At 40.2% G+C, this 144179-nt stretch overlaps 1 protein-coding gene across 3 annotated transcripts; it reads left to right on the top strand.

Annotated features, from left to right (window-relative positions):
* Positions 1-75378: 75378 nt before the first annotated feature.
* On the top strand, positions 75379-132099 carry MORC4 (MORC family CW-type zinc finger 4). Of its 3 annotated transcripts, none has more exons than XM_064278658.1 (17): positions 75379-75713; positions 75831-75903; positions 81640-81772; positions 87265-87482; positions 88343-88490; positions 91187-91319; positions 91636-91764; positions 94648-94767; positions 96149-96249; positions 107106-107204; positions 110991-111119; positions 112878-112946; positions 113833-113881; positions 115292-115467; positions 126520-127201; positions 127510-127755; positions 128092-132099. In XM_064278658.1, exons 1-17 carry the CDS (start codon positions 75612-75614, stop codon positions 128170-128172), a joined length of 2688 nt encoding a protein of 895 aa, XP_064134728.1. In that variant the 5' UTR covers positions 75379-75611; the 3' UTR covers positions 128173-132099. The 3 variants fall into 3 exon arrangements, with proteins under 3 accessions (XP_064134728.1, XP_003414863.1, XP_010593002.2); XM_003414815.4 differs by having other exon boundaries at positions 127510-127793; positions 128092-132098; XM_010594700.3 differs by lacking the exons at positions 75379-75713; positions 75831-75903; positions 81640-81772; positions 87265-87482 and having other exon boundaries at positions 87606-88490; positions 107106-107195; positions 127510-127793; positions 128092-132098.
* Positions 132100-144179: the final 12080 nt, after the last annotated feature.

Here is a 144179-nt window from a genome sequence, read left to right as displayed (position 1 = left end):
TTTTGGCAAACCCAAAAAATAGAAGAGGGATCACTTCTTAATTTATCCTATGAAGTGAGCATTACCCAATACCAAAGCCAAAGACACAGCAAGAAAACTTCCGATCAATATCCCTTATGAACATAGATGCAAAATTTCTCAACAAAATACTAGAAAACCAAATCCAACAGCATATTAAAACATTATACAGTATGATCACGTGGGATTTATTTCGGGGATTCAAGGGTGGTTCCGTATTAGAAAATCAATTAATGTAATGCACCACATTAATAGAACAAAGAAAAGAACCACATGGTTATCTCAATTGGTTTAGAAAAAGCATTTGACAAACTCCAGCGTGATTTAAAAAAAACTCACTCAACAAACTAGGAATAGGAGGGAAATTACTCAATATGATAAAGGACATTTATTTTTTAAAAAAACCACAGATAGCATCATAATCAATGGAGAAGACTGATAGTTTCTCCCTTAAGATCAGAAAAAAGACACGGATACCTGCTTTCACCACTGCTATTCAATGTTGAAGTCATAGCCAGAACAATTAAGGAAGAAAAAAAATACTCAAATCAGGAAGGAAAAAGCAAAATTATCCTTTTCTGCACATGATATGATCCTGTTATTTTAAAAACCCCAAAGAATCCACCAAAAAGCTAATAGAGCCAGTGAACTCAGCAAAGTGCCAGCGTACAGGTCAACACACAAAAATCAGTTGGACAGACTGACTTGGCTTGTAAACTTTCACTTAAAGCACAATAAAAATTATTTTAAAAAATCAGTTGGGTTTTTATACATCAACAATGAGCAATCTGAAAAGGAGATTAAGGAAACAATTCCATTTAAAATAGCATCTATAAGAATAAAATACATAGGAATAAATTTAACCATGGCAGAGAAAGACATGTACACTGAAAACTATAAAACATTACTGAAATAAAGAAGACCTAAACACATGGAAGGACATTTGTGTTCATGGATTAGAAGGTTTTTTGTTTTTTGTTTCTTTGTGTGTGTGCTTTAAGTGAAGTTTACAGTTCAAGACAGTTTCTCGTACAAAAATTTATACACACATTGTTATGTGACCCTAGTTGCTCTCCCTATAATGTGACAGCATATTCTTCCTTTCTACCCTGTATTTCCCGTGTCCATTCAATGGGCTTCTGTCGCTCACTGCCTTCTCATCTCTCCTCTGGACAGGAGCTGCCCATTTAGTCTCATGTAGCTACTTGAGTTAAGAAGCACAATCTTCACAAGTATCATTTTATGTTTTATAGTCCAGTCCAATCTTTGTCTGAACAGTTGGCTTCAGGGATGGTTTTAGTTTTAGGCTAGCAGAGAGTCTGGGGGCCATGTCTACTGGGATCCCTCCAATCTCTATCAGACCATTAAGTTGGTCTTTTTACTAGAATTTGATTTATGCACCTCATTTTTCTCCTGCTCCATCAGGGACACTCTGTTGTGTTCCTTTTCAGGGTAGTCATTGGTGGTAGCTGGGCACCATCTAGTTCCTCTGGTCTCAGGCTGATAGAGTCTCTGGTTTATGAGGACTTTCTGTCTCTTTGGCTCATATTTCTTTCTTTTTTTTTTTTTGACTTTTTTAAATTGTATTTTAGATGCTGGTTTACAGAACAAACTAGTTTCTCATTAAACAGCTATTACACATGTTGTTTTATGACATTGGTTAAAAACCCCACGACATGTCAACACTCTCCCTTCTTAACCTTGGGATCCCTATTACCAGCTTTCCTGTCCACTCCTACCTTCTAGCCCTTGCCCCTTGGCTGTTGTGTCTTGAGCTCATATTTTCCTAGTGTCTTTGGTGTTCTTCATTCTCCTTTGCTCAGGTGGATTAGGATCAATTGACACATCTTAGACAGCCACTTGCTAGCTTTTAAGACCCCAGATGCCACTCAACAAAGTGGGATGCAGAACATTTCTTAGTAAACTTTGTTATGCCAGTTGACTTAGATGTTCCCTGAAACCATGGTCCTCAGATCCCCTCCCCTGCTACTCTGTCCCTCGAAGTGTTTGGTTGTATTCAGGAAACTTCTTAGCTTTTGGTTTAGTCCAGTCGTGCTGACTTCCCTTGTATTGTGTGTTGTCCTTCTCTTCACCTAAGCTAAATCTTGTCTACTATCTAGTTAGTGAACACCCTTCTCCCTCCCTCCCCACCCTCGTAACCATCAAAGAATGTTCAAACCTGTGTTTAAACCTTTTTCCTGAGTTCTTATAACAGTGGTCTCATACAATATTTGTACTTTGCAACTAATTTCACTCAGTATAATGCCTTCCAGATTCATCCACGTTATGAGATGTTTTGCAGATTCATCATTGTTCTTTATTGTTGGGTACTATTCCATTGTTTGAATATACCATAATTTGTTTATCCATTCATTTGTTGATGGGCACATAGGTTGTTTCCATCTTTTTGCTATTGTGAACAGTCCTGCAATGAACATGGATGTGCATATATCTATTCCTGTGAGGGCTGTTATTTCTCTAGGAAATATTCCAAGGAGTGGGATTGCTGGATTGTATGGTAGTTTTATTTCTAGCTTTTTAAGGAAGTGCCAAATAGATTCCCAAAGCGGTTGTACCATTTTATATCCCCACCAGCAGTGTATAAGTGTTCCAGTCATAAAGGTCATAAAGCAAGCCTTAGCAGAATCCAAAGCATTGAAATATTACAAAGCATCTTCTCTGACCATAAGGCCTTAAAAGTGGAAATCAATAACAGGAAAAGCAGGGAAAAGAAATCAAACACTTGGAAACTGAACATTAAAAAAACCCTGCTCAAAAAAGACTGGATTATAGAAGACATTAAGGACGGAATAAAGAAATTCAGAGAATCCAGTGAGAATGAAAACACTTCCTATCAGAACCTTTGGGACACAGCAAAAGCGGTGCTCAGAAGCCAATTTATGTCAGTAAATGCCTACATCCAAAAAGAAGAAAGGGCCAAAATCAAAGAACTATCCCTACAACTTGAACAAATAGAAAGAGAGCAACAAAAGAAACCCACAGGCACCAGAAGAAAACAAATAAAAATTAGAGCTGAACTAAATGAAATAGAAAACAGAAAAACAATTGAAAGAATTAACAAGACCAAAAGCTGATTTTTTGAAAAAATCAACAAAATTGATAAACCACTGGCCAAACTGACAAAAGAAAAACAGGAGACGAAGCAAATAACCCAAATAAGAAATGAGATGGGCGATATTACAATAGACCCAACTGAAATTAAAAGAATCATATCAGATTAGTATGAAAAACTGTACTTCAACAAATTTGAAAACCAAGGAGAAATGGATGAATTCCTAGAAACACACTACCTACCTAAACTAACACAGAGGTAGAACAACTAAATAGACCCATAACAAAAGAAGAGATTGAAATGGCAATCAAAAAACTCCCAACAAAAAAAAGGTAGGGTCCGGATGGCTTCACTGCAGAGTTCTACCAAACTTTCAGAGAAGAGTTAACACCACTACTACTAGAGGTATTTCAGAGCATGGAAAAGGATGGAATACTACCAAATTCATTCTATGAAGCCACCATATCCCTGATACCAAAACCAGATAAAGACACCACAAGAAAAGAAAATTATAGACCTATATCCCTCATGAATGTAGATGCAAAAATCCTCAACAAAATTCTAGCCAATAGAATTCAACAACATATCAAAAAAGTAATTCACCATGACCAAGTGGGATTCATACCAGGTATGCAGGGATGGTTCAACATTAGAAAAACAAGTAATGTAATCCATCATACAAATAAAACAAAAGACAAGAACCACGTGGTTTTATCAATTGATGCACAAAAGACATTGGACAAAGTTCAACACCCATTCACGATAAAAATTCTCAGCAAAATAGGAATAGAAGGAAAATCCCTCAACATAATAAAGGGCATTTATACAAAGCCAACAGCCATCATCACCCTAAATGGAGGGAGCCTGAAACCATTCCCACTGAGATCGGGAACCAGACAAGGATGCCCTTCATCACTGAGCTCTTATTCAACATTGTGTTGGAGGTCCTAGCCAGAGTAATTAGGCTAGATAAAGAAATAAAGGGAATCCAGGTTGGCAAGAAAGAAGTAAAAGTACCTCTATTTGCAGATGATGTGATCTTATACACAGAAAACCCTAAGGAATCCTCCAGAAAACTACAGAAACTAAGAGTTCAGAAGAGTATTGGGATACAAGATAAACATACAAAAATCAGTTGGATTCTTCTACACCAACAAAAAGGACATCGAAGAGGAAATCACCAAATCAATGCTGTTTACAGTAGCCCCCAAGAAGATAAAATAATTAGGAATACATCTTACCAGAGATGTAAAAGACTTATACAAAGAAAACTACAGTACACTTCTGCAAGAAACCAAAAGAGACTTACATAAGTGGAAGAATATACCTTGCTCATGGATAGGAAGACTTAACATTATAAAAATGTCTATTCTACCAAAAGCAATCTATACATTTAATGCAATTCTGATCCAAATCCCAAGGACATTCTTTAATGAGATGGAGAAACAAATCACCAATTTCATATGGAAGGGAAAGAGGCCCCGGATAATTAAGGCACTACTGAAAAAGAAGAACAAAGTGGGAGGCCTTACTTTACCTGATTTTAGAACCTATTATACCGCCACAGTAGTCAAAACAGCCTGGTACTGGTACAACAACAGATACATGGACCAATGGAACAGAATTGAGAATCCAGACCTAAATCCATTCACATATGAGCAGCTGATATTTGACAAAGGCCCCAAAACAGTTAAATGGGGAAAAGACAGTCTTTTTAACAAATGGTGCTGGCATAACTGGATATCCATCTGCAAAAAAATGAAACAAGACCCATACCTCACTCCATGCACAAAAACCAACTCAAAATGGATCAAAGACCTAAATATAAAATCTAAAACGATAAAGATCACGGAAAAAAAATAGGGACAATGTTAGGAGCCCTAATATATGGCATAAACAGTATACAAAACATTATTAAGAATGCAGAAGAAAAACTAGATAACTGTGAGCTCCTAAAAATCAAACATCTATGCTCATCGAAAGACTTCACCAAAAGAGGAAAAAGATTACCTACAGACTGGGAAAAAGTTTTGAGCTATGGCATTTCTGATCAGCAGCTGATCTCTAAAATCTACATGATAGTGCAAAAACTCAACTGCAAAAAGACAAATAACCAAATTAAAAAATGGGCAAAAGATATGAATAGACACTTCACTAAAGAAGACATTCAGGTAGCTAACAGATATATGAGGAAGTGTTCAGGATCATTAGCCATTAGAGAAATGCAGATCAAAACTGCAATGAGATTTCATCTCACTCCAACAAGGCTGGCATTAATCCAAAAATCACGAAATAAGAAATGTTGGAGAGGCTGCGGAGAGATTGGAACACTTCTACACTGCTGGTGGGAATGTAAAATGGTACAACTACTTTGGAAATCTATCTGGCGCTTCCTTAAAAAGTTAGAAATAGAACTCCCATACGATTCAGCAATCCCACTCCTTGGAATATATCCTAGAGAAATAAGAGCCTTTACACGAATAGATACATGCACACCCATGTTTACTGCAGCACTGTTTACAATAGCAAAAACATGGAAGCAACCAAGGGGCCCATCAACGGATGAATGGATAAATAAATTATGGTATATTCACACAATGGAATACTACGCATCGATAAAGAACAGTGAGGAATCTGTGAAACATTTCATAACATGGAGGAACCTGGAAGGGATTATGCTGAGTGAAATAAGTCAGTTGCAAAAGGTCAAATACTGTATGAGACCACTATTATAAGAACTTGAGAAATAGTTTAAACTGAGAAGAAAACATTGTTTTGTGGTTAAGAGACGGGGAGGGAGGGAGGGTGGGAGAGGGGCATTCACTAATTAGATAGTAGATAAGAACTACTTTAGGTGAAGGGAAAGACAGCACACAATACAGGGGAGGTCAGCACAACTGGACTAAACCAAAAGCAGTTTCCTTGATAAACTGAATGCTTCCAAGGCCAGCGTAGCAGGGGCAGGGGTCTGGGGACCATGGTTTCAGGGGACATCTAAGTCAATTGGCATAATAAAATCTATTAAGAAAACATTCTGCATCCCACTTTGAAGAGTGGTGTCTGGGGTCTTAAATGCTAGCAAGAGGCCATCTAAGATGCATCAATTGGTCTCCACCCAGCTGGATCAAAGGAGAATGAAGAACACCAAGGACACAAGGTGATGAAGAGCCCAAGAGATAGAAAGGGCCACAGGAACCAGACACTACATCATCCTGAGACCAGAAGAACTAGATGGTGCCTGGCTACAACCAATGACTGGCCTGACAGGGAACACAACAGAGAACCCCTGAGGGAGCAGGAGAGCAGTGCATTGCAGACCCCAAATTGTCTTAAGACCAGACTTATGGGTCTGACTGAGACTAGGAGGACCCCGGTGGTCGTGGCCCCCAGACCTTCTGTTGGCCCAGGACAGGAACCATTCCCAAAGCCAACTCTTCAGACATGGATTGGACTGGACAATGGGTTGGAGAGGGATGCTGGTGAGGAGTGAGCTTCTTGGATCAGGTGGACACTTGAGACTATGTTGGCATCTCCTGCCTGGAGGGGAGATGAGAGGGTGGAGGGGGTTAGAAGCTGGAGAAATGGACACGAAAAGAGAGAGTGGAGGGAGAGAGCAGGCTGTCTCATTAAGGGGAGAGTAACTGGGAGTGTGTAGCAAGGTGTATATGGGTTTTTGTGTGAGAGACTGGCTTGATTTGTAAACTTTCACTCAAAGTGCAATAAAAATTATTTTAAAAAGGGGGGAGGGGCAAAGAACTTGAATAGATATTTCTCTTAAGAATATATACAAATGTCCATTAAACACAGGGAAAGATGACCAATGTCATTAGTCATTGTTGTTGTTAGGTATTGTCAAATCAATTTTCGGTTCATAGTGACCCAATGTGACAAAGAGTAGAACTGCCCCATAGGGTTTTCTAGGCTGTAATCTCTATGGGAGCAGATAGGAACATTTTTTTCTCCTACAGAGACATTATTAGGAAACCGCAAATCAAAACCACATTGGGATACCCCTTCACACCCACTAGGAAGGCTAATATACATATTAATTTAAAAATGGAAAATAAGTGTTGATGAGGATGTGGAAAAATTGTAATCCTCATGCACTGGTGGCAGGAATGTAAAGTGGGGTAGCTGCTGTGGGAAACAGCTTGCCGATTCCTCAAAAAGTTAAACAGGGAATTACCATTAAAAAATTGCTATGAAGTCAATTATGACTCCTGGCAACCCCATGTGCTTCAGAGTAGAACTGTACTCTACAGGGTTTTCTGTGGCTATGATCTTTCAGAAATAGATTGCCAGGTCTTTCTTCTGAGGGACTTCTGTGTGATTCAAACCACCAACCTTTCAGTTAATAACCTAGCACTTAACCATTTGCATCAGCCAGGGATTCCATGGAATTACCATGTTCTTGTTGTTGTTAGGTGCTGTTGAGTCAGTTCCAACTCATAGTGACCCTATGTACTACAGAATGCCCAGCCCTGTGTCATCCTCACAATTGTTGTTATGCCAGTATGTCAATCCATCTTGTTGAGGGTCTTTCTCTTTTTTTTCTCTACTAAGCAAAATGTCGTTCTCCAGGGACTGGTCCCTCTTGATAACATGTCCAAAACACGTGAGACAAAGTCTCACCATGCTTGCTTCTAAAGAGCATTCTGGCTGTACTTCTTCCAAGAGAGATTTGTTCGTTCTTCTGGCAGTCCATGTTGTTGTTGTTAGGTGTTGTTGAGTCGGTTCCAATTCATAGCGACCCTATGCACAACCGAATGAAACAATGCCTGGTCCTGAGCCATTCTCACAATTGTTGCCATGCCTGAGCTCATTGTTGCAGTCACTGTGTCAATCCACCTCATTGAGGGTCTTCCTCTTTTCCGCTGACCCTGTACTCTGCCAAGCATGATGTCCTTCTCCAGGGACTGATCCCTCCTGACAACATGTCCAAAGTGTGTAAGACACAGTCTCGCCATCCTTGCCTCTAAGGAACATTCTGGCTGTACTTCCTCTAAGACAGATTTGTTCGTTCTTCTGGCAGTCCATGGTATACTCAATATTCTTCACCAACACCACAATTCTAGGCATCAATTCTTCTTCTGTCTTCCTTATTCATTGTCCAGCTTTCACATGCATAACATGCAACTGAAAACACCATGGCTTGGGTCAGGTGCACCTTAGTCTTCAAGGTGATATCTTTGCTCTTAAACACTTTGAAGAGGTCCTTTGCAGCAGATTTGCCCAATGCAATGCGTCTTTTGATTTCTTGACTGCTGCTTCCATGGCTGTTGATTGTGGATCCAAGTAAAATGAAATCCTTGACAACTTCAATCTTTTCTCCATTTATCATGATGTTACTCATTGGTCCAGTTGGAGTCTTCCTCCAATCCTGATCCCCAGTTCTTCTTCATGTAGTCCAGCTTCTCGTATTATTTGCTCAGCACACAGATTGAATAGGTGTGGTGAAAGAATACAACCCTGACGCACAACTTTCCTGACTTTAAACCAATCGGCATCTCCTTGTTCTGTCCGAAAAACTGCCTCTTGATCTATGTAAAGATTCCTCATGAGCACAATTAAGTGTTCGGAATTCCCATTCTTCGCAATGTTATCCATAATTTGTTATGATCCACACAGTCGATTGACTTTGCATAGTCAATAAAACACAGGTAAACATCCTTCTGGTATTCTCTGCTTTCAGCCAGGATCCATCTGGCATCAGCAATGATATCCCTGGTTCCAGGCCCCCTTCTGAAACCAGCCCCATTAACAACCTGCGTTATGCAGATGACACAACCTTGCTTGCTGAAAGCGAAGAGGGCTTGAAGCACTTACTGATGAAGATCAAAGACCACAGCCTTCAGTATGGATTGCACCTCAACATAAAGAAAACAAAAATCCTCACAACTGGACCAGTAGGCAACATCATGTATTGAAACCAGAGCTTCCACCAGCCTGAGCCCAGAAGAATTAGATGGTGACCAGCTACCACTGCCAATTGCTCTACAGGGATCACAACAGAGTCCTGGACACAGTGGAAGATAAATGAAGAACAAAATTCAAATTCAGAAATATACCAGACTTACTGGTCTGACACAGACTGGAGGGACCCCCAAGACTATAACACCCATGCACTTTGCCAACTCAGAACTGAAACCACTCCTGAAGCCTACTTTCAGACAAAGATTAAAACAGGCCTATAAAACAAACAATAACACACATGAGATACATGCTTCTTAGTTCAACCAAATATACGAGACGAAATGGGCTACTCCTGCCCAAAAGCTACACGAGAAGGCAAGAAGAGACAGAAATTCGACAAAAGAACACAGGGAACTGGGGTGGAAGGGAGAGAGCACTGTCACATTGTGGGGATTGTAATCAATGCCACAAAATAATACATGTATAAATTTTTGAATGAGCAGCTACCTTTAGCTGTGATCTTAAACCTAAAACACAATAAAAATTTTTTTAAAAGGTGTGCTGAATGAGAATGTGGTGGAAATCACCACCCCTGCATCCTCCATGGAAGGGACTGGACAATGGGTTGGAGAGAGATGCTGACGAAGAGCGAGCTACTTGTATCAGGTGGACACTTGAGACTGTGTTGGCATCTCCTGTCTGGAGGGGAGATAGGAGGGTAGAGAGGGTTAGAAACTGGCAAAATTGTCACGAAAGGAGAGACTGGAAGGAGGGAGCGGGCTGACTCATTAGGGGGAGGGTAAGTGGGAATATGGAGTAAGGTGTATATAAGCTTATATGTGACAGACTGACTTGATTTGTATACTTTCACTTAAAGCACAATAAAAATTATTAAAAAAAAGATGTGTAACTAATGTTTTGATTTTGTCCCTTTCTTTTTTTTTTTTTTTTTTTTTTGATGTGTGCATCTAGTGGAAACCCTCATGGCACAGTGGTTATGTGCTACGGCTGCTAACCAAGAGGTCGGCAGTTTGAATCTGCCAGCTGCTCCTTGGAAACTCTATCGGGCAGTTCTACTGTGTCCTATAGGGTCGCTACAAGTTGGAATCAACTTGACGGTAGAGGGTGGGTTTTGCATCTAAAGCTATAAATTGACCTCTGAGGACTGCCTTTGCTGTGTCCCAAAGGTTTTGGTATGATGCATTTTCTTTCTCTTTTGAGTCTAGGAACTTTTCTATTCCATCTTTGATTTCTCCTGTTATCCAGTGGTTTTTAAGCAGGGTGTTATTCAGTTTCCATGTAATTGATTTTTTCCTTACTCTTCCTATTGTTAATTTCTACTTTGATGGCATTGTTGTCAGAGAAGATAGTTTGTATTATCTCAAAGTTCTGGAATTTGTTGAGGGTTGCTCTGTGGCCTCAGATGTGGTCTATTCTGGAGAATGTTCCATGTGCATTGGAAAAGAATGTGTAATTTGCAGCTGTTGGAGGAGTGTTCTATACATATCTATGAGATCAAGTTGGCTGATTGTGCTCTTTAGCTTTTCTGTATCTTTGTTGAGTTTCTTTCTAGATGTTCTGTCTTTTACTGACCAGTGGTGTGTTGAAGTCTCCTACTATTATTGTGGAACTGTCTATTTCTGTTTTCAGTGATGTTAAGAGTTTGTTTTATGTATTTTGGAACCCTGTCATTGGGTGCATAGATGTTTATTATGCTTAAATCTTCAGGATGGATTGTCCCTTTAATCATTATATAGTGCTCTTCTTTGTCATCTGTGGTGGATTTTGTGATAAAGTTTATCTTAACTGAGATTAGTATTGCCACTCCTGCTCTTTTTTGGTAGTTATTTGCTTGATATATTTTTTCCATCCTTTGATTTTTAATGCTTTTATGTCTTTGCTTCTAAGGTGTGTCTCTTGTAGACAGCATATTGATGGATCATGTTTTTTAATTCATTCTGTCACTCTGTGTCTCTTTTTGGGTGCATTTAGGCCATTTTACTTACATTCAGCATAATTATTGATATGTGTGAGTTTGTTGCTGTCATTTTGTAGTGCTTTTTTTTGTGGTGCTAACATTTTCTTTGTTCCTCTTACTCTCCTGTGCTGAGTTCCTTTTGTTTGTAGATTTCATTTCTTTTGTTTTTGTAGATTTTGTTTTTATTGAGACTTTATGTTTTTCTTCTTTATTTTGATGAGTAAGTTTGTTAACTTTCTTTGGGTTACCTTGAAATTTACCTAGGCTTGAACCAGTCTATTATTACTTGGTATCACCTTGCCTTCCTCTCCATTAGAAAGTTCTATGCCTATACTGTTTATTCCCTCTTTTATTGTTTTGACATTACTATCATTTACAGATTAACCTCTCTGGTACCCTGTTGCAATTCTTTTGGTTTTGGATAGGTCTTGAGACTTTATTCCCTAGGTTGGTATCTGTCTGGTACAATCTTGTGTCCTAGATTCAGGCTGTGGTCTGATGTCATTTATTCTCAGACCAAAGGACTCTCTTTAATAATTCTTGTAAGTTTGGTTTGGTTTTTACGTATTCTCTTAATTTCTATTTATCTGGAATCGTTCTAATTTCACCATCATATTATGGAAACCCTGGTGGCATAGTGGTTAAGTGCTACAGCTGCTAACCAAAGGGTCAGAAGTTTGAATCCACCAGGCTCTCCTTGGGAACTCTATGGGGCAGTTCTACTCTGTCCTATAGGGTCGCTATGAGTCAGAATCGACTTGACGGCACTGGGTTTGGTTTTTTGGTTTTACTTGAATGAATGTTTTGCAGGATATATTATTTTTGGTTGGCATTTTTTTTTTCTGTCAAGGTTTTATATATGTCATCTCATTGCCTTCTTGCCTGCATGGTTTCTACTGAATAATCAAAGCTCAGTCTTACTGTTTCTCCTCTGTATGTGACTTTTTGTTTTTCTCTAGCTGCTCTCAGGATTTTTTCTTTGTCTTTGGTTTTAGCGAGTGTGATTATGACACACATTAGTGTCTTTATTCTGAGGTCTATCCTATATGAGGTCCATTTTGCTTCTTGGGTGGTCAGCTTTTCATCATTCATGATAGTAGGAGAGGTTTCTGTCAGCAATTCTTTGATGATCATCTCTGTTTTCCATTTTGTCTTCCTGTTCTGGAACCCCGATCACTCATAAATTTTTGGTTTTGATTGTATCCCACATAATTCTCAGGGTTTCTTCATTTTTCTTCATTCTTTTTTCTGATTTTCCCTCAAAGAGCTGTATCCAAGTGTTTGTCTTCAATTTCACTGATTCTGTCTTCTATCATTTGAGATCTGCTCCTCAGCCCTTCTATGATACTGTGCATTTCTGCAATTTTGTTGTTTACCTTTTGGATTTCTTATTGTTGTTTTTGTATCATTTCTAGTTGTGAATTTATTTAGGTATTTTGTTCCTGTATTACTTTCCTGAATTGTTCCAATTTTTTGTCTGTATTTTTCATGAATTTGTCTGCCTTTTCCATAAACTTGTCTATTTTTTCTTCATTTTTGTCTGCTTTTTGCTTCAACTCTTGGATTGCTCTAAATATTAGACATTTCATTCCCTGTCAGGTAGTTTGAGTGCCTTTTCTTCTACTGGAAAGTCATCTGGTGTTTTATTTTGGATGACTACTGGAACCATCCTGTCCTTTTTTTTTAATGTTTTGATATTCTCTGCTGTCTTTGGGGCATTCAGTAGTTATTGTCTTCATTTTTTGATTGTAGATTTATTTGTTTCTTCTGCTTTTTTATTTTATTTGGTTATGTCTGAGCAGATAGGCTGTGCATTTTTTGTTGTTTGCTTGTCTGTAATCATGATACTTTTCACCTCTTGTCCAATGGGCAGGGCCAGTTATTCAGCTATGGTGCAGCAGGGCAGGTCCAGCTGAAGGGGAGGGGCTGAGATGGGTTGTTTGTGGCATGTACTATGGCCGACAGGGAGGGCCAGGAATCATTGCTGGGCAGGTTCCAGGAGGCCATGCCTGTGCAGCTCAGTGGCGTGATATTCAGTGCATCGTGCAGGTAGGCAGGAAAGGGGGGGAGGTTGTGATGTGTCAAGCTAATAGGGGCGTGGGAAAGAGGAGGGAGAGGAAAGAGAAACTGGAGCAAAGAAAGAGTGCCAAGGGAGCTTGCTGTTGGAGTGGAGAGATGAGAAATGCAGAAAAGCAAAAAAAAAAAAAGGGGGGGGGGGAATGAAAAAATAACTAGATAAGAATTTGTAAAAGAAAAGCCCCCAGGAGCCCCAGAGTTCCACCGGTGGGGCTGCTAAGACTGGGGAAGTGGCTCCCAGGCTGTGCAGTATAGACTGGCTAGAGGGGATATAGATGTCACACAGCACCAGGTATTCAGGAGACAGGAAAAGAAGATACGTGTAGAGAGATGAGAACTGAGAAATGAAGAAACACAGAAAGGGAAAAAGGAGAGAAAAGAAAGAAGAAAAGAAATGCCCCCAGGGATCCCACCTACGCAGCTGTGCAGGTTTGGGAAAAGCTCCCAAGCTGTGCAGTACAGCCTGGCTAAAAGGGGCTCCCAAAAAGAATAGAAACAAAGCAAAACAAGGGGGAAAAAAGCCCCGGGGATCTCACCAGCATGGTATAGCGGGCTGGGGTAGTGGTTCCCCAGCCAAGCATTGCTTCACAGCCTTTCAAGAAAGAAGCAAAGATGGCATACAAAGCCAGGTGTTCCAGAGAAAGGAGGAGGAGGTGGTAGGAGGTACAGAAAAAAACAAAAGAGATGGAAAAAAAACAAAACCAGCTCAGGGTCCTGGCCAGTGTCAGCAGGGCAAATCCAAGCAGCCTGAGGCCAGAGCAGTTGCCTCCCACCCAACAGACTGCGGCTCACAAGAAGCAGAGGAGGCCGAAGCGCGGGGAGGAGGGTGGGTTAGGAAAGCGTATATCTCTCCTTAACTGGGTGCTCTGTCTCCTGCTGGGAACTTTGTGAAGCTGCTTTCCCGTACTCCCTGACTGCTGATCTGTGATGTGGGTGGGCAAATCCAAGTGGCATGGACGCTGCACTTCCCGGCTGGCCAAGCCACCACAGCCAGCCAGGAAGCTCGGAGGTAGAGCAGGGGGGAGAGAATGGGGGGTGGGAAAGCATGTATCACTGGTTACCGGGTGCTCTGTCTCCTGCTGGGAGTTCTGCGAAGCTGCTTTCCCGTGCTCCCTGTCTGCCGATCCCCGACTGGAGTCCAAGATGGGGGACCAGTGCTGCATTACCAGGTGAGGCTATCCACATGTATCTCTCCTTGCTCTCTGTCCTCTGTCAGTTTCTTATTTCATTCGGTGCTTGACTGAGTTCTTTATCTCTCCATTTGACACTTCAGGTTCCAGAAATGACGTTTGTCTCTGTTTTACTTAGTTTTTCAGGTCTTAGCTGTGTAGGGACTGCCTGATGCTTCTATGGCGCCATGTTGGCTGGAAGTCAAGTCTGGTCTTCTTTTGTGAGATGGAATTTTGTCCTTCATTTTTCTCCAGCTCTTTCTGGGATCCTCTATTGTGATCCCTGTCAGAGCAGTCAGTGGTGGTAGCCGGGCACCACCTAGTTGTACTGGACTCAGTCTGGTGGAGGCCACGGTATTGTGGTCCATTAGTCCTTTGGATTAATCTTTCCCTTGTATCTTTAGTTTTCTTCATTCTCCCTTGCTCACTAAGGGGTGAGACCAGTGGAGAGCCTTAGACAGCTGCTCACAGGCTTTTAAGACCCCAGAAGCTACTCACCAAAGTAGAATGTAGAATATTTTCTTTATAAACTATGTTATGCCAATTTAGCTAGATATTCCCGGATACCATGGTCTCCACAGCCCGCAGCCCAGCAATTCTGTCCCTCAGGGAGTTTGGATGTGTCTATGGAGCTTCCATGGTAAATTTGGTGAAGGGTAAGACAGTACACAATACTGGGGAAGCCAGCACAACTTGTACAAGCAAGATCATTAAAGTGACATCTTTGCTTTTTAACCCCTTAAAGAGGTCTTTTGCAGCAGATTTGCCCAATGCAATGCATCGTCTGCTTTCTTGACTGCTGTTTCCATGGGTGTTGATTGTGAATTCGAGTAGAATGAAGTTCTTGACAACTTGAACCTTTTCTCCATTTATCATGATGTTGCTTCTTCGTTCACTTGTGAGGATTTTTGTTTTCTTTATGTTGAAGTGTAATCCGTACTGAAGGCTGTGGTCTTTGATTTTCATCAGTAAGTGCTTCAAATTTGCTTCACTTTCAGCAAGCAACGTTGTGTCATCTGCATAACACAGGTTGTTAATAAGTCTTCCTCCAATCTTGATGCCATGTTCTTCTTCATGTAGTCCAGCTTCTCAGATTATTTGCTCAGCATACAGATTGAACAAGTATGATGAAAGGATACAGCCCTGATGCACACCTTTCCTGACTTTAAACCACGAAGTATCCACTTGTTCTATTTGAATGACTGCCTCTTAATCTATGTTCAGGTTCCTCATGAGCACAATTATGTGTTCTGGAATTCCCGTTCTTTGCAATGTTATACATAATTTGTTAAGGACCAAACAGTCGAATGCCTTTGCCAGTCAATAAAACACATGTAAACATCTTTTTGGTATTCTCTGCTTTCAGCCAGGATCCATCTGATATCAGCAATGATATCCCTGGTTCCATGTCCTCTTCTGAATCTGGTTTGAATTTCTGGGAGTTCTTTGTCGATGTACTGCTGCAACCTCTCTTGAATGATTTTCAGCAAAATTTTACTTGCATGTGGTATTAACGATATTCTTCAATGATTTCCGTATATGGTTGGATCACTTTTTTTTTAAATAGGCATAAATATGGATCTCTTCCAGTCATTTTGGCAGGTGGCTGTCTTCCAAATTTCTTGACATAAACGAGTAAGCACTTCCAGCGCTGCATCCATCTGTTGAAATATCTCAACTGGTGTAGTCCATCAATTCCTGGAGCCTTGTTTTTTTGCCAATGCCTTCAGTGCAGCTTGGACTTCTTCTTTCAGTACCATCGGTTCTTAGCCATAGGCTACCTTGTGAAATGGTTGAACCTCAACCAATTCTTTTTGGTATACTGACTCTGTGTATTCCTTCTATCTTCTTTTGATGCTTCCTGTATCATTTAATATTTCCCCATAGAATCCTTCAATATCGCAACTCAAGACTTGAATTTTTTCTTCAGTTCTTTTAGCTTGAGAAACGCCAAGTGTGTTCTTCTCTTTTGGTTTTCTAACTCCTGGTTTTTGCCCAATTCATTATAATACTTTACTTTGTCTTCTTAAGCCACCCTTTGAAATCTGTTCATCTCTTTACGTCACCACTTCTTCCATTAGCTTTAGCTACTCTACTTTCAAGAGCAAGTTTCTGAGAACCATTTTGGTCTTTTTTTTTTTCCTGTCTTTTTAATGACCCCTTGCTTGCTTCTTGTATGATATCTTTGATGTCATTCCACAACTCATCTGGTCTTCAGTCATTAGTGTTCAATGGGTCAAATATATTTTTAAGATGGTCTGTAAATTCAGGCGGGATATACTCAAGGCCGTACTTTGGCTTTCTTGGACTTGTTCTAATTTTCTTCAACTTCAACTTCAACTTGCATATGAGCCATTGATGGTCTGTTCCACAGTCAGCCCCTGGCCTTGTTCTGAATGATAATATTGAGCTTTTCCATCATCTCTTCCCACAGATGTAGTCGGTTTGATTCCTATGTATTCCATCTGGAGATGTCCACGTGTATGATCACAGTATAGAAAGAAATATGTCATTGAAAAAACGTATTTGCAACAAAGAAATTGTTGGTCTTGCAAAATTCTATCATGCGATCTCCAGCATCATTTCTATCACCAAGGCCATATTTTCCAACTACCAATCCTTCTTCTTTGTTTCCAGCTTTCACATTTCAATCACCACTAATTATCAATGCATCCCGATTGCATGTCTGATGAATTTCAGACCGCAGAAGTTGGTAAAAACCTTCAATTTCTTCTTCTTTGGCCTTAGTGATTGGTGCTTAAATTTGAATAATAGTCATATTAACTGGTCTTCCTTGTAGGCATATGGATATTATCCTATTACTGTCAGCGTGTACTTCAGGATAGATCTTGAAATGTTCTTTTTGATGATGAATGCAACACCATTCCTCTTCAAGTTGTCATTCTCGACATAGCAGACCATGTGATTGTCTGGTTCAAAATGGCCAATACCTGTCCATTTCAGCTCACTAATGGCTAGGATATCGATGTTTATGCATTCCATTTCATTTTTGACTGTATCAAATTTTCCTAGATTCATACTTCATACAATCCAAGTTCTGATTATTAATGGATGTTTGCAGCTGTTTCTTCTCATTTTCAGTCATGCCACATCAGCAAATGAAGGTCTTGAAAGCTTTACTCCATCCACTTCATTAAGGTCAACTCTACTTTGAGGAGGCAGCTCTTCCCCAGTCATCTTTTGAGTGCCTTCCAACCTGAGGACCTTGTCTTCCGGTAATGTATCAGACAATGTTCCACTGGTATTTGTAAGGTTTTCACTTGCTAAATTTTTTCAGAACTAAAAAACCAGGTCCTTCTTCCTAGTCTGTCTTAGTCTGGAAGCTCAGCTGAAACTTGTCCGTGATTTGTGACTCTGTTGGTATTTGAATACCGGTGGCATAGCTTACAGCTTTACAGCAACACCAAGCCCCTACAGTACAACAAACTGATGGGCACATAGGGGTTGTGTGCTTAGTAAGCCCACATCAGTAATCTCAGACTGACCCAATTTTATGTTCCTTGCACCATTATCTCACACTCTTAATAGTCATTCCCACACATATTCCCCAGGTTTCTGTTTGTATATATTAGAAAACTCAAGCAGTTTTTTTTGGAGTGTCATGTACCTCCTCCTGGGTCACAATTCATACTTTACCTTTTGTGATTCACTGGGACTTAAGTGTAGTTATAGGTCTGGAAGCAAAATGGGTGGTGGGAGTGGGTCCTGGGAACATTTAGCAATATCCTGTAAGGTATCTACCACAGGTGATGCCCCAGGCAATGACCCAAGTGCTGCCTGAGGTGACATCCCAGACAAATACTCTTCAGGCACAGCTGAGTTAATCTTATCAGATGGAACTGGAGGGGATAATGGTTTTACTGGGGAGGGTGGCTTAGCATGCAAAGGTGGAGTGATCTCTTCAGATGGGAATAAGAGGTCTGGTTCTGTTGGCATGAGTGATTCAACAAAATTTAGGGGCTCAGTGTTCCCAGCTTCCTGATTATCTGCCCATACGTCCCCATCCCAAGTTTCAGAACCCCATTTCTTCCCAATCGGTGCCCTCACTAACTTCAGACACATTTGAGTTTGAGACTTCTATTGATGTTGTAATTCAGCCACTCTTTTATTATTATTATTATAAGGCTCTGGGTTTGGGTTTTGGCAATATCAGCTCTGTTCCTACAAGAATAAGGCTTTCATTCAGGGCACAAGTGGCAACTTTGAGATCTTTTATGCAGCATTTGAGCTGTGACCCTGAAGCCCCGAGCTCACCTCTTTCTTTCACCACTTTGTCTTGCAAAAGTAGAACCAACCAACCACCTTCCCTATACTTCTCATTCTGACAAAACTGTAGAAAAATATCAAACATGCAATCACCAAGAGCCTCACTTCTCCATTTGTGGTGATATTTTGCATTTTTAATATTACCACCTCATGCCATGGATTATCAACACCCTCTTACCTACCTGAAGCAGAGTCATCAACATCTTTAAGACTAGTCAGACTTGAAAACCAATTTAGAAAACTCATCCTTATGATTTTGTTTCACTAGAACCACTCTTGGTACCAAATGTCTTAGGCTGGATTCTCTAGAGAAGCAAAACCAGTGAAGTGTATAGAGAGAAAGAGAGAGAGAGAGAGATCTATCTCAAGGAAATTATTCATGCAGTTGTAGAGACTGGCAAGTCCCAAATCTGTGGGTCAGGCATCAGGCTGGAGGCTTCTCCTGACTCAGGTCACTGCAGGGCCTGACGAACCCAATATCAGCAGGTCAGATGGCAGACTACTAGCTCACAGTCTGTGGAGGCTGATGAATCCCAAGATCAGCAGGCAATACTGCAGGCCACTGGCTCAAGTCCCAAGAACTGGAGGTCAGACAATGACAAGCTGGATGCAAGATCCAGAGCAAGCAAGCATGATTTGTCAGAACATTCATATTTATATACTGGATGAAGGCCACACCCTCAAGGAAACTCTCCTCACAACTGATTGTCTAATCACATGAGATCACATCATGAAGGATGACTATATCATTACATAACTGCCAAACCACAGTATTATAGCACTGCCAGACCGCTTAGATTCATGGCCCAGCCAAGTTAACACACAACCTTAACCTTCACAGGTATAGTTGATCTGAACAGCACCATTAATTAATTGGATATAATTGATATTTATAAAATATTGTCTTAGTCATCGAGTGCTGCTGTAACAGAAATACTACAAGTGGATGGCTTTAAAAAGATAAATTTATTTTCTGACAGTAGGTTAGAAGTCCAAATTCAGGGTGTCAGCTTCAGGGAAAGGCTCTCTCTCTGTGTTGGCTCTGGAGGAAGGTACCCCTCATCAACCTTTTCCTGGACCAGAAGCTTCTACACACGGGAACCCTGGGTCCAAAGGACATGTTCTGCTCCTGGTGCTTTTTCTTGGTGGTATGAGGTCCCCATGCTCTGCTTGATTCCCTTTCCTTTTATTTCTTATAAGATAAAAGGTGGTGCAGGCCACACTCTAGGGAAGATCCCTTTACATTGGATCAGGGATGTGACAATAATAGGGGTGTTACAATCCCACCCTAATCTTCTTTAACATAAGACTACAATAAAAAAATGGAGGACGATCACACAATACTGGGAATCCTGGCATACCCAAATTGACACATATTTTCGGGGGACACAATTCAATCCATGACATTCTACCCTTTGGCTCTCAAAAATTCATGTCCTTGCTACATGTAAGACACATTCATCCCACCATATCACAGCAAAAGTCTTAACTCTACTCCAAGTCCAAAATCCACAAATTCCTCTTCATCTGTGAAATATAGAATACAAGTTATCTGCTTCCAAAGTACAGTGGCAGAACAGGCACAAGCTAGACATTTCCATTACAAATGGCAGAAATTGGAGGGAAGAAGGCATAATAGGCACTAAGCAAGTCAGCAGAACACATTACATTAGCCCTCAAGGCTTTGAAAATAATCTCTGAGACTATTCACACAATAGCCCTGCCCTCCAGATGCTAGGTATTGGCTGCATTTTCTGGATTCTGTGTGGAGGCCCCCCTTGGCCCTGGGCTTCAGCTCTGCCTGCCAGGCCCACTGGGATGGCAGCTCTGCTTTCTCAGCTTTAGATGCACCAGTCTCCTAGTCCATCTGAGTGGAGACTTCACCCTTAGAAACACCAGAGACCATGGCTCCATCCTTTGAAACCCAGAAGCTGAGGTTATGCCTTTTGAGACTAAGGCAGCTTGGCTTCTTGTGTTCTTTGGCCTCTTGGCCCTCGGGCCTCATGCCCACATCTGCCTTTCTGGGGCAAGTATTCAAAAGCTCAGTAGCTCCACCAATAAGTGCCTGAAGAACCCCACTCCACCAGGAAGCCTGCACACAGGCACTCAGCTCACTGGCTTCGTGGGTCAGCAAGCCTAGATCCACCGATAAGTGCCCAAAGGCACCCCACTCTGCCAGGAGACCTCCTGCACACAGGCACTCAGCAATCTCACTCTGTTGGTCAGCTACAGTGCTGTTTGGCACTGGTCTCCTGGTTCTGTTGCTGCCAGTTTGCTAATGTTGCCAGTTTTCTGCTGTCGTTTCTCACTATCTGTGCCTTCTCCAGTTTTAGCAGTTCTCCTCACTCTCTTTTGAGTCTTCTATCCTTTCAGTTTCAAAACTGCTTCCACATTTTAGGTATCTGTTAGAGCAGTACCCCACTCCTGGTACCAGATAGTGTCTTAGTCATCTAGTGCTGCTATGACAGAAATACCACAAGTGGATGGCTTTAACAAGGGTAAATTTATTTTCTGACAGTCTAGTAGGCTAGAAGTCCAAATTCAGGGTGTTAGCTCCAGGGAAAGGCTCTCTCTCTCTGTTGGCTCTGGAGGAAGGTACTTCTCATCAACCTTTTTCTGGACTAGGAGCTTCTCTACAGAGGAACCCTGGGTCCAAAGGATGCACTCTGCTCCTGGTGCTTCTTTCTTGGTGGTATGAGGTTACCCCCTCTCTGCTTGCTTCCCTTTCCTTTCATCTCTTGTGAGATAAAAGGTGATGCAGGCCACACTCTAGGGAGACTCCCTTTACATTGGATCAGGGATGTGACCTTAATAAGGGTGTCACAATCCCACCCTAATCCTCTTTAACATAAAATTACAATCACAAAATGTAGGACAATGACACAATACTGGGAATCATGGCCTACCCAAGTTGACACATATTTTGGGGGGACACAATTCAAGCCATGACAAATACTTTATGAAACAACAGCAGAATACACATTCTTCTTATTCTCACATGGAACATGCATCAAGATAGATGACATTCTTGACCATAAAACATACCTGAACAAATTAAAAGAATAGAACTCACAAAAAGTATGTTCTTATACCATAGTGGAATTAAACTAGAAATCAATTATAAAATCTTAGCTGGAAAATCCCAAAATATTGAAGATTAAACAACACATTTCTAAATAACACATGGATCAAAGAAAAAGTCTGAAGATAAATTTAAAAGTCTTTTAAATTAAATAAAAATAAAACTTACTGAAAATTGTGGGATGCAGTGAAAGCATTGCTTAAAGAGAAATAATATTGTATGCATATATTAGCAAAGAAGAAATATCTAAAATCAATGATCTAAGCTTCCACTTTAGGAAACTAGAGAAAGAAGAGCAATTTAAGCTTAAAGCAAGCAGAAGAAAAAACAGTAAAATTAGCACAGAAATCAATGAAATTTAAGACAAAAAATCAATGAAACCAAAAGTCGGTTCTTTGAAAGATCAATAAAATTGATAAACCTCTATACAGGTTAACCAAGAAAAAAAAAGAAAACATAAATTACTAATATCAGAAATGAAAGAGGGATCAGTAGTGATGGACATTAAAAGATTATAAGGGAACATTATGAACAAGTCTATACTCACAAACTTGATAACTTAGGTGAAATAGACCAATTCTTTGAAAGATGCAAAATACCAAAATTCACACAAGGAGATACAGATAGTCTGAACAGATAGAACTACCACTATTAAATAAATTGAATCAATCTGTAATAATCTGCCAAAAAAGAAAGCATGAGGCCAAGTTGGTTTCAGTGGTGAATTCTACCAAACATTTAAGGATGAAATGATACCAATACTCTACAATCTCTTCCAGAAAATGGAATCAAATCGAAAGAGAGGAAACACTTCTTAGCTCCTTCTGTGAGGCCAACATTACCCTAATTACAAAATCAGACAAAGACATTACAAGAAAGGGAAACTATAGACCAATATCTCTCAAAAACATAAATGTAAACATCCTCAATAAATTACCAAATTGAATCTAACAATGAATAAAAATAATTATACATCAAGTTCAAGTAGGATTCATTCCAGGTGTACAAGGCTGGTTCAACTTTTAAAAAGTCAATCAATGTAATCCACCATATCAAAAGACCTAAGAAGAAAAATCATATGACCACATCGATTGTTGCAGAAAAAGCATTTGACAAAATCCAACACCCATTCATGATAACAGCTCTCAGCTAGATATAGAGGGGAACTTCCTCAATTTGATTAGGAATATTTACAAAAAATCTACAGTTAACATCATACTTAATGAGAAACTGGATGCTTTCTTCCTAACATTGGGAACAAGGCAAGGATGCCCCTCTCACTATTCCTATTCAACATTGTATAGGCGTACCTTCTTTTATTGTGCTTCGCAGATACTATGTTTTTTACAAATTGAAGTTTCGTGGCAATCCTGTGACCAGCAAGTCTGTCAGTGCCATTTTTCCAACAGCACGTGTTCACTTCATGTCCCTGTGTCATTTTTGTAATTCTCACAATATTTCAAACTTTTTCGTTATTATTATATGTGTTATGGCAGCTTGTGATCAGTGATCTTTGATGTTACTATTGTAATTGTTTTGCAGCACGACGAAGTGCACCCATATAAGATGGCCAACTTAGTTGATAAATGTTGTGTGTGTTCTCCCCTGTCTCACCCTCTTCTTGGACCCCCCCATTCCCTGAGACATGACAATATTTAAATTAGGCCAATTAATAATGGTTTCTAAGTGTTCAAGTGAAAGGAAGAGTCGCAAGTCTCTCTCTTAAAATCAAAAGCTAGAAATGATTAAGCTTAGTGAGGAAGGCTTGTTGAAAGTCAAGATACACCAAACATCAGGCTTCTTGTGCCAAATGGTTAGCCAAGGTGTGAATGCAAAGGAAAAGTTCTTGAAGGAAACTAAACACACAAATGATAAGAAAGTGAAACAGCTTTATTGATGATACGGAGAAAGTTGTAATGGTCTGGACAGAAGATCAAACCAGCCATAACATTCCCTTAAACCAAAGCCTAATCCAGAGCAAGGCCTAACTCTCTTCAATTGTATGAAGGCTGAGAGAGGTAAGAAAGCTGCAGAAAAGTTTGAAGCTAGCAGTGGTTCGTTCATGAGGTTTAAGGAAAGAATCCAGCTCCATAACATAAAAGTGCAAGGTCAAACAGTAAGTGGTGATTTAGAAGCTGCACCAAGTTAGCCAGAAGATCTGGCTAAGATAATTGATGAAGGAGGCACTTGTGGTATTTCTGTTATAGCAGCACTAGATGACTAAGACAGAATTTGGTACTGGGAGTGGGATGCTGCTGTAACAGACACCTAAAATGTGGAGGTGGTTTTGAAACTGTGAGTAGATACAGGACCAGTAGCAGCAGAGGACTGGCAGCAGCAGAGGACCAGAAAAAGCAGATCCAGAGGACCAGTGCCAGACAGTGCTGGAGCTGCCCCACGGAGTGAGAGAGCTCAGTGCCTGTATGCGAGAGGCTTCCTGGTGGAGTGGGGTGCCTCCAGGCACTTATCGGTGAAGCTAGGCTTGCCAAACCACGGAGCAAGAGAACTGAGTGCTTTCTGGCCAAAGTTTACTGCTGGAGTGGGGTGCCTCCAGGCTTTTATCAGTGGAGCTACCAAGCTTTGGAACACTTGCCCCAGCAGGGCAGATGTGAGTGTGAGGCCTGAGGGCCAAGAGGCCAAGGAACCAATAAACAGAAACTGAGGAGTCAAGGAACACAGGAAGCAGAGCTCCCTCAGTCTCAAAAGGTATGGCCAGGACCCCTGGAGTTTCAAAGGGTGGAGCCATTGCCTCTGGTGTTTCTAAAGGTGGAGACACCACTCAGATGGACTAGGAGAATGATGCACCGAAAGCCGAGGGAGCAGCATTGCTGTCCAAGTAGGCCTGGAAGGTGGAGTTGAAGCCCAAGGCTGAGGGGCCTCCACTCAGAATCCAGAAAGTGTGGCCAATACCTAAAGTCTGGAGGGCAGGGCTATTGTGTGAATAGTCTCAGAGAACATAGGATTATTTTCAAAGCCTTGAAGTCTAGTGTAATGTGTTCTGCTAACTTGCTTGGTGCCTGTTACGCCTTCTTTCCCTCCAATTTCTCCCATATGTAATGGAAACATCTGCCTTGTGGCTCTTGCACCATTGTACTTTGGAAGCAGATAACTTGTATTCTATATTTTACAGATAAAGAGGAATTTTTTGGATTTTGGACTTATTTAAGACTTTTACTATGATATGATGGGATACATGTGTTTTAAATGTGGCAAGAACAAGAATTTTGGGGGGCCAAAGGGTGGAATGACATAGATTGAATTGTGTCTCCCAAAAATATCTGTCCAAGGAATCACAATAGAGGGTCCTGGACAGAGCTGGAGAAAAAATGTAGAACAAAATTATAACTCAAAAAGAAAGGCCAGACTTGCTGGCCTGACAGAGACTGGAGAAACCCTCAGAGTATGACCTCCGGACACCCTTTCAGCTCAGTAATGAAGTCACTCCTGAGGTTCACCCTTCAGCCAAAGATTGGACAGGCCCATAAAACAAAACGAGACTAAAGGGGCACACCAGCCCTGTGGCAAGGACTAGAAGGCAGGAGGGGACAGGAAAGCTGGTAATAAGGAACCCAAGGTTGAGAAGCGAGAGTGTTGACATGTCGTGAGGTTGTTAACCAATGTCATAAAACAATACATGTACTAACTGTTTAATGAGAAACTAGTTTGTTCTGTAAACCTTCATCTAAGATACAATTTTAAAAAAAAGAAAAAAAATCTGTCAATTTTGCTAAGCCATGAATTCCAGTATGTGTGGTTGCCCACCATTTTGTGATTTTTCTGTGTGTTGTAAATCCTATCACTATGATGTAATGAGATGGATTAGTGGTAGTTTTTTTTTTTATATTGATGAGATCTACAATATTAGATAGTGTCTTAAGCCAATTTCTTTTGAGATATAAAAGAGAGGAGCAAGCAGAGACAGGGAGACCTCATACCACCAAGAAAGCAGGGCCAGGAGCAGAACGTGTCCTTTGGACCCCAGGTTCCTGCATGGAGAAGCTCCTCGACCAGGGGAAGATTGATGACAAGGACCTTCCTCCAGAGCCAACAGACGGAGAAAGTCTTTCCCTGGAGCTGATGCCTTGAATTTGGACTTCTAGCCTACCAGACTGTGAGAAAATAAAATGCTCTTTGTTAAAGCAATCCATTTGTGGTAATTCTGTTATAGTTTCAGCACCAGATGACTAAGACAGTGGCTGTACTAACCAACAGATTTTCAATGTAGACAAAACAGCCCTATACTGGAAGAAAATGCCATCTAGAACTTTAATAGCTAGAGAGAAGTCAATGCCTGGCTTCAAAGCTTCAAGCAACAGGCTGATTCTCTTGTTAGGGGCTAATGCAGCTGGTGGTTTTTTTTTTTCAGTGATTTTTATTGTGCTTTAAGTGAAAGTTTACAAATCAAGTCAGTCTCTCACATAAAAACCCACATACACCTTGCTACACACTCCCAATTAATGTCCCCCTAATGAGACAGCCTACTCTCTCCCTCCATTCTCTCTTTTCGTGTCCTTTTCACCAGCTTCTAACCCCCTCCACCCTCTCATCTCCCCTCCAGGCAGGAGATGCCAACATAGTCTCAAGTGTCCACCTGATCCAAGAAGCTCACTCCTCACCCAGCTGGTGGTTTTAAGTTGAAGCCAATGCTCATTTATCATTTCTAAAACCCTAGGGCCCTTAAGGAAACCCTGGTGGCGTAGTGGTTAAGTGCTACAGCTGCTAACCAAAGGGTCGGCAGTTCGAATCCTCCAGGCATTCCTTGGAAACTCTATGGGACAGTTCTACTCTGTCCTAAAGGGTCGCTATGAGTCAGAATTGACTTGACAGCACTGGGTTTGGTTTGGTTTTTTTGTTTAGGGCCCTTAAGAATTACGCTAAATTTACACTGCGTGTGCTTTATAAACGGAGCAACAAAGCCTGGGTGACAGCACATCTATTTACAACATGGTTTACTGAATATTTTAAGCCCACTGTTGAGACCTACTTCTCAGAAAAAAAGATTCCTTCCAAAACATTACTAATCGTTGACAGTGCACCTGGTCACACAAGAGTTCTGATGGAGACGTACAAGGAGGTTAATGTTGTTTTCATGTCTGCTAACACAACATCCATTCTGCAGCCCATGGATCAAGGAACAATTTCAACTTTCAAGTCTTATTATTCAAGAAATACATTTCATAAGGCTATAGCTGTCATAAATAGTGATTCCTCTGATGGATCTGGGCAAAGTAAATTGAAAACTTTCTGGAAAGGATTCACCATTCTAGATGCCATTAAGAACATTGTGATTCATGGAAGGCAGTCAAAATATCAACGTTAACAGGAGTTTGGAATAAGTTGATTCCAACCCTCATGGATGACTTTGAGGGGTTTAAGACTTCAGTGGAGGAAGTAACTACAGATGTGGTGGAAATAGCAAGAGAACTAGAATTAGAAGTGGAGCCTGAATATGTGACTGAATTGCTGCAATCTCATGATAAAACTTTAATGGATGAAGAGTTGCTTCTTATGGATGAGCAAAGAAAGTGCTTTCTTGAGACAGAAACTACCCTGGGTGAAGATACTGTGAACATGGTTGAAATGACAAGTGATTTCGAATATTACATAAATTTAGTTCATAAGGCAGGAACAAGGTTTGAGAGGACTGACTTCAATTTTGAAAGCAGTTCTATTTGGGTAAAATGCTATCAAACAGCATTGCATGCTACAGAGAAATCTTACGTGAAAGGAAGCATCAGTCAATGTGGCAAATGTCATTGTTGCATTAAGAAATTGCCACAGCCACCCCAACTTTCAGAAACCACCACCCTGATCAGTCAGCATCCATTAACATCAAGGCAAGACCCTCCACCAGCAAAAAGATTATGACTTGCTGAAGGCTCAGATGATGGTTAGCATTTTTTTAGCAATAAAATATTGCTCAATTAAAATATGTACTTTTTTAAAAAAAACACTCTTGCACAGTTCGTAGACTTCAGTATAGTGTAAACATAACTTTTACATGCATTGAGAAACCAAAAAATTCATGCGACTCACTTTATTGTGATATTCCCTTTATTGCTTTGGTCTGGAACGAAACCCACAATATCTCTGTGGTATACCTGTACTAGCCTGTACTAGATGTCCTAGTTAGTGCAGTAAGACCAGAAAAATATATAAAAGGCATACCAACTTGGGAGGGAAGAAATAAACCTATCTTTGTTCACAGATAACATTATTTTCAATGTAGAAAATTCCAAAGAATTGTAATAAGTATTTATAACAAAGTTGCAGGATACGAGGTTAATATACAAAAGTCAGTTGCTTTTATATATACCAACAAGGAACAATTTGAAATTAAATACACAATACTCTTTACGTTAGCATTAAAAATGAAATACTTTGATATAAATGTAACAAATATATGCATAAAATTACAAAACTCTGATGAAAGAAATCAAAGAAGATCTAAATAGATGGAGAGATAGTCTGTGTTTATGGGTTGGAAACTCAATACTGCTAACATATTTCTTCCCAACTTGATCTATAGATTCAACACAATCCCAATAAAAAATCCAGTGGGTTACTTTGTGGGTGTCAACAAGCTGATTTTAAAACATATATGGAAAGGCAAAAGACCCAGAATGACCAACACAATACTGAAGAAGTACAAAGTTGGAGGACTGATATTACCTGACTTCAAGACTTATTAAAAAGCTACAGCAATAAAGGGAGCAAAGTACTGGCAAAAGAGTAGACACATAGATTATAATAAGCCCACACAACTGATCTTTGACAAAGAAGCATAGGCAATTAAATGGAGAAAGGATAGTCTTTTCAACAAGTGCTGCTGGGACTATTGGATGTCCACATGCAACAAAATGAACCTAGACACAGACCTTACAACTTTCACAAACATTAACTCAAGATGGATCATATACCTAAATATAAAACATTAACTATAAAACTTCTAGAAGATAGCATAGGAGGAAATCTAGTTGACTCTGGATTTGTCCATGAGTTTTTTCATGCAACACCAAAAGCATGATCTATTAAAGGGAAAAAAAAAAAAGATATGTTGGACTTAATTAAAACCAAAACCTTCTCTGCAAAAGACACTGTTAAAAGAATGAAAAGACAAGCCACAGACTGGAAAAAAATTTTGCAAAATGCATATCTCATAAAGGATTTGTATAAAAAAAAAAGTATACCAAAAAAACTCTTGAAACTCAGCAATAAGAAAACAAACAAACCAATTAAAAATATGCAAAAGACCTGAACAGAGACCGCACTGAAAAAGACATATAGATAGCAAATATACATATAAAAAGTTGCTCAGTATTATTGTCATTCAGGACTTGCAAATGGAAATTGAAACAACAATGGGATACCGCTAATGCTTATTAGGATGGCTACGAAAAAAAACTAATGACAATTCCAAATCTTGATAAGGATGTGGAGCAAGAGAAACTCTCATTCAGTGCTGGTGGGAATGTAAAATGGTACACATAGTTTGGAAGACAGTTTGGCAGTTTCTTGCAAAGCTAAACATAGTCTTACCATATGCTCCAGGAATCACACTCCTAAGAATTTACCCAGATGAGTTGAAAACATGTCCACACAAAAACCTGTGTACATCTGAACCAAAGAAAAAAATACCTAAGAATTAATTTTATGAGAAAATGGTTGATGAATTATTAGCACTTTGATTTATGAAACATTATATACAAAATGTTCAGTATATAAATGGGAGATGAAGATGTGCATCTCATTATAGAAGTATTCTGGCTAATAAATGAAGAAGGAGTGATAAAATTAGAATATCACCATTTTTTAGTCATTAATGAATTTAGGCAAAGATTGTCAACATCTACTGACATCACAAAAATAGAGACAACCACTCAGTATGTGCCTCTGATGGAAGAACCAAACACCACCTATGAAATAGTCTTGTCAATAAAAAAAGAAAATAGTCTTTCCTAGAAGGAAACCAAAGAATCAGAGAAGGAAACAGACTATAGGACTAGTCTCCCAGAACCACTGCCTTCTATACCTTGAGACCAGAAGAATTGAATGTGCCCAGCTACCACTACAAAACTTTCTGATCGGGGACACAATAGATGGATCCTGATAGAAATGAAGAAAAATGTGAAACAGAACTTAAAATTCTTTAAGAATTCAGGCTTACTGGACCTATTGAGGCTGTAGGAGTCCCTGAGACTATGGCCCTGAGTTACTCTTCAAATCTCGAAACTATTCCCTGAAGTCACCCTTAAACTAAGTAACAGTTTAGCTCAAAAAGTAAAGATTGTCACCCTGGATTATTTCATTCTTTTTTAAAAAATTATCTGTACACCCACTCCTCACTTATCGACATATTTATGTTCCAAGGACCAGATCATTATGTAAAAATCGGCCTTATGAATATGAAAGATGACCACATCAGATCACAAAATGGAGAATGCCTATATCGTTACGTAGCTGCCAGATCACAACATTACAGAACTGCCACACTGTTGAGAATCATGGCTCAGCCGACTTGACACATAACCTTAAACATCACAGCCAGCATTACTTTCACTTCTCGAGACCTCAGTGTTCGTTACTGCCGGACATATGTCATTAATATGCAAGATAGTCAGAGAGTAGCTTTTCTACTATTGTTCTTAATGCAAAACTTCAGGTAACAGAATAGTTGATAAGTGAGAAGTAGGTGTATAAGAGCAAATAATCAACAGCTATTTTAAAGCATTGATAAGAAGCTTGGAGGGACAGGGAGTTTAACTTAATGGGAATGAAACAACTAGAACAGAAATAAGGAGAATGTTGACACAGTGTGAAGAGTGTAACCAATGTCACTGATCATTATGTATAGAAACTGGAATGGGAGCAGGTTTTGCTGTGTATATTTTTACCAAAAATAAAATAGATATATAAAAAATAGTCTTTTGAAAGAAAAATAATCAAATATTAACCTGACCAAGCCTCTAGATTCAAATACCAATTTACGGAAAATACAGGCAAAAGACAAAGGTTGCAATCCACAAAATCCAGACTGTGGAAAATTTTACAGGCCAAATGATCCAATTTCTTCAACAAATAAATCGCATCTCATGGGAAGAGAGACAGAGATGGCGGGCATAGATTAGAGACTTAAAAGACGTATCATCAAATCGTGATGTGTGAATCTCATTTGGACATTGATTCAAATAAACTATAAAAACAATGAGACATTTGTGAGGCAATTAGAAATTAAATCACTGCTATGGATTGAATTGCATCCCCCCCCCAAAATGTATGTTGACTTGGTTAGGCCATGATTTCCAGTATTGTGTGATTGCCCACCATTTTGTCATCTGATGTGATTTTCCTATGTGATGTAAATTCTACATCTATGATGTTAACGAGGCAGGATTATAGGCAGATAATTAATGAGGCAGGACTCAATCTACAAGATACGGTTGTATCTTGAGTCAGTCTCTTTTGAGATATAAAAGAGAGAAGCCAGCAGAGAGATGGGGGACCTCATTACCACCAAACAAGAAGAGCCAGGAGTGCATGTCCTTTGGACCAAAGGTCCCTGCACTGAAAAGCTCCTCAAACAGGGGAAAATTGATGACAAAGACCTTCTCCTAGAATCAACAGAAAGCCTTTCCCTGGAGCTGGCACCCTGAATTTGGACTTCCAGCCTCCTAGACTGTAAATGGCGACTATACAAGTGAACCTCTCCATGTGGAATACACAGGAATCAAACCGGCTACATCTGTGGAAAGAGATGATGGAAAAGTTCATCATCATCAGTCTGAACAAGGCCAGGGGCTGACTGTGGAACAGACCATCAAGTGCTCATATGCAAGTTCAAGTTGAAGCTGAAGAAAATTAGAGCAAGTCCACAAGAGCCAGAGCACAACCTTGAATGTATATCCCATCTGAATTTAGAGACCATCTGAAGAATAGATTTGACATGTTGAACACTAATAACTGAAGACCAGATGAGTTGTGGAATAACATCAAGGACCTCATACAAGAAGAAAACAAGAGGTCATTAAAAAGTCAGGAAAAAAAAAAAAGAAAAGACCAAAACAGGTGTCAGAAGAGACTCTGAAACTTGCTCTTGAACATAGAGTAGCTAAAGCTAATGGAAGAAATAGTGACGTAAAAGAACTGAACAGAAGACTTCAAAGGGCAGCATGAGAGGACAAAGTAAAGTATTATAATGAAATGGGCAAAGACCAGGAGTTATGAAACCAAAAGGGAAGGACACACTCAGCATTTCTCAAGCTGAAAGAACTGAAATTAAAAAAAAAAAAAAACCTTGAGTTGCAATACTGAAGGATTCTACAGGGCAAATATTAAATGACACGGGAAGAATCAAAAGAAGATGGAAGGAATACATAGTCACAATATCAAAAAGAATTGGTCATCATTCATCCATTTCAAGAGGTAGCATATGATCAGGATCCGATGGTACTGAAGGAAGAAGTCCAACCTGCACTGAAAGCATTGGTGAAAAACAAGTCTCCAGGAAATGACAGAACACCAATCGAGATGTTTCAACAGACAGATGCAGTGCTGGAAGTGCTCACTAGTCTATGCCGAGAAATTTGGAAGACAGCTACCTGGCCAATGAACTGGAAGAAACCCATATTTATGCCTGTTCCCAAGAAAGGTGTTCCAACCGAATGCAGAAATTATCTAACGATATCATTTATATCACACGAAAGTAAAATTTTACTGAAAATCATTCGAAAACAGCTGCAGCAGTATATCAACAGGGAACTGCCAGAAATTCAAGCCAGATTCAGAAGAGGATGTGGAGCAAGGGATATCGTTGCTTATGTCAGATGGATCCTGGCTGAAAGCAGAGAATACCATAAAGATGTTTACCTGTGTTTTACTGACTACGCAGAGGTATTCAACTGTGTGGATCATAATAAATTATGGATAACATTAAGAAAAATGGGAATTCTAGAACACTTACTTGTGCTAATAAGGAACCTTTACATAGATCCAAGGCAAGCGTTTGAACAGAACGAGGGATTACTGTGTGTTTTAAAGTTAGGAAAGGTGTGCATCATACATTTCACCGTACCTGTTCAATCTGTGCGCTGAGCAAATAATCCGAGAAGCTGGACTATATGAAGAAGAATGGGACATCAGGACTGAAGGAAGACTCATTAACAACCTGCGTTATGCAGCTGACACAACCTAGCTTGCTGAAAGTGAAGAGGACTTGAAGCACTTGCTGATGAAGATCAAAGACCACAGTCTTCAGTATGGATTACACCTCAAAATAAAGACAACAAAAATCCTCACAACTGGACCAATAAGCAACATCATGATAAACAGAAAACAGACTGAAGTTGTCAATGATTTCACTTTACTTGGATTCACAATCAATCCCCATGGAAGCAGCAGTCAAAAAATTAAATGATGCATTGCACTGGGCAAATTTGCTCCAAAAGAGCTCTTTAAAATGTTAAGGAGCAAAGATGGCACCTTGAAGACTAAGGTGGACCTGACCCAAGGCATGTGTTTTCAATCTCCTCATATGTATGCAAAAGCTGGACAATGAATAAGGAAGACCAAAAAAGAATCGATGCCTTTGTATTATGGTGTTGGTGAAGAATATTGAACATACCCATGGACTGCCAAAAGAACAAACAAATCTGTCTTGGAAGAGGTATAGCCAGAATGCTCCTTGGAGGCAAGGATGACTGACAAGACTTCATCTCACACACTTTGGGCATGTTATCAGGAAGGATCAATCCTTGGAGAAGGACATCATGCTTGGTAAAGTAGAGGGTCAGTGTAAAAGAGGAAGACCCTCAACAAGATGGATTGACACAGGGCTGCAACAATGGCCTTGAGCATAACAAGGATTGTGAGGATGGCGCAGGACCCAGCAGTGTTTTGTTCTGTTGTACATAGTGTCACTATGAGTCGGAACCAACTCAATGGTACCTAACAACAACAACAACAGAATATGAGAGAAAAAATTTCTCTTTGTTAAAGCTATCTACTTAGGTATTTCTGTTATAGCAGCACTAGATAACTAAGACAATCTCTGAATAGAAATTTGATATTAAATAGTTGTTGCCAATTTTTAGATATAGTATCATGGGTTTTTTTTAAGAACCTTTGTTTTTTAGAGATATATGCTGAAATATTTATAGATAAAATGATATGATGCCTGAGATTTGCTTCAAAATAATATGGGAGTGAGGAATGGGAGATTTAGAAGAAATAAGAGTGTTTCTGAGTTTAAGCTGAGTGGTGATGGATACATAGGGGCTCCTTATACTCTTCTGTCTATTGTATTTGTTTAGTCTTCCTTAATAAAGAATTAAAAAAATAAATTAGTGAAAGCACACAAATATTTATGGCAGCTTTATTCATAATTTCCCAAAACTGGAAGCAGCCAAGATGTCCTTCAATAGATGAATGCATAAACAAATTGTGGTGATCCATACATGGTGTCTTAGAGTTCTCCAGGGAAACAGAAACAATGAGATATATATATAGAGAGAGAAATTTTCTTTTAAGGAATTAGCTCATGCAATTGTGAGGGCTGGTAAGTCCAAAATCCGTAGGTCTTGCAACAGGCTGGAAACTCCAGCAGTCTCGTGTCCAAAATTTGTTGGCCAGGCAGTGGGCTGGAAATTCCAGCAGGATCTCTACAGTCTTGAGGCAGAATCCTCACTCAGGAAACCTCAGATTTTGCTCTTAAGGCCTCCAACTGATTGGATGAAGTCCACCCTCATTATGAAGGTTAGTCTGCTTTACTTAAAGTCAACTGGTTTAAACATTACTACCTATATAGCAACATCTAGGCTAGTGTTTGACCAAACAACTGCGTCATAACCTAGTCAAATTGACATATCACAGTCTACTCCTTGTCAGTTTGGCACCTATATACATCTACTTGAACCATACTTAATCTCCAGATAATGACAAAAACAAAGGCATACTTCTAACTCACATCATACAACTATCCCTACAACTGCAAATGCGCTAACTCTTTGCCCAGGAAAGGATGCAAAATCCTTGGGTGATGTTCACTCTTCTCCTTGATACCCTGTAGCTTAAATACTATGATGTACAGTTAATACAGCTTACATTATATGATAAGAGAATAAGAGAGGGAAGAAAACAAAGATGTTTTACACATACGCACACAAACGTATGCAGAACAAAATAAAAAGGTAATATCCATAACAATTACAATCTTCATTTTTGCAGCCATCACGTGGTCATAGTTGGTATTTACAACTACCTTCTTCCAATGCTCTTTCCATATTCCCTTTGCCCTCAGCAAGTACCTCAGCTGGTAATGGCTTTGCCTGGTGGGTTGGCCCAAACTTTCATTCCTGAAGGGTCTGAGCCATTAGGAGTCCTGCCAGAATTGGGTTGTTGTAGTTTTCCATTGAATTAAATCACAGAGCATGGTAGTACAGAGGGATGTCCTAAGGGATCTCCTGTATTCTAGCCATACTCTTCCTTACCTCCATTATTACATATGTAATAAAAGTCCAGTTTCCCCTTGGTAATCAGGATTACTCAAACCAGCCAGTCCAGTAACTCCCTTCTTTGCTGATGTTTGTTGACCCAGAGGCATGAGGAGCCCAAAGTGGCCAGGTGGAAGTTTCAACTTCCAGTTCAATCACTGTTGTGTCTCCTGGTGGCAGCATTCCTCCCTTTGGAAGTAAGTCCTCTAGCCCAGCAGAACATAGGATCATGAGGAGAAGAAGCAAAAATTATGCTAGTGGATCACTAGGGGTAATAGTGAGGGATGCCTCTCCTGTTTCCACCTCTTAATTCCTAGACCCATGAATTCTGACTATGGGATAAACAGCACCATATATTGGAGTTTGATTTAGAGCATATACAGCCTCCTGGAGAATATCGCCCCAGCTCTGCAAGGTATTGCCACCAGTTGGTGCCATATTTGAGTCTTCAAAAGGCCATTCCACCATTGTATCAAGCCAGCTGCTTCAGGATGATGGGGAACATAGTAAGACCAGTAAATTGCATGAGCATGGGCTCATTGCTGCACTTCATTTTCTGTGAAGTGAGTTTCTTGATCAGAGGCAATGCTTTGTTGAATACCATGACAGTGGATAAGACATCCAGTGAGTCCATGGATGGTAGTTTTGGCAGAAGGATTGTACCCAGAGAAAGTGTATATTCCAGTATGAACAAAATTCTGCCTCTTCCATGATTCAAGCAGTCCAATGTAATCAAACTGACATCAGGTGGCTGTCTGATTATCCCAGAGAACTATGCCGTATTGGGGACTCAGTGTTGGACTCTACTGCTAGTAGACTGGGCATATTGCTGGCAGATTGTAACCAGGTTGGCTTTGGTGATTGGAAGTCCATATTGCTAAGCCCACTAGTAACCTTTATCCCTGCCACCATTACAGTTGCTGTCAAGTCAATTCTGACTCATGGTGACCCCATGTGTGCAGAATATAGCTGCACTTCATAGGGTTTAAAAAAAATTTTTTTTCATAGGGTTTGCAAGACTGTGACCTTTTGGAAGCAGATAGCCAGGTCTTCTTTCTGACGTGCCTCTGGGTGGGTTCAAACAGCAAATCTTTAAGTGGTGGAAAGGATTAATGTGCTCAGCTGATTACTGAAATGTTGGAGGTTTGAGTCCACCCAGAGTTGCTTTGGAAGAAAAGCCTGGCAGTCTACTTCTGAAAAATCAGCCACTGAAAACCCTATGGAGAATAGTTCTACTCTGACACACATGGAGTCACAATGAGTCAAAGTCAACTCAATGACAATTGGTTTGGTTTTGACTATGCCACCATGGCCACTTTGTTCATGAACTCGTTGGGCATTGACAGGAGTGGCTGGGGAAAGAGGCTGACTGATATCCACAGAATGGGTCATCCTATCCACTTGATTATTAAAATTCTCCCCTGCTGAGGTTATCCTTTGGTGACCATTCCTATGGAACACAAATACCTCCACATTTTTTGCCTATTCAAAGATGTCTATGCACATACCTCTTCCCCAAGTGCTGTTACAAGGGTTGGAGTCACCTAGTGCAGTAACTCATGGTGTCACCCCCCATGGACCTCCACCTATACCAGACAATACAGAATCCTTAGTAATGTTTTTTGTACCAATGCTACTCATAAATCGTAATTCTCATGTGTCACTGAATGTAATGGCAATAATAGTGACATAAACAAATAGCAAAATTAAAATTACACCTTTAAATTACAATATCATGCGCACAGTTTAAATGTATCTACATCTACATAGTTTCATGTGGTTAAAGTGAAAATTCGATAAGAAAACAATAGAATTCAAAGTAAAAATGTTTAAGAACTACATCAAAATTATGCTCATTTTAACGTCAAACTTTACCGTTACAGGAGATATGTTAGCGAAATAGGTTTGCATAATCATTAGTGGCTCAAGTAATGTACAAGGTGTAGGCAAATGCATATGGAAATATATTCATAAATGAAATAATACCATAAAAATAAACAGGAACAAATACACAAGCATTTCAGCACTTAGTGAACATGGCAACTAAATCAGTACTTTCCTGATCTTCAAAGCTGCGAACTTGTGAATGACATCATCAAAATCAATGCCTTTCACTAATTTAATTTTTTTTTAATTTTATTGTGCTTTAAGTGAAAGTCTCATACAAAAATTTATATACACCTTACTATATACTCCCCCCCACATGTCTGTCAGTTTGATGTACTGTGGGGGCTTGCATATTGCTGTAATACTGGACGCTATGCCACCGGTATTCAGATACCAGCAGGGTCACCCATGGAGGACAGGTTTCAGCTGAGCTTCCAGAATAAGACAGACTAGGAAGAAGGACCCAGCAGTCTACTTCTGAAAAGCATTAGCCAGTGAAAACCTTATGAATAGAAGCAGAACATTGTCTGATACAGTGCTGGAAGATGAGCCCCCCAGGTTGGAAGGCACTCAAAAGATGACTGGGGAAGAGCTGCCTCCTCAAAGTAGAGTTGACCTTAATGAAGTGGATGGAGTAAAGTTTTCGGGACCTTCATTTGCTGATGCGGCACGACTCAAAATGAGAAGAAACAGCTGCAAACATCCATTAATAATCAGAACCTGGAATGTACGAAGTATGAATCTAGGAAAATTGGAAATACTCAAAAATGAAATGGAATGCATAAACATCAATATCCTAGGCATTAGGGAGCTGAAATGGACTGGTATTGGCCATTTTGAATCAGACAATCATATAGTCTACTATGCTGGGAATGATAGCTCAAAGGGGAATGGTGTTCAATTCATTGTCAAAAAGAACGTTTCAAGGTCTATCCTGAAGTACAATGCTGTCAGTGATAGGATAATATCCATACGCCTACAAGGAAGATCGGTTAATACGACTATTATTCAAATTTACTCACCAACCACTAGGGCCAAAGATGAAGAAATAGAAGATTTTTATCAGCTTCTGCAGTCTGAAATTGATCGAACATGCAATCAAGATGCATTGATAATTATTGGCGATTGGAATGCGAAAGTTGGACACAAAGAAGAAGGATCAGTAGTTGGAAAATATGGCCTTGGTGACAGAAACAATGTCGGAGATCGAATGATAGAATTTTGCAAGACCAACGACTTCTTCATTGCAAATACCTTCTTTCACCAACATAAATGATGACTATACACATGGACCTCGCCAGATGGAACACATAGAAATCAATTTGACTACATCTGTGGAAAGAGATAATGGAAAAGCTCAATATCATCAGTCAGAACAAGAGCAGGGCTGACTGCTCATATGCAAGTTCAAGCTGAAACTGAAGAAAATAAGAGCAAGTCCACAAGAGCCAAAATATGACCTTGAGTATATCCCACCTAAATTTAAAGACCATCTCAAGAATAGATTTGACCCATTGAACACTAGTGACCAAAGACCAGACAAGTTGTGGAATGACATCAAGGACATCATCCATGAAGAAAGCAAGAGGTCATTGAAAAGACAGAAAAGTAAGAAAAGACCAAGATGGATGTCAGAGGAGACTCTGAAACTTGCTCTTGAACGTCGAGCAGCTAAAACAAAAGGAAGAATTGATGAAGTAAAAGAACTAAACAGAAGATTTCAAAGGGTGTCCCGAGAAGACAAAGTAAAGTATTATAATGACATGTGCAAATAACTGGAGGTGGAAAACCAAAAGGGAAGAACATGCTCGGCGTTTCTCAAGCTGAAAGAACTGAAGAAAAAATCCAAGCCTCGAGTTGCAATAGTGAAGGATTCCATGGGGAAAATATTAAACGACACAGGAAGTATCAAAAGAAGATGGAAGGAATACACAGAGTCATTATACCAAAAAGAATTAGCCAATATTCAACCATTTCAAGAGGTAGCATATGATCAGGAACCGATGGTACTGAAGGAAGAAGTTCAAGCTACTCTCTGAAGGCATTGGAGAAAAACAAGGATCCAGGAATTGATGGAATATCAATTGAGATGTTTCAACAAACAGATGCAGAGCTGGAGGTGCTCACTCGTCTACGCCAAGAAGTATGGAAGACAGCTTCCTGGCCAACTGACTGGAAGAGATCCATATTTATGTCTGTTCCCAAGAAAGGTGATCCAACCAAATGTGGAAATTATAGAACAATATCATTAATATTACATGCAAGCAAAACTTTGCTGAAGATCATTCAAAAAATGGCTGCAGCAGTATTTCAACAGGGAACTGCCAGAAATTCAGGCTGGTTTCAGAAGAGGACGTGGAACCAGAGATATCATTGCTGATATCAGATGGATCCTGGCTGAAAGCAGAGAATACCAGAAGGATGTTTACCTGTGTTTTATTGACTATGAAAAAGCATTCGACTGTGTGGATCATAACAAACTATAGATAACACTTCGAAGAATGGGAATTCCAGCACACTTAATTGTGCTCATGAGGAACCTTTACGTAGATCAAGAGGCAGTTGTTTGGACAGAACAAAGGGATACCAATTGGTTTAAAGTCAGGAAAGGAGTGCGTCAGGGTTGTATTCTTTCACCATACCTATTTAATCTGTATGCTGAACAAATAATACAAGAAGCTGGACTATATGAAGAAGAACAGGGGGTCAGGATTGGAGGAAGACTCATTAACAACCTGTGTTATGCAGACGACACAACCTTGCTTGCTGAAAGTGAAAAGGACTTGAAGCACTTACTAATGAAGATCAAAGACCACAGCCTTCAGTATGGATTGCCCCTCAACATAAAGAAAACAAAAATCCTCACAACTGGACCAATGAGCAACATCATGATAAACGGAGAAAAGATTGAAGTTGTCAAGGATTTCATTTTACTTGGATCCACAATCAACAGCCATGGAAGCTGCAGTCAAGAAATCAAAAGACGCATTGCATTGGGCAAATCTGCTGCAAAGGACCTCTTCAAAGTGTTGAAGAGCAAAGATGTCACCCTGAAGACTAAGGTGTGCCTGACCCAAGCCATGGTATTTTCAATCTCATCATATGCATGTGAAAGCTGGACAATGAATAAGGAGGACAAAAGAGGAGTTGACGCCTTTGAATTGTGGTGTTGGCGAATAATATTGAACATACCATGGACTGCCAAAAGAATGAACAAATCTGTCTTGGAAGAAGTGTGGCCAGAATGCTCCTTAGAGGCAAGGATGGCGAGACTGCGTCTTACATACTTTGGACATGTTGCCGGGAGGGATCAGTCCCTGGAGAAGGACATCATGCTTGGCAGAGTACAGGGTCAGTGGAAAAGAGGAAGACCCTCAATGAAGTGGATTGACACAGTTGCTGCAAGCCTGAGCTCAAGCATAACGATTGTAAGGATGGCGCAGGACCAGGCATTGTTTCGTTCTGTTGTGCATAGAGTCACTATGAGTCAGAAGCGACTCGACGGCACCTAAGAGCAACAACAACATATACTCCTAGTTGCTCTCCACCTAATGAGACAGCACACTCCTTCTCTCCACCCTCTATTTCCGTGTCCGTTCAACCAGCTTCTGTCCCCCTCTGCCTTCTTATCTCTCCTCCAGACAGGAGCTGCCCACATAGTCTCATGTGTCTACTTGATCCAAGAAGCTCACTCCTCACCAGTATCATTTTCTATCCTTATGGTCTAGTCCAATCCCTGTCTGAAGAGTTGGCATTGGGAATGATTCCCCTGTCTAGGGTTAACAGAAGGTCTGTACCATGACCTCTGGGATCCTTCTAGTCAGACCATTAAGTCCAATTCACTTTTTAATGTGTCACTATTTTTTAACCATAATTCAAACTTAAACCCTGAACATTTCATTAAAGTCAGATATGTATTTGCAAGACAGTGATGTCTTTAAAGAAAATTTTTTTAAAAACTGAATTTAAGATTTAAGTTATATTTCTCAACATGTATCAAGAAACAGCATTTCCCCCACTTCACGTTTTAAACTGTCAATTTCTCTATTTAGTTATCAAAGAGTTATATAATCAACAATTGTTATACATGTAAATTTATTATCGATTTTAATCAAAGAATAATATGTGATAGTCATAAGTTATAAATTATATATTGTATATTTCTTAGGTCATATGAATACTAACAATAGAATTGTTTTGTAAAATCTTTCTACATTGAATTACATTCTCACAACATTATTAGTAACTGAGCAGAAGCCCTTTTTTGTTTTACTACTTCTTTTCCTTTAATTACTTCTTAATTCCCCCAAGAATTATTGATATAGGTTCACAAATACTAATTACTACAATATTGTAGCTAAAACACCAGAAAATTTGACAAAATCATCGACTATAAAAACACCAGTAGCCCGTGAAGACGAACCCACATAATTCAAAGTGTCTTTGTAATTTAGTACTAATGACAGCTCTGACCTAGTGCATTAGAAAGTTCAAAAAGTAAATTAGCATAGAGTTTTAGCCTTGTAGGTATATTGATGCACATAAGCTGAGCTTATGAAAAAAAATTTTGTTGTTATAACTAACTACTTGGATATTTTTATAAAAAATAATAAATTTCTGCTGAAACACTGCACAAAAATTTTATAGACTGTCATTTTGGTGTCCCCTCCTCTGACAGTGTTACTAAGTATGGGCCGCACCACTTGTACCCTCCTAGTGATGCCACTGCTCTTCCCCATACCTCCTTGTCACCAATTTTCCAATCACGTTCCTTCCAAGTCCCTGACATCCAGCCAAACCATTGGCCACAGCCCATAATCACTATACAATCACACATCTAGCCATTTCTCCTTCCAAGCAAAATGAACAACCAGGTACACTATTTCAAGTTCTGCCCACTAGGAGAACTTCCCTTCATCACTGTCCTTCAGGGATGTCCCATAAAGGTGCTGTAGTGTTACAGCTATCCACTTTAGGGTGTTGCTTGCATATTATTCAGAACCATGTGTAAACAAAGCCTGAGTTTTTCTTTCTTGGTCAACTGAGAAAGGGACTCCCCATGACGCCATAGGTTCAGGCACCACCGAAAAGCCAAAAGCCCCTGGTATGAAAATCTGTCTTAGAGGTCTCCAGAGAAACAGAGCCAATAAGATAGATACAGATAAATACACACAGACACAGATATAGATATGATAAGATTTTAAGGAATTGGCTCATGCAGTTGTAGGGGTTGGCAAGTCCAAAATTCATAGATCAGGTGAGGCTGGAAATGCTGACAGTCTTGTGTCCACTGCCTATAAGTCAGGTGAAGACTATAAACTCCAGTAGCCTTGTGTCCAGAAACAGTAGGCCAGGTGAAAAAAAAAAAAACAAACAAACCAAACCCATTGCCATCGAGTCGATTCCAACTCATATCAACTCTATAGGACAGAGTAGAACTGCCCCATAAGGTTTCCAGGGAGCGAGTGGTGGATTCAAACTGCCGACCTTTTTGGTTAGCAACCCTATCTCTTAACCACTGTGCCACCAGGGCTCTGTAGGCCAGGTCGAGAGCTAGAAATTCCAGTAGTATGTGTATTTAGTCTTGAGACAGAATCCTCCTCCCTCAGGAAATGTCAGTTTTTTGCTCTTAAAGCCTTCAACTAACTAGATGAGGCCCATCCACATTATGGAGGGTAATCTACTTAAGGTCAACTGATTTATATGTTAATCACATGTAAATCCCTTTATAATAACATCTCAGCAAGTGTTTGAGCAAACAACTGGGCACCGTAACCTAGCCTAGTTAATACAAAAAATTAACCACTATACATGGAATATTATTCAGTGATAAAAAGAAATGAGCTATTAAGCAACTAAAAGACATGAAGGAACTTTAAATGTCTATTTCTAAGTGAAAGAAGCCAATCTATAAAGCCTACATACTGTCCGATTCCAATTATACAACAATCTGGAAAAGGCAAAACTATAGAGATAATTAAAAGGTCAGTGGTTATCTAGAATCCAGGGAGAGTAGGGGAGAGAAAAATAGGTGAATCACAGGGAATTTCTAGGACAGCGAATCTATTATGTATGATACTGCAATGATGGATAACATTGTGCATTTTTCAAAATCTTTACAACACCAAAAGTGAACCTGAATGTATGTTAACTTGAAAAAATCAGCTAGGAGGTCAAGAGATCCCAAGAAAAGAACGCAGACTGTGACAAGAAAATCTAACTGTATTACAAATATATGAAACAATCTCAGTGAAGGGAGTGGGGGAAAACGTGTTGGCCTAAATAACTTTGGAAACGGATGGAATCTGTAAGACTAAAGGCAGAAGGAACTGCACATTATGCACTGTTGCACAATAAACTTGTTTCCCATGTGGATACGGGCATTTTGATGCTGCTGTACATTTATACTGGAAATGAGCAATTAAAGAAATGGTTGGAGAATGATAGGAGCCAGATCTGTCACTATCAGAGTAGAAATGTATAGATCAGTAAGGGGAAGGGACTAGAATTATCCATGTGGTAATGGATTAAAGTTGCAGAAATCAGTAAGAACTCATGTTTAACTTAACATAGAAAAAGACCATTATGTATGGAGATATTTACAGACATGTATTAAAGACTGGACAGGCAAGAATCATTCACCCTCCAAAAAAAGAAAAAACTGTCATGGATTGAGCTATGTTCCCCCAAAAATATGTGCATCAACTTGGATAGGCCACGATTCCCAGTATTCTGTGGTTGTCCTCCATTTTGCGGTTGTAATTTTATGTTAGGATTAGGGTGAGATTGTAACACCCTTACCAGGTCACGTTCCTGATCCAATGTAAAGAGAGTTTCCCTTGGGTGTGGAATTGCACCACCTTTTTGTTTTGTTTTGTTCTTTTTTTTAACTTTTATTGTGCTATAAGTGAAAATTTACAAACCAAGTCAGTCTCTCATACAAAAATGTATATACACCTTGCTATTTTTTTTTTTTTATATACTCCTAGTTGCTCTTCCTCTAATGAGACAGCATACTCCTTCCCTCCATTTGAATAGCTTCTGCCCCCCTCTGCCCTCTCATCTCTTCTCCAGACAAGAGCTACCCACATAGTCTCATGTGTCTACGTGATCCAAGGAGCTCACTCCTCACCAGTATCGTTTTCTTTCTCATAGTCCAGTCCAATCCCTGTCTGAAGGGTGCGCTTTGGGAATGGTTCCTGTCTTAGGCTAACAGAAGATCTGGGGACCATGATCACCGGGATCCTTCTAGTCTCAGTCAGACCACTGTCTGGTCTTTTTACGAGAATTTGAGGTCTGCATCCCACTGCTCTCCTGCTCCCTCCGGGGTTCTCTTTTGTGTCCCGTCAGAGCAGTCATCGGTTGTAGCCGGGCACCATCTAGTTCTTCTGCTCTCAGGCTGATGTAGTCTCTGGTTTATGTGGTCCTTTCTATCTCTTGGGCTCATAATTATCTTGCATCTTTGGTGTTCTTCATTCTCCTTTGCTCCAGGTGGGTTGAGACCAATTGATGCCTCTTAGATGGCAGCTTGCTAGCATTTAAGACCCTAGGCACCACTCTCCAGAGTGGGATGCAGAATGTTTTCTTTTTCTTTTTAATAATTTTTATTGTGCTTTAAGTGAAAGTTTACAAATCAAGTCAGTCTCTCACACAAAAACCCCATATACACCTTGTTACACACTCCCAGTTACTCTCCCCCTAATGACACAGCCTGCTCTCTCCCTCCACTCTCTCTTTTTGTATCCTTTTCGCCAGCGTCTATCCCCCTCCACCCTCTCATCTCCCCTCCAGGCAGGAGATGCCAACATAGTCTCAAGTGTCCACCTGATCCAAGAAGCTCACTCCTCACCAGCATCCCTCTCAGACCCATTGTCCAGTCCGATCCATGTCTGAAGAGTTGGCTTCGGGAATGGTTCCTGTCCTGGGCCAACAGAAGGTCTGGGGGCCATGACCACCAGGATCCTTCTAGTCTAAGTCAGACCATTAAGTCTGGTCTTATGAAAATTTGGGGTCTGCATCCCACTGCTCTCCTGCTCCCTCAGGGGTTTTCTGTTGTGCTCCCTGTCAGGGCAGTCATCAGTTGTAGCCGGGCACCATCTAGTTCTTCTGGTCTCAGGATGATGTAAGTCTCTGGTTCATGTGGCCCTTTCTGTCTCCTGGGCTCGTAATTACCTTGTGTCCTTGGTGTTCTTCGTTCTCCTTTGATCCAGGTGGGTTGAGACCAATTGATGCATCTTAGATGGCTGCATGCTAGCGTTTAAGACCCCAGATGCCACTCTTCAAAGTGGGATGCAGAATGTTTTCTTAATAGATTTTATTATGCCAATTGACTTAGATGTTCCCTGAAACCGTGGTCCCCACACCCCTGCCCCTGCTATGCTGGCCTTCGAAGCATTCAGTTTATTCAGGAAACTTCTTTGCTTTTGGTTTAGTCCAATTGTGCTGACCTCCCCTGTACTGTGTGCTGTCTTTCCCTTCACCTAAATTAGTTCTTATCTACTATCTAAATAGTGAATACCCCTCTCCCACCCTCCCTCCCTCCCCCCTCTCATAACCACAAAAGAATATTTTCTTCTCAGTTTAAACTATTTCTCAAGAAAAAAAATCTTTTTTTTTTTTTTTATAATAGTGGTCTTATACAGTATTTGTCCTTTTGCAACTGACTAATTTCACTCAGTGGAATGCCTTCCAGGTTCCTCCATGTTATGAAATGTTTCACAGATTCCTCACTGTTCTTTATTGATGCGTAGTATTCCATTGTGTGAATATACCATAATTTATTTATCCATTCATCTGATGATGGGCCCCTTGGTTGCTTCCATGTTTTTGCTACTGTAAACAGTACTGCAATAAACATGGGTGTGCATATATCCATTTGTGTAAAGGCTCTTATTTCTCTAGGATATATCCAAGGAGTGGGATTGCTGGATCGTATGGTAGTTCTATTTCTAGCTTTTTAAGGAAGTGCCAAATCGATTTCCAAAGCGGTTATACCATTTGACATTCCCACCAGCAGTGTAGAAGTGTTCCAATCTCTCCACAGTCTCTCCAACATTTCTTATTTTGTGTTTTTTGGATTAATGCCAGCCTTGTTGTAGTGAGATGAAATCTCATTGTAGTTTTGATCTGCATTTCTCTAATGGCTAATGATTGTGAACATTTCTTCATATATCTGTTAGCTACCTGAATGGATTCTTTAGTGAACTGTCTATTCATATCTTTTGTCCATTTTTTTAATTGGGTTATTTGTCTTTTTGTAGTTTAGTTTTTGCAGTATCATGTAGATTTTAGAGATCAGCTGCTGATCAGAAATGTCATAGCTAAAAACTTTTTCCCAGTCTGTTGGTAGTCTTTTTACTCTTTTGGTGAAGTCTTTGGATGAGCATAGATGTTTGATTTTTAGGAGCTCACAGTTATCTAGCTTTTCTTCTACGTTCTTTATAATGTTTTCTATACTGTTTATGCCATATATTAGGACTCCTAACGTTGTCCCTATTTTTTCTTCCATGATCTTTATCATTTTAGATTTTATATTTAGATCTTTGATCCATTTTGAGTTAGTTTTTGTGCATGGAGTGAGGTATGGGTCTTGTTTCATTTTTTTGCAGGTGGATATCCACTTATGCCAGCACCATTTGTTAAAAAGACTGTCTTTTCCCCATTTAACTGATTTGGGGCCTTTGTCAAATATCAACTGCTCATATGTGGATGGATTTATGTCTGGATTCTCAATTCTGTTCCATCGGTCCATGTATCTGTTGTTGTACAAATACCAGGCTGTTTTGACTACTGTGGCGGTATGATAGGTTCTAAAATCAGGTAAAGTAAGGCCTCCCACTTTGTTCTTCTTTTTCAGTAATGCCTTAGTTATCCAGGGCCTCTTCCCCTTCCATATGAAATAGGTGATTTGTTTCTCCATCTCATTAAAGAATGTCCTTGGGATTTGGATCGGAATTGCATTAAATGTATAGATCGCTTTTGGTAGAATAGACATTTTTATAATGTTAAGTCTTCCTATCCATGAGCAAGGTATGTTCTTCCACTTATGTAAGTCTCTTTTGGTTTCTTGCAGAAGTGTACTGTAATTTTCTTTGTATAAGTGTTTTACATCTCTGGTAAGATTTAGAAAGTTTTCTTAATAGATTTTATTATGCCAACTGACTTAGATGTCCCTTGAACCTATGGTCCCCAAACCCCCACCCCTGCTATGCTGGCCTTTGAAGCAATCAGTTTATTCAGGAAACTTCTTTGCTTTTGGTTTAGTCCAGTTGTGCTGACCTCTCCTGTATTGTGTGTTGTCCTTCCCTTCACCTAAAATAGTTCTTATCTACTATCTAATTAGTGAAAACTCCTCTCCCTCCCTCCCTCCCCACCCTCATAACCATCAAAGAATATTCTCTTCTCTGTTTAAACTATTTTTCGAGGTCTTATAATAGTGGTCTCATGCAATATTTGTCCTTCTGCACTTGACTAATTTCACTCAGCATAATGCCTTCCAGATTCCTTCATGTTATGAAATGTTTCACAGATTCATCATTGTTTTTTATCGATGCATAGTATTGCATTGTGTGAATATGCCATAATTTATTTATCCATTCATCCATTGATGGACACCTTGGTTGCTTCCATCTTTTTGCTGTTGTAAACAGTGCTGCAATGAACATGGGTGTGCATATATGTGTTAGTGTAAAGACTCTTATTTCTGTAGGATATATTCCAAGGAGTGGGATTGCTAGATTGTATGGTAGTTCTATTTTTAAGTTTTTAAGGAAGCCCCAAATCGATTTCCAAAGTGGTTGTACCATTTTGCATTCCCCCCAGCAGTGTAGAAGTGTTCCAGCCTCTCCACGACCTTTCCAACATTTCTTATTTTGTGTTTTTTGGATTAATGCCAACGTTGTTAGAGTGAGATGGAATCTCATTGTAGTTTTGATTTCCATTTTTCTAATGGCTAAGGATTGTGAACATTTCCTTATATATCTGTTAGCTACCTGAATGTCTTCTTTGGTGAAGTGCCTGTTCATATCCTTTTGCCCATTTTTTAATTGGGTTATTTGTCTTTTTGCAATTGAGTTTTTCCAGTATCATGTAGATTTTAGAGATCAGATGCTGATCAGAAATGTCATAGCTAAAAACTTTTTCCCAGTCTGTAGGTAGACTTTTTACTCTTTTGACTTGCACTACCTTTTATCTCTCAAGAGATGAAAGGAAAGAGAACCAAGCAGAGGGTTGGGGACCTCATACCACCTAGAAAGCAGCACCAGGAGCAGAGTGGGTCCTTTGGACCCAGGATCTCTGCACCCGAGAAGCTCCTTGACTACGGGAAGACTGAAGACAAAGACCTTCTTCCAGAGTTGATAAAGAGAAAAAACCTTCCCAGGGAGATGACACCCTGAATTTGGACTAGTAACCTACTAGACTGTGAGAAAATTAATTTCTCTTTGTTTAAAGCTATCCACTTATGGTATTTCTGTTATGGCAGCACTAGATGACTAACACACAAGCCCACTGCAGTTTAGTTGATTCTGACTCACAGTGACCCTATAGGACAGAGCAGAACTGGCCCATAAGGTTTCCAAGGCTGTAATCTTCACAGAAGCAGACTGCCACATCTTTCTCCCAAGGAGCAGGTGGTGGATCCCAACTGCGGACCTTTCAGTTAGCAGCCAAGTGCTTTAACCACTGTGCCACCACAGCGCCTCAAGAATCATCAGTGGATGCTAAATCTAGGGGAAATTTTTCAAGAGGAGCAGGACATTTGCATTATCTTAAAGTGTTTCTCTACCTAATGCTTACCAGCTGCAAGGAAAAAATAATAACGAAATAGTGGAGAAATCAGACAATACTTAGATTAGGTAATCAAAATTAACATCATCAGTGAGGGGCATTACGTGCCTCAGATGCTATACTCTGAATTCATGTAGCATTCATTTATGTAGTACTGCAGCGAGCAATGCATAATCTGAATCTAATCATAAAGAAATATCAGACAAACCGTAAATGAGGGTTTTAAAAAGTGAGAAGGGAGAGGCTGTATTCTTCAAAAATGTCAATGTTATTAAAAAAAGGAAAGAAAGAAAGAAACACTATGGAAACACGTCAGTTTAGAGGAGGCTAAAGAGAAATGACAACTAAATACAATACCTGATTTTAGACTCGATCTTGTACAGGAGGGAAAATATGCTTATAAAGGACATTGTTGCATTAATTTTCAAAACTGGAATTTAGCATACAGATGTTAAAGTACTGTACCAATGTTAGATTAACCGAAGTTTATAACTACTGTGATTATGTCGGCAAATATTCCTTTTCTTGTGAAATACACACTGAAGTATTTGGGGATAAAGGGTCACAATGTATGCAACTCTCAAATAGTTCAGGGAAAAAAAATTATTTATTACTTTCTTTCTGGCACATAATGAGGTAATCCACATGCATCTTATATATTCCCTGCAGCAGCCCTGAATCAACCATTTCTCCAAATATCCCTTGTTCCTTTTAATGGCGAATGATATTAGAGATCAGAACTTGAGCTAGTTGTGTGCATTGCAACTGGGGTGTCTTTGTTTCTCAACTCTTTCAATGGTTAGTGGTAGGAAATATTTGATGCATATATACATATATGTACACATACGCACACATATGTAGATATCGCCAGATTTGTACCAATTTGCATCTCCATACACACATAACATGTACATTCATAAATACATAAATATGCACATACAGTTATGCATAAACCTGTTTTAGAAAGCCTGAGTTCACACTGGTTATCTCCAATTTCAATCTGTCTCCACAAGGTTCTTTTTTTTTTTTTTCCCATTCCACATTTGTGATTTCCCTTCTTTGTCAGTGAGAACCCTGGCTCCTACAACATCAACACACTTATTTATTTGCTTAGTTCCTTAAAAATGTATGTATAATTTTAGAATCGTTCCACCCACATCACTTCAAAAAAAACCACTAAAAAGAGTTCAGAATTTGTTTGCAGATCTCCCCACCCCCAAACCTCTCAAGACTGAGGAAATATAGTCAAATACTGAGTTCATAAGTTAATTGTATTAGTTCTTTCTTCTATTTTTCTCCTTCATTGTGGTCATCGTATTCATTTGAAATACAAAGGGCTTATTTATTTCAATTTGCTTTCATTTTTAGTTTTTCCGCCTTGCCATCCTTGTTGATTTAATGTTATTTTTCTCTCCAGAAGTCAAGATGTTATTAAAAGATATACTTAGAGAAGTGTCCCTCCTTTTTGTATGTCTTCTGTCCCATTCCTCACACTCCCTCCATCTTTGTAAGTAACCAAAGTCATGTTTCATAATTTATCCTTCCTTTTTTTTAATGTTTTTGTAAGACTAGACATATATGCATGCTTTCTTAATTTTTCTTTTTTCTTACACAAGGGCAGCATACTATACACTCTCTTTTGCATTTTTCTTTCTTCATTTAAAAATAACTTCTGGAGGGGAGGGGTGGGGATGGAAAAACAATTAATAGACAATAGATAAGAGGTAACTTTGGTGAAGGGTAGGACAGTACACAATACTGGGGAAGCCAGCACAAGGCAAGCTCATGGAAGGTCCACAGACACATCCAAACTCCCTGAGGGACCGAGTTGCTGGACTGAGGGCTGTGGGGGCCATAGTCTTAGGGAACATCTATCTCAATTGGCATAACATAGTTTATAAAGAAATGTTCTATGTTCTACTTTGGTGAGTAGCATCTGGGGCCTTAAAAGCCTGAGAGTGGCCATCTAGGATACACCACTGCTCTCACCCCTTCGGGAGCAAGGAAGAATGAAGAAAATAAAGATACAAGGGAAAGATTAGTCCAAAGGACTAAGGGACCACATCTACCACGGCCCCCACCAGACTGAGTCCAATACAACTAGATGGTGCCCAGCTACCACCACTGACTGCTCTGACAGGGATCACAATAGAGGGTCCCGGACAGAGCTGGAGAAAAATGTAGAACAAAATTCTAACTCAAAAAGGAAGACCAGACTTGCTGGCCTGACAGAGACTGGAGCAACCCTGACAGTATGGCCCCTGGACACCCTTTCAGCTCAGTAATGATGTCACTCCTGAGGTTCACACTTCAGCCAAAGATTGAACAGGCCCATGGAACAAAACAAGACTTGGGCAGGGACTGGAAGGCAGGAAGGAACAGGAAAGCTGACAATAGGGAACCCAGGGTTGAGAAGGGAGAGTGCTGACATGTCGTGGGGTTGTTAAGCAATGTCATAGAACAATGCGTGTACTAACTGATGAGAAACTAGTTTGTTCTGTAAACTTTCAGCTAAAGTACAATAAATAAATAAAAATAACTTCTGGAAATTACTCCATATCACTTCATAGAGATCTTCCTCATTATTTTGTACAACTTTAATAGCACGCCATTGTAATATATACCTACTCTACTATTACTGGACATTTAGGTTGTTCCCAGTATTTTGCAATTACAAGTAATGCTGCAATTAATAGTATTTTTATATTGTTGTAGATGTATCTTCAGGAAAAATTCCTAGGAGTATTTCTGGGTCAAAGAGTAAATGCATACGTAGTTTTTTTTAGATATCGACACTTTGTACCAATTTGTATTTCCATCAGCAAACAGTGAAAGTGCCTGTTTCTCTACAGAATCACTAACAGAGCAAATTGTCCAGCTTTCGAATTTTTGACCATCTGATGTATAAGAAATGGCATCTCAATGTAGTTCTAATATGCATTTCTCTTATGAGTGAAGTTGAAACTTTTCAATATGTTTAAGTATCATTTTAGTATCTGCTTTTATCAATGTCTTCTAAAAAATTTTATATCAAATTTTTGGTCTTTTATTCCTCAATTTTAAAAAGTTCTTTGTGTATTTGGGATATTATCCCTTTAACTATGTTATATGTTGCAAATATTTTCTCCCCCATTGCCTTTTTTCTTTTTAGTTTTATAAACTTTTGTTATTACAGAAGCAGTACCTATCGTCAAAGAGAAAAATCTCTGATTCTGTTAAAATGAAAGAAAAGGAGTTTTATTGAAGGAATAGAACAATTTGAATTGGGCAACACTTAAGCAAAATTGCCAAGTGCTCCAACCTTTTGAGAAAGAGGTGAGCTTTTATACAGAAAAGTGGAGAATAAGTACATGGTCACAATCATAGGGACTTGGGTTTACATATAGATACAAGACAATAGCACATTAAAATCTTTCAAGATTAGCTGACCTATTTTCTAACACAGACTTTCTGGAGTCAACCTAGCAAACAGTTTTCTACATATTTACCTATATATTCTTTCCGTGGAATGCTTGAGCAAGCATTCTCCTGGGACCAACTTGACAAACATTTACTGACAAACATTTCTTCACAAACCACATTTTCTCTCATTCCATGGTTTGCTGAGGGTAAAGTTTCACAAGAACTTGCATGCCACAGTTTCTTAGGAAGGCAGAAAGGAGGATTTATGATAGGGCTAAAGTTTAATTCAAAAAATGGAACTTTGATTCAGAACTAGGTCAATCATTTTTAAATCATGCCAAGCACCTCAGTTTTAGAGTGCCCTCACACACTATCCATTAGAGAAAAATGAGGAAATAAAGGCAAAAATAAGAAAATGAAATTATATGTTCTCACCATCTAGAGATTACCACTGTTAACATAACTAGATTCTGTGTTTACTATCCCAAATGTCTTGTATAAAACTTCCTGGGTTATGATATAAAGGTTTTTAATACTTTGGATTCACTTCATTAATATTTTATTTATGAGATACCTCTTCTCATTGGTGAAATTGCTTTATTGCCATGGTTCTTTTTTTTTTTTTTTTCAGGTGCAGGATCAAATTTACTATTGTATTTGGTTGCACAGGGAGCCCTGGTAGCACAGTCATTTTAAGTGCTCAGCTGCTACCCAAAAGTTTGGTGGTTCAAACCCACCAGCCTCTCTGCAGGAGAAAGATTTGGCAGTCTGCTTCCATAAAGATTTACAGCCTTGGAAACCCTACGGGAGAGTTCTACTCTGTCCTATAGGGTCACTATGAGTCAGAATCGACTCAGCAGCAATGGGTTTGCTTTTTGGTTTCACAATTTTGAGAAAATACTGATTCATACAGATAAGTAGTTACAAAATTGTAGTGGTTTAAAAACATGTATGTAAGTTCTTTCACATTCCTCTCATTGAGCGGCAGAGGCTATGTTCCCTCTCCTTGAATCCAGGCTTAGTGACTAGCTCATTTAAACAGCTTACCCTCTTTATTTAAGCTAATAAGCAAAGAGTCTTTTTCAAAGATCTTCCCCCAAATGAGCTAACCTGGCAGCAGAATTTAATACATCAGTGGCCTCTAACACTTTTGGCATATCACACACATAAGTGTGCACATGATTTGATTAGAACTTTTAAAATAAATTAAAAAAAAAAAACCAAACCCATTGCCGTTGAGTTGATTCTGATTCACAGCGACCGTATAGAACAGAGTACAACTGCTCCATAGGGTTTCCAAGGTGTGGCTGGTGGATTTGAACTCCTGACCTTTTGGTTAGCAGTCAAGCTCTTAACCTCTGTGCCACCAGTGCTTAACTGTTAAAAATTTAAGTCAAATAAAAGATTATGAATTCCTGATGTACCACTATACCTTAAAGTTCCTTGAAAAATGTTGAAGGGAAAAAATGAATCTAATGCATTCAGTCTGTTTCGTTTACCTATGTTGAAGTAGGCCCAGAAAAGTACAGTGGTTCTTCAGAGTTAACTTGGCTGGACTAGAACTTAGGTCTCTCAATTATTGAGGCTTCTTCCTGCTACACAACACACGTACTTTTCTTCCCTTTGTTCTGATACATTTTGGCCTAAGAGTTTCCTCTAGTTTCCCATAGAGTTCCTCATCTAGGGACCGTTTGTAGCTGAACTTTTTGAAAACATCTATTTTCCCAAGCAGCTGGCAGAGAACTGAGATCCAAGTCCTAGCTAAGCCTGAACTCAGCTGAATCCTGGCACTCTCTGCTCCATAGTACACAGCTAACTCTGGGCCAGTCATTGTTTCCTGGGCCTCAACCCCGCTGACAAAGTGGGGCCAATGATCCTTTAGCTGATAAATGGCAGGGCCAGGAGGCTGGCTTCTTTAATTTAGCATAATGTGTTGAAGATTCATTATTGTTGTCACATGTATCAGTACTTTATTCCTTTTATGGCTGAGTAATATCCCAATGCACGGATGTACCATGTTTGTTTATTCATTTGTTGGTGGATGGATATTTGAGTTGCTTCCACTTTTTGCTTATTATGAATAACACTGCTATGAACATTTGTGTAACATTTTTGTGTGGACATATGTTTTCATTTTTCTTGAGTACACATATCTAAGAGTGGAATTGCTGGGTCATACATTAACTCTATGTTTAACTTTTTGAAGAACTGCCAAATTGTTGTACAAGTGGCTGCACCATTTTACATTCCTACCAGCTGTGTATGAGGGTTCCAATTTCTCCACATCCTAGCCAACGCTTCTTATTGTCTGTCCTTTTCATTATAGCTATCCTGGTGGGTGTGAAGTGGTATCTCACTGTGGTTATGATTTGCATTTCCCTGATGACTAATGATATTGAGCATCTTTTCATATGCTTATTGGCCATTTGTGTATACATTTTTGGAGAAATTTCTATTTAAATACTTTTCACATTTTTAAGTTGTGTTATTTGTCCTTTAATTGTTGAGTTGTAAGAGTTCTTTATATATACTGAATATTAGAACTTTATCAAATATACATCATGGAGTGAATTATGTCCCCCCCAAACTGTGTGTATCAACTTGGTTAGGGCATGTGTGGTTGTCCTCCATTTTGTGATTGTAATTTTATGTTGATAGGATTAGGGCGGCATTGTAACACCACCCTTACTCAGGTCACCTCCCTGATCCAAGGTAAAGGGAGTTTCCCTGGGGTGTGGCCTGTACCACCTTTTATCTCTCAAGAGATTAAAGAAAAGGGAAGCAAGCAGAGAGTTGGGGACCTTATACCACCAAGAAAGCAGCACCAGGAGCAGAGTACGTCCTTTGGACTTGAGGTCCCTGAGCCTGAGAAGCTCCTCAACCATGGGAAGACTGAGGACAAGGACCTTCTTCCAGAGCCAACAGAGAGAGAAAGCCTTCCCCTGGAGCTGATGCCTTGAATTTGGACTTTTTAGCCTACTTTACTGTTTTTTTTTACTGTCAGGAAATACATTTCTCTTTGTTAAAGCCATCCACTTGTGGTATTTCTGTTATGGCAGCACTAGATGACTAACACATATGATTTGCAAAAATATTCTCCAATTTTCCAGGAAAGTGGGTTGTCTTTTCACTTTCTTGATGGTGTCCTTTGCCCTGGGGATTAAAATCAACATCTTAATTTATAACATCTTGTTTGGAATAATACCAGTTTAATTACAATCATTACAAAGACATTACTCCTATATTGTGCCATTCCCCCCTCTCTCTGCTGTGTACTATTATTGTCATACAAATTACATCAGATTTATACAAATTACAAAGATTTATAATTGTTGTTTTATGCAGATATCCTTTAAATCAGACAGAAGAAGAGAAAATTACAAACAAAAGATATATTTACAATGACTTTTATATTTATCTATATAGTTATCTTTACTGGTGCTTTTTATTTCTTTATGTGGATTCAAGTTACTTTCTAGTGTCCTTTCTTTTTAGCCTGAACAATTCCCTCTGGTATTTCTTGTAGGGCAGATCTCCTAGTGAAGAATTCTGTTTTTGTTTATCTGAAAGTGTCTTAATTTATTCTTCATTTTTGAAGGATAGGTTTGCTGGATATACAAATTTTTGTTGACAATATTTTTCTTTCAGAACTCTAAATATGTCATCCCCCTATCTTCTGGTATCCATAGTTCCTGATGAGAAATCTGCTGTTAGTCTTATTGAGAATCGATTATACGTGAGAAGTTGCTTTTCTCTTGATACTTTCAAGATTCTTTCTTTGTCTTTTTCTCTCAAGAGATTGATTGTGAGGGGCCCAAGTGCGGAATCTTTTAGTTAATCACGCTTGGAGTTTGTTGAACTTCTTGGATGTGTAGATTAAAGCTTTTCATAGTATTTGGAAAGTTTTCATTCATTATTTTTTCATATTTTTTTCTGTTCCTCCTTTTCTTCTGGGACTCCCATTATGCATATTTTAGCATGCCTGATTGTTGTTAGGTGCCATCAAGTTGGTTCCAACTCATAGTGACCCTATGTACAACAGAACGAAATACTGCCCAATCCTGTGCCATCATCACAATCGTTGTTATGCTCGAGCCCATCATTGCAGCCACTGTGTCAATCCATCTTGTTGAGGGTCTTCCTCTTTTTCAATGACCCTCTAATTTACTAAGCATGATGTCTTTCTCCAGGGATTCGTCTTTCCTGATAACATGTCCAAAGTACATGAGATGAAGTCTCGCCATCCTCACTTCCAAGGAGCACTCCAGCTGTTCTTCTTCCAAGACAGATTTGTTCATTCTTATGGCAGTTCGTGGTAAATTCAATATTCTTCATCAACACCATTATTCAAAGCTGTCAATTCTTTGGTCTTCCTTATTCATTTTCCAGCTTTTGCATGCATATGAGGCAATTGAAAAATACCACAGCTTGGGTCAGGCACACTTTAGTCCTCAAAGTGACATCTTTGCTTTTTAACACTTTAAAGAGATCTTTTGCAACAGATTTTCTCAATGCAATAAGTCATTTGATTTCTTGACTACTGCTTCCATGGGCATTGATTGTGAATCCAAGTAAAATGAAGTCTTTAACAACTTCAATATTTTCTCTGTTTATCATCATGTTGTTTATTGGTCCAGTTGTGAGGACTTTTATTTTCTTTATGTTGAGATGTAATCCATACTGAAGGCTGTGGTCTTGGATCTTCATCCCTAAGTGCTTCAGCAAGCAAGATTGTGTCATCTGCATATTGTAGGTTGTTAATGAGTCTTCCTCAAATCCTGATGCCCCATTCTTTTTCACATAGTCCAGCTTCTCGGATTATTTGCTCAGCATACAGATTACTCAGCATACAGGTATGCTTGATGGTTTCCCACATTTTTCTGAGGCACTGGCCATTTTTCTTCCGCCTTTTTTCTTCATGATTCTCAGGCTGGATAATCTCAATCAACCCATCTTCAAGTTTGCTGATTCTTCTGCCTGCTTACATCTGCTTTGAGCCTCTCAATTAACTTTTGTTTATTTGGTTCTTTTTTAAAGTTTCTATCTCTTTATTGATATTCTGTAGTGGTGAGGCATCAATCTCATACTTTACTCCTTTAGACAAGGTTTCCTTTAGTTCTTTGAACATACTTGAATTAGCTAATTTAAAATCTTTGTCTAGTAAAGTAAACACCTGAGCTTCCTCAGGGACAGTTTCTATGGACTGATTTTTCTTTTCCTGTGTATGGGCCATGCTTTTTTTTGGTTCTGTGGCTTCGTTTTTCTTTTTTTCATGACTCATAATATTATGTTGAAAACTGGACATTTTAAATAATACGATGTGGCAACTCTGAAAATCAGATCCCCCCCTCAGGATTTGTTGTTTCTGTTGTTGTTGCTGCTTTTTGTTTGTTTGTTTTAGTAATTTTTCTGAACTAATTCTGTAAAGTCTGTATTCTTTGTCATGTGAAGCCACTGAAGCTGCTCAGTTAGCATAGTGGTCACAAAATGATTGGACAGATATTCCCTTAAATGCCTGAAACCAATAAGTCTGCCAGTCTTTGCCAAAGAGCTCTATGTGCATATAGGGGTATGCCTTAAAAACTCAACCAGGCAATTGACAGCTATGTCTTAGTCTTCATGCCCTACTTACACAGAGCCTCAAGGTCAACCAGAAGTGAGAGCTTAGGGCCTTCTCAAATCTTTCTTTGGCATATACACAGCCCTGGGCGTGCACACAGACCCACACATGTGCCTGGTCTTCTAGACCCCCAGGAATGTCATTTTTTCAAAACCTCCTATATTATTCTTTTAGTTTTTTTTTTAAGTTTTTGGTTAGCTTTGTTGTTTGCCCCAACTGTTTTTGCTGCCTTAGGAGCTCCTATGTTAAACAATTGCCACTGATTGTTTTTGCCAGTCACTCTTCAGGTCGAATTTGTTTTCCAGAAAAGATGATTTCACACCTCTGCAAAACATCCCAAGGAAGGGAAATGTGGACTTTTGAGCTATAAAGTGTCAAATCCATCCTCATTAGCATTGTGTTCCAACTCCCAGGATTCTACTTTTTGAGAGAACTCTGTGAAAATTGGAAAATGCTGCAGACCTGACTCTTGCTAACTCTTGTCTTTTTTGAGCCCTTGGTGATCTGCTGCTCCTCTCATTCTTCCCACATTCATCAGTGGAAGGCCCAAGAGCAAGGCCTGTTCCTGCACACCGGGCCCTCACTAACTTGTAACTTTCCCATTTTCTATTCACACCTCCTGACCTCCAAATTCCCTGCTCCTTGCCCTCTGCCTCACACTCAGCACTGCCCCAGTGAGACCTTCCTCCCTCAGTGAGGATTACTACCTAGTCACACCTGGCCTCCATCCCAATGCTCCACCACCTACTTAGCAGCCAGGTAGGTGCTAACAGGACTGCAGCCTGCTCTAACCAGGGATGTGGCAAGTCCAGGCTCTCCACTCTAATCAGTTAAGGTGGCCAGCCCTGATCGAGAAACACAGACATACACAAGTATACATACATAATGCATGCAAACATAAACATATGGAAATATACACATAAACATTCACAAATGCACACTCTACATGTATACAATACACAATTGTACAATATACACACAAATGTACACTAACACACATGTACAGCACATGCATATATATACACATATGCATGCACATATAGACATACACATAAACACGTAGACAAACCACAAAGACACATGCACTTCAACTGGGGTCATCCTCATGCCCAATGGCCAGCCATAGAAACTGTTGTCTGGCCTTCTCTAAACAGACTCTGCCACATAGTCGCACACACATGCACTCACATACATTCATACACACACACACACATATATACACAGAAACATACACAAAGATATGTGCAAACATGTATGTATATACTGATACACAGAGATAGAGGGGCCACTCTCAAGCCCAGTGAGGGCAGCAACTGGCCATAGAGACTGTGTGTGGGTCTGATGCTGTTTAAACATGATACTAGACTAAAGGATTAAAAATTGCCCACTGTAACATCAGGGGTCCTGTGGTCATTGTAAAAGATATCTGGTCCATATTGCCAGCTCCCATATAGTCCCGCCATCCTTAGCTTCCTGGACCCTTTCACTTACAAAAGAAGAATCATGCCTGCTTTCATTTCTGGAAAGGTTACTATGTCCCAGGTACCTTGTTTACATACATCACCTTTTATTCTTGCAGCAACCCAGTGAGGGGGGCCTTAAATACCATGCTACCCTGCCTCACTCCTTAACACAACACAGGTAGCCTTCCTTCCTTTGATTTCCAAAATGCTTTCATACGCACTACTTCAAGTTGATTTTGAGTCTTGCAACAGCACTGTCATGTTGAAATGTTTGGCATTGACATTCCCATTTTGCAACTGAGACTCACACAGGTTACTGTTATGGATTGAATTGTGTCCTCCTAAAATATGTGTTGAAATCCAAACCCCTGTATCTGAGTTTTGGCTAAATATAAAGGATAAATATAACTGTTCTGGAAGTTTCAGTATATTTGAGTTTTAGGGTAACATGCTTATCATTTCTATCATCGGAGTTATGATTTCATGTTTCCTTGTACCTTATTTGCAGATGAGCTGCTTCTTAGTTGGTGGATTTATGGCATCTTCAAATCCCTTGTGATGTTTACAAAGTGAAAAGTTATAAGCACCTTACTGGAGCACAACTGTTAACAAACACCATCATTGACATTAGAAATGGACAGTGGTTTCAAATTCAGGTGAAGTTTTATTCCCAAAGATATAAGCTGCAAAATTGCTTAAAATAGCAAAACAATGGAAACAACTGAAAAGGTGAATAAAAGGGAATAGTTAAGAAAATCAGAGTGCATCTGTATGTAACGGAATCGTATAAAAACATGGTTTATTTCTCAGAAATTGCTTATTTTATCATATTTCACGAAAAACGCAGTATACAAAATTATATACCCAGGATGAGCTCAACTATGTAAAAAAGTGCATGGAGAAAATTGAGAGTTAATATGCCAAAAGATTAACAGTTGTTGCCTCTGAATGGTAGGGTTATGAGTGATTCTTCTTGTTTCTTTTTATACTTTTCTGTTGTTTTCAAATTTTCTACAGTGAGCATGTAATTACTTGTATAACAGAAAAACATTTTTTCTAAATAAAAGGGACAAGCAAGTCTCAAAAGCCCAGTGCCTAGAAGCAGATCAGCAATCTGTTTTGGATGTTTCCAAGGCAGTGAACCAGGCAGAAGTAAGAAAGATGATTTCAGAGTCCCCAGGGGAGACTTGTGTAGTTAGTTCCTAGGAAACCAGAAGTTTTAGCCACTCAAAACACATGTAAGTGTTTTTGGTGTGAATCAAAACCTTCCATTAGCCATAATTGCAACAGCAGCTGTTATACAACCTGTATAAACTATTTTTGGTGTGAACCAAATTTTTAACAACATAGAAACTGTGTTAACTGTTTCATGGTCACATAGGTGTAAACCTCATCCACTAGAGGCCAGGTTTGAATGCTGTAATGTGGGGAAACTCCTGATGCTGTGGTGGAGCTGGCAGCGAAGGCTTATCCAAGAATTAGGACGGCTCTCCTGGATGCTTCTTTTTCTTCTTCATCTTGTTTTCTTAAAAGAAAAAGGCAATTTGAAAATGGATTAAAATTTACTGGATTTTTAAAAAAGTCATAAGTAATCCATGCCCATTATAATAAGATTATTAAAATTATATAAACAAAAATATAATCTACTCATATCTTTTAGTCCCATCCACCTGGAGTAACCAATACTAATCTGATGTGTCTCCCTGCACACTTCTTTTCCCTGCATGCAGTCTGTACAAATGCACATACACGCATATGCATGCAGACACACACAGAAGCATGAATAGAGAGTTCCTCCTTCCCTTATTTTCTTTACAAACATGAAGTGGTATTTTACGCCTAAACTTATGTGGTCATAGAATCACCTTGAGTGTTTGTTAAAATACAAATTCCTGGGCCCCACCCTAGATTTACTGAATCTGAGTCTTCAAGGCAGGAGTTTAGTGAGAAACACTGCTCTATGTATTATTCTGCAATTCGCTTTTATCTATTAACAATGTATCATAGTTTTCCTTTCAGGTAAACGTGTGTACCTCAAACCCATTACCTTTTCGTAGTTGTAGGGAAAGATTGGAGTCCATGAATGGTGCAAACAGTTAATATGCTTGACTGTTAACTGAAAGTTTGAAGATTCAAGTCTACCCAGAGGCATCTTGAAAGATAGGCCTGGCGATCTGTGTCTGAAAAATCAGTCACTGAAGACCTATGTAGTATATAGTTCTGTTCGGATACACGTGGTGTCACCACGTGTTGGATTCGACTTGACGGCAACTGGTTAGAGAAAGAATAACAGACCTGGTTGCCAAATAAAAATAATAGCAATTTGTTTTGCAAGAGACATTGTAAGCAAAGTTAAAAGATAAAAGACAGACTAGGGGAAAATATGTGTAACATATATGACAAACGGTTAATATTCCTAATACGAAAAGAGATCTTACAAATTAAGAAGTAAAAGAAAAAGGGCATTGTTGCAGTTGGAAGCAGACTCTGAGATGGTATTAGTGAGCAGGATGTTAATAAGAAATAAACTTTGTATCATAATCTACGGAAGGGAGAGGAAGGAATCCAGAGTAAGCAAGAGAGAAGTTGAGCTTAATGCAGGCCCGATGTCAGCCTCAACCAAAATGGCCCTTCAGAGTTATCCCTTATCACTCTTTCAAGACCATCCATAAGGGGGCTGTAATGCAGCTGCCTTTCATTTTTTGCTTACGCCCACATACCATGACAATCCATCCATGAACCAAGCTCAGGCTTTTTCCTCTTTTACCAGCTGGTTATAAGGGATGCTCCCATATATCACAAGTGTGAGCTTAGGGAGAGATGCTGGTGAAATAGTGGTGAATGACATGGGGATACGCCACCTGCTCATGTAGCTTAGTTGTATCCTTTGGTCCTATGTGTGCTTGATCCTGGATGTATCGCTCCCTTATGATAGTTTATTGTTGGGCCCATTGGATGAGGTGGGGCTGCCAGAACTCAGCTCATGATGACTAGTTCTGGCCACATGGTCATTTGATGTCCCATGGTCAGGTTGCTCCATTTCTACCAGGATCCACTAGCATGCTGGGAGTTTTTCAAAGGCATGTAATTCTTCAATGCAGATGTCATTGCCTTGCTCCAAAACCCCAGGGGTCTACATTGTAATTATCCCATAGTGTTTGCAGTAAACTCCACATAGCATCTTTCCCCACCACTACTGCCTTTAATTCTATATTCTGGTCATGTGGCCCAAGCAGTGGGGCTGCTTGCATTACAGTGTAGACCTGTTACAGAGGGCTTTTGTGTTTTGGACCCCATTTAAAGCTGTCAGTCATACATGTCATCTAGTACGTGGGTCAGAGCTGTATTCCCAAGTGAAGAATATGCTGAGTCCAGACCCTGGAGAGCCTTACCAAACGTGGTGCTTCCTTCTTTGTGGTAAGAGGTGCAATGTGCAATAGTTTGTCTTTTACCTTGGACGGGATTGGTTGGCACCCCCTTAGCAAATGAACACCTAAAAAAATGTATTGATATGCCAGGCTCCAGAATCCTCAGACTTTATCTCCCATATTGTGAAGTAAATGTATATTCCCAGGACCACCAATGTGCTAGTCATTGCTTACTTGTCCAGCCAGATTAGCATGATTTCTTTGATATAGTGGATCAATATGATGTTCTGTGGCATATCCAGATCTCTTCAGACTATATTATGACAGAGGGCAAAAGAGTTAACATAGCCCTGTATTAAAATTGCAGATGTATATTATTGTCCATTCTATGGAACTCTGAACTTTTTCTGTTCCTCTGTCTTGAATGGAATGTGATGTTCCTCTATCTTGAATGGAATGTGAAAGAATGCATTCACCAAATTAATGGCTGCGTATTTTGTACCTGAGGTTATGTTAATCTGCTCTAGCAAATATATCATATCCAGTACAGTGACTGACATTGGTCTGCTACTTGGTTGAGTTTACAGTAGTCTTCTGTCATTTTCCAAGACCTGTCCACCCCCTCCAGGGCTCAGATTGGTGAATTAAATATAGATATGACAGGGTCTCACACCCCTGCGTTGCTTAGAGCCTTTAAGAACGGCACTAATTTCTGCACCCTCTACAATATTATTTCCCCCCAACTTTTCATTATGAAAAATTTTCAAACTTAAAAAAATTGAAAGAATTGTAAAGTGAACATCATTATACACACTACTTGGATTCTAAATTTTACATTTTATTATATTTGCCTTATCATATATTTATCCATTCTTCTGTTCATCCATCAATCCATCTTATTATTATTCTTATTTTTTTGCTGCATTTCAAAATAACTTGCAGACATTGGGACACTTCCCTTGAAACACTTCAACGTATGTAGAGTTCAATATTTGTTTACATTTCTTGTTTTTAGGTAAAATTTTCCTGCACTGAAATGCACAAATCTTAAGTGTACCATCTGATGACTTTTCACAAATGCATACATATGATCCTTGTATCATACCATTTTAGTGTGCCCCAACACACACACACATGCACACCTAGCACTGATTACACATATAGCCCTTTGAGCATAGGTTAAACAAGTGCTTTCTTCCCAGGGAGAAATACTGTGTACCATAGGCTCCCAGCTTTTGGTGAGATTAACAGCACACTCCTGCCTGGTCTGGAGCCGCCTCTCCCCTAGCCCAGCCATAGCTGCCCCCTTGCCCTCTCTTGAAGTAGTTGGAGCCTCCGAGTCCTTCTCTCTGAGATGCCCTAGGCGCCTTGTCAGGTAGGAGCCAGGAGACAGTCTGCCCAGATTTGTTAAGGCAGGAAAACAGACCATCACTGAGCACGTGCTCTGTGCTGAGCCAAGACACAGGTCCCGGGGCAGGTACACTTCGGCCCGATAAGACTCTAGGAATTTAAAAACCAACACAAACCAGAAGGAGAGGGGCTTTCTGGAGGAAGGTCTTTCCCCTGGCATTGAGCTGGGGGAAAGTGGTGTGGAGCCCCTGTTGCTCAGCTTGGCCACTGCACAGTGTTCCTGCTAGCTGGGAAAAGGGAAGGCACTGTGCACAGGCCTCCTGGGGTGTCGGGAAGGGGTGGGGGCACTGGACAGAGAAGAAGGAGGTTCATTTAACACTTGGTTCCTGTCACCTTCCTGGGACTGGCAGGTACCTGGGGTGAGTGCCCATTCCTCTCCCAGGAAGTCTTTGGCCTCCATTTCCAGGGCTGCCTTTGCCCATCTCCCAGTGAGCCATCTCTGGCTGGGGAGGAAGTCTATTAGTCCACACCACCTGCCCTTAGGCCTGAGACCTGGCCCTGATATCCCCCTCTGGGCTTCCTCCACCGAGCTCCCTCCCGCCCGAGTTTCTCCTATCCAGCCCTCAGCCCACCCTGCCCAGTTCCCTCCTTCCCCAGCCGGGGCTCCACAGCTTAATTATGCCAAAGAACTGGCGTTCCTGTTCTCTATGCTATAAAACTGCCTGACTAATTTAGCCCTCTGGCCTTATCTGCCAGTTGGGGAGTGTATCTCCCCACCACTCGCCCTTTATCTTCTTTATTTATTTTCTGAAATGTTTGCCTTTCCTGAGTCTTCACAACTGGAATTGAAATCAGAGTTGCAAAACACACACTAAGCCTGTGGCTGTAATGAAACTCATTTAAATCTCTGTTCAAGATGCTGGTTCATATTGTATTCTAAATATTCCCTCTGGGGTGCAGAGGCCCCTGGAGAAGTAAGTATGAAATGCAAATGTATTTAGACCAGCTTTTTTTTTTTTTTTTGGGTCCCACTAGAATGATTAGTCAGAAAAGGTAAGTCCGAAGAATAAAGTGGAAAGGGAGTTCCTTCTAATTAGGTGCCAGGGCTTTATATACTCTCTCCATCAGTACGTTTTTGCTTTCCTTAAAAAAAATTCATTGTGGTGAAAATATACATAACAAAACATATGCCATTTCAACAATTTCTACATGTACCATTCAGTAACATTGATTACATTCTTCAAGTTGTACAACCATTCTCATTATCTTTTTCCAAATCATTCCACCACCATTAACATGACTTCAGTGGCTCCTAAGCAAAAATTCCCCATTTCCCCCTTCATCCCATTCCTGGTAACCACTAATAAACTTTGGTTTCTATATATTTGCTCATTTCATGTGAGTGAGATCATACAATATTTGTCTTTTTGTGACTCACTTAATTTCACTCAGCATAATGTCTTTGAGGTCCATCTGTGCTGAAGCATGCATCAGGACTTCAGTTCTCTTTATGGCTGAGTACTATTCCATTGTGTGCATATACCACATTTTGTTTATCCATTTATCTGTTAATGGATATTTAGGTTGTTTCCACCTTTGGCTATTGTGAAAAATGCTACAATGAACATTGGTGATCAAGTATCTGTGTTCCTGCTTTCAAGTCTTTTGGATTTATGCCTAGGAGCAGGGGCAGATTATCCAATAGACAAGGTAAGCACGATGCTTACCTTGCTTACCAGATCATCTGTAGTGAACAATTTCACAAGGATTTCACCACATGTGAAATTGTTCCCTAAAGATTACTAAGTAAGCGTAAGTAAGCCCACGCTTACCTTTCTTACTGGGTCATCTGCCCCTTCAGGGATAGTAAATTTGAAAAGGCTTTGATTTTGTAGGAAGGGGCTGTTGGATTGGGAGAGAGACAGATGCCAGCCACTCCTTGAAGTGGAGTCTTTGATGCAGTGAAAAAATGTGAAATTGTTCACTACAGATGATCTGGTAAGCAAGGTAAACATGGTACTTACCTTCCATATTGGATAATCTGCCCCTGCCTAGAAGTGGAATTGTTGGGTCATACGGTAGTTTTGAGTCAAAATCGACTGGACAGCAAAGGGTTTTTATGGTAGTTCTATGTTCAACTTTTTGAGGAACCACTGAACTGTTTTTTCCACAGCGGTTACACCATTTTACATTCCCACCAGCAATAGGATTCCAGTTTCTTCACAACCTCGCCAACACCTAGTATTTTCAGCTTTTTTGATCATTGCCGCTCTAATAGGTGTATAATGGTATCTCATTGTAGTTTTTTTTAATTTTTATTTATTTCGTTGATGTTGTTGAGAATATACACAGCAAAACATACACAAATTGAACAGTTTCTACATGTACAATTCAGTGACATTGATTACATTCTTCGAGTTGTGCAACCATTCTCATCCTCCCTTTCTGAGTTATTCCTCCCACATTAACATAAACTCACTACCCCCTAAGGTTCCTATCTAATCTTTCAAGTTGCTGTTGTCACTTTGATCCCTTGTAGATAGTTCTTACAAGAGCATAATGCTCAAGGCAGACATTTTTTACCAGTTAAGCTAAACCGTTGTTTGGTTTTAAGAAAACTTCAGGGTACATTTTTGGTTTAAGATTTCAAAATTATCTCGGGGCAATAGTTTCAGGGATTCATCCGGCCCCCATGCCTCCAGAAAGTCTGGAGTCCATAAGAATTTGAAATTCCGTTCTACATTTTTTCCCTAATCAGGATTCTTCTACAGAATCTTTGATCAAAATGTTCTGTAATGGTAGCCAGGCACTATTCAGTTCTTCTGGTCTCATGGCAAGAAAGGCAGTTGTTTGTGGAGGCAATTAGCCATATATTCCAAATCTTCCTCCTATTCCTGACTCTCCTTCCCCTGTTGCTTCAGGTGAACAGACACCAATTGTTGTGCCTTAAATGGCTGCTTGCAAACTTTGAAGACCCCAGGCAGTACACAATGAACTAGGAGGCAGAACAGAAGCACTAAATATACTATTAGGCCAATTTACTGGGATATCCCATGAAACCTTGACCCTAAACCCCCACACCTAGGAACCAATTCCCTGAGTTGTTCGGTTATGTATATCCATCATACAACTTTTGCCTCTATTTAAATTTTTACAGGTGTTCAACTTATTGACAGCAATTACAATAATGGATGATGAGTGAGGAAGACAGAAGAATTGATGCCTTTGAATTATGGTGCTGGTGAAGCATATTGAGTATACCATGGATTGCCAGAAGAACAAACAAATCTGTCTTAGAAGAAGCACAGCCAGAATGCTCCTTAGAAGTAAGGATGGTGAGACTTCGTCTCACAGACTTTGGACATGTTATCAGGAGGGGCCAGTTCCTGGAGAAGGACATCATGCTTGGTAGAGGGTCAGTGAAAAAGAGGAAGAGCCTCAACAAGATGGATTGACACAGTGGTTACAACAATGGGCTCAACCCTAACAATGATTGTGAGGATGGCACAGGACTGGGCAGTGTTTCTGTCTGTTGTATATGGGTCACTATGGGTCAGAACCCACTTGATGACACCTAACAACAACAACAATAATCAGCAGTCATTGTAGTTTTGATTTGAATCTCCCTAATGTCTAAAAAAAATTTTTTTTTAATGTCTAGTGGTGTTAGAGCATCTTTCATGTGTTTTTTTGGATATTTTGTTTTTGTTTTTATCTTCTGTAAATAAGGAACAAGTAGCCAGAGAAGGGGAAGGCTGAAAAAGCAATTTAAGGTCATGCAGTGTCATTAAACTAGTTTGCACAGGTCTAGGCCTCTGGCTCTCAAGCTTGAGTCTGTATCAGAATCCCTTGCAGTAGGCCTGGGGTGGGGCCGGAGAGTTTGCATTTTCTAACACATTCCCAGATGAAACTGATACTGTGGTCTGTGCTTTGAGAACCACTGCTTCAGGGGTTGTGTTGAGTAAGTTTAAAGAGCTAGAATCTCTGGTCCCTGAGGCAAGGACTATACCTTTGTGACCTGGAGGAGGTTCTACTTCAATGAGGCCTGGCCCTTGGACAGACTTTGGCAACCTGCTCCTGGGGCTCCTACAATTGCTGAAGAGCACAGCCTATGCCCGAGACGAGCCCATGCTGTAGGGAACTGGTGGCTTTGAGCATCATTGGAATCACCTGGGGCAGGGAGCACTTGTTAAATCACAGATTGCAGGGCCCCAATTCCATTATTTCTGAGAAGTAGGTCTTCAGGAGGGGCCAAGATTTGCATTTCTAACAATTTTCCAGGTACTGGTGGTAGTGCTAGGCAAAGGAAACATAAAAACTTCTTACGGATGAAACAAAGGCTTTGGCCACTGGGAGAGACACAGACCAGGGAGCATCCTGAACATATATTGGGGACTTATTTCCACTAAGGACTTTGGCTCCAGGGTAAAACTTCTGAGTGACTTGATTTTTCTAGAGTTAAAAAAAAAAGAGTTAAGGATTAGTGAAAAGGGTCCAAATTACATACAACATTTATTCATTCTAAAATATTTCTGAAACTAATCATTGAATGTTGCTCTTAAGTTCAGCTATTTTCAACAAAGGAAGAGGAGGGAAGAGAGCTAACATTTATTGAGCTTAATTAGGCTTTGTGCTAGGCCCTTTACAAATCTCTTGCTTCTCACAACCACCACATGAAGAAGACATCAATAACCTCATTTTTTAAATGAGGAAACTGAACCCCAGAAAGAGGCTCTTTGGGTAACTTTAACTGGGCAGTTAGTTGCCCACAGCATCAATAGAATTTGGTAATAAACAAATTCCATTGGCGTTATATCTACTATTTCTCCCATATGTCTCAAATACTTGATACATACCACAAGATAACGCATTCCTTCTACCAGTGTATCATTTAAATTCACTACCTGGAGAAAGTCTTAGCAATAATAGGACTGCCTACCTCTTTGTGACAGAGACCTACCTGTGCTCCACCTGCCACCAGTGATGTCCTCATTGACAAGCAGGCAAGTGAGCTAGTTCCAAAATCCCATCTTAGGGGCTATTTTCTTGGATCACTTCCAATTCTATGTGTCACAGTTTGAGTTCCCCAGAAGCAGACTCCAAGACAGAGTTTAGTGAGCAGGATGCTTATTAAGAAGTGTTCTTCGGATTAACACCTGTGGAAGGAAGCAGGCGTGGGCAGAGGAGGAAACTGAGCTGCAGTGCAGGCCCAAGAACAGACTTGGCCAATCTCACAGGGAGATTTGGAAGTAGAATGACCCTGAAGAATTGTCCCAAGTTCGGCTGAGGTGGTCAGACCTTTATACCCCTTCTGTGGTCAGTCGCTGTCTGTGGGCTGCCCTAGGAAAGGGTCTGACCTTTGGTGGGCAGCTCTTTGTGTCTTAGGCAATCCCGAAAGGGGCTAACAGTTGAAGGCAGCTTGCCGACAACTCTCCCAGGACCTCAGCCAACAAGTCCTTAATTGAAATAGGAGATAGGCTGGCTTATCACAGTATCCACCACAGTCACCAGCTCTTTAAAAATTGTCAATTAAAAGTAAAGAATCGAGCATTTATTCTGCCCTTCCTATAAACCACTGCTGTCGAGTGGATTCCGACTCATAGCGACCCTATAGGACAGAGTAGAACTGCCCCATAGAGTTTCCAAGGAGCACCTGGCAGATGCAAACTGCAGACCTCTTGGTTAGCAGCCGTAGCACTTAATCACTACATCACCAGGGTTTCCCTTCCTATAGGAATTGTATTTCAGAGTACCTAAATCGCCATGGTTGACGAGTATAAGGTTTTCTGTACCGAAGAATCCAGTTAATAAATTAGAGGAAATGATGGAATTGGATTGAGGGGCATTAGTGGTTCAGTGGTAGAATTCTTGTCATCCATGTGGGAGACCCCGGTTTGATTCCCCACCAATGCACCTCATGCGTGGCCACCACTCCTTCTGTGTCACTATGATGCTGGACAGGTTTCAGTGGAGTTTGCAGACTAATATGGACTAGGAAGAAAGCCCTGGTGATCTGCTTCAGAAAATCAACCAATAAAAACCATATGAATCACAATGATTTGATCCCAAACTGATCATGTGGATAGCTCAGAACCAGATAGCATTTAGTTTCATTGTGTATGGGTCTCCATGAGTCGGGAACCAACTTGACTGCAGCTAACAACAACAACTAATAGCCGTAGTTGATGAGGATAAGATTTTATACACAGAAGGATCCAGTTAATATATTAGAAGAAAATGATGAGATTAGATTATCATCATTCTTCAGTCCTGATACAATAATTTTTTTCAGACAATGAACATCAATTGATAAAATTATAAAGAGAAAAGTTAACGGGGAACTTTATTGTAGAAGATTCAGGCTACTCTCACCTGAACCTATTGGTCAGTCTGAGCATCACTAAGTGTCAAACAGTATGTCCCTCCTGATGTGATGCAATAGGAAACATACGACACCACTGTGATGGTTAAGATTGTGTGTCAACTTGGCTGGGCCATGATTCTCAGTGTTTGTATGTGATCACCCCCATGATGGAAATATGCTGTGAGTAGCCAATCAGTTGAAAGGGAGTTTCCTCGGGCATGTGGCCTGCATCTGAATATGAGCAGATGTTCTGGCTTTTGCCTGCTCTGGATCCTGCAGCTAGGTCCTGTTCATCTGACCTTTGGTTCTTCGGACTTGAGCTAGCAGCTTACCTGCAAATCTTGGGATTTGTCGATCTTCACAGCCTGTGAGCAGGAGCCCTGCTCTCAGACCTGCCCATCTTGGGTTTGCCAGCCCCTGCAGCTATGTGAATCAGGAGAAGCCTTGTGGTCTTACCTGCTGATCTTGGGATTTGTCGATCTTCACAGCCTGTGAACAAGTGCCCGGCTCTCTGACCTGCCAATCTTGGGTTCACAAGCCCCTGCAGCTACGTGAATCAGGATGAGCCTCTACACTGATCCACGGACTTCGGATGTTCCAGTCTCTACATTCACATGAGCAATTTCCTCAATATAAATCTTGGTTAAGAGCTTGGCTGCTAACTAGAAGGTTGGCAGTTTGGATCCACAAGCCACTCCTTGGAAACCCTATGGAGCCATTCTAAGAAACCCTGGCAGCATAGTTGTTGAGCGCTATGGCTACTAACCAAAAGGTCAGCAGTTTGAATCCACAAGGCGTTCCTTGGAAACTCTATGGCGCAGTTCTACTCTGTCAATAACATAAAGAAAAACAGAGGGAGAAGATTGTTTCAGATTAAAATATGTTTAGGTGGAATGTGTACCTCTTGTGTGGGCCTATATTTAAACAGACCAACTGTAAAAAGATATTTTGGAGACAGTTGGGGAAATCAGAATACGGACTGTGTACTAGAAGATACCAGGTAATTATTATAAACTTTGTTTGGTGTGTAAATGGTGTTACAAATGTTAGAAAAAGTCCATGTTTTTAGATAAGAACACTGGGGTACATAGGGTAAAATGATATGATGTTTGAGATTCACTTTAAAATGCTGACAGAAATAAAAGAAAAAGGAAAAAAAGGATATATAAAGCAGTTATGGTAAAGTCTTGATAATTTTTTAATTTGAGTAATAATTATATTATTCTCTGTCCTTCTGTGCAGCAAGTGCTCATTCATCTATGCCAAGATACTTGGAAGATAGCTTCCTGGCCAACTGACTGGAAGGGATCCATATTTATGCCAATTCCCAAGAAAGGTGATCCAGCCGAATGCAAAAATTATCAAATGATGTCATTAATATCACATGCAAGCAAAATTCTGCTGAAGATCATTCAAAAGCAGCCGCAACAGTACACCCACAGGGAACTGCCAGAAGCTCAAGCTGGATTTAGGAGAGGATGTGGAACGGGATATCATTGCTGATGTCAGATGGATCCTGGCTGAAAGCAGAGAATACCAGAAGGATGTTTACCTGTGTTTTATTGACTATGCAAGGTATTAGGCTGTGTGGATCATAATTATGGATAACGTTGCAAAGAATGAGAATTCCAGAATACTTAATTGTGCTCATGAGGAACCTGTACATAGACCAAGAGGAAGTCATTCAAACAGAACAAGGGGATATTGCATAGTTTAAAGTCAGGAAAGGTGTGCATCGGGCTTGTATCCTTTCACCATATTTATTCAATCTGTTTGTTAAGCAAATGATCTGAGACGCTGAATTGGAGGAAGACTCATTAACAACCCACGATATGCAGATGACACAATCTTGTTTGATGAAAGTTAAGAGGACTTGAAGCATTTACTGATGAAGATCAAAGACTACAGCCTTCAGCATGGATTGCACCTCAACATAAAGAAAACAAAAATCCTCACAACTGGACCAATAAACCACATTGTCATAAACGGAGAAAAGATTGAAGTTGTCAAGAATTTCATTTTACTCGGATCCACAATCAACGCCCATAGGAGCAGCAGTCAAGAAATCAAACAACGTATTGCATTGGGCAAATCTGCTGCAAAAGACCTCTTCCAAGTGTTAAAAAGTGAAGATGTCACTTTGTAGACTAAGGTGAGCCTGACCCAAGCTATTTTCAATCACCTCATCTACATGTGAAAGCTGGACAATGAATAAGGAAGACTGGAAAAGAATTGACGTCTTTGAATTATGGTATTGGCAAAGAATATTGAATATACCATGGACTGTCAGAAGAACAAAGAAATCTGCCTTGGAAGAAGTGCAGCCAGTCCCTGGAGAAGGACATCATGCTTGGTAAAGTTGAGGGTCAGCACGAAAAGAGGAAGACCTTCAATGAGATGGATTGATGCAGTGGCTGCAACAACGGACTCAAGCATAGCAATGACTATGGGGATGGCGCAGGACCAGGCAGTGTTTAGTTGTGTTGTACATAGGGTTGCTATGAGTCGGAACCGACTCAATGGTACCTAACAACAACAAAAACAACAACCAGGTTGTTTTAATCACTGCAGCTTTATAGTATGTTTTAAAGTCAGGAAGTGTGAATCCTCCTACCTTATTCTTCTTCGAGATTGGTTTAGCTATTTCAGAGGCCTGGTGGCACAGTGGTGAACTGCTCAGGTGCTCACTGAAAGGCCAGTAGTTCAGTCACCTACTCTGTCCTGTAAGGTTGCTATGAGTCAGAATGGACTCTATGGCAATGAGTTTTGTTTTTTTTTTTTAATTCCACATAAATCTGGGGATTGGCTTTTCCATTTAGGCAAAGAATTTTGATGGGGATTGCATCGAATTTATAGATTGCTTTGGGTAGTATTGATATCTTAACTATATTAAGCCTTCCAATCCACAAACATGGATTATCCTTCCATTTATTTAGGTCTTCTTTAATTTCTTTTAATGTTTTGTAGTTTTCTGTGTGCAAGTCTTTCACCTTCTTGTTAAATTTAGTCCTAAGTACTTTATTCTTTTAGGTGCTATTGTAAATGATGTTTCCTTAATTTCCTTTTCCATTTGCTCATTGCTGATGTACAGAAACTCGACTGATTGCTGTGTGTTGACCTTGGACCCTGCCGCTTTGCTGAATTCATTAATTAGCTTTAATAGCTTTCTTGTAGATTCTATGGTGTTTTGTTTGTATAGAATCATGTCATAGGCAAAAGGGACAGTTTTACTTGCTCCTGCCCGATTTGCATAGCTTTTATTATTTTTTTCTAGCCTGATTGTTCTGGCTAGGACTTCCAGAACGATGTTGACTAGTAGTGGTGAGAGTGGGCATCCCTGTCTTGTTCCTGATCTCAGTGAGAAAGCTCTCAAACTTTCTCCATCCTTTTGTGTATTATTAAATTTTTTTTTAAAAAAGAGACAAATGCAAAGGACTTAATGAAAAAAAATTATGATCGAAGGCTTTAAACAGGTGTTTTTTGAAGAGGAAATGCGAATGTACAATACACTTTTGAAAAAATACTCAGCCTTGCTGGTAGTCAGGGAAATGCCAAAAGATTGGCAAAAAGTAAAAAGATCCAAGCCATCCAGTTCTATGAATGTAGCAAAATGGCTGACTCTGTTGCTGGGAGGGTAAATTGCCTCCATCCTGGAGTATTTATTAAGAGTAAACCACATATATGCAATGTCACTTTTTGAATATATTCTACAGAAATAAGTTGTTGTTAGGTGCCGTCGAGTTGGTTCCGACTCATGGTGACCCTATGTACCACAGAACAAAACACTGCCTGGTCCTGCACCATCCTTACAATCGTTATGCTTGAGGCCACTGTGTCAATCCATTTCGTTGAACAGAAGTAAGAGCACCAGAAATTAATCTCTATATGAGGATGTCTGAGACAGCACTATTTATATTGTCCAAAAAAAAAAAAACCCAAACCAAAACAACAGCCAGGAAAAACCCAAACAGCCATAGTGAAATGGTCAAATAAATTATACTTCATTCAAACAAGGGAATGTTATGATTTTTTTAAAAAACTAAAAATCCATACGTTATAGCGCAAAACATAGAAAATACAGATAAGATTTTAAATAGGGAAAAATCCATAAGCCCAGACCCAGAGGTATCATCTAGGTAATAGCTCATTCTAAGTCTTTCTCTTGTGTACGTACATATTCATACATGCATAGTTATTTACGTATATGTGTATGTATATATGCTTGTTTTACCGATGAAAATGGTACCACACTTTATATGTCATGGCACAAACGGTTAAGCTCTCGACTACTTGTCAAAAGGTTGGTGGTTACAGCACACCCAGAGAGGCCTCTGAACCAGGTCTGGTGATCTGTTTCGAAAGGTCATAACCTTGAAAACCCTGTGGAGCAATTCTACTCTGCACACACGGGTCCCCATGAGTCAGAATTGACTTGATGACAACAAACAACAACTGCCTCTTTTTTTCATAATTCTCTCATCAATATTTTTCCACATCAGTAACTACTCATCTACAAACACGGCTTTTAAGAACTGCACAGTATTTCAATTTATGGATACTCCGTACTTTAACCAATTCCCTGTTCTGGAATATTCAAGTGAATTCCAATTTCTCATTTTATAATCACCCTTTCTGCACAGTTTCAGGGCTTTAGAGATGATTTGCCAATTGCCTTCTAGAAAATTCTGGGTGCTTCTGGAGGCATTTGAACCAGCGTAGTCAGAATACTTTCCCATCACGCAAGTCTGCTATCTTCCCAGATAGCAAAAACTGTAGTGTTCAGAACTTGAAAGACTTGTCTTATCCTGCCCGTTAGTCATGCAGCCTAGCTGGGACTACGTTCCAGAAATCCCTACACTCTCCTCCTACTCTTGCCTCATTCCCGCCTCTCCCCTCGCGGTCCCCTCCCTCCCTCCCCCCCCTTGCTTTCCCGCCCGGAGTCCTGGCCTATGGCAAACGCCAAGAATTAATTAGGGGCGGGGTTCAAGGAGCGGCCGTCAGGAGGTCGCCATATTTCTGTACGGCCCCCGACGCAGCCCAGGCACTCGGTGGGTCGGGAGAGGTGCTGACAGGGCGGAGCCGCCCGCTGGGCTCCGCCGGCTTCACCCCTCCCGCTCGGGACAGGTGGTTGGAGCGCGCCCCGCCTCCGCCAGCTGCGAGTGGGAGTGAGGGAGGGCCCGTCCAGGACCGCCGCCGCCAGCTGCGAGTGCGAGTCAGAGAGGGCTCGTCCGGGACGGCGGGGCGAGGAGTCCTGCAGCAGCAAACGGGTACCGTGGCGGCCAAAAAAATGCTCCTGTACCGAGGGGCCCCCGCAGGCCCTGGCGTGCCGGGCTATGGGCTTGCCCGGCCGGGCGGCGGCCCGCAGGCCTTCGGGATCCGCCTGAGCACGGTAGGTCGGGGGCCGAGGGGGCGGACGTGCGCGCGGGCCCCGGGGCTGCGGGAGGCGCGTGGGGAGGGTCCGGCGGGCCGAGGCCTCACGCGGGACGGGACCTTCTCTCGCCTCCAGATGAGCCCCCGCTACCTACAGAGCAACTCCAGCAGCCACACGCGACCCTTCAGTGCCATCGCGGAGCTGCTAGGTGAGTGGCGAGGGCGGCCCGGCCGGGAGAGCCCGAGGCAGCTGTGCCAGCGTGGTGCTGCGGATGCGGGAGGAGAGTGCGGAGCCGCGCGGGGGCCGGGGCCGGGGTCGGGATCGGGGCGGGGGCATCGAGACCCGCCCGGCTCCGCTGGCGGAGGCGGGGTCCACTACCTTGCCAGGGGCGAGGTTCGGCGAACAAAGCTAAGGAAACAAGGTGTGTCCGAAAAGTTGGCCGTCCCGTGTGGTTTTTCTCTCTGGCTTCTGATATTCAGGGCACGTTAGGATAGCTTAGTCTATAGTCAAAAGGCAATGCGTAAAATACCGGGCCCCGAGGCGGCAGGGCCCCACAGGGACTGGCGGACAACGGAGGTCGCCGAGCTGGCAAAGACGCCTGACAGAGGAGGGAGTAGGGCCGGGAGGAAAGGTCTGGAAAACGTAGGTCTTTAACTTTGGGGACGAGAAAGTCTGGGAATGATGGGACATCTCTTAAGAGATGACACGAGTGCATTTGGCTCCCTGTGACTGCGCAGGGCTGCGTCCGTGGTCCACGAGCGCCCTCACACCGCTGGAATGAATACTGAGGACTTAACCTCTCGCTCCACCAGTGTTTGCTTTTAAAGCGTTTTTAGTTGATCCCTTGAAGCCAAGTACGCCAGCATTTGCAGTAGTGTGCTAAACGCTGTGTGGAAAGCAAAGAAGAAAAACAGCCCTGGGCAAAAGCAGCTGCATACAGAGCCCATTTTAAATGCTTCGAAAATGGAAAGAAGGGAGAGATCCTTAAGGCAAGGTAGCACAGAACAAAATCTTGAAAATGGTTTCAAAGTTCCCCTCGCGAGCCCCAGTTCCTACTTAAACAATCGCTGTGGCCATGCTGTGAGAGTTGTCTTGGACTAGAAGTTGGTGGGCAGCAGAAGGAGATGGTCAGGAGAGTCATTTGGAAGAGTGATAGAGAACTTGGATGATTAAAGCTTGACTCTAACACAAGATACTTACTTTATGATATGCATGACCGTTAGTTAGAAGGTGCAAGAAATAAGGTGGCATTAACACATTTTGAATCTTAGAGAACGAGGACTGTATCTTATAAAGTTTTGCACTGCTTTGAGTGAAACTGTACGGTGGAATGAGATCTTTCTGCGTGTCATTTACAAGTCCGTTATATGCAGGACAGGGCAAAAAAAAAAAGAGGAAAAAGTAAGTTTACATAGTGGGAGATGAGAGACAGAAATGTATTGTTCCCTCAGAGCTGCGTGTGCAAAACCATATGTACCTATGCTGTAATGGGCATACTGAACTTTATAGTGATTTAAAGAGTTTTCAATTTGTATTTTTAAATATAAATTATTTATGTCTTAAGCATTAACTTAAAAAACCTAAAAGCATAGCTTAAGAAGTTCAATAAAGATGTGAGTGTATATGTGTATTATATACATACACGCATACGAACACACGGATTTTAAAACCAAATCACAATTATTTGTGATAATGTTTCTAACAGGGTAACAGGGAAAACAGAGAGCAAAGTGTTAACTGGTAATCCAAAACTTTCAGTTTAGGTTTTCCTTCAATTGTTTTCTCCTCCATGTATGCATTAACTTTCTAGTGAATCATGCAGTAAAGATTTATTGAGTACCCACTATGTGCAAAGGCACGGTGGTGTGTGCAAAAATGAATACAACACAGGTTCACTCTTTTAGCAGGGGACATGAACATGTACAGAAGGCCTATGCTTTGTATAACAACAAAATGGAAGTGATACATCAGCAAAGATACACACATGAAGCGCTTTGGAGGTTCAGAGGAAGGAGAGATGACTTCCAGCTTATTGGAAAGTGGAGGGTTAGGGAAGGCTTTATAGAGGAGGTGACATTTGAGCTGAGATTTGAAGAATTGGGACATGTAGATATGAGTGTGTGAGTGGGAGGGCATCCTAGGCAAAAGAAACAACTGTGTGAACAAAGACATGAAAAATACTGAGTAGTTCAACTTAATTAGAGCATGGAGTTCACAAATAGTAAGAACTATAGGTCCTTAGTTTAAAAAGAACTCTCACAAATACCTATTTTTAACTTTTACCCTTTGAGGTAAATGGTAGTATTATTATTCTCATTCTGCACGTAAGGAAACGGAGGCTCAGAATTCAATTGACTTGTCCAAGGTTATATATCTAGTCAGTGGCAGAGCCAGCACTCAAACACAGGTGTTTTTACTCTTAAGTACCAAGTAGGGAAGAAGGTTGGCAAGGTGGATTGGGACCAGGATGTGACTGGGAGACTCAGGTATTTAAACTTTTAATATGAAGTTTTCTGAGCAGGGGAATGTCATGATCAGAAGTGGGCTTCAGAAAAGTGAATCTTGCAGCAGTGTATAAATGGACTGAAGAAGAGAGAAAGACAACTTTGAAAGACTAGTTAGCAGTTTATCACAGTCATCCAGATGAGAGGGAGTAAACTCTGTAAACTAAAAGAGTGACAGTGGGAATGGAAAAAGCAAGATGCAAGAGTCTAAGGATGTATAGGGCAAGGAAGAGAGACAGAGAACAAATGACTTTGAATTTCAACCTTGCAGGTTATTTGGATGTGGATTCTGTGTATGTGTAACAGGAAAAATGGGCTTGGGACAGGTAATGAGCTTACTTTTAGACAAGAATACTTTTAGATAACTTGCAGGACATCTGTAGGGAAATGACTCAGGCCTGGTGAACTTTCAAGTGTCCACATAGGCCATCATTCCAGAACAGGAAAGAATGGGAGGCTGTGATCCTCTTGGAACAGGAAAGAATGGGAGGCTTGTGAAGTGCTACCTCAAAGCCATCTCCCATGTGTCTTGCTGTTTCCCCTGGGAGACTGTCTTGAGACAATTCTCATTGCTTCCCAGGTTCTGATGAGGTAGGAGGCTTCAGTTACAATGCCTTTTTAGGAGACAAGGGGTCAGGTGGGCCAAGTTAGTGAATAAGATAAAACAAAACCCAAACCCATTGCCGTCGAGTCAGTTCTGACTCATAGTGACCCTGTAGTGAATAAGATAGATTCCCCCAAAATCTGGTATTTCCCCCAAATCTGGTACCTCATCGTTTTTGTCTTAAGTGGTGGGCAAGGGGGAGGTGGGAATAGGGTCCTCCCACTAAGGGATTGCATGGGCTAAGGTGGGAGAGATAAGACTTCCTGGAATCTGGTAGCACATAAGGTTGTACAGGCCAGGTTAGGGGATAAAGATGCCCCAGGATCTGGTCTTGCAGCTCTCACCTAAGTGGTGGGCATGGGGAAGGAGTAAGGATCCGCCCACTGGCTGTGAGGGTTGAGTTAGGGGATAAGATAGATTTTCCAGGATCCAGATAGCATATGCTACATGTTGATAAACGTTTGGAGGGTTAAGCAGCAAGAGAGAGAATTGAAACCAGCCCCCAGATTGGTACCTCATTTTTATAAGTTCATTTGTTGGGGCCAAGTGAGAGGCCACTTAAAACAGAAAGGAAGGGCAAGTTGTGTTTACCAGTGATGCCCCCGCTCCCCATGTCTCCCTCCCTGCTGCTCCAGCTGATCCTGGCCTCTTGCACAGCCCCTCCTCTCTGTACTCCCTGAGCTTCCAGCCAAGGAGATAAAATATCTGTAGCTACTCCTGGCAACTAACTCCTGAAGTACCTGTGTTAAAACTCTTTGGTCTGTTTTCCTGTAGGAAAAAAAAAAAAAAAAGCACTTAGTAAAGTTTGGGCAAAACTTGCAGTAAAGAGGAAAAAAAGAGTGATTTTGTGAGTGAGAGGCTTGCGAGCTGAGTCATTGAATGCTCTGTTGTAAAAATGTGTAATTGGAATTGATACATGTTATGTATGTGTGAATTGAGAATGTTTATAAAGCATTAGAAAAAAATTGCTCTGTGTCTGAAGTTTTCAGTGTAGAAATGATGCCCTGCAGTTGACATGTTAAAGGTATCAGTCTCAATAGGCTTGGCTGCCTGCCAGCAGGAGTGACTGATAAGTCCCAGCACAATTTAGAGCCTGTTTGCCAAGTAAAGTTTCTTCAATCGGCGGCATAGTAGGCTGCCTCACAGTGCTAAATCCCTCTGGCAGTTGAAGAAAAAAACTGCTACCTCTTAAAAAGCTATGTCTTAAAAAAAAAAAAAAAGCCGTTGCGGTTGAGTCAATTCCGACTCAGCGACCCTATAGAACAAAGTAGAACTGCTACCTCTTAAAAAAACTATATTTCTGATAAAGTCACCACCAAAAGTTGGTCCGTTTGCCTTGCAGTAAAGAGGCCACATTGCACGAGGCTTTGGTCCCAGTTGGTCCTAAAAAATTGACCCTTGCCCACCTTCTGGGCCTATTGGTGATGCCTCATGGCTGTTAAGACTTTTTCAGGTTACAGTATTGCTGTTTCAGTCCTATCAATCATGGTCTTATCAGGGACTTTAGTAACACCCTTGTGGCCCTTGAAATTAATCTGTGTCTTGTTTTATTTGATGGAAATTACACACATTCAAGTAGTTGTCACTGTTGATTGTATTATACAAATTGATGATTTGAAAAACCCTATGGGGCAGTTCTACTCTGTCTTATAGGGCCATTATGAGTTGGATTTGACTCAATGGTAACAGGTTTGGTTTTTGGTTTTAGTGCTGCTCTTGACTGAAAGGGATGTTTTCCAATGGAGATATGTCATGATTAGAAGAGTGATAGTGGGACAAGTCTACAGCCAGGACCCTCCTCAGCTCTCTCACCCTAGCCACGTGGTATCAGTAGAGCAGTATAGGATACCAGGGAAAGAGAAGGAGGTGGAAGGGAAAATCACTGTCTCGATTAAAGAGTTATAGAAAGAAGAGTGCTATCCAACAGACTGTACAGATGGCCCTTCCACTGGGGCTGGTCAGCCCTAATGAGCCTTTTGAGCAACACATGTCAGTGACTGAAAATTCTGTAGACTGGACCCTGTGGCAAAAGGTTGGCTACTAGTCAGTGGCACTCCCCTCCTCCCACTTGAGGTTTTGGACATGGTGATTTGTTAGAATATGGCTATGTTTGATATCCTTGGAGTCTTAAATAATTAACCCATTGTGAAGACTTGACTCAGGAGGAATCGTGAAAAAAAAAAAAAGTTTTTTTTTCTATTTTATAGAAGGGATGGGCAGCCTCACCTTTAAGACTATTATGGAGTACCTAAACAGTCACTCCTCTCTAAGCATGCTTGCTACCTTCACTGGGAGGCATTGAAATGTTTTGATTTTAACCTCCTACTCTTCAGTGCCTCTTTTTAGACTATAAACCCGTTTTTTAACAGGAGGTGATGTCCTGAAAGTAGAAAATAAAATTATCCCAAATAAACTGTTAACGTGTGTAATGTGCATCTATTTGTAGCAAAATTGCAGGTTTGACTTTTCTCCTTAGCCACCTTTTACTGTATGTGTGCATGAGCAGTAAAGTGGCTAAAAGACAAGAAGAAAAAGGAGCAAAACTCTTGAAATGTAGAAGGTAGTTACTTTTCCCACAGTCCCTGCAGTTAAGGAAGGCAGGTTGCAGATCAGTCATTATATGTAATCTAGAAATCGACATAACCCTGTCTGCCCTCATACGTATTGTTCTAGAAACTCAGTAAGTGCACTACCGTTAATGCTCCCTGCTCATCTTCTGGGGCACCCATGTGAGAGGAATAAAGGATGGTTTCCACGTTTTGGAGGCACTGAACTAGAGATTTTGATAGAATATTTTAAGAAAAGATCTACTATCACAGATTTCTGCCTTTTGCAGATAATGCTGTAGATCCAGATGTATCCGCCAGGACGGTCTTCATAGATGTTGAGGAGGTCAAGGGTAAATCTTGTTTGACCTTTACTGATGACGGATGTGGAATGACACCTCATAAACTACACCGAATGCTCAGGTAAAAATGTCTTCCTTCTCTTGAGTTCATGAAATTTAGTTAAGGCTTAATAATTTTCTTTAATATTTCACTTTCCCTTTATTCATTCAACAAATATTTATTGAGTATCTGTTATGTCCCAGGGCACTGGTTATGAAACAGACACTGTTCTTGCTCTCACAGAACTTATGGTCTATCTGGCAATTTAGATGATTAAGCAGTAAGCATAATAATGAGTAATAAGTACGGAATGCAATGGCATCAGTCAGCAACGACCCTGATCTGGTTCAGGAGGTCAGGGCAAGCCACTCGGATGAAGTGATATTTAAGCTGAGGTCTAAAGGTGAATAGAACTTAGCTAGGTAAAGGAGCAGGGGACAAGGATGAGAGTTCAAGCAGAGAGAAGAGTAAGGGTAAAGACCTGAAGGCTTTTACTGATCTCTATATTAACCTAGTTTCACTCTTAAATCGGAACTATCGGAGTTGGAATGATTTCTGGATTAGAACCGTGCCCGGGTATAATCAAGCCCCATAAAAGATAAGTAGAAGGCGTTCACATGCATAATCTTTGAAGGGTTTGCAGTAGAATTGAAAAGTTAGGAAATTCTCTTTTGTGACCACTGAAGCTGGTGAGAGATTTCTATTGCCACCCTCCATTTACTTTAAAAGGTTTATAGTTGACAGAAGAAATGGATGGTACTTGGCTACCATTACTAAGTGTTTTGATCAAGGACTCAGTTGTTGAATCCTGATGAAAAGGAGGAAAACTGTGGAACAGAACTTCAGATTCTCATGGAAATGTGACTTACTAGATCCATTGAGACTAGGTGAACCCCTGGATCTGTTACCTGGAAACAGCTTTTAAACTTTGAAGTCATTTTTAAACTAAACAGTTAGCTCAATTAATAAAGAATGTTTGCCTTGAGCATTGCACTCTTTTAAAGAATTATCTATGTGAGATCAAATTGACAGCAGTAACCCTAAAGCACAGATGAGAACTTTAAGAGACAGTCAAAGTTAATGGTGATGAAACAATATGGGTAGAAATATAAGAGTAACACAATGTGAAGCATGTAACCTTTGCCATTGAACTGTACATGTAAAAACTGTTGAAAGGGTATAGATTTTATTGTATATATTTTCACCAAAAACAAAAATTAAGGAAAGAGTTTAAAAAAAAAATACGGTTGAGAATGTACGTGTACTTTTATTATCTTCCCATATCGCTAAGTGAAAGATACAGAGTTCCCTCAACTCCTTCTTTTTCTGTTCCTTTTTAGCAGATGAGGTTAATTACTCTCCATGTGATTTCCTGAACTGGAGTGTGTGAAGCACAAGTAACAATGGAGAGGCATTGAGGAGGGAAAGGGCTCAGAACCATAAATATGGAAAACGAATTCATTGGTTGTAGTTTTTTTTTTTTTTTGAAGGTATTCTAAATCTGTAATCCTATTTGTAAGGAAATCCTTTTGATCCATAAAAGAAACAAAAATGAAATTTGGGCAAAGTGAGTGGTTACATTTTACCACTCAGGAGCCTGTATCCCTTGTGTCTCAAACCCTTGTAAGTAGAAGAATATTTGAGGAAAATTTCTAGAAGTGAGACAAGAATCTCGAGTGGTCAATACGTTGGCGAAGGTTTGGAGTTGGCCCTTTCCTTTAACTTAGAGCATCACTTTTATCTCCTAAAGTTTATATTACATATTTTAAAAATACAGCTTTAGATAGGATGGAACCAAAATATTTATATGCCCAATTCTTTGTATGCTAGGTTTTTTTTTCTTTTCTAAAAATTCCTATCTTCTTAATGACTCCTTACCACCACACCTTATCCTGGTGACGTGGATGTCAAATAGTAGGCCCAGCAGATCTGATTGCCTTCCATTTTGTCTGTGGAACTACATCTGTGAAAGTCAGTTATAAGGCAGGAGCAAGGAAGAGCATGGTTTCGAAATAATTGCAACAATTTTTGTTTCAGATTCATCCATTTATTGATTCAACAAATATTTACCGAGCACCTATGTGTGAGGCACCATGCTAAGACACTGGAGATACAGTGGTGATCCAGACAAACACGACCCTTGCTCTCAAGGGCCTGACAGTTTAGTGAGAAAGACAGAAGCTAATTGAATAGTAGCACACCTAAGTAGGGTTATTCCACCCAGAGATAAGTGCTATGAAGGGAGAGTACAGTTTCTGTGAGCGCATAAAACGGAGGAATCTATTCTGGGGAATCAAAGTCTATATAAAGGATGAGTATCATCCATTCAAAATTCTGTACCTTTCTCAAAGAGTAAAACAGGCAGAAACTTTGTTTGCTGTAGCATTTTTCCTTACCATGTCATACATGTTTCTCACTAATTTAAACTGAGCAATTGTTCATCATATGCCAAAATTAATTTTAAAGAATTCATTATGATTTAATATCGTATAACATGGATGTTATTCATATATTAAAATTGAATCAGCTAGAAGATACCATTTATTTGGAAGAGATCGTTTAGTCAAATCCTAACTTCTAAGGATTTTACTTAGAATTTCTTTTTAAATTAAAATTTAGAGGTAGCTATAAATATTATTATTAAGTATGTATATGTGTGTGTATATGTATATATATAGGTTTTGGGGGGCACATTACTTTTATTTTAAAAAAATCATAAAGGTAATTGTGCAAAATTATTAAGCCTACAGAAATTCTTTATGATCTCTAGCATGTTGTAATCCTATCCACATTTTTCAACTCTTTATACTATTCCTATTTTCAGGCTAATAAAATAGTTATGTAACTGCAGCACAGTGTCTCCCACAAGTACAGAATTCCCATGAAATTAAAATTAAAAAGGAAAAGCCTATCATTAAATTCTTTAAAGTTCCTTTAGCTTATGGGAATAGTGTGTGAACCAACTAGTCTCTATATTCATCTCCCTTTGTAGCAAGGTAGAAAACCTCTTTCAAAGGTCAAGGATTAAAAATAACCACAGATTGTCCGTATTTACTACCTATGCTTAGTAGGTCTGTGTTCTTTAAAAAGCCAGAGAATAACAAGTGTGATTAGCAGTCCTAGATTCTTTTATATTATGTATCATACACCAGTGTATCTAGGAAGTAACAGTTTTGCCTTTGTGTGTCCCTGGATCTTGCTAAGGTGTTTTCATTGATCAAAGTCCCAATTTAAATTTACATTTCTAGATTTTAGATCCTTGACAGTTTAAGGTACTTGGGAACATACTGCTGTATTCTGGGATTCCACTCAGAGCTGGTATCCAAGCCCCCTTGGTGTATAAACAATGTTGTGTCTTACTCGAGATGATAGAACAAGACTTAATTAGCTAAAAGAAACCACTTGTGTAAGCCAAGAAATCTCTGGAAAATTACTGAGCTGTACCAAACTGTATAAAATTCATTCCTAAAGTTCTATTATTAAGTATTGGAATAGCTTTTATAGTAGGTAGTTATTTGATTGGTATCAGCATCCATTCTGAAAATTTACATTTAAATATAATACTTGACATGGGGCTATAAGAACACATGGGAAAAGTTAAGCGGAACATAGCAAAAAACAAAACAAACAAAAAACAGCTTCTAGTCGTCTCCTCATCATTCTTATCCTTTTCCTTTCTAGTTCCGGCCTGACAATGTTACTTATCTTCTCAACTCTGTATAGCCAACTGATGTCATTTGATCTCCCAAAACAAAGTAACACAATGAGAGTTTATACTTACAAAGGGAAAAAGAGATGATAGATTACAGAAGAGGCAGCGATTGCTAGAAAGTTAAGGGAGTAATATATAGTTGCCCTGTTCTCCCCAGTTTCCTTTTACCACCTAATCGAAGCTTTGTGGTATTAGAGAAGATTTAACTCCAAACGACCATACGGCTGTATTTGATGCCATAGCTGAGATCATTTAGAAGAGCCCCGAGTTGTAGATACGACATTAGATCTGAAGTAAGGGTAGGGGATAGCACATGACCATTCTCAGAATGACTTCTAGAATTAGTTTGAAGTTTGCATACTATTTTATAATATATCTGGCATATAGTATTTAATCCTTGTAATGAAACCCATTTTTTCTAGCTAATTGTTCCACAAAAGAACTAGGAATACCTAAATCTTATCAACTTCTATAAGTCTGTTTCCTGGAATACCAAGGCCCACAGACAGCAAAACTCAATGCTCTCTTCATTTTTTCGAAGGAACTACAACCCTAGAAGTTACTTTTCTCTGTGGTTAGATTTATTTGTAGGGTACACAGAGCTCCAAAGCATCTGCTCTAGAATGACGTAATAGCATTATTGTATAATACTTTGAAAAAGAAAATTAAAAAAGTGGCTCCCTTTCTTAGGGAGTAAACACAAAACCACAGCCTTCAGGAAGGGGAAACCAGGCATCTCAGGCCTCTTTGCTCAAAAAGTAAAAGCCAAGGCCAGGCTACTCCGCTGTGGAATACAGTGTCTGTCTTATCGATGTTGAAGGATCTGTAATATACGAAATCTCCCCTTACACTTCCTCTCTTATTAACAGTTGTGTCTCCAGTGCTTAGTACAGTGCCTGGCACATAGGAAGCACTCAGTAAATATTTATTGAATGGATGGTAGTGTAAAACATTGTAAAATTAGTCAATATGGATGGAAACAATCCTTAAAATTAGTTTTACTTGTGATGAGGGGAGAAATATAAGGAAGGTAATCACCACTTTCTAGATTTCATATCTTTAATCCCTTTGGTTCTATTATTTTGGTGCATGTCTGGATGGAGAATATAAGAAAGGGAAAAGGCCTGGTTCCCAGATTAAGCCGTGATCGTAAGTGGCTACAGATACTTGTTGAGGTAACTCAGTGAAAGGTCCTTAACAGGACAAGAGAGACTTTGTGCCGCAGCTGTTTGCTGATATTCAGAGGCAGAACTACCTTTTTTTATCCCTTGGCCACATTCCAATGAACTGTCCCTATAGATGGAGCAAGGGGTAAGAATTGGGTTATCTTTTGGTTGGAGGGTTGAAATTGTCAAGAAGTACAACCTCTGGCTTTCGGATTTCTAGAGGTTGATATTACCAGGTTAGACAATGCCTAATCTAGTACCTCTGACCAGTGCCACTACCTGGTTCTTTTTTTAGCCTCTTTGGGTATCCTCTGAGATAACTACCTTTTTATCTTACCCAAACTTTATTTCTGGCAATCAGAGCTATTTGATAAGAAAGGTGGCTGCCTAGCTAGGCCTTCTCCAGCTATCTCTGTTAGTCAATGATAAGGGACATTCTTTACTTTTATAAACCATGACTCTAATGTATCGGGACTATTTACATACACACAAACTGCACAGGAAAATCAGTCCTGGTACCTTATAGTAATTTCGTATGTTCTTAACGTAATAATTTTGCCCAGAAATACCAAAAGGAATAAAAAAAAGTAGGGACATTTACAAGTGTACTTCATTTGGAAGCCAAACATTCTGCCCGTTACCTATCTTAGGATGCTTTGCATTTTTCTGATTTCTTTTTTCTTGTGTAATTACAGCTTTGGCTTTACAGATAAAGTAATTAAGAAGAGCCAGTGTCCCATCGGGGTCTTTGGTAATGGCTTCAAGTCAGGCTCCATGCGGCTAGGAAAAGATGCTCTTGTCTTCACCAAGAATGGGGGTACGCTCACTGTTGGACTCCTATCACAGACCTATCTGGAATGTGTCCAGGCCCAGGCAGTTATTGTACCAATTGTTCCATTCAGCCAGCAAACCAATATCCTTTCTGGAAATGGAGAATGTTGGTTAAAATTTAGTCTAATCTGATTTTTTCAGGTCAAATCCAGCTATCAAAAGTTTTCATCTTTAGTGGTGATGGTTGCACAATATGGTGAATATAATTAATGTCACTCAATTGTGCATTTAAAAATGCTCAAAATGGTAACATTTTTATATATATTTTATCATAATAAAATTATTTTTTTAAATTCATCTTTAAAGAGGTATTTGCATGACTTAGTTTAGCTGGAATTTCCCCATATTAAATACTTTTCTAGAATAAAGTGGATCATTGACAGAGACTTAGAAATGTTTTTGCTATACTGAAATTATAATTTTTATGTGCTTTGCTCTACATGTAGTATATCCCCCATCTCCGCCTCCTGTCATGGTAAAGTTCCCAGAGTCCTCTGTTTTTTTTTTCCTAAGGGTAACTACATTTGTGTTCATGCTCCTAGAAACATACTATCCATCAGCATATCTGATAGAATATCTCATATCTCTACACCTGGACAAGCTGTATTTTCTGTTAGACACTAAGTGTCTTGACCCCAGCAGTATAGCAGTAAGGCTTGAACTCATTGATCCCAAAGGGTCTAAAAATTCAACTTTAATGTATTTCTCAAATACAGGACCACCTTTGTTTACATTCTATCTTTTAAGCTATATTCTGTGGGGATAACTAATTTCAATGTTTGTCTTTACAGCCTTTCCCCATTTTCCCCCTTTCTTTTCTTCTATAGCAGTAATGCCCATGCTTGATGTCTGTATTTTTTTCAAAACACACAACCCAAAAGGCTGACCTTTCTTCTTGATAGCATCCTCTTAAGATATTAATTTTTCTTTGACTGGTTCTACAAAAAATGATTATTACAGAGGATTCCTTGCCCAGCCTAGAAGCCATCTTGAACTATTCAATTTTCAACAGTGAAAATGATCTGCTGTCCCAGTTTGATGCCATCCCAGGCAAAAAAGGCACTCGTGTTCTCATTTGGAACATCCGCAGGTACAGTATTCCAAGGGTGGTAGATTTTAATAAGCAAAAAAAGTGTGAAAACAAAAAAAGTATGATGAAGCACATTTAATAAATCTCTCTAAAAAGGCAGAGTGGATAACTTTTGATACATATTTGTACTCACCACATATCTTTACTTTTTGTTAGAACCGCAGTTTTCTTTGAGATAATGGGTCTTGTTGATAAAATGTGGAACTTGGCAGGGGGGGAGTATACCTGTCCTGAGGCTCTTGCCACAAATAGTCTAGACCAACATTATTCTAAGATCTTCAAAATCTTTTATAGATACCTACTTCATATTCCTGAACATTGTTTTGAGATAAAAACCCACTGCCATCAAGTTGATTCTGACTCATAGCGACACCATAGGGTTTTAAAGGCTGTAAATCTCTGCAGAAGCAGATCGCCACATCTTTCTCCCGCAGAGCTGCTGGTGGTTTCAAACTGCTGGCCTTCGTTTAGCAGTCAGTCACTTTAACCACTGTGCCACCAGGGCTTCCTTGTTTTGCAATAGACAAACGATAGCTGTTTTTTCAATTTAACGATGAAAATGAAGTGTGAGGAACAGAAATGAAGGCAACAAAGTACAACATGGTCTTTAAAAAAGAAGGATCTCTATTTTGGCGCTTTCAGAGTAGCCGGATTAGAAGCAGAAAAATCTCTAAAGCGGATGAGTTTAAAGTATAATGAGCCTGGATATGGTCATGCCTTTAGAGCTAAAAACAATCTAGAAACGTTCTAGGATAGATTACTTGTTTAATATTGCGATGTCAGATGGAATACTTTTAACAGTGGCCACTAAACACTGAAAGCCTTTAGTATAAAATAGAGGTGTTATTGGTATGTTTAATAAAACAGACTATTAAGCTATATTCACTCTTCCTCTTCTCCTTAGTTCAAGTCTCCTTAGTTTAGTCTTATTTCTTAGCTGGGTAAAACTGATAATGAAAACCCTGATGGTTTATGTAAAGACTACTTTCAATTGAAAAGAAAAAAGTAATGAGGGCTCACACACTGGTAATTTAGATCTTCCTGTGTCAGTACTGGGAAAACTTCAAGGAATATAATTTGTATCGGAAGGATCATTTTCCCAAGTACTTCTAGTGATATACACACATTGAACAGCCTTTTTCTGCACGTTGTTTCTCTCTTTTACGGTATTAGATGTCATGTGAATAAAGGATTCAATGGCCAAATAAGGTTAGGAAAAGCTGGCTTAAACAAAACTTAACCATATTACTTTGCTGCAGGACTTCTCAGAGGTGTTAATATGTTAATGTGTGTTGAGAGTTTTTAAGAGAGCAATATAGTATGCAGTATTTCTCAGTTTTTTCTTCAGACCTCTTTTTCTTGATTGGTGAACGGTGATGGGCAGGAAGGAACCTCTTTAGAGTTTATGTGTTAGAGTGATGAGGGATAGTAAGAATCAGCATTGTCCTGGAAAATTCTAGAACATTCTATTACAGTGACATGAGCTTTATTCAAGCTACACACAGTAGTAGCTCTGGGCAGTCCTGAAGAAGGAACTATATTTTTAACACAGCAGCTCTGAGCTTGTGGAGCCGAAAGCCTCCTCCTTGGATTTTGAGGAGGCTCAGAGGGCTAGAAATTGCTTCTCGATTTTATTTGATAATAAAACATTTACTTACTCACACACACACATACATCTTCAGGGACTACTGTTCCACAGAACAAATTTTGGGAACTATTGTTCTGTTAAGGAGCCCTGGTGATACAACAGTTAAGCACTTGGCTGCTAACTGAAAGGCTAGTGGTTTGAACCCACCCACCCAGTGGCTCCACAGGGGAAGGACCTGGCAACCTGCTCCCTTAAAGATTACAGCCTACAAAACCCTATGGGGCAGTTCTGCTCTGTCACATGGGGTCTTTACGAGTCAAAATTTGACTCGACAGCAATTAACAGCAACAACATTGTTCTAATATATATTTTCTTTATAACCCATCATTTGCTTTGAGTTTTTCCAGGAATAAAGATGTGTCTTGCCTTTTTTCCCTGGCAGTAGTTAGTGATGTAGCCCAGGGTCTTGGAATGGACCAAAGCAAAGTGGCTGAAAAGGATTGTGGGAAGAAGAAAGGTTCTTATGAAAGGAATATTAGTACTATTATACTTAAATTATAATCCATAAATGGTATCTTGAGAACTACCAAATATATGCTGTTTCTATAATCTTTTTTTTCCTTCTAAGGAATAGAAGAGTTAGATCTGGGGAAATCTTTACCTTATTAGTCCTTATACTTTTCATTAAAGTAAATAGAAATAGGTCTTGATTCATCTGTTTGTTCAGTTGGGAAAAGTGATGATGCTGAGTGACTTACCCAACAATACCCAGAAAGTTGAGATCTATTTTGAGATCCAGCTTCAAAGATAGCTGACGTTCATTTGATTTATCAGATCACAGCCATTCCCACATTGCCTTTCCTTTCCTTATGAATTTGGCAGCACCACCCCTGTGAAACATAGTAAATTTTTTTAGACTGAAAATAGCCTTAAAATAGTGTGTGATCCTCAAACTAAGTAGTTTGTAATTCCTTTGTGCTGGTAGTTAGAGAAAGAAATAAATGCCTGAGTTTTTGGCTCATATTGTCTCTTTTCTCTTGGGTTCCTAGTGCATTTTTGTCCTTTGGAGCCAGTTTTTGTTAGATTGGTACTTGTCTCTTTTACCCAGAAATAAAGATGGAAAGTCTGAGTTGGACTTTGATACAGATCAATATGACATCCTGGTATCAGACTTTGACACAGAAGAAAAAGGGACTGGTGGTGTTACCTCTGAGCTGCCAGAAACAGAGTATTCTTTACGGGTAAGTGTTTTTTCTTAACAATTGAGAGGTAAGATTTCCTGTAACATGAAAATATTACAGAACAAGATCTCATTTGAATGATATAAAGGCGACAACATTTTAGCCCTCTACTAGGATTCTTTTTCACTGTATCCACTGAAATAGTTTAAGCTAATATAGTCAGCAGCACTTTAGTGTGTTAGTTAACATACTATAACAAAGCACAGAAACAGAGCCGTATCTTTGCCCAGAATAGAATTCAGTTGCTAGCAGTGTTTTATGGGGTGTCACTAGAATTGGCAATATCTCATAATAACTTTTCCTTCATTGTTCGTAGGCATTTTGTGGCATTCTATATATGAAGCCACGAATGAAAATTTTTCTACGTCAAAAGAAGGTGACTACCCAGATGATTGCCAAGAGCCTGGCCAATGTAGAATATGGTGTATATAAACCTACCTTCACAGTATCCTTACAACTACAGGAGGTTGACCTCTTCATTTCAGGATTAGATTTCCAGGTTGGTGCAGAAAAACAAAAAGCTTTCTTTTTCTGATTTAAAAAAAGATGTGTTATATAGTACAAATCTTACTATAGTGTATTCTAAGGAGGTATTTCTTAAATGCCAATCTATGCACCAGTTGTATCAGACATCACCTAGAAAATTGTTAAATATACAAATTCTTGAGATTTTGGAGATTCTGGTTCAGTAGATTCTGAGATCTTTTTTTTTTTAAGAGAGTTTTGTTTTTTTAAAAAGCTCCTCAGCTGATTCTAATGGGTAGCCATATTTGAGAATCTCTGCTACAGGTTGCTATGAGTCGGAACCAACCTGATGGCACCTAACAGCAACAAAAGCTATAAGCACTAACCCATATTGTTTGGTTTGTAATGAAATTTTCTTGTATATTACACTGATTGAAATAAGCAAAATGTTGACCAGGACTTGTTCATCTTTTGGTTATAGTGAGATTTTTGTTGTTAGCAGGTCCAGATTTGTATTGATGGAAGTTAGGAGAGAGGAAATTAAAGGTAGATTTTTTAGGGTAAGATGAGTCTTTAACAGGTTTGACATGAATTTCCTGGCAGTTTTTATAATGGGAGCCACTCAGAGGAACACTTGTTTTCACTTCCCCATTGAATTGGAAACAGATTTCAGGTACTAGAGCTTATCTTAAGGTGAACTATGGAAATTAGGTGGTACCATATTTGTTAATGGCTTTTTGGGCAAAAAAAAGTCTTTGAAAAGGTGAGAACCCATAAGCAGTTATGAATTGCTCATGTAATTTATTTTCTAGTGACTAAGCACAGTTCTTGGCCAAGGAACATGTTCACATTCTATTTGCTTTATTGTAGGCATTATCTAGCTTGCTTTGTCTTTTCTTTCCCTGACCAAAACTTAGAAATTGTCCTTCTCTTTTGACGAAATAGATGAATTTTCTCTTTTTTGGGGAACACCTATGTTGCCTACCAGGAAACTTTTTTTTTTTAAGTCCTAAACAAACCCAGCTTAACAAAGCCTGAGCCAACATTGTTAGAGTCTGTACATAAATTTATCACCATATATAGGCTATAGGCTAGGATCTTAGCGCTACTGTAGGTTTAACAGAGCCAGTCTAGAAAAGTGCTGTCCAGCTACTGAGTCAGGACGTGTCTGTGTATTCTTAAGATCTCACTAATGTGTCACAACTTTTCTCCACATTTCTGTTTTCAGTCTCTTCTTTTGTGGGTTTCTATCAGGGAAATTCCGATGTATGCATTCTACGCATACCTCAATTCTGCTCAGCCCCCTTTCCCATTAAACCATTTTCCTTCTCATATTAGAATTTGGGCTAAATAAATTCACTTAGGCATGAGTATAAAATGAAATTCTTAGTAAACTGTCCCCTAGGTCACGAGGAATGAGGTCACTGATGCTAACTTCTTTATTCTTTATTTATCCAAGGCCTTTTCTCACTCTTCATTCTGCCTCCCTACACTAGTTTGGGGAACCTCCTACCCTGCTGCAGTGCCACCCCATAATTTAGAAATTTAGAAGTATATGACAGAAGGACAGGATTTGGCAATCTTTATTTTAAAATGTTAATTTTATGGCGTGGGATTTTGGCTTGTTTGTTTCAGGGAGTTTTGTCTTGTTTTTGCATTGCAATAGGGTCTTATTTGAGGTTTAATTTGAGCATCTGGAGCCCAGAACATTATGTGTTCTGTGCTAAACATTACAGTGTTGTATACCCACTTGTTGCATGTCTTTGTATCATCCCTGACCCATTTGGGAAATCTCCTCCTCTGCTGCACTCCCACTCCATAAATGAGAAACTTAAAAATGTAGTACAGAAGGAAAGTAATTGATAGTCAAAACCATTCGTCCCGTAGTTTTGATGCAAATAGCTTGTCAGAAGAGACAATAGTGATCTTTTTTTTTAATAAAGAGCAAAAATAAATTTTTATTCAACTCATTTAGACTTGAAGATTTCTTAGTATTTGTTTTAATGAGAATCTCCCCTTTATCATTGATTTTTAAATTGAGTAGGACTTGTTAAAAACTCATCCTTATTCATGTTTTACTTATAACAGTTTTCTTAATTTCATCTATCCATGTTTGTTAACTTCCCATGAAATATATTTTACTACAGGACTATTCATTGTCCTTTGCCTCATTTTGTTCTTGGTGCTTCTACTTTCATTGTGTTTTGTATCATTAGCAAGACTTACCTTATTGCTTATAATTGTGTGGATTTGTGTTGTCGCATTTACAGCTCTTACCAGAACCTGTGACACCTAGCGGCAAATTGAATTCCTAGCAAGGGTTAAGAAATGCTTTGTGACTATGTATTTTTTAATCAGTGATGATATTTTGGCGTACCTCTTCTCGGTTTTTACCGTGTATATATTCACATGTATGTGTTTGTAGATAACGTACGTGGCTTTTTACGCTCGGAACGTTTCCTAATGTTTGGAACCATGTTCGAAGAACATAATTTGTGAGGGCTGCATCCTAGACCATCATGTGGACGTACTGACATTGATTTAATCATTCCCTTATTGGTGAACATTTAAATTATTTATATTTTCCTACCATTATAACTATAATTGATAAACTTCTATAACTCATAAATTTTGTGTGCTTCCCTTGGTTGTTTCTGTAGGATAGATTCTAAAAAGAGAATTATTTGATCAAAGTTTAGGAACACGTTTAAAGCTATTGCTACAGAGTTTAAATTGCCCTCCAGAAAGGTTGTTACCAATTTACATCCAGTGGTGTTTAATGCCTTTTGCTATAATATAGAGCAAAATTTTGTCTTCTAAAGCCCCTGGTATTTGTTTGCCTCCTTAATAATTTTCTTCTCAGAATAAGCAGGTGAGAATCACTTTTGGGTTCTCTTGCAAGAATAATAACCAGTTTGGAGTAATGATGTATCATAACAACCGACTCATAAAGTCCTTTGAGAAGGTGGGATGCCAGGTGAAGGTGAGTGGTTAATGTTTCTTTGTCATAGAGGGCTGAGGAGAGTAGGAAGAGAATTTAAAATTCGAAAAGGGGATAGACTCCTTAATAGCTTTTACTCGCGTCTTAGGATGGTTGTGAAATCTGATCTGGAATTCTGTGTTACCAGGGAGCCATCTTGTGTTGAAAACCTTTTTCTGCCTCTCATTTTTCATAAATGTTAATCAACCCAGGAACTTTACTGAATACATTTCTAGGTAACTGTTAATAAGAGGTAGAATTACAGCACCAGCAACCTTACCATGTGTATCAGTTTATTGGTGTTCAAGGTAGCTCTTTCCATTTTAGGGTGGAGCAATAAGGCATAGTAGAAACAGCATAAAAGTTTGTGGTTGAAGACTAGGATTTGGGTCCTGATTTTTCCTTTTGTAAACTGTGTGGCCTTGCATAAATCATTTAATTTTTTGAGACACAATTTTCTTATTTGTAAAAGAGAAACAACAATAGTAATTTGCTTTGCCTACCTCACGTGTTACAGGGTTGAGAGGTTTAAATTGAACAATTTATGTGAAAATATGCTAGAAACTGAAAATCACTATACAAATGTTACTATCATCTTTAATTTTTTAGTGATAATTTAAAGCAGTAATTTTTACAAGTATCCCGTTCATTCTTATTTTACAGAAAAGATTGCTAAAGCACAAAGAATGATAAATTGCTTTGTGTTACATAGTAGGACTGAGTTATATGAGACCTAAGATAGCTAGTGTTCAGCCTAGCTTGCTTTTCCTTGTTATATCATCTTTATACAACTCCTTGACTCATTTCCTTCCCATTAAAGAATAAGAAATGATTTTAGGCCCACAAACCTTTTGCATCAACTTGTAATTAATAATCACTGAAAGCCTGACTCTTAAATAGTGGTTTGGTGGTCTGCATATATATGAAAAATTGTATATTTTAATGGAGTGTGATCATCACATACATCCTTTAAAATTTTTTTCAGTTGAACTTTGGTTTCAGTTCCCTAGAACAATAGTTTATAAACTTGATTTTTTACCAGTGTAACTCTTTGTTCAAATAAAATCTTACAACAATCCTAGAATGTAAAAGAGATGAAAGTAGAGGTGTAGTGTAGGTAAAGTAAAGATGGATGTTAATCCTTGAAGGATCCTAGGGATCTATGGATCATAGTTTGAAAACCTCTGCCCTAAAATTTGCCAGAGGTTCCAGTACAGTGTAATACTTGCAGTCTAGTACATTCTGTGTGTTTAGCTAGATCTTGATGGCCTTTCTTTGCCCATGAATATCATGTAACCTTTCTGTTATTGTTTGGAATCAAAAGAAAACGCCTTCAGATAGTCAATAGTAACGCAAGTGTTGAAATTATTATTTTTCATCTAAGCCAACTCATGGAGAAGGTGTGGGAGTAATTGGAGTCATTGAATGCAACTTCTTAAAACCTGCCTACAACAAACAAGACTTTGAGTATACAAAGGAGTACCGGTGAGTTACACCCAACCTGATGTGTTTCTGATAATTTCTTCAGATATGAATCCATTCTCTAACTTTTAGGGGGAAATGGTCTCTAAAACCAGCCAGATAAGTTAACTGAGAATTCCTTCAAATATATTTTCCTAGATTAGAGATAAAATGATTTTATTTTTAAATTAAGGCTTACTGATACGTGACATATGGAACCCAGTTGAGATAAACCCTTGGAAACCATGGAAGGAAAAGAGCATAGGATTCATCTCATAAAATATTTCTAGTGAAACAAAGAACCTCAGAATTGATTTTAATAATAAAAGATAAGTGGATCTCAAGTTGTTGAGTACATTGAGAAAAAAGTAGCAGTTTGAAGCTTATTTTAAAAAGTGTCTTGGAGTCAGTGAACAGATTTAGAGGAAAGTATTGGTGCAGTATGAAAGATGTGTGCTTTCATGGAAAGCCTCTAGAATTTAATAGGGTAGACAAACAGGTAAGAATTTAGAAAGGAGCTTGGCATTGAGGCTGAGCCAGTGGGGATATTTTTAGAAGGCAAAGAAAACAGTTGTTAAAGCCAGAATAGAACAGTGTGTTTTAAAAACTTTTCGGGGAGGAGTAGATATTTATTTCTTTTTTTTTATGAAGTATTATGAAATACTTCCTATTTGCCAGGTACTAAGGTAAACCCATTAAAAACCCATTGTTGGTGAGTGGATTCCAACGCGTACAGCCCCTTATAAGAGCTTGGCTGCTAACCAAAAGGTCAGCAGGCAGTTTGGAGCCACCAGCTGCTCCTTGGAAACCCTGTGGGGCCGTTCTGCTCTGCCCCATAGGCTCACTATGAGTCAGAATTCACTCGGCGGCAACGGGTTTGGTTTTTTTGGTTTTAGGTACATAAGGGGAACCCTGCTGGCCCAGTGGTTAAGTGTTTGGCTGCTAATCAAAAGGTCAGCGGTTTGAACTCACCAGCTGCTCTGCAGGAGAATGATACGGTAGTCTGTTTCTGTAAAGATCACAGTCTTAAAACCCTATGGGGCTTCTACTCTGACCTATAAGGTTGCTGTGAGTCAAAATCGATTCGACAACAGTGAGTTTGGTTTGGTTTTTGGTTTAGGGACATAAGGATGAAAAGTTAGGAATCCTTGTCTCCTGTGAACACATGGAATGAGATACATATATAAAAGACTTAAATATGTATAAAGTAATTGTTTTAATGGGGGATGTATGTTGAGTGGGAAGAACCTGTAGAAGTGCTTAAGGAAGTCAGGGGAAGTTTCACAAAGCAGATTACATTTGAGCTTAAACTTGAAGGAAAAGTAGAAGTTTGCTTGGTGGACAAATAGGGGAAGAACATTTTAAGCAAAGGGAAGTATATGCAAGGGCAAGAAAGGGCAAGGTGTGTCCTGGGAGTATAGAGAAAGAAGGCATGAGAAATAAAGACATATTTGGTGTCATTTTCCTTGGAATGGGGAAAAAATAACTACTCAAATCTATTTTCTCTTATTTTTCCATCAAAACTGTAATAAAGTTAGTTGAATGTTACACCTTAATTTATTGAGACTCAGAAGAGTTTTAGGCTTAATACTTGTGAAAGAGCCAGCTGTTTGGATGGGAATCCCAAGTTAATGCGGAGCAATTGATTCTTAGTCCCTTGGGCTACTCAGTGGTTATGGTATCTACCTGCCCTCAGTTTATATGAAATTGTCTTTTAAATACAAGTCTGGCTCATAATGGTTATCTTTGGTCAGGACTTAATGCCTAAGAGTGATTTAGGAGTGACATCAATTTCACAAATGTTTCAGAGCCAAGTCATGCTGTTGCTCTTGAGTGAAAGGAATAGGAATTTCTAATGATTAACTCAGTGGTAAGGATTTGTGAAATTCAGCTCTTAGGTTTTAGAAATTAATGTCTTTGTACATCATCTTTGCCACTCCTCCAAAAAAAAAAAAAGGCTACCGTTTAGATTTTAAAAAATGTTGAACTGTTTGCTTATGATAACTAGTTTTATCGTATGATGAGTTTGAGGTGATTGTATGACATCCAAATAGAGATATCCCACAGCCAGTAGATTTATTCAGTTAAACATGTAGGATTTCTGGCTTAAGTACCTTAATACTTGCTACACATTTTATTAGAAACAGGAAAATAGTATACTGTCGTCTACGTGAAGTCTTTTAAGGGTAATAAATTTGTTGAAGAACTCTTATCCCATTTCTGGCATCATTATCCTTTTTACTCAATTTACCTTATATAAAATGAAAATGTGTTCAGTCAAAATATAAGAGAATTCATGTTGATTAAAGATAGGATTGCACAGCCGATTATTGTAATCGATGTCAATAAGTTGTACACCTGTAAAAAATGGAACTGGCAAAAATTGTGTGATAGGTATATTTACAACAACAACAATGTGCGCACATACACAAAAAAGAGTAGCTGCTGAGATTGCTCATGTACAACCAGAAACCTCATGAGATTTTGTTCCTTGGTTTGGAGGTTTAGGGTCATAGTTTCGTGAGACATATGGTTAATTGGAGTAATAAAGTTACAGTGCTTCTGCTCTACCTCCTAGTTCATTGTGTAGTGCCTGGGGTCTTCAGAGCTTGCAAGTGGCCATCCCAAAGCACAACACTTGGTCTGTATTTGTCTGGAGCAACAGAGGAAGCAGGAAAGTCAGAAATAGAAGGGAGGATATGAAATGTACGGCCAATTGCCTCCATGAACAACTGCCTCCTTTGCCTTGAGACCAGAAGAACTGGATGGTGCCCAGCTACCATTACTGAACATTTTGATCAAAGATTCTACAGAAGACTCAAGATCAATAGGGGAAAAATGTAGCACAGAATTTCAAATTCTCATGGATTCCAGACTTCCTGGAGCCATGGATGCTGGATGAACTGCTGAAACTATTGCCCTGAAATAATCTTGAAACCTTAAACCAAAAATATGCCCTGAAGTCTTCGTAAAACCAAACAGTAGTTTAGCTAAACTAGTAAAATATGTCTGCCTTGTGCATTATAGGACACCCTGGTGGCGTAGTGGTTAAGAGCTATGGCTGCTAATCAAAAGGTCGGCAGTTCGAATCCACTAGGCATTCCATGGAAGCTCTATGGGGCAGTTCTACTCTGTCCTGTAGGGTTGCTATGAGTCAGAATTGACTCGATGGCAATGGGTTTTTTTTTGTGTGTGTGCATTATGCTCGTCTAAGAACTATATTGGGATCAAAATGACAACAGCAACTTGAAAGATTAGATGGGAACCTTAGGGAGTAGTAAGTTCATGTTAACTGGGGGAGTATCTTAGTTATCTAGTGCTGCTATAACAAATACCACAAATGAATGGCTTTAATAAACAGGAATTTATTTTCTCACAGTTTAGGAGACTAAACCAAAACCAAAACCTAGTGCCATCAAGTCGATTCCAACTCATAACGACCTTACAGACCAGAGTAGTACTGCCCCGTAGAGTTTCCAAGGAGCGCCTGGTGGATTTGAACTGCTGACCCTTTGGTTAGCAGCCGTAGCACTTATCCAGTACGCCACCAGGGTTTCCTTTAGGAGACTAGACATCCGAATTCAGGGCCCTGGCTCTAGGGGGAAGGCTTTCTCTGTCTGTCGGCTCTGAAGGAAGGTCCTTGTCTCTTCAGCTTGTTTGCTGGTTCTTTGGAGATCTCCATCTGGCTTGGCATCAGTCTTCTCCCATCTCTGCTTGCTTGCTTGCTTATTTAATCTTTTTTATATCTCTAAAGAGATTGACCTGAGACATACCTTATGTGAATCCTGCCCCATTAACGTAACAAAGACAATTCCGCAACGGGATTATAAGCACAGGCATAGAGTTAGGATTTACAGCCCATATTTTGGGGGATCACAGTTCAACCCTGACAGGGACGACCAACTCGGAAAAGGAGGGCGAGGGAATGGTTGCACAACTCGAAGAATGTAATCAGTGTCACTGAATTATAAATGTAGAAAGTGTTGAATTGGTGTATGTTTTGCTGTGTATGTTCTCAACAACCACAACAAAATAAGTTTTTTGAAAGAAATAAAAATTTGAGAGAGGGATTAGAGAAGGTTGTTGTTTTCACAAATTTATCCTAAGAATATTATAAATTTCAAAACCATAAATGCCAAAAGAGATACCAGCCATCATACTATTGGAATGGCTACAAATATATCATCTGTAATATCGCTTTTAACAGTTGTGGAGATCAGATTACAGCTTCAGCTATCAGGGCTCAAACTTAAAACATTTCAGATTGAATTTCAGGTTAAGAAATGCTATCAACACATTACCTGAGCACCCCATTGGTGCATAGAACAATGGCTGGGCTTTGTGGAATTTTCCTGAGACATTCAAGATATGGTTGCTGTCCTTAAGGAGCTTACAGTCTGTTTTTAAGGACAGGCTGTCACTTACATGTAACAATTTAGAGAGCAATAAAATAGTTGTTTGGTCTATCAAAACCTAAGTGCTGTAGTGTAGGAAGAATGCCCTGATAGAATAGTTTGGGAAGGATTTAAGCAGAAGGTATGACTTAAGATGTACCTTAAAAGATAGGAGATTTAGAAAAGGAAGGAAAGGGAATTTTAAGATGGAATTGTAGCATGAGCTAAGGTGGTAACAGGAACTCAGAACAATAAGCATATGGGGAATGTAGCTAAGGGGATGTCACTGGAGTGAAGGAAAATAAAGTTAGATGGATAGGGAAGTAAAGCCATATCCTAGGGTAGGGTTTGACAAATTTTTTTCTGTAAAGGGCCAGATAGTAAATATTTTAGTCTTGCAGACCATACTGTCTTGGTCACAACTACTCAGCTATGCTGTAGTCTGAAAGCAGTCATAGATATATAAAGGAATGAGCATGGCTGTATCTAGTAAAATTTTGTTTACAAAATCAGGCAGTGGGCTGGATTTGGCCCACCAGCTGTAGTTTGCCGACCCCTGTCCTAGAGTCATGGTTCCCAACTGTGCCAAGATGCTCATAGTGAACTCAAAGAGGAGCCACAGGGTATTTTAAATTTTTGAGGGGAATAGATAACTCAGCCTCTTTGTTAGTTTTCTATTGCTTTCATTACAAATTACCACAAACTTAGTGCCTTAAAGCAATCCAAATTTAGTATTTTACTGTTCTGTAGGTTAGAAGTCTGCTGTGGGTCTTAGTAGGCTAAAATCAAGGTGTCAGCAGGGCTGCATTTCTTTCTGGAGGCTTTAGGGGAGAATCTGTTTCCTTGCCTTTCCAGGTTCTTGAAGCTGTTTGCATTCTTTGACCCATGGACCCTATCCTTCATCAAAATCAGCAACAGCAGGTTGAGTCCTTATATTACACACTCCAGTGTTCTTGCTTTATTGTTGGTCGCATCTCCTTCTTTGACTCTGACTCTTCTGCCTCCATCTTCTACTTTTAAAGGCCTTTGTGATTTTATTGGATAATCCAGGAAATCTCCCTACTTTAAGGTCAGCTCCTTGGTAACCTTAATTCAATCTGCAACGTTAATTCAATCTACATCCTTAATACCACCTTGCTGTATAATTTAAAGGACAAATAAGCAACATCGTAGTAAACAGAGAAGATACCGAAGTTGTCAAGGATTTCATTTTACTTGGATCCACAATCAACGCCCATGGAAGCAGCAGTCAGGAAATCAAATGATGTATTACATTGGACAGATGTGCTGCAAAAGACCTCTTTAAAGTGTTAAAAAGCAAAGATGTCGCTTTGAGGACTAAGGTGTACCTGACCCAAGCCCTGGTATTTTTAGTCACCTCATATGCATGTGAAAGCTGAGCAATGAATAAGGAAGACCTAAGAAGAATTGATGCCTTAGAATTATGGTGGTGTTAGAGAAGAATATTGAATATAGCACAGACTGCCAGAAGAACAAACAAATCTGTCTTGGAAGAAGTACAACCAGAATGCTCCTTAGAAGCAAGGATGACAAGACTTAGTCTCACATACTTTGCACATGCTATCAGGAGGGACCAGTCTCTGGAGGACATCATGCTTGGTAAAGCAGAGGGTCACTGAAAGAGAGGAAGACCCTCAATGAGATGGATTGACACAGTGGGTGCAACAATGGATTCAAACATAGCAACAATTGTGAGGATGGTGCAGGACTGGGCAGCATTTCATTTTGTTGTACATAGGTTCGCTGTGAGTTGGAACTGACGCAACAGCACCTAATAACAACAACAACAGGAATAAAATAGAAATATTTTTCTTTCTACTTGTGTGTATTATTTTTTCAAACAGATACTAAGTTTTAGAATATAAATACTTATTAAGTTGTCTGGGCCTAACCACTTATTTTTTTTTTTTACATATTACCTAGGGACATCATGAAAAATTTGAGACATGAAGAGTGCCATGAACCATGACAGTTTGGGAATTTCTGTCTTAGGAGACTTTGAGCAGAGTGGTTGATTCATTAGACCATGAGAATTCATTGTATATTCTTGAATAGTGAGTGACTTGAAAAAACTGTATCTTAAGAATATTAATAATAGAATATTGTATTTGTATGCCACTTTATGGTTTAGAAGGTGTTTTACATAAATTACATCATTTGATAATTCTGGAAATAGGGTACAGGATGGGTTGGAGGAAGGATTGAAGGCTTTTGGAGATAATGTAGGTGTGAGGTGAAGATCTGAAATAAGAGTAGCTGTGAAAAAGGAAGTATATGACAGATACTATGAAAGAAGAATCAGTAGAATTCAATCACATATTGATAAAAGGGATCAGGGAGATTAAGGAGAGGGTCGGATCAAAGATTACTTTCACGTTTCAAATTTAGTAGACTAGGATAACGGCAAGATCATTGATAGAATAATGAAGTTGGGACAGTTGTGGAGAGGCATTGGTGGAAGCTAGATTGTAGGAGATAAGACAGAAGAAAGAGGAGGTAGTGGGTATAGACCACATATACCAGGACTTGGGGGAGTAAAAGGAAGGAGAGTAATAGAACAGCAGAGTCAAGCCAAGGTTTTTGTGATGTTGTTTATTAGGACAGGGATGCAGTACACGTGTTTTGAAAGCAGAAGGAAAGAAACATGTAGAAAAGAAGAAAGTTGAGATGCCAGAGAGAAGGGATGTTGTTGTTAGGTGCCATTGAGTAGGTTCCGACCCATAGCGATCCTATGCACAATAGAATGAAACACTGCCCGGTCCTGCACCATCCTTAAAATTGTTGTTATGTTTGAGCTCATTGTTGGAGCAACTGTGTCAATCCACTTCATTGAGGATCTTCCTCTTTTCTGCTGACCCTGTACTTTGCCAAGCATGATGTCCTCCTCAGGGGACTGATCCTTCCTGACAAACATGTCCGAAGTATGTGAGATGCAGTCTCCCCATCCTTGCTTCTAAGGAGCATTCTAGTTGTACTTCTTCCAAGACACATTTTTTTGTTCTTTTGGCAGTCTGTGGTATATTCATATTCAATATTCTTTGCCAATACCACAATTCAAAGGCGTCAGTTCTTCTTCGGGCTTCCTTATTCATTGTCCAGCTTTCACATGCATAACATGCAATTGAAAACACCATGGCTTGGGTCAGGCGCACCTTAGTCTTCAGGGTGACATCTTTGCTTTTCTACACTTTAAAGAGGTCCTTTACAGCAGATTTGCCCAATGCAGTGCGTCTTTTGATTTCTTGACTGCTGCTTCCATAGGTGTTGATTGTGGATCCAAGTAAAATGAAATCCTTGACAATTTCAATCTTTTCTCTGTTTATCTTGATGTTTCACATTGGTCCAGTTGTGAAGATTTTTGTTTTCTTTATGTGGAGGTGCAATCCACGCTGAAGGCTGTGGTCTTTGATCTTCATTAGTAAGTGCTTCAAGTCCTTTTCACTTTCAGCAAGCAAGGTTGTATCATCTGCATAACGCAGGTTGTTAATGAGTCTTCCTCCAATCCTCGTGCCCTGTTCTTCTTCATATAGTCCAGCTTCTCGTGTTATTTGTTCAGCATACAGATTAAATAGGTATGGTGAAAGAATACAACCCTGACGCACTCCTTTCCTGACTTGAAACCAATCAGTATCTCCTTGTTCCGTCCAAACAACTGCCTCTTGATTTATGTACAGGTTCCTCATGAGCACAATTAAGTGTTCTGGAATTCCCATTCTTCCCAATGTTATGCATAACTTGTTATGATCCACACAGTCGAATGCCTTTGCATAGTCAATAAAACACAGATAGACATCCTTCTGGTAGTCTCTGCTTTCTGCCAGGATCCATCTGACATCAGCAGCGATATCCCTGGTTCCATGTCCTCTTGTGAATCTGGCCTGAATTTCTGGCAGTTCCCTGTTGTTATAGTGCTGCAGCCACTTTTCAATGATCTTCAGCAAAATTTTGCCTGCGTGTGATATTATAATTTCTATAATTTCCACATTCGGTTGGATCACTTTTCTTGGGAAGAGGCATAAATATGGATCCCTTCCAGGCAATTGGCCAGGAAGTCTTCCATATTTCTTGGCATAGATGAGTGAGCACCTCCAACGCTGCATCCGTTTGTTGAAACATCTCCATTGATATTTCGTCAATTCCTGGAGTCTTGTTTTCCACCAGTGCCTTCAGAAGAGCTTGAACTTCTTCCTTCAGTACCATCAGTTCCTGATCATATGCTACCTCTTGAAATGGTTGAACATTGACTAATTCTTTTTGGTATAATGACTCTGTGTATTCCTTCCATCTTCTTTTGATGCTTCCTGCATCATTTAATACTTTCCCCATGGAATCCTCCACTATTGCAACTCAAGGCTTGAATTTTTTCTTCAGTTCTTTCAGCTTGAGAAACACTGAGCATGTTCTTCCCTTTTGGTTTTCTATCTCCAGCTCTTTGCACATGTCATTATAATACTTTACTTTGTCTTTGAAATCTTCTGTTCAGTTCTTCTACTTCATCATTTCTTCCTTTTGCTTTAGCTGCTTCACATTCATGAGAAAGTTTCAGAGTCTCCTCTGACATCCATTCTTGGTCCTTTCCTTTTTTCCTGTCTTTTCAATGACCTCTTGCTTTCTTCATGTATGATGTCCTTGATGTCATTGCCTGGGGGGCTCATCTTCCAGCACTATATCAGACAATGTTCCACTGCTGTTCATAAGGTTTTCACTGGCTGATGCTTTTCAGGAGTAGACTGCGGGGTCCTTCTTCCTAGTCTGTCTTAGTCTGGAATCTCAGCTGAAACCTGTCCTCCATGGGTGACCCTGCTGGTATCTGAATACTGGTGGCATAGCTTCCAGCATCACAGCAACACACAAACCCCCACAGTATGTCAAACTGACGGACACGTGGGGGGAGAGAAGGGTTAACTGTGGGGAAAATGTCCACAAACCTGAGAAGAAATGGGTTTCATAATACATGAGAACAGTGTTTTTACTGAGGTGGTGATTACGTGTATGATGGTTAAGGTCATGTGTCAACTTGGCTGGGCCGTGATTCTCAGTGGTTTGGTAGTCATATGATATTATGATCACTTCCATGATGAGATTTGATATAATGTGGTTATTTCCATGATGGGATCTGCAGTGAGTAGCCAGACAGTTGGAAGGTAGTTTCCTTTGGCGTGTGGCCTGCATTGAATATAAGTGGACATTCTGGCAAGGCTCGGGGGCTTTAACTTACTCTGGATCCTGCAGCTGGCTCCTGTTCGTCTGACCTCCGGTTCTTGGGAGTTGAGCTAGCAGCTTACCTGTGGTCTTGCCTGCCAGTTTGGGGATTTATCGATCTTCACAGCCTCACAGCAAGAGCCCTGCTCTAAGACCTGCCAATATTGGGTTTGCCGCCCCGTGTGGCTACGTAATCGGGAGAAGCCTCTATCCTGATCCACAGACTTGGGACATTCCAGTCTCTACAACCGCATGAGCCAGTTCCTTGATATAAATCTCTCTATATATTTCTACGCTTTATTGGTTTTGCTTCTCTAGAGAACCCAGCCTAAGAAAACATTATTGTATGCATTTTTCAAAACTGATAGACCTGTATACTAAAAGGGGTAAATTTTACTGTATATAAGTTTTACCTCAATAAACCTGACTTAAAAAAATACATGAGAACAGAGATTGATTTGAGATAAAATGCACATACCATAAAATATACCATTTTAAAGTATACAATTCAGTGGTCTTTAGTGTATTCACAAAGTTGTGCAACCATCGCTATTATCTAATTTCCAGAACATTTTCATCACTCTGAAAACAAACTAAATGTCCTTTAGCAGTTGCTCCCCATTTCTTCCTCCCCCCAGCCCCTGGCAACTACCAATCTATTTTCCATCAAAGGTTGGTTTTTAAAGAGGAAATGGAATAGCTCTTTATTTGTGACTTGATGGAAGGCACATTGGTAGGTTGTGGGAGAATAAGTGTATTAGCTTACTAGGGCTGTTGTAACAAAGTTCCACAAAGTGGGTGGCTTAAAACAACAGAAGTTCATTCTCTCACGGTGGTGAAGGCTATTGTGTGTCATCAAGTCGATCTCGACTCATAGTTGACCCTATAGGGCAGAGTAGAGCTGCTGCATTAGGGTTTCCTGGGCTGTTCCGGAGGCTAGATGTCTGAATTCAGGGTGTGGCAGGGCCATGCTCTTTCTGAAGCTTCTGTGGAATGATCCTTTCTTGCCTCTGTTTCAGCTTCTCGTGGCCATTTTACTTTTTCAACCAAAGTCATTATTCAACATTACAACTTGGTCATTTTGACATGCAATTTGCAAAGACAGTGGATTCCCATCTTAGTTTCTGAAAGGGCAGATGTTCAGAAGTATGCTGAATATTCTGAATTGTCAGCTTCTATTAAATGGGAGCCTCTCAAAAATCCCAAATTTGTTTTACAAGCACTGAACCTTGACATGCTTATTCTTTTTGCTTTTTCTTTCAGGTTGACAATAAATGCCCTTGCTCAGAAGCTTAATGCTTATTGGAAGGAAAAGACATCTCAAGATAATTTTGAATGCTCAGCCATAGCCAGGTCAAGACCGTGAGTAATAAATATAGACTAGGAAAGCATTAGATGTCACATTCATAGAGGAAATCGAAGGAACTAGGATAAGATGGTGCTTTTCACATCAGGAGGTTTAACGAACTGAAAATAGGAAATCACAGGTAGTAATTGCATTATTCTCTAAACCTCTTCATTGTGGTTTAAAACTTGTGGGGTTTGGGTCATAAATATGACAAGTTTAGAACTGCCAGTCTCTCCTACAGTCAGTGTGATGTAGTGGAAGGTGATGGGCGTTTAAATCAGACACTCTTGAGTTGAAAATCTGGATCTGCTTCTTAATAGTTGGCGTGAGCTTGGGTAAGTAAGTGTATTGGAGTCTTAGGGTTGCTGTAACAAAGTTTCGCAAAATAGGTGGCTAAAAACAACAGAAATTTATTGTATTAGTTCTGGAGGCTGCAAGTCCAAATTTGGGGCGTCAGCAGGGTCATGCTCTCTCCAAAGCCACTAGGGGAAGATCTCTCCTTGTCTCTTTCAACTTCTCATAACCCCAGATTTTCCTTGGATTGTGGCAGCATAACTCCAATCTCTGCCTTTGTCTTCCCTCCGTGTGCCTCCCTGTTTCTGTGTGTCTTTCTTTCTTATAAGGACATCGGTCATATTGAATTAGGGCCTGCCGTACTCCAGTATGGCTTCGTGTTAACTAATTAAAACTGTAAATATGCTATTTCCAAATAAGGTCACATTCACAGGTACTGGAAATGAGGACTTTAACATATTATTTTGGGGGATCGGGGGACAGTTCATTCCACGACAGTAAGTTGCTTCACCTCTTGAGTGTATTAAATGAGGTGACAGAAAATTCTTACCACGGTGGCTGACATATAGTAGGTGTTCAGAAATGTTAGCAAACTTTCCCTTCTTTATTTCTGGTACACATTGTTAGAACTGCACCAAGGTATTTGACAGTAGAACTAGAATCCAGCATATCAGAGAAAAGGTAGAATTTATTGAATCCAAGACACACAGAACTATGGGTCAGGACGAAATGCCTCAGTAGGCCAGGGAAGGAGCATAACAGAGAGCACAGGATGAGTAACAATACATACACAGTTACGCCACCATCAAGACAAAGATTATAAGGTTCAAAGTATGTTTGGGGCTAAGCACATGTTTTGTTTTGTTTTTTTTAATGGGAATCAGACAAATGCATCATATGAAATTTTGTTCCAAATGCAAGTTAAATGACTCCTGTAAGTATATGGCCATCTTATTGTAAAGATCTCAGCTCATTTCCAGTCTCCTTGGTTTTCAAATAAATGAAATCAAGATGAGATGCCATTATTTTTCGTTTCAAATTAGCCGCCATTAATGCAGTGAAACCATATGCTGCTGGTGTGTGTGTATGTATACAACCTTTCTGATGGCAGAATTGTAATAGCTATTATTTATTGAGCACTTATTCAACAAATATTTTTTTAGTGTGATCTATTATTTATTGAATACTTACTCACTATTGAGTACAGTCTATTATCTATTGAGTGCTTACTTCCATGCCAGGCACTGTTCTAAGTTCTTTCCTGTAATAATGTATTTAATCACCACAACGACCCTGTGAGATAGACAGATATTATTACTTTACAGATGTAGAGTCTGAAACACTGAGAGCGTAAGTAATGTGCCCAAGGTTAACAAGTATTAAGTGGTAGAGCCAAGTTTCAAATATTAGCAGTTGGGCCCCCAACCCTAAGTTCTTAACTGATTTGCTCTTCTGGCGGGATGCAGTGAAGGGAATATGGTACAGTCTTCTCAACTACCTACACAAGGCAAGTGTAAGCTTAAAAGCCTCTCTTATCTGCCTGGATGGAAGGATCTACCATGGTTGGCATGTAACTCAGAGCAGGGAGTTGCTGCCTCTAAATAAACTTATCCCCCAGAGAGTAATAGTAGCAAGAGAGTCTTCTGTGCAAATGCCTCTGTAGAACCAAAGCTAATAGGACCTTTCCTCTCCTCTCCCATTACTGCTGAAATAGTTGTACTGCATCTGTGTTTTGGCTGGCTCTGGCTCTAACTGAAACAGAGGCCATATGAAAATATACAGACACCAGAGGTCAGGCCTGACCTTAGAGGTTTCAAAGCTGGAGCAGCCTGGAGCTGGGAAATGGAAAGCTATATATCCAAAAATGTGTACAAGCTTTCTTTGTTAAAACTGAGTTTTAAAAAAAGAGGAGGACATTTTTTTTTGAGCGGTAGAATTATGAGTTAAAACTTTGATGTTTATGTCTTTCTGTATTTTCTGGTTTCTCTCTAATGAGCTTATATTACTTTTATAACTAAAAAGAAAACGCTATTTAAAAAGATAGAAAAATATCAAACTAAGATAAGAGAACTACGCCACTCTATTAAAAGGTCTACTATACCAAAAACCCAGTGCCGTTGAGTTGATTCCAACTCATAGCGACCCTATACTATATAGGTCACTATAAGACCAATATAAATGTAAAATACGCAAAACCCCCCTAGGCTTAATTACATGTTAGTTAAATTGGCCTGAGGTACCCCCTCTACCTTCTTTCTTTGTCCTTTCTCCAGTTTTCTCCCTTTCTACTCCAGTTTACCTTTTATACCTTAAGTACTGACTACTCCTGTTGTATATGGGCCACCTCCTTTCACAAGGAAACAAAATCCTTCTAAGGTGTAGGTGACTGTGTTGTGCTGGGGGAGGGGGAGGGAGCCATGAATTTTAAGAGTAGAACTCTGGACGTGTTTTATCTTCATAATTTAATCCAGTTGTTGGTCTAGAGCCAGCATTTCTAATTATAAAATTTAATCAAATTTCTATTAATTTTTTAGATTAACTTTGGCAATATCAATGTAATAAAATTTAGATTGGAGTAGCTATGAGTCAGAAGCGTCTCGAGAGCAGTGGGTTTTTAATACACCGATCAAAGTTTTATTAGATTGATATTGCCAAAGTTAATCTAAGAAATTAATAGAAATTTGATTAAATTTTATAACTAGAAATGCTGGCTCCAGACCAACAATTTTTGTTAAATTATGAAGATAAAACACTTCCAGGGTTCTACTCGTAAAACTCTTACTTCCCTGTCCCTCTCCCCTAGCATAACACAGTCACTTATACCTTAGAGTGATTAGACAAAAGCTTTTTTGAATGGAAAAAAAAAGGATTAGTCAGTCTTTGCAGGAACTGGGGGAGATGTTTTGACGACAATACTTCATTGACCCTCATAAATGGATTTTAAACCTGTCGTGGGATTGGATGGAAGCAAACAAGGATTCTCTGGGTTTTAATCCTTGGAAATATTATCATATATATAAAATTTGTTTTCTATTTAGTACATTTTAGAGTTAAAATTATTCTGTTGTTTACTTAAAGCAAGAGATTCTGGATAATATTATGACTTTCATAAGTAATGGTAGCTCACCATGTAATTTTTCATATCCATATCTGGTATAGTTCTATCATTGTCTGTGAAGTACAAAATATATACATTTTAGGCAACTAGACTATAACAGGAGTCTTGGTGGCGCAGTAGTTAAGATCTGTGGGCTGCTAACCAAAAAGCTGGAAGTTCAAATTCACCAACCACTCCTGGGAAACCCTGTGGGGCAGTTCTACTCTGTCCTGTCGGGTCACTAAGAGTCGGGATCAAACCAACTCGATGGCAACAGGTAGACTGTAACGATTCTAACACATTTCATATATAAAATTATGTTTTTCGCTTTTAGGGTATGTCTTTCTAATGTAAGCTAAAGCTCAGAGCTAGGATATACACAGTCACCCTTTTACTTTTCCCCATTCAGGAAGATTCCCGACCAGACGTGGGTACAATGTGATGAGTGTCTTAAATGGAGGAAGCTTCCTGGCAAGGTTGATCCATCTACATTACCTGCAAGATGGTTTTGTTACTATAATTCCCATCCAAAATACAGGTAAAGTTCTAAGACTCTATATTATTCCTGAGATAACCTCTAATTTGTCTCTGTATTCTAAAATACTTTTCCTCTCAAGTCCACACTCTTCACCCTGACATTTAAGCACCAGTGACAACCGATTCTACCCTACTTATCCAGCCTTATTTTCCACTGTACCTTAACACAAACCCTGCGCTTTAGCCAGGCCTATGGTTTCACAGTTCCCACATGTGCCGTGCTTATTTACTCCTCCATGACTTTTTGATAGTGTCGTTCCTTTTGCTTATGTTGGGGTATTCCAACTGCCTATCCAAATCACGTCCATCTTGGGAGCTTAAGTCTTCTTTGCAACCCTTTTCCTGTTGACAGTAGTTTAGTGATCTTCCTCTTGGATTTCCTGTTATCTCCTTCTTGACGTTTTTTTCACGTACGGTTTTGGATGTTTTTTGTATGTCTGTGCTTTGGCCCTTCAAGAGATTTTACACATTTTGAGAGCAAGGGCCTTACATTCCAGGTTGAGTCAATGATTTTCTTCCTATGCCTATTATACTTGAATCTCTGTTATAGTACCTGTTGTACATTGAATGTTGTTTTTTTTACTCTGCCCCTTGCAGCATCTAACATCTAATGTAGTGCTTGGCGTATCTATTGAATTGCAAACTTTAATTTAACAAATACTTATTCAGTTGACTTAGTGGTTACATAGGTTCATAATAAAGAGTCAATTTGTGTCAATTCAGCTGTGACTTTCTTAAAAACTTTTTTTGCAGGATAGGTACTAAAATGGAGTATGTTTTTTTAGAAATAAAAGTCTGAAAATGGAGGAAATTAAATAAATGAAGTCTAGATCTGTAATGTGTAAGCATTCTTCCATAGTTTCTAGATGTGCCTAAACGCCTCCCCACGGAGCGTAAATGGGATAGTGTGATTAGAATATGGGACTGAGTGCCTAGAAGTCTCATTTTTGAATGCTGTATCTCCTCTGTCAGTTTACACTTAGTCGGGGAGATGTAGCCTTCCAGGCCACTTTGCCCCCTTATAAAATAGGTATGACATAGGTTAGTAATAATAAAACTCTTATTACTTTGTATTTGCTTCTAAGATTACTTTTGGCCATTGAGTAAGTTTTCTAGTACTTTTCGTTTTTACTCCTAAAATTTTCTTCCTCATGCTTTACATAGATCAAGTGTTGATTGATTCATTTGTAGGATCTTTCTTTTCCTCTTCTTTCCTAGTCTCTGTTCTTTTGACAGTATAATCTTCTAGTCCCTTCTTGGTGCCCTCCATTTATCATAGCTTCTGATTTTTCTTCTTCAGGAAATCATTACCTACTCTTAGGGATCTTCATGCTTCTAGACTGTGTCTTGGGAATTAATTTCTTAGTAGATGAGAGACAAAAGACCTGGGTTGTAGTCTCAGCAATATTCCCTTGGTGTGGAACCTCAAGCAAGTCTCTCTTACACCTCAACTTTACTGTGTAAAAATAGAGATTATGCTTTTTTTCTGTCTACCATAATATGAATTTTGTAGCTGTCAAATACTTTGGAAAATCTTGGGAGAAAGGTGATATATATATACACCAAAATAATTATATGATGTTATTCTTTGAAATAAAGAGGTGCTACATGCTAGCCTGCACGCAGGTGTTGTGATGTGGGTGGTATCTGAACTCGATAACATGAGAGAATTGTTAACCTGCCTCGTCTGTGTGTAAAGAAAGTAAAGGTAAAGGGGCATATTCTGTTTCAAACAGATGATTTCTTCTCTCTGCTGCAGGAGATGCTCTGTTCCAGAGGAACAAGAACTCATTGATGAAGACCTGTACTTGAGCAAAGCTAAGAAACAGTTGAGTATTCCTGAAGATGGTGTTCTATATCATAGAGTAGGGAAGCCTGAGCCTTCCTAATAGGATGGGGGACTTGTGAGAAGACAGATGATGATGATGATGATGATTTTAGTTCTTAATGATTTCCCTCCTCACATCTCTGCTATTCCAATTCTTTATTTTTTTCTTACCATCTTCTGAATGTCTCAACTAGTATTTACATAGATAGATAGATAGCTGCCGTCGAGTCGACTCCAACTCATGGCAACCTTATGTACAACAGAACGAAACGCTGTGCGGTCCTGCGTCATCCTCACAGTTGCCGGCATGATCGAGTCCATCGTTGAGGCTATTGTGCCAGTCCATCTCACCGAGGGTCTCCCTCGCCCTCACTGGCCCTCTACTTCACCAAACATGATGTCCTCCTCCAGCGATTGATCCTTCCTGATGACGTGTCCAAAGCAAGCGAGTCTCGGACAGTGTTCTGTTGTGATCCATTGATCCATAAGGTTTTCATTGGCTAATTTTTTGAAGTAGATTGCCAGGCCTTTCTTCTAGTCTGTCTTAGTCTGGAAGCTCTGCTGAAACCTGTCCACCATGAGTGATCCTGCTGGTATTTGAAATACCGGTGACATAGCTTCCAGCATCACAACACGCAAGCCACCACAGTACGTGGTTTTTGTCTTTTTTTTTTTTTAACCCCAATTAGTCTTTAGTCCCTTTTTATTTGGTGGGGCATTCTAAATCTCTCTTCAGTAGCATGGTTCAGGAAGGAACCTTAGTTACTCAATGGAGCTGATAGTATTTCTAATTTTGAAGGGACACTATAATCTAAATCTATGATCGGTAATCCATTTCAAACTGAGAAATTTCAGGAGTGAACTAAATAACAGTTTTATCTTCTAGAGATCAGACTGTTGAGAAGAAGGTGCCTATGGAAAATGAGAACCACCAGGTGAGAAACAGACCATCCCTTCCTTTACTCACTCAAAATTTTCCCCAACAGTGGACATAGGTTGAAGGAAGCAGCAGCAATCTTGAAAGCTGCATAGGAAGAATGAACCATTTCTTCGGGTGATCTTTTTTTCATCGGAGCTTTTTTTGGTTTGACTTTGATCTACTGTTACTGAGGTCCTATGCTCAGATCATTAAATAACTTTCAGGGAAACTCAAAGAACCAACGTTTATTTCCTAGACTTGGAGTCAGTGCTGATTCTGGACAGTGTGAATGACACATTCAGTGACACAGAATATTCAGAATTGTGTTCCATCCTCATACAGGCTGCTCCTGTTGAGTGTCTGGTTTTTCCCAGTCTCCTTTCTTAGGATGCCAGGATTCAGGGGTGATTCCTTCCTCCTTCCTCTTAGGAAGAAGGGGTGGTTCTTTGTGCCCCTCCCTCATCCTTGCTTTCAGGCTGGCTGGCTTTATAAAGACTCTGCTGTTTTGAATTTTCAGGAGCACTGTCTCTCGGACATGGTTGCCCAGCTCCGGACGCTGAAGGGTGCAGTAAGGTTGGCCGTCCTTTCAGGGACACTCCTTTCCTGACAGCCGCCATAGCACCCATATATCTTCCTGACCCAACCTTGTCTTTCTGCATGATTTTTCTCTTGACCCTCTTTCCCAGAGAGACCCACTAGTTGCATGTTAGATTCACCTTCCGCCTACTTTATCAGGGTAGGTCGCACTGGTGAGGATAGAGGCAATTTAATAGTAGTTCTTCTTTTGATATGCTGCCAAGACCAGGCATATGAATAAGCAGGCTTCATATTCTAATGTCTTGGTTTAATAGTCTAATCTAGAGATTGAGAGATTTTCTGGGATGGCTCTGTCCTCATTCAGTTTACCTTCCCTTTGTATTCCTTCATTTTAATCATTCATACTATCTTCATAAGCTGTCTCTCCCACAAGACCCCAGGTGCATGTCTGTGTGTGTACTATGAATATATGTTAGTCTCTTGCATGCATTTCTCCAAAGACGGCACAGACATTCTTGCTGCAAGGCTTTTTCCCTCTACTCCTACCCTCATCAGATATCTTAGAGGACTGAAAACCCAGCCTCAAACTGGGTCACAAGAGAGAATAAGATGGTGATTAGGGTGCCTGGGCCTATGTTGTGGGTGGGATAACTCTAGGAGCCAATAAGCAAGTTGGGGGAGATCTGTTGGTCTCCATGTGATAAGGTCGTTAAATGAACTTGCCTGGGTTCAGTGTTCTAGTGTACCTTACCGCGCACTGTTTGTTTTGTATACAAAACAGGTTCTTTTTATTTGGTCAAGTGTTTTTTCCCAGCATCAGAAGGATTGACTCATCTTTGGTACTTGGTTTGAAATTGAGATTTTTATGAATCATTTCTTTCTTTGCTAGGTATTCACTAATCTACCGAAGATCCCTACAGTTCAGGATATGGCTGGATTTAATAACAAGACAATTGGATATGAGGAAATTGATAGCCCTCACCCGCCTCCATCCGTTGAAGAAGAAAGCAGAACTCCTCCTCTTCAACTGAAGCCTCTGGACTCTGGTGTTTTCCAGTGTTCCAGGTAGGTGAAAGCATAGTGTGTCTTCAATAGTAAGCCTCAGGGTCCATTTTCCAGTAGAGCAAGTTGATATGTTTTATCATGTTTGTTTTTACTAATGCCTAGCATGGAGTTCAGAAGGATAAACACCATTTGGGGCTGATAGAATTGTGTGTCGCATGTACCCCCAATTCTTCCAAAATTCCAACTAGCAGCTATGTCAAGTATATTTTTATTTTTTTACTTTTTCGAGGTGATCATTTGCTGAATGCTTTTTGTGTGGTTATGTTTTCACATTATGTTGGAAATTGTGCAAGTGAAATAATGAATGTGAAAACTCTTTGACAAGCATAAAAAATGCTTTCCTTAAGTTTATGGATATTGAAGTCTTCTTGGGGCCTCATAGGCTTAGCAGATATTGGCCATGTATAAAAACAACTGTTAGAAGTTTATCTGTGCCATTAGGTAAGCCTTTCAGTTCATTGTTTTCTGAAGTAAATTACTAATATAAGTTTAGTCTTGGGCTTTACTTGGTCATTGTTAAGTACCTCATCAATATTATTTTGTTAGTCTTTATAACAGGAATGAGCATAATTTTTTTCTTAGATATCAGGAGTATTTCAAGCATGGAAAGATATGGCTGCCCGATACTGCCATGAGACTGGAACTCAAGATTCCTAATTGTGACTCCTTGCTTTCTCCTCTCTACTATGCTTCTCACTTCTGGCAGGGCTGTGCCATAGGGCTAGCACAGAGTTGCTCTCTAATAGTAAAAACATCTATCGTTATTGATAATGTGACTCTTATATAGTGGGATGTGAACTTTTCAATGACCCTTTTCAGTTTGTGTATCTTCTAAGCATATTGTAGGATAAAGGCAATGAAACCCATGATAGCGTAAAAATTATTCCTGGCATCCCTCCTCCCCCTCCAACATTACTGATTCTCTTCCCTATTTTTTGCTTCTTAGGCAAATCTTTTCAGCTTTTTGCCTAGACAGATATCTCTACAGGTGTGAGTAGTTATATCTGCATAGTGATTCTTCCACAATTAATCCCAGCAGATATTGGAAGGCACCATGACCCCCTGAACAGGAACAGACAGCTTCAAGAGAGGAAGTAAGCTTGTAGGAGCAAAACTAATGAAACTGAAGGAGTTAAATGAGAATATGTATGAAAGCATCTAGAACAGTGCCTTGAATATAGTAACCAAAACCAAACCAAATACGTTGCTGTCGAGTCGATTCCAGCTCATAGAGACCCTACAGGACAGACTAGAACTGCCCCATAGGATTTCTAAGGAGCGGCTGGCTTTTTGGTTAGCAGCCGAGCTCTTAACTACTGCACCACCAGGCTCCTTGCATATAGTAGGTGCTCAGTAATTAGTGGTTGAATCTGAATCATATTGAAGGAGCAATTTCTAAGATTGAACTATGCAGCAAGGGAGTAAGAAACATAGTCCAGCCTTACTCTCGGGAGCTTGAACCTAATCCTACCCTGTACCCATCCTTCCTTTTCCAATTCCTGTTATAGGTTGGAAGGGGTGTAGAATAAGTGCTATGTGATTTTGGACCACATTGTTACCTTGTTAGCGTGTCTATCTCCTGGAGATGCCCGTTTCACCATTGCCACTGCAGCATCAGATGGCATTGCTCTTTGAAGGCCATCCTTTCCTGCTGTGGCCACTTTTTCTTTTTCAGTGTTTCTTTTGTAACTCAGTGGTTTTCAGTAACCTTAAGTGGATTATAAGCGCCAATTTATTTGTGTGTATTTTATGAGTGCAGTATACTGTGCATCCATTGGGTGGCATACTTTATCAGTCTCTTGGAATTTCCTACAGCCGGAATCAACTCGACGGCAGTGGGTTTTTTGGTATTGGAATTTTTGTATGTGTCTTTATGAAACTGCTGTATCCAGAGTGGAGTTTTTGCTGTAGGAGACAGGTAAAGGAAAGTATTTTGACTGTTCAGATGTGGTTTTAATCTGTTGAAAAAAGATTACGACAAGAAAAAGAGATACGTGATACTAGAGGCTACTGATGTCACATGTTATGTAGGTTGAGATAATGATTATGATTATGTCATTTAAAGCTACATGTATGGGGGATTCAGATTGATTGGGTAGAGTCTGCATTTTCTGTTGGTGGGGGTGTGGGTAGAAATGTGCTGAAGAGCTCAGTAAAATATATATAGTTTCTGGTAAGACAGTGTTAATAGAATAATAGGTTTCATCAAGAGTTACAGAGGTCTCCTTTTTCGTTATCAAAACCTGAAGCTGGTAAGAACCCTTGGGTCATGTAGTACAGCTCTCTATCTCTAGGTAAAATAAGCATATACTATCCAAGAGAGTTTTTAAAGGTTCTGTTGGTGCAGATTGTATGACCTAGCAGGAGCTTCAGAGGTGTCATTGGAAATAACTTTGATCCTTACAAATGTAGGAAGGAGGGAAGCTGCAGTAAATAATATTTTGGGCCAGTATGTAACCAGACATAACCTGTTAGGGGAAGACAGCTTATTTTTGTTAAAGGAAATAATCCCTTGCTATTCATTCATTCTACGTATATTTGAGTGTTTACTATATAAAAGGCACTGTTCTAGAGCAGTGAGGGAAACAATGAAGGGGTTTATAATAGTCTATAGTTTCATATATAAGTATCTCCAATACATGACAGATCGTATATGGGTGGTAAACAGTACGGTCTAAAATAGCCATAAGCATGTGGACAAAGGGGAAAATTAGTGGATGTAATTTATTTAGGTATTTAAGAGAACTTTTGAGTAATGTATATACCAATGACTAATTAATTGATGTTTTAAAAGGATAAACAAAAAGAAAAATCTGAATTGCACTGTAGCGGTGGAAGGAGAGGAGCAGGGACATTTTAATTATGTTTAAATAAATATTTGAAACAACAAGGAGTAGAAATAGAAGAATAATTTTATTAATGAATAAGATTGATTTAGGGGCCAGAATTAACATTTTTTTTTATTAACATTTTAAAATATGATATGGGAGACAAGTTTCCAAAATGGAGAAGTGAACATGGTGGACTCTCTGCAACAAATAACCATTTAACTAAAGAAAATCATATATGTATATATGTGTGTGTGTGTGTGTGTATAAATATACATAAAATAAAAAGCATTTAAAGTTTCTGGATATTGTTTCAGGGCATAGAGCAAATGGAGAATACATGCAAGAAAACCTACTAAAACTTAAAAAAGAACAGCAAGAGTCTGTGGCATTGAAACACAACCTGCTCCCCCTGCCACCAAGCTCTGTCTTATGAAAACAACTTAAAGAGCTCTAATTAGGCAGGTGCAGTCAATAAGATGGGAGTTCCCTCTTCCCCTAGCTCCCAGTCTAAAGCTATAGCTTCACCCCTGGAGAGGCAGGCTTCCAGTGTTTCTTATCTTGCCCAGTCCCTCCCAGTACAGTTGCAGAAGCTCTATTCCAGGCAGACCTGAAAAGACTGGGTCTCTGTTTCCCAACCTAGCTCACTTTTTCCCCACCTAGCCCCTGCTAGTAGGGTGGAAGCACTACCCCAGGTGCAGCAAACCGAGACTGCTGGTCCCCTCTTGCTCTCATCCCAGCTTGCTCATAGGGCAGAGGTTCCACATTGGGAAGGGCAAGCCAAGAAGACTAGGGGCCACCACCCACCACTTCAGTAGCAACTCATATAGCAGAGGTTTCACTCCAGAAATAGGCCTCTCTCCCTGCCTCCAGTTCTTGTGCAGTGACAGAAGTTCTGCCCAGGGAGAGAGGCAGGCTTTCAGGATGAAGAACTCCACAGCTCTACCCAAGGAAGCTGACTTTATTTGGAACAAAGCATGGTAAATTCCAACTCTACGGGTATTGCCAAAAACAATGGAGATCTTGGTGGAGAGCAGTTAAGAAAGCACTTTTAGCTACAGGATACAAGTAGCAACAGGCAAAATGGCAGAGCAAAAACGACAGCCAAGAAGAGCCCTGGAATCATAGTCAGCCCTAGGATCAGGAAGGTTGTATACATGTACTAGATGCACCCACTAAGGAGCAATCAGAACAGGACATAAGATAGACTTGAAAGCATTTTCCAAGCCATACACAAATCAGAGGACAGAGCTTCACTGGCATTTGGGGCTTAAGTACAACCTCTGACCAATGCTCCTAAATAACCAGTGGGTCAAAGATAAAAGCACAAGAGAAACTAGAAAATATCTTGAGAAGATGAAAGTGAAAACACAACATACTGTAACTTATGGGATGAAGCTAAAGGAGTACTCACAGGGAAACTTATGTTTGCAAATGCTTATGTTAAAATTGAGCAGATATTTCAAATCAGTGACCTAACTTTTCACCTTAAGAAGCTACAAGGTAAACCTAAACCTAAATCAAGCAAAGAAGGAAATAATAAAGATTAGAGCAGAAACAAATGAAATAGAGAATAGAAAAACAAAATCGTTGAACCCAAAAGTGATTTCTTTAAAAAGAACAACAGCTAGACTGAACGAGGAGAGAGAGAAAGAGCATCTCAAATTACTAAAATCAGAAATGAAAAATGGGACATCACTGCTGACCTTCAGAAATAAAGAGGATTGTAAGGGAATACTATGAACAGCTGTGTCAACAATTTAGATAACTTGGTTGAAATAGATACATTCCTATAAAAACACAAACTACCAAACTAACTCAAGAAGAAATAGAAAACCTGAATAGATCAACAAGAAATAAAGAGATTGAATTATTCACTAAAAACAAAAACTTTACACAAAGAGAAAACCGTGGTGGCGTAGTGGTTAAGGCAGTTCACACCCACCAGGTGCTCTCTGGAAACTCTATGGGGCAGTTCTACTCTGTACTATAGGGTCACTATGAGTTGGAATTGACTCGACAGCAGTGGGTTTGGTTCTTTGGTTTTTTACACAAAGAAATCCTCAGGCTCAGGTGGCTTCATTAGTGAATTCTACCAAACATTTAAAGAATTAATAGCAACCCTTCAGAAACTCTTCCAAAAAGTAGTGGAGGAGGGATCACTTCCCAACTCATTGTATGAGGTCAGTACTACCCTGATACCAAAACTAGATGAAGACATTACAAGAACAGAACTGCAGATTATCACCCCATATGAAAATAGATGCAAAAGTCTTCCAAAAAAGCAAACTGGATACAGCAATATAAAAAGCAACATACATCATAACCAAGTGGGATTTATCCCAGGAATGCAAGGGTGGTTTAACATAAGAAAATCAATGTAATGCACCATATCAATAGGAAAAAAAGGACAAAAACCACACGGTCATCTCATTAAAACCAAAAAACCAAACCCAGTGCCGTCGAGTCGCTTCTTACTCATAGCGACCCTATAGGACAGAGTAGAACTGCCCCATAGAGTTTCCAAGGACCGCCTGGTGGATTCGAACTGCCGACCCTTTGGTTAGCAGCTGTAGCACTTATCCACTACGCCACCAGGGTTTCCGTCATCTCAATAGATACAGAAAAAGCATTTGACAAAATATTACAACCGTTGATGATAAAAGTAAGTCTTAACAAACTAAGAATAAAAGGGAACTCCCTCAACCTGATAAAGGGCATCTAGAAAAAAATCCACAGCTAACATCACATAATGCTGTAAGACTGAACACTTTCCCCAGAAGAACAGGAACAAATCAAGGATGCGTTCTTTCACCACTTTTAGTCAACATTGTACTGGAGGTTCTAGAGAGAGAATATAGGCAAGAAAAAGAAGTAAAAAGCATCCAAATTGGAAAGGAAGAAGTAAAATAATCTCTATTTGCAGATAACATTTTATATGTAGAAAGTCCTAAGGAATCCACTAAAAGTTTTAGAATTAAAAAACCAGTTCAGCAAGGTTGTAGGAGCAAGATTAATATGCAAAAGTTACTGTATTTTGTGCAAATAACACGTAAAAAATTAACATAGCAGCACTTCTGAAAATACTTTACTGGGAAGGGCACCATTGATGTTTGTTTGTTAACCACGCCCTCCCCCCTGAGATACTTTCATAATCACCATGGTACAAACTTTTTTTACATGTTGTCCTAAAAAAAATTAGCATAGCGCACTTAGGAAAATTCCTCAAGGGAGGAGTGAGTAGTTGGCAAACAAACGTAGGAGGTGTGCGTTGTTTGCATAAAAATACAGTAGTTCTATTTCTATATATTAGCAATAAACTGCATGAAAATGAAATTAAGAAAGCAATTCCATTTATAGTAACTTAGAAAAATGAAAAGTAAATTTAGCAGAAGTACAAGATTTTGTATACTGAATCTACAAAATATTATTGAAAGAGATTAAAGAAGAGCTAAATAAATGGGAAGAAATTACATGTTTTTGAATCAGAAAGTTTAATATTGTTAAGATGGCAGTAATCCCCAAATTGTCCTTCAGATTCAGTGCAATCCCTATCAAAATATCAGCTGGCTTTTTTGCAGAAATTGGCCATCTTGCCCTAAAATTCATATAGAAATGCTAGGGACACAGAATAATCGAAACAATTTGGAAAAAGAACAAAGTTGGAGGAATCACGTTTCCCTTTGGTAGTCTGTAGTAAAGCCACAGTGGTCAAGACAGTGTGATACTGGTATAAGAATAGACATATGGAACAGAACTTAGAGTTAAGAAATAATGCCCTACATTCGTATTTTCAACAAAGATGTTTAGAAAATTCAATGAGGGAAAGAACTGCCTTTAATACTTAAATTGAACTTCAGGTATTGAAGGGCATTATCGATAAGGTGGAAAGACCACCCACAGAGTGGGGGTTATTATATTTGATAAAGGGTTGGTATCCAGAAAACATAGAAATTATTGCTTGAATAATAAAAAGATACATAACCCAATTAAAAATGGGCAAAGGATCTGAATAGGCATTCTTCCAAAAAAGATACACAAATGACCACTAAGCATATGAAAAGATGCTCAACATCTTTAGACAGCAAGAAAATGCAAATCGAAACTACAATGAGACACCACTTCACACCCACTAGGATGACTGTTATCAAAAAGATAGACAATAACAAGTGTTGGTAAGAATGTGGCAAAATTGGAATCTTCATGTACTGCTGGTATAAATGTAAAATGTTGTAGCTTCTTTGGAAAATGGTCTGACAGTTCCTCAAAATGTCAGACACCGTTACATATGACCAAGCAATTCCACTTCTAGGTATAAAAAAAAACCCATTGCCGTTGAGCCGATTCCGACTCATAATGACCCTGTAGGACAGAGTAGAACTGCCCCGGAGGGTTTCCAAGGAGCGCCTGGTGGATTCAAACTGCCGCCAGCTGTAGCTGTTAACCACTGCGCCGCCAGGGTTTCCACTCCTAGGTGTATACTCGATAAAATTGAAAGCATATGTCCACACAAAAACTTGTGCACAAATGGTCATAATAGCATTATTCATAATAGCCAAAAAGTAGAAACAACTCAAATGTCCATCAACTGATAGAAAAATGGTGTATCCATACAATGGAATATTATTAAGCAGTAAAAAGGAATGAAGTACTGATACATGCTACAACGTGGATGAACCTTGAAAACATTGTTCTAGGTGAAAGAAGCCAGACACAAAAAGTTACATATCGTATGCTTCCTTTTATATGAAATACCCAGTATAGGCAAATCTATAGAAACAAAAGTAGATTAGTGATTGCCTAGGGCTAGGTGGGGAAACCCTGGTGGTGTAGTGGTTAAGTGCTAAAATCATTGAATTGTAGACTTTGAGTGAATTTATGTCAGATGTATCTCGATAAAGATGTTAAAAATATATGATCTGGAAGGAGTACATATGCACTGTTAAGGGCCCATGTTTTTGGTCCATATCTTTGCTTGTCAAAGTGCCTTAAACGTAGTAGGAAATATCTGTGAAATGAGTGATTAAAAAAAATCTTAATAGAATATAGCATTTCCTATCTTAGTGAAATACTGGACTAACAGTGATAAAATATAGAAACCTCTCAGAAATCATTGTGAATGAGCAGAAGCATGGCATATGTGTGTCTTTGTTAGAAAATGTAAAACCCTGTATTTAAAAGAGATAATAACTCAAAATGCACCTGTGAGGCAACGGACAATGGAGGACTATGACAGAAAAAAGAAAGATAATGAAAGGAAACTTTATAGTTAGAGAAGAATTCCTGGTGTGTGAATTAGTGAATAAAGGTCTGGTAAGAGAATCAATTGCCAGAGGGACGAACCCAGACCTTCTAGAGAGGAAGCATAGAACCAATACATAGAATCTGCTTATTTTTCTCTCAGTCCTTTAATGGTACATTTTTTATTGCCTCTTATTGTGCAAGTTTTGTTCTCTCATCCCCCATCCAGTCAGCTAATTAAAACATGGGCTCTTCTGCCAAGGAGCTTACAATTTAGTAGAGAACCTAGGATATACACACATATATACACACACAGTAGAAAACGGTAAGTGTTATAATAGATTGCTAAAAATGCTAGAGAAATTCAGAAATAGCATTTGAGCTGGATTTAGACATGCAGTGTTGGGGAGGAGAAGGGTATTCAGTTTTACCAAAATAAAAACCAAACCCATTGTCGTCGAGTCAATTCTGACTCATAGCTACCCTACAGGACAGGGTAGAACTGCCCCATAGGGTTTCCAAGGCTGTAATCTTTACAGAAGCAGATTGCCGCATCTTTCTCCTGCAGAGTGCCTGGTGGGTTCTAACCACTGATCTCTTGGTTAGCAGGCAAGCACTTAACCACTTTGCCACCATGGCTCTTTTATGTCCCAGCTCTGTCATCTACTAGCTACATAACCATGGAAAAGTTACTTAACCTCTCTAGGCCTCAGCGTCCTCTTAAAAAATAGAGATAATATCATCTACCTTGGAGTTACTGGAAAATTAAGTGAGATAATACACGTAAAGCACTTCTCACACTGACACACAGCAAGTGCTCAATAAATGTTTCATATGTTTTCTCAGGGAAAACCTTGAATGCCAGGATAAGACATCTGGCTGGGCTTTTGTGTTGCCTTGTTGTTGTTAGGTGTTGTTGAGTTGGTTCTGACTCTTAGCGACCCTATGTACAACAGAATGAAACACACTGCCTGCTCCTGCGCCATCCTGACAATTGTTGCTATGTTTGAGCTCATTGTGTTGTGGAGAGCCATAACTAAAGAGTTCAAATAGGGGCGTAGCATCATCAGAGCAATGCCTTAGGAAGATTAACTTGGCAGTGGTCATCTGGAGGTGAGAGAAAAGGGGACCAGAGGAAGCTTTTGCAGTAGCCCAAGAAAGGAAATGAGAGCTCGAACTTGGGTGTTAACAGTCATAGATCTGTATAAAATTACTGAGAGGTTGGTTATGTTGTAACACAAATAGGGAACACTAGAGACAACAAGTTTGAGGATGAAAATGAAAAGTCCATTTTGTACATGCTGAGTTGAAATACCAGACAGTATGAAATGCAATACTGGAGATCAGGGCTTGGGGGAATGACTTGAGAGTTACTGCCCAGAGGTTATAGGCAAGAGGTTGTATGAGATTATCAAGGAAAAAAATGTAGGGAGAGAAGAGAAGATAGCTAACAACAGAACTTTACCCATTGCCATCAACTCAATTTCTACTCATGGCGACCCCATGTGTTACAGAGTAGAACAGAGCTCCATAGGGTTTTCTTGGCTGTAATCTCTGTGGAAGCAGGTTGCCAGACCTTTCTTCTTCAGTACCACTGGATGGATTCAAACTGCCAACTTTTTGATTAGCAGTGAAGTGCAAACCGTTTGCAAGTGGAAAAATGAAGAGAAGGCAGATAATATGACTTTAATTACCTTTTATAAAATTTGTTGTTGCTACCTGTTAGCATATACCCTTTCTTCATACCTTAAACTGATTGTTTTACCATCTTCCTAATTACCACAGGTAAATGGACCAGTCTGTAATGCCCCTTGCAGATGCTTTAAGATGGATACTACCTTTATTCTCACACAGCCCATAAATCCTTTTGCTTTTCCCCTAAGGCTAATATGACAAGATCTATTAAGATGGCAGACTAGTTATATTTCTGGGTGAATACTAGTTTTGAAGAACATATGTGGCTCAATAGAAAGCTATGATTTGAGAGATGTCTTACAGATATCCTCAAAAATTGCAGCAAAATATGGGCAGCCTTGAGGTACTATTAGGTGGCCAACAACATGTCTGACTCTTTTTCATTGAAACTTTTAAAGTTGATTTTTGCCTTGAAATTCCGTGGCTATCAGTGAGAAGGAAGAGTAGTTATAAGGGTAAAAATGGGGTTCCTGTCCTGCTTCATGATATAAAATTGCCAAAGGATGTCTCCAGCACCAGTTATTTTGTTAGTTCCTTCATTAGTGCATATAGCAGCCAGAATTGGAAGGTGATTTGAGGCCGTCGTCCTGGGCTTTCCTGAATTGTGTTTCCTTGGAACTGAGGGAGTACCTGCTTGTACCTGACAGGAAAATTCTTTTCCGTAAGGGGGAAATAACTTGAATTGTCCAATTCATTTTATTTGTTTCTGACTAGAGCCCTGTGGTTTAATTAACTTTTACAAGTGAACAATCCAGTTACCTGGCAAAGGAATTGTATGGTGTTCTGCAATATAAAAAAATGTGTGCTAAGTCTTTGATACTGGAAAGATTTTGTGACACTTTAAAATTAACTAGCTGGCGCTATTCTCCACATGTTCCACGAGGCCTTTTATGACCTTTTTTTTTATTTTTCCATTCTGGTGTTAGGGGATTTTATGTGTGTACTTCTTGTTTTCTTCCTTTATTTGCATTTAGGAAACTTGTAAGTCAAGCTGGTTTCAATTCTATTTTTAGAATTCTTACCAAGGTCAACCTGGTCCTGTTATATCCCAGTACTCTTTGTACCTTTCAACGTCATTTCTCTCTTAACATCAGTTGCTATTTCAGCTAGTTGCGTGAATGAAGGGCTTGGGATTTTGGGGTACAGCTGTTATTTCTAATCTGAAATGATCTGTGAATAACAGCTAAACACAGTTTTAATGTGGGAAATTTGAGGAGGGACTCCATAGAATAAGAATACACTTAGCCTGTATTGTGACAGCTTAAAATTTAATTTCTTCTTCTTGCAGTAAGTACAAATGGATCCTAGGTGAGGAACCTGTAGAGAAACGAAGAAGGCTGCAGAATGAGATGACAACACCTCCTCTAGATTATTCCATGCCTGGATCTTACAAGAGGGTAGAGGCAGCTGTTGCCTACCCAGAAGGGGAGAACAGCCATGATAAATCCAGTGTTGAGAGAAGCACACCACCATACCTTTTCCCAGAATACCCAGAAGCAAGCAAGAATACCAGTCAGGGTAGGGAGGTTTCAGTTCTGTATTCAGAGGCCCAAGGCCAACGCCAGGAGTCCCTGCTCCCTGAAGAATTAGAAGATCAGATGCCAAGATTGGTAGCAGAAGAGTCCAACAGAGGTAGCATGAGCGTAAACAAAGAAGAAGTGAACAAGGGGCCTTTTGTAGCGGTTGTTGGTGTTGCAAAAGGTGTTAGAGATTCAGGAGCTCCCATTCAGCTGATTCCTTTTCACAGAGAGGAGCTTGCTGAGCGAAGAAAAGCAGTTGAATCCTGGAATCCAGTGCCTTATTCTTCTGTGACTTCTGCCACAGCCATTGGGGAGAAAGGAAGGAGCTATGAGGAGAGTGGAGGTCGTAATACACCAAAACTTAAGAACCAGAGAGAGCTAGAAGAATTGAAGAGAACCACAGAAAAACTTGAACGTGTTTTGGCTGAAAGAAATTTGTTCCAGCAAAAGGTTAGATCAACACCTTACCAGTAACCCCAGAAGAAATCATTGTAACCAAGGGACCAGGGAATTGGTGCTGGGATAATTTTATGTCTTCAGGCCTTTAAACAGAAAATATGTCATTGAGTCATTCTGTGGTATATTTCAGGTTGAGTGAAACAGATGGCTTCCCTTCCATGTTTGAGATTGAAAGGGTCCATAAGTAGAGCAATCTGTATAGTGAAATCGCAAGGCAAATATATTAGGGACAATTTCAACAGTCTTTTTAGCTTTCAGTAGTATGTGGAGTCATTGAATTTCTGTTTCTTGGACTGCAGGTGGAGGAGCTGGAACAGGAGAGGAATCACTGGCATTCAGAATTCAAGAAAGTCCAACATGAATTGGTGACCTACAGTACCCAGGAGACAGAAGGCTTGTATTGGAGCAAGAAACACATGGGTTATCGCCAAGCTGAATTCCAGATTCTAAAAGCTGAGCTGGAAAGAACCAAAGAGGAAAAGCAAGAACTAAAGGAGAAACTGAAGGAGACAGAGACACACCTGGAGGTGCTGCAGAAGGCTCAGGTCACCTACCGGACCCCAGAGGGAGATGACCTAGAAAGGTTAATTACCAGGGTTTAGTTATCAGCTTGTAATGGGAAGCATCCCTTAGGACTCCCAGTTACTGTCATAGATAAGGGAGGAAGCTTTAATTCATAGGCCACCAATGATTGAGTTATTCTTAGAAAGCTGCAGCCAATCTCTCTGTTCTTGGTGGCATTGTGCTTTTTTCTTTCTTTCTAGCTAATGGAAACATAATTGTTGAGAAATATAGGCCCATTTTTAACGAGCTTCATTTTTTTCTGTTGGCTAATGACTTCAATGTCATCTCTTCTCCTGCCCCCTCACTCCATCATACAGGGCTTTGGCAAAGCTTACGCAGCTGCGTATCCACGTCAGCTATCTCCTTACTTCTGTCCTCCCTCACTTGGAGCTTCGTGAGATCGGGTATGACTCAGAACAAGTGGATGGGATCCTGTACACAGTGCTGGAGGCAAATCACATACTGGATTGAGCACCAAACTATATAGTCTACTCTTCTTTTCTCATCTCTTTTCTCCTTCTTCCTCCCTCCAATTCTTTCTCTCTCTCTCCATCCATCCCTCCCTCCCTCTCTCTCTCTCTTCCTCCTCGCTCCCTCTCTTCCTCCTCGCTCCCTCTCTTCTCCCTCTTAACTCTCTTTCTCTCTCACACCTTTATGCACTATAGAGAATCTTTGAGTAAATCCTGGCTCTTAATCAGTCTGCTTCTTACTCAGATTTGGTGTGGGGAAAGAGGCCAGTTAAATAGGCTTTCAAGAGTCCAGGAGCAGAAAAGCAGTAGTCACCAAGATAGGTGACCTGAACGCTTTAACTTTCATATGACCTAAATACTTGGCCTATTTCATATCCTTTCTCAAACAGTTTGTATTCATTTAAGTTTAATCAGTCATCAGATATTGGGGCCAATGTACCAGATGTTTTGGCCAAAACTAAGAAGTATAACTCTTGGTTCCGGACTTCAAGAATCTAACAATCTAGTTGGAAACACAAGACACATACCAAGTTAACTAACTGTACACAAAAGTGTGTGGTTCGTACAAGTGAGTGGTGCAAACATGATACAGAAGATCTGGGGAAGGTCAAGGAAGGCATCAGTCACATCAGAAATGGGACCTAAACTAAGGTTTAAAGAATGAGCATGAGCATACTGTTAACAGTGGTTGTTTTTTAGGCAGCAGAACTATGGTTGATGTTTTTTCTTCTTCCTATCTTCCTACCTTTTTCAAATTTTCTATAATAAACCTGTTATTCTTCTTACATTGGAAAAAATAAATTGTTTTAAAAAAGAATGAGTAGGCTTGGATTTAGATATTCAATAGAGATTATGTGAAAATATAAGGTAATGTTATATTTATAGTTTATTTTATGTTTAACATTACCTCTGGAAGAATAGCATGAACAAAGGCACAAAAAAACTGGAATGTGAAAAATGTGTTTGGTAGGAGTACTGAGTTAATGTAAAGTGGACCAAGGTTAAGTCATGACCCACCTACCAACACACCTCCCCCCACGCGTTTGCATTTTAATAAGAAATTTTTTGAAAACAAACCTTCAAGGCTCAAATTTATAAAATGTATCACCAAGTTGTGGAATCTCAGGTAGTGGCGAAGATATTTTAGAACAGGGATACCTATCTGATATTCTTCAGAATACACCGATCTACTCTTCAGGCTAGTGCTGAATGAGGGGTGAATCTCGTAGTATCAGAAATAATAAAACTTACACTCTTGTAAAAGTAGACATTTTATTTATCATTGCTTTATTATATTTATATAGCATATAACACTCCAAAGAGTTCAAGGTACTCTTCGAGAAACGTTGAACAATTAACACATAAAAATATACCAACAGTTGAAAAATAGGAAGTGCAGGAGAAACAGTAAGAGGGAGGTGGTATCAAGCAATGGCAAAAGATTAGTCCAGTGGAATGTTTTGGATATTCATTCCGTTTCCCCTCAGCAGAGTTACTTCAGAAGACATTTCCCAGCTTATTTTATGTCCTTTGAAAGGGGGCCCATCATAAATACTCCAGTGAGACTGCAAGGAATGGGGGGAGGCCAGAGGAGGTATCACCATTAGAATGAGTACTTAAAGGTATCCCTGTCCCCTTACCCTCCAGCTCCCCACAACGCTAGCATACCACAGGACGAATTTTCATGTTAGACATTTGAATTATGACATTGAAGGCCCCCAATTGTCTAAATAGAAATGCTACTGAGGGAGAAGGAACCCGTTAAGCCATTCTCTCAGTGATGCTTGTTCACCAGATGGGAGCTCCAATGGGTGGGACCTTGTGCAGATATGGACAATATGGATAGAAGTCTAGTAGAGGAAAAATTGAGAGCATTGAGGCTCAGCCTGTGCGTGGGCAAGGGCAGAGTAAGGAGGGCAAGCAAAAGGTAGAAAAATTTAACTCATCTTTTAAATTTTTTTTTTTACTAGTGCTAGCTTTCACTGCAATGCCTAGTCCATGGCCCCAACCCCACAGTCATTGTTCAGCAGTAGTTCCCTGTGTGAGTCCATTACACTAGAGCTACCTGTTTGTTAGCTATCTGCTATAAAACCATACCAGCATGAGATCCCTTTAATTTAACGAGTGTTACATGCCACTGTGGGGAGATTGAGAAGTGTCCCCCAGCCTTACCAGAATTTATGATCTAGTGTGGAAATGAAAGACATTCAGAAAAAAAGTGGGGGTTTTCTCCTGGCTTTCCTGTTAGATTAACATAATCATAATTCTCCTTTCAAATGTCTCTCACAGTTCCCCTTTACTTTTCATTTCCACTATCAGTATTTAGGTCCTTGTTACTTTATGCCTTAATAACTGAAATAGATTCTTAACTGGCCTCCCTTGCCTCCTGTTCTCACTCCTTCAGTCCACCCTACTCACTGTCGCTAAATTGCTCTTAAAGACCTCATCACATTACACTTCTGCTCAAAGACTTGCTAGTGCTCCCAATTGCCCACAAAACATAATACAAATCCTTAGCATGGTGCTCAAAGCCCTTTGTGATCCGGCTTCAACCATCTTCTCTAAATGCATCTTCCAATATTCCAAATGAAAATCACATACCATTCACACTGAACTCTCCTTTGGTTTGTGGACATGCCGCCTCCACCTATGCTATATAATTCCCTTCACCTGGAATGTTCTCCCTCATCATCTTTCCTTTGGCTGAAACGTCAACTATTTTTTTTTTTCCTGAAGCTTCCTCTGATTAATGCGGGCAGCTGTGACATTTCTATTTGAACATTTAAGTCCTGTTGTGCCACTTAAAAGGTTCTTACCACAAATTGTCTTGTCCTGTCTCCCCTATTAGAAAGTTCCATATCCAAATATTCAGCTGCCCACTTTACAGTTACACATCTCACAGGCATTCAAATAAAATGTGTTAAAAATAGTCTCTCTAGCACTGTTCTCTCCCCAGTTTTCCTCATCTTAGGAAATGACAGCTCCACTCATTGAGCTGCTTACGCCGCAAACCTGGAAGTCATCCTTCATTTTCTCCTCTTATTCCACGCATCCTGTCTGTCAAGTCTGTCAATTCTACTTCCAAAGCATATCCTGAATCCACTTACTTTTACCACAGCCACCTTAGTCCAAACTACCATTGTTTCCCATGGACTACAGCACCTCCTAACTAGTCTCCCTGTTTCCACTCCTGTCTTACCCCACAATTGTCTTATCACCTCAGCTGCAGTGATTTTTTAAAAAATGCAAATCAGTTCATGTGACTCCCCTGCTTAAAACTCTTCAGGACTTCTCATTTCACTTAAAATCCAAACTCCTTACAACATCCTACAAGACTCTGCCTACTTCTCCTACTTTGCCTCATGCTTCTCTTTATCATGTGGCACTCTTCTGACTCAACTGTGGCCTTTCTCTTCCTGAAACTTCAAACTCTTAGAGCCTTTACCCATGCTGTTCCCTCTCTGGAATATTCTTATCCCCAGCCTTGGCATGGTTGGCTATTCCTCATCCTTCAGGTTTTAGTGTTTAAGTATCACTTCCCCGGATGGGCCTTCCCTGACAGCCTTTTTCTCTCTCTACCCTATTCTCTATTACTGCATCCTATTTTAATTCATAGCACTTCTGACAATTTGTAGTTATGTATTTGGTTGTTTACTTTCACTCATTCAACAGGTATTTATTGGATACCTACTATGTGCTGTGTGATACACAGTGGTGAATACAACACATGTGGTCCCTGTCTGCCTCCTTCACTAATAAGTTCAAGGGCCATGTCTGTTTTTGCTATCCCAGAGCTTATCATAATAACCCGGGATACAATAGGTAATCAATAAATGTTTTTTGGAACACATACATTGCTGGTAGGAGTGTAAAATCATTCAGCCACTGTGGAAAACAGTTTGGCAGTTCCTAAAAAAGTTAAAAATAGAATTACGATATGACCCAGCAATTCCACTCCTGGGTCTATATCGAAAAGACTTGAAAGCTGAGACTCAGACAGACATATGTTTACCAATGTGCATTGCAGTGCTATTCACAATAGCCAAAAGGTGGAAAACACACAAGTGTCCATCAGGAGATGAATAGATAAGCAAAATGTAGTATATATATTCAGTGGGGCATTATTCAGCCATAAACAAATGAAGTTCTGATAATCTTGAAAACAGTATGCTCAGTGAAATAAGTGAGACACAAAAGAACAAATACTGTTTTCATCCCGCTTAGATGAAATGTCTAGGATAGGCAAACCCATTGAGACAAAAGATTAATGGTTACCAGGGGCTGGGAAGAGGGGGGATGGGGAGTTAGAAAAAAAAGTTGTTTAATGAATGAGTTAATAATGGGAACTACGCTTTGTTCATATCTCCATCCCTTAAGGGGCCTAGAATAGTGTCTCATTCATTAAAAAAAAAAAAGCAATTGTGGAGTCAATTTCGACTCAGCAACCCTATAGGACAGAGTAGAACTGCCCCATAGTTTCCAAGGCAGTAATCTTTACGGAAGCAGACTGCCACATCTTTCTCCCACAGAGCAGCTGGTAGGTTTGAACCACCAACCTTTCACTTAGTAGCTGAGCACTTTAACCACTGGTCCACCAGAGCTCCTTGCGTTTTTCATACAAAAGGAGCCCCAAACCCGTTGCCACTGAGTCCATTCCAACTCGGCCGCCCTTTAGGACAGTAGAACTATCCCACAGAGTTTCCAAGGAGCCGCTGGTTGATTTGAACTGCCAATCTTTTGGTTACCAGGCAAGCTCTTAACCACTGTGCCACCAAGGCCCTTTCATAAAACCAAAAACCAAACCAATTGCCGTCGAGTCGATTCTGACTCATAGCAACCCTATAGGACAGAGTAGAACTGCCCCATAGTTTCCAAGGAGAGCCTGGCGGATTCAAGCTGCTGACCTCTTGGTTAGCAGCTGTAGCACTTAACCACTGTGCCACCAGGGTTTCCATAGTAGGGGTTAAATAAATACAGTATGTGTGAGGTAGATAACATTCCTGTACACAAAATTCTGAAAGATGGAGGATAAGTGCTACAGGTTAGGGGGAGCAGTCAGTGTGAGCTGGAGCAGCCTAGTGTTTCTCCTTCGCTGGTCGTTGAATTGGATCATCTGGAAAACTACCAAAGGAGAAAATGAATGAATGTAGGTGCTCTTTAGCCCAAACATTCTGAAAATGATCAAAAGCAGGCTCCCTAGCATGCAATTATAAAATACTGATGATTGCAGAATGTAACTAGGAAAAGGCTGTAGAGAACAGATCTTGAGAGTGAGACTAAGAGGAGAAACCAGGCTACTGTTCACCTTTTCCAAGAGTGGTGGTAGTTTATTTTTTCAAGAGAAGAAAGAGGAGCTATTTACAAGCAAAGAACAGAGAGGAGTTTCTAGGAAGAATGTTCCTGGCACATAGTAAGAGGTCAGTACAGACTTGTTAGATGAACAAATGGGCATCTGGCAGAAACTAGGCCAGAGACCTCATGGCCCTAAGGGATAGGAATATTTGCTGGCTCATGTCCAGTGATAGCAAATAATCTGGGTTAAAAATTTACAGAGGCTTAATTAGCAGACTCTCCATTCCCAAGGGCAGTCTTCAGCTAGAACATCTTCTGGTGTTCTGTGCTATGAATTAAAACCTCTTTCTGTAGCAGTGTATAGGGTCGCTGTGAGTTGGAATCGACTCAATGGCAACGGGTTTGGTTTTTGATGGGTATTAGGAATGAAACATGAGGTCTGTTAAAAAAATGCTGGGTGTGAGCTCAGGCCGGTCAAGTGTAATTCCCCCAAAAGAAGAACTTGTGCTTGGTGACAAGGACATACCTAACTCATGACTTATATTAGGCAGAGAGGAAATACAGGCACCAAAATTTCTGAACTAAAAATCAGGGTACCACTGGTCTGATAGAGACTGGCGAAACTCCCAAGACTACGGCCCTCAGACACCCTTCAAACTTGGAACTGAAATCACTCACAGAGATCACATTATAGCCATACAATAGATAGTCCTATAAAACGAACAATAACCCCAGTGAGGAATGTACACTGCAGAGCAATCAGCTATATGAGACCCAAAGGGCAGCATTTGCCCAAAAGCAAACTTCAGGAGGAAGGTAGGGGCAGGAAAGCTGGGCAAATGGACACGGGGAACCCAGGGAGGAAGCGAGGGAGAGTGATGACACATTCAGGGGTTTGCAACAAATGTCACAAAACAAGCTATGTATAAATTGTTGATTGGGAAACGAATTTGCTATGTAAATTTTCACCTAAACAGCAATGAAATGTTAAAAAAAAAAAAAAAAAAAGGTAAGATGATAACAAACTAGACAGTTTGGATAAGAGCTGACTTGGACCTTATGGGGTATATGAAAGCTTTAGTTATTGAAACATAGATAGCATTCATTTTCTAATGGAAAATAAAATCTGCAAGGAAATTTGTTCATTTTTTCTCCATTTCTAGTGATGTGAATTGTGAATCACCAAAAATCCCTGTCTTAGTTATCTAGTGTTGCTATAACAGGAACACCACAAGTGAATGACTTTAACAAACAGAAGTTTATTCTCTCACAGTCTTGGAGGCTAGAAGTCCAAATTCAGGGTGCCATTTCCAGGGGAAGGTTGTCTCTATCAGTTCTGGGGGAAGGCCATTGTCATCAATCTTTCCCTGGCCTAGGAGCTTCTCAGCATAGGGACCCCGTGTCCAAGGGATGTGGCTCCACTCCTGGCTCCTCTTGCTTGGGGTTACTGAGGCCCGTCTCTGCTCACTTCTCTTTTATACCTCAAAGGAGATTGACTCAAGATGCTACCTAATCCTGTAGATAAGAATAGTGAAAATGTTTTGGTTGTCTTCTCTGTGTCAGACACATTCCATACATCCACCTACTGAGTCCTCAGGGCCAGAGAAGATGACACTAGGCAGGAGCTCATGAAAGTGTTCCCAAAGGAAATGATTTTCCAGATAACATTCCACCCTTTGGCCCCACAAAATTCATGTCCGTGCCACATGTAAAACACATTCGCCCCATGATAAAATCCCAAAAGTCTTAAGTCTAAGTGCAAATTCCATCCTGGGGCAAAGTTCCTCTTCATCTGTGACATCTAGAATACAACTTACGTGGTTCCAAAGTACAATTGTGAAACAGGCACAGGGTAGACATTTCCATTACAAGTGGGAGAAATCGGAATGAAAGAAGGGATAACAGGCATCAACCAAGTCAAAAAACTCAGCAGAGCAAATTACATTAGCTCTCAAGTCTTGAAAATAATCCTTTGTTCTCCGAGACCATCTAGATAATAGCCCTGCCTTCTAGACCCTGGATGTTGGCCACACTCTCTGGATTCTGGCTGGAGGCCCCTGGGCCCTGGGCTTCAGCTCCACCTCCCAGGCCCACTGGGACAGCAACTCTGCTCCCTTGGATTTGGGCAGCCCCATTCTCCTATACCGTCTAAGTGGCGACCTCATTCTTCTGCCCCTTGGGCATGGCAGCTCCACCCCCTCAGGTTTGGGCAGCAGAGCCGGCCACATCCCCCTGGCACTTGTGAACAGCAGCCCCACACTCCAGAACCGAATTGGTGAAGATCTGACTCTTGGAAACCTAGGAGGCCATGGCTCCACCCTTTGACACCCAGCAGGTCGTGGTTCCAACCTTTGAGACCCCAGAGGTTATGGCCTTACCCTTTGAGACTGAGGCAGCTCTGTTTCTTATGTTCCTTGTCTCTTCAGCTTCTGCTTCCTGGTTCTTTGGCCTCTCAAGCCCCTCAGGGCCTCAGCCCAACAGGCCTTTTGGGTTGGTCCAGCGTCTGCCCTGCCCAGGCAGGCGTTCCAAGGCTCTTTAGCTCTACCTATAAATGCCTGGAGGCACCCCACTCTGCCAGGTAGCCTCCTGCCCAAAAGCACTCAGCTCTCTTGCTCCGTGGGTTGGCTGTCTCCTGGTTCTGCTGCTGCTGTTTCTCTGCTGTTGCCTCTCACCATCTGCACCATCTCTGGTGTTAAAACTCTCCTCACTTCTTTCTGAGCCCTCACCAGAATTGTCTTTGATGTCCATAATTCCACCATCTCCTCAAGGTAATCTAGGCTTTTACTGTTGTTGTTAGATGCCATTGAGTCAGTTCCAACACATAGCAAACCTGTAGGACAAAGTAGAACTGCCCCATGGGGTTTCCAAGGAGCAGCTGGTGAATTCAAACTGCCGACTTATTGGTTAGCAGCCATGGCTCTTAACCACTGTGTCACCAGTGCTCCAGAATTGTCTTTGATGTCCATAATTCCACCAACGGTTTCTTCAAGGCAATCTAGGCTTTCACTATTAGGCACTTTAAAACTCTTCCAGCCTCTACCCATTACCCAATTCCAAAACTGCTTCCACATTGTACATATCTGTTAGAACAGGACCCCACTCCCGGTACCAAATTCTGTCTTAGTTATCTAGTGCTGCTATAACAGAAATACAACAAGTGGATGGCTTTAATAAACAGAAGTTTATTCTTTAATAGTTTAGGAGGCTAGAAGTCTGAATTCAGGGCACCAGCTCCAGGGGAAGGCTTTCTGTCTCTCTGTCGTCTCAGGGGTAAGGTCCTTGTCATCAATCTTCCCCTGGTCTAGGAGCTTCTCAGTGCAGGGACCTGAGGTCCAAAAGATGTGTTCCACTCCTGGCTCCTCTTGCTTGGGGGTACTGAGGTCCCTTTCCTCTCTGCTCACCTCTCTAAAAGAGATCAACTCAAGATGCTACCTATTCCTGTAGTGTCCTGCATCATTAACATAACTGCCTCTAATCTTGCCTCATTAACATCGTAGAGGTTAGTATTTACAACACAGAATAATTACATCAGATCACAAAATGGAGGACAACCACTCAGTACTGGGGATCAGGGCCTAGCCAAGTTGACACACATTTTCAAGGGTCACAATTCAATCCATAACAATCCCCAACCCACATTTAGATAAGAATAGTTAAAATGTTTTGGGTGTCTTCTATGGGCCAAACACATTCCATACATCTACCTATTGAGTTCTCAGGGCCACAGAAGATGACACCATGCAGAAACTCAGGAAAGTGTTCCCAAAGAACCTGATCTTCCAGATGGACCCCAGAGATCTGAAATGATTGGAAAGGTGGAAGTGTATTGAGAGGATTTTGCAGGTGTAGGGAACAGTATGAGCAAAGTCACAGGACTGAGTGGGGGAGGTGAATACAATAACACTCAAGGGAATCTAAGGAAGAACGAATTATCCAATTTACTGAAGCATAAAGAACAGAATGGACTAAGTGCTTGGGAATGCTAGCAAGAGGGGGACTGTGCTAAATCTGCTTAACGATGAGGAGCTTTCAAAGGCAATGAAGCAGTAAAATGGCTGTTGAAGCTTCCTCAATTTTTCTTAATTTGGGGAAGTTAACCCAAGTCTGCAGTTCCCTTGGAATGCGCTTTTCCCTAGCAGTGCGACTTGATTGATCACGGTTCTGTTCCATCTCAGATTTTCACAGATCTGGAAACTCTCGTGGCATAGTGGTTGAGAGTTCTGCTGCTAACCAAAAGGTCAGCAGTTTGAATCCACCAGGCGCTCCTTGGAAACCCTATGGGGCAGTTCTATTCTGTCCTGTAGGGTCACTATGAGTTGGATTCGACTCGATGAAATGGGTTTGGGTTTTTTTGGCTTGAATGAAGGTAAAAGAGCTGTGGTCATCCCTTCCCTCTCTACCGTTCCATGTCTGCTTTTCTACTAGCTTCTGTCTGTAGAATCTTGTGAGCAGTAGCCTATCCAAGGTCTTGAAGGTATTCAGAATTCTTGGAAGAATCTTGAGAAATTTCGGTGTTGGAAAGAATATTCCTTTGCTAATGTAGATTCAGATCTGTTGCAGAAAATATACTTCATCATCTGCCCCCACCTCCAAACATACACATTTTGGCGTGACTTTGACATTACTCTTTAGATCACCAGTACGCCTAGGTAACAATTGCCATGTCCTAATAAATACCATAACCATGCTGAGAGGAACTTATCGTCCCCATTTTACAGTTGAGGAAACTGAAGTTTAGAACATTTAAGTGACTTTTCCAAGGTCACACAGCTAGAAAGTGCAGAGACAAAACTCAAACCCAGGTTTGTCTGACTCTAGAGCCTAGGCTCTTTTTCTACTACACCATGTTGCCCATCTTGGAAATGGTTAGTCTAGCCTTCCTTAGACAGCATAATGCTAAAGCTAGCCCACATTAATAAGAATTTCCAAGGAAAAAAGTTCCGTAATCCCACATAATGTTTAACTGCCCTCATGATTAGGAAATTTTTCACTTACGTAACTCGTATCCTTACAACAAACATAGAAATTCATTTCCTCTTGACTGAGTTTTTCATTCAGGGCTGTCACTTGGCAGCTTTCCTGTTATCAAAACATCCTTCGAGATCCTATTCTTTCACTCCAGGAGGTCTTGGACTTGTTGGCCTCTGCACATGGGCCTTCTCACTGGCTCCTTTGCATTACTCCCCCCACCCCTGACCCAGACAGTGCTGAGTTGGGCAAGTCTCTTGGGGAGTGAGAAAGTAACACTTGAGAACATGCTGGTTTATTATTACACACAGAGGAGTAAATTAACCATATGAGGTGCCTCTGGAATCCCCAATGGGAGGATGGCACTGCCTTTCCCATCTCTGTCCTTTTCTTGATTTCTACCTTGTCTCTATTTTAGAAGCTGTCGAAGTATCATTTAGTTGAAGGATGCATGTGGTACTTAAAGAACCCACCGCCCGCCCAAATTCCAGTGTTCATTGAATTACTGTTCTAATTTTTAAACCCAGTGAACTCATCTTCTCATTCTGGCTCCCATTAGTGCTAAATTGAGAAACTAGTGAAAATTCTGGTGTTAATGGCTGATCTGTGACTGAATGTGTTTCTCTTCCCAGAAAATATACTTGCTTTTTAATCAAGGCATTCAGTGTTTTTTAGCCCTAGAGAGTAGGGTCTTCACAATATCACCAAATATCCCTTGTGTGGGATTCTGACCCACCCTTCTGCGTCCCTTTGGGTAATTCCAGAAATACATTCAGATGAAGAGGCTGCAAGGAATATCTCCTCTTTGTACTTTTGGTCTTTCTCTTGAGCAACCCGCACAGAACTTTCTGTCAAATATCACAGAGTCTGAAAGTACTATTGGAGAAAGGGAGCTACCACTCAAATGCTGGTTTGCCTGCCACACTGCCTGTACTTATTTGGTGTCTAATTTCACATCCCATCATATAATTTGTGAAATTAGACACCAAATCCCATCATACTCTCTGGAAACCCTGGTGGCGTAGTGGTTAAGTGCTATGGCCGCTAACCAAAAGGTTGGCAGTTCAAATCCACCAGGCGCTCCTTGGAAACTCTGTGGGAGAGTTCTACTCTGTCCTATAGGGTCACTATGAGTCGGAACTGACTTGACCACAACAAGTTTATCATACTCTCTACTATCTTTTAAAAGCATGTCAGTTTTCTCAATGTTATCTCCACAGGGCCATGGGAGTTTGCAAACAAAGTTCTTCAAAGCCCTCCTAGGAAGTGACTTGTGAGGTGAAGAGGGCATTATCCTGGAGGAACCAGAGATGCAAGGAAAACAGTAGCCTTCTCTTAAAAAGGACCTTTGCCCTTGTATGGTGGCTTCCTGCTTTGTCAACCTCTGAGACACGCCTGCTTGTCACATGGAGAAATGAAGTCTAGAGTAGGGAATTGACTTGCTCTATGTTACACAGCTCACGTGGGAACAAGCTAGAACTAGAAACCTCAAATTTCTGTCCCCAAAATTTCTGGCTGGAAGGGGCAGGCACACCGTTTAATAGGTGAGGGTTAACTAAGAATTCCTGAGCTGCAGTTCCCAGGAAGTGTGTGGGTTGTGTGGGGTGGATGGGGTGGTCAGATTACAACCTCTGTATCTCCATGTCTGATAACAGCCTGTTAATATTTTATCAGTGATCACATCGCAGCATTTAGTGAGCCACCACTTAGGGCAAAAGAGGAGATAACCTACTGGACTTCCTGTTTGAGGTTTTTTACCCTCTTGAGATAACAGATTTTCTCATCAAAGCCAGGAGCCGCTTGGGCAGGGAGGCCAGGCTGGGTGAAGGCCAGGCTTCAGCCAGCTGAGGAGGAGCACAGGCACTTCCCAGTCGGGGGCCTCTGTGTCCTAGAGTGGGCAGCTGCAGACACTAAAGAATCCCCTGTCCATGGGCCCAGGGCTGAGTGGGAGGGAACAGTTGACCCTCCAAGGCCTCATATGCCACCCTTTAGCACTCTGCCTTTACTCTCTCCTCTCTTTCTACCATGCCTGTGTTTCTCCTTTGGTCCAGAGCCAAAAGGCCACAGGCCACCTTGATGGGCACTGCTTCTGCTGCCCCCCAGCAATTTCCAGAGACCTGCCTAAAGGAAGGAGATGAGAGAAGAGAGACTGAGCCCTAGGATCACTTGCTCCTTTAGAGCCACTTAGGGATCCTGTGAGGCAAACGCAAAGGGGTTCTGGTAACTGTACAGTACCAGGCTTAGTTTAATTATCCTTCTTTTCTCCTGAGCACTGCTCCCCACCCTATTCCTCTATTTCCCATAGTTTCTCTGCTAAAGGAAGCTGTTTCTTTTGATCATCCTTCCCCCAGCAGCTCAAGTAATGTCAGGCTCTCATTTCACATGGATTGAGAATTGAGGGCATGTATATAACTTTTCATCAGCTCCTGATGCCCCTGCCCTCCTGTATCACTTTACTCCTATCTCACAGCACAGACCATATGCTGCCATGTACCACAATTAGGTTTGCATGTCTTATCTCTCCTGATCAACTGTCAACTCCTACAAGGCACAGACTTACCTTGTTCACCACTTTCACCATCAAAGTCCTTAGCACACTGACTGACACAGAGTAAGAGCTCAGTTAGTATAGGATGGCTGGTTAGATGATTGGTCAGATGATTGGTTGATTTACTGGATGGTCTTTCAGAAAGTTGGAGCCTGCCTTTCCACTAAGAAGCCATTTGCAGCCTTTCCCCCCGCTAATGATCACATAGCAGTAGGTCACTGGGGCTCCAAGGAGTGGGGGAAGGATATGAGTCACACTATTTTTTTTTTATTATTATCAGAGGAATGAGGGAGGGCAAGTACCTCTCTCATTGTGCAAGGGTCAGAGCTATGACGCTGGGGCACAAACACAATGACCTCACTATCCCCTTGGTCCGTAGCTAATCTAAATTACTTTATGATGGAAGGCATTGGGGTGAACCGAAAGCAGCTCAGCTTGCACCCATATTCGGGGCGGGGGGGGGAGGTTCTAGGAAACTGCTTAGAATATGGTTTTCCTTGATCAACCAGCCAAAGAAAACAGTTACTCTTTGTCAGATGCACCCTGATTTTTCTAGTTGAGGATGAGCTTCTGACTCCTTCCATAGAATCTTCCCGGATAAGCAAAGGGAGGTGAACCCCCTCAGGCCAGCCTCATCATAAAATGAAGGGCCCTATTTCCCTCAAAAGAGCCTTGGTGGCACAAATATTAACTGATTGGGTGCTAACCAAAAGGTTGGTGGTTCGAAACCACCCAGCCGCTCTGCCAGAAGAAGACCTGGTGATCTGTTTCCTTAATGATTACAGCCAAGAAAACCTTATGGGGGCAGTTCTACTCTGTCACATGGGGTGCTATGAGTCAGAATTGACTCAACAGCACCCAACAACAACTGTTCCCTCGAAGTTATTCATTCTAGTGGGAGACAGATAGGAGGACTGGAGGAGTCTGAAGAAAAACAGCCCCTCACACATCCCCCGAGACTAGAATCCCAGACCTATATTTCTGTGGGAAGAGCCTCAAACTTATGTTCAGACTCTGACACTTTGTGACCTTAGGGAATTTACTCACCTCTCTGGGCCTCCATTTTGTCTCCAGTAGAAGACCTCCTTCCCTGGAGTATTTGGAGGATGCAGTGAAATTGGTGGATCTGAAAGTACATTGGCTGCCCTGTGGTGGGTCATCAAAGCCCATACCATACTGCTGCCCACTAAGCACAGCAGAGTCAGCAAGGCAACCTCATCTTCCAACCACCAGTGTTCCTCAAGCAAGGGTTCTGGGGTGCCAGACCAGAGACATGGCCTCTTGTTAAGCTCCTGTGCAGAGAACCGTTTCCCTCCACCCTTATTCCTGTCAGCTGCCACGCCCTCTAAATGAGCTTGGATGTTGGGCCCTAGCCTTTGCACTAAAGAAGTCCCACTTCAGAAGGGCAAAGGGAGTGTCTGGTATGACAGGGGTGTCTGATAACCACCTCCTACGTGCCTGAACACCCTCAGGACAGTGAACCTCAGTGGGCCCTCTGGGTCCAGGGCCAGGTGGAGCCAAATCTTATAGGACACCATGATAGTTACTGTTGCCACAGTTAACACCTTTAGGAATTAAACCAAAACCAAAAACCAAACCCATTACCATCGAGTTGATTCTGACTCACAGCAACCCTATATGACAGAGCATAACTGCCCCATAGGGTTTCCAAGGCTGTAATCTTTATGGAAGCAGGCTGCCACATCTTTCTCCTGCAGACCAGCTGGTAAGTTTGAATTCCTGACCTTTCAGTCAGCAACTTAGTGCTTAACCACTGTGTTACCAGGGCTCCTCTTTAGGAATTAAGTTTTGTCAATTCCCAGTGAGGTTACACCAGGGCCAAATCATCAGTCTTCCAAATTCCCACACCTCCAGAGTTAGAGGAATTGGAAGTGAAATGTGTCTTATTAGAATGTAAGCCTGGCAGCCCTCCTGGTTGGCCAGCTGGCTGGGTCCAGATTGACAAGCTAGTTAGTATGGCAACAGGGACAGTTCCAAGTGGTACATTTGGCAAGTTGTTCCTACTTCCCTAGATCCCCCTCATGAGAGACCAGCATAACCTGTGTGTACCCATTGTTGCTTTGCTAGTCATAAGTTATTGTTTTCCTCGGGAGCTTGGGGCACTCTGACAGGCTCTTCCTATTGCCTGTGAATATGGTTGCATCAGCAAGGTCCTATTTTGGGAGCCAGGGGACTGGGGCACTAATACCCGCTGTGTGGCCCTGGGAAAATCCCTTTACTTTTATGGGCCTTAATTTCCCCATCTGCCAAGTGGGGAATCAGATCTATTTCACCTTCCTTATAACGGTGTTTCAGAGGATGAAAGAAATAAATGAATACAGATTTAGTAAATAAATTTAATCAAGCAATTATTGTGAAAAGGCGGGCGTCCTGGGCAAGATGAGATGGTTAGAGTTTCCGGAAGGAAGGTGGACAGCTTGCTTTCTTAATGTTTTCCAGTAAAGGTTGGGATTTTCTATCCACCCCAAAACAAAAACCAAACCAAACCCATTGCTATCGAGTCAATTCCGACTCATAGTGATCCTATAGGACAGAGTAAGACTGCCCCATAGGGTTTCCAAGGAGTGCCTGGTGAATTTGAACTGCCTACCTTTTGGTTAGCAGCCATTCCTCTTAACCACTGTACCACCAGGGCTCCTTCTATCCACCCAGTGGAGAGAAATTCCATCTTTCATCCTACTCTCCCCTTAGCCCAATTCCCTCCAGTCACACCTACCCTGTCTGGAACCCTTTGAATCAATGAAACAGTTTACTCAATCAACAATTGTTTATTGATCACCTATGTATGCTCAGCACTCTTACAGACAGTCTAGAGGATGCAGACAGGTCTAAGATATGTCCCCTGCCCTCCAGAAATTTACAATCTACTTATTAGATCAGATAGACACACAGGAAAAATAACTATCAATCAAAAATTGTGAATGATAAGCATCAAATAAGTGATTTATACGTTGAGGGCAGGAGAAGAGAGGGGTAGGGAAAGGATGGAGTGGTCAGAGAAAGCTTCTTGAAGGTGGTGCTGAGCAAATTCTCCAAACATGAGGAGGACTGACAGGTGGTTGGGAGAATAGCTTGAGCATAGGTAAGAGGTGGAAATGTGAAAGTC

Source organism: Loxodonta africana, chromosome X (genome assembly GCF_030014295.1).
Source record: "Loxodonta africana isolate mLoxAfr1 chromosome X, mLoxAfr1.hap2, whole genome shotgun sequence".
NCBI lineage: Eukaryota > Metazoa > Chordata > Mammalia > Proboscidea > Elephantidae > Loxodonta > Loxodonta africana.
This window is presented reverse-complemented; position numbering and strand designations above follow the sequence as displayed.

What these genes read in the sequence shown, in the direction of transcription:
- MORC4 (XM_003414815.4), top strand. Translation starts at nt 75,612, where the DNA reads ATGCTCCTGTACCGAGGGGCCCCCGCAGGCCCTGGCGTGCCGGGCTAT. An exon ending in TCGGGATCCGCCTGAGCACG is followed by an intron (nt 75,714 to 75,830) that starts GTAGGTCGGGGG and finishes TCTCGCCTCCAG; the next exon opens with ATGAGCCCCCGCTACCTACA. An exon ending in CTCATTTGGAACATCCGCAG is followed by an intron (nt 88,491 to 91,186) that starts GTACAGTATTCC and finishes TCTTTTACCCAG; the next exon opens with AAATAAAGATGGAAAGTCTG.